At 35.2% G+C, this 142204-nt stretch overlaps 15 protein-coding genes, 2 non-coding genes and 1 pseudogene across 24 annotated transcripts in view; 4 read left to right on the top strand and 14 right to left on the bottom strand.

The window, feature by feature from the left end:
• Nucleotides 1-21346: 21346 nt before the first annotated feature.
• LOC125212685 (gibberellin 2-beta-dioxygenase-like) lies at nucleotides 21347-23952 on the bottom strand. The gene is made up of 3 exons (XM_048112915.1): nucleotides 23502-23952; nucleotides 22757-23105; nucleotides 21347-21894 (listed from the first exon to the last, which is right to left on the bottom strand). The coding sequence occupies exons 1-3, from the start codon at nucleotides 23936-23938 to the stop codon at nucleotides 21649-21651; spliced, it is 1032 nt and encodes a 343-aa protein (XP_047968872.1). The 5' UTR covers nucleotides 23939-23952; the 3' UTR covers nucleotides 21347-21648.
• Nucleotides 23953-32292: 8340 nt separating this feature from the next.
• On the top strand, nucleotides 32293-34410 carry LOC125209500 (probable hexosyltransferase MUCI70). The gene is made up of 5 exons (XM_048109099.1): nucleotides 32293-32509; nucleotides 32602-32808; nucleotides 32892-33119; nucleotides 33279-33449; nucleotides 34055-34410. Exons 1-5 carry the CDS (start codon nucleotides 32293-32295, stop codon nucleotides 34390-34392), a joined length of 1161 nt encoding a protein of 386 aa, XP_047965056.1. The 3' UTR covers nucleotides 34393-34410.
• A 3646-nt stretch (nucleotides 34411-38056) lies between these two features.
• On the bottom strand, nucleotides 38057-41427 carry LOC125212414 (potassium channel KAT1-like). Of its 3 annotated transcripts, none has more exons than XM_048112583.1 (10): nucleotides 40981-41399; nucleotides 40678-40893; nucleotides 40397-40529; nucleotides 39980-40297; nucleotides 39667-39906; nucleotides 39246-39344; nucleotides 39136-39168; nucleotides 38884-39069; nucleotides 38413-38779; nucleotides 38057-38325 (listed from the first exon to the last, which is right to left on the bottom strand). In XM_048112583.1, the coding sequence occupies exons 1-10, from the start codon at nucleotides 41130-41132 to the stop codon at nucleotides 38207-38209; spliced, it is 1863 nt and encodes a 620-aa protein (XP_047968540.1). In that variant the 5' UTR covers nucleotides 41133-41399; the 3' UTR covers nucleotides 38057-38206. The 3 variants fall into 3 exon arrangements, with proteins under 3 accessions (XP_047968540.1, XP_047968539.1, XP_047968541.1); XM_048112582.1 differs by having other exon boundaries at nucleotides 40397-40610; XM_048112584.1 differs by lacking the exon at nucleotides 38057-38325 and having other exon boundaries at nucleotides 38562-38790; nucleotides 40397-40610; nucleotides 40981-41427.
• Nucleotides 41428-59478: 18051 nt separating this feature from the next.
• LOC125208882 (60S ribosomal protein L18a-like) lies at nucleotides 59479-61085 on the top strand. The gene is made up of 4 exons (XM_048108384.1): nucleotides 59479-59637; nucleotides 59723-59838; nucleotides 60066-60129; nucleotides 60574-61085. Exons 1-4 carry the CDS (start codon nucleotides 59623-59625, stop codon nucleotides 60913-60915), a joined length of 537 nt encoding a protein of 178 aa, XP_047964341.1. The 5' UTR covers nucleotides 59479-59622; the 3' UTR covers nucleotides 60916-61085.
• A 796-nt stretch (nucleotides 61086-61881) lies between these two features.
• On the top strand, nucleotides 61882-62034 carry LOC125217285. Its single transcript, XR_007175699.1, has one exon. It is a non-coding gene; the product is annotated as a U4 spliceosomal RNA (small nuclear RNA).
• Nucleotides 62035-62743: 709 nt separating this feature from the next.
• LOC125217225 lies at nucleotides 62744-62873 on the bottom strand. Its single transcript, XR_007175643.1, has one exon. It is a non-coding gene; the product is annotated as a U6atac minor spliceosomal RNA (small nuclear RNA).
• A 47-nt stretch (nucleotides 62874-62920) lies between these two features.
• LOC125216511 (DNA replication licensing factor MCM3 homolog 2-like) lies at nucleotides 62921-67412 on the bottom strand. Its single transcript, XM_048118246.1, is given in 18 exon segments — nucleotides 62921-63281; nucleotides 63370-63511; nucleotides 63631-63693; nucleotides 63818-64026; nucleotides 64179-64271; nucleotides 64369-64428; nucleotides 64558-64632; nucleotides 64635-64756; nucleotides 64838-65003; nucleotides 65088-65296; nucleotides 65371-65525; nucleotides 65649-65885; nucleotides 65977-66215; nucleotides 66296-66426; nucleotides 66796-66883; nucleotides 66885-67005; nucleotides 67097-67215; nucleotides 67324-67412. Coding segments are annotated over 18 exon segments (2358 nt in total). The 5' UTR covers nucleotides 67390-67412; the 3' UTR covers nucleotides 62921-63218.
• Nucleotides 67413-67716: 304 nt separating this feature from the next.
• On the bottom strand, nucleotides 67717-71507 carry LOC125216751 (3-oxoacyl-[acyl-carrier-protein] synthase I, chloroplastic-like). The gene is made up of 7 exons (XM_048118517.1): nucleotides 70999-71507; nucleotides 69246-69677; nucleotides 68970-69143; nucleotides 68534-68647; nucleotides 68349-68450; nucleotides 68184-68250; nucleotides 67717-68075 (listed from the first exon to the last, which is right to left on the bottom strand). The coding sequence occupies exons 1-7, from the start codon at nucleotides 71449-71451 to the stop codon at nucleotides 68008-68010; spliced, it is 1410 nt and encodes a 469-aa protein (XP_047974474.1). The 5' UTR covers nucleotides 71452-71507; the 3' UTR covers nucleotides 67717-68007.
• Nucleotides 71508-72566: 1059 nt separating this feature from the next.
• On the bottom strand, nucleotides 72567-74386 carry LOC125212195 (uncharacterized protein ycf23-like). Its single transcript, XM_048112288.1, has 7 exons — nucleotides 74147-74386; nucleotides 74000-74065; nucleotides 73520-73657; nucleotides 73381-73440; nucleotides 73117-73314; nucleotides 72928-73050; nucleotides 72567-72798 (listed from the first exon to the last, which is right to left on the bottom strand). The coding sequence occupies exons 1-7, from the start codon at nucleotides 74336-74338 to the stop codon at nucleotides 72667-72669; spliced, it is 909 nt and encodes a 302-aa protein (XP_047968245.1). The 5' UTR covers nucleotides 74339-74386; the 3' UTR covers nucleotides 72567-72666.
• A 10442-nt stretch (nucleotides 74387-84828) lies between these two features.
• On the top strand, nucleotides 84829-89072 carry LOC125214390 (transcription factor bHLH144-like). 2 transcript variants are annotated; one of them, XM_048115392.1, is made up of 5 exons: nucleotides 84829-84984; nucleotides 85680-85819; nucleotides 86446-86631; nucleotides 87216-88199; nucleotides 88820-89072. In XM_048115392.1, the coding sequence occupies exon 4, from the start codon at nucleotides 87477-87479 to the stop codon at nucleotides 88179-88181; it is 705 nt and encodes a 234-aa protein (XP_047971349.1). In that variant the 5' UTR covers nucleotides 84829-84984; nucleotides 85680-85819; nucleotides 86446-86631; nucleotides 87216-87476; the 3' UTR covers nucleotides 88182-88199; nucleotides 88820-89072. The 2 variants fall into 2 exon arrangements, with proteins under 2 accessions (XP_047971349.1, XP_047971348.1); XM_048115391.1 differs by lacking the exon at nucleotides 88820-89072 and having other exon boundaries at nucleotides 87216-88488.
• A 2578-nt stretch (nucleotides 89073-91650) lies between these two features.
• Nucleotides 91651-92771, bottom strand: LOC125209501 (probable purine permease 10). The gene is made up of 2 exons (XM_048109101.1): nucleotides 92750-92771; nucleotides 91651-92672 (listed from the first exon to the last, which is right to left on the bottom strand). The coding sequence occupies exons 1-2, from the start codon at nucleotides 92769-92771 to the stop codon at nucleotides 91651-91653; spliced, it is 1044 nt and encodes a 347-aa protein (XP_047965058.1).
• A 4274-nt stretch (nucleotides 92772-97045) lies between these two features.
• On the bottom strand, nucleotides 97046-101943 carry LOC125210731 (protein REDUCED WALL ACETYLATION 3-like). Of its 3 annotated transcripts, XM_048110314.1 has the most exons (16): nucleotides 101644-101940; nucleotides 100643-100734; nucleotides 100389-100526; nucleotides 100223-100279; nucleotides 100075-100147; nucleotides 99662-99820; nucleotides 99319-99468; nucleotides 98988-99243; nucleotides 98714-98829; nucleotides 98544-98630; nucleotides 98356-98444; nucleotides 98151-98213; nucleotides 97991-98047; nucleotides 97752-97848; nucleotides 97500-97660; nucleotides 97046-97319 (listed from the first exon to the last, which is right to left on the bottom strand). In XM_048110314.1, the coding sequence occupies exons 1-15, from the start codon at nucleotides 101677-101679 to the stop codon at nucleotides 97505-97507; spliced, it is 1626 nt and encodes a 541-aa protein (XP_047966271.1). In that variant the 5' UTR covers nucleotides 101680-101940; the 3' UTR covers nucleotides 97046-97319; nucleotides 97500-97504. The 3 variants fall into 3 exon arrangements, with proteins under 3 accessions (XP_047966271.1, XP_047966270.1, XP_047966269.1); XM_048110313.1 differs by having other exon boundaries at nucleotides 97046-97309; nucleotides 98988-99468; nucleotides 101644-101943; XM_048110312.1 differs by having other exon boundaries at nucleotides 98988-99468; nucleotides 101644-101943.
• A 12004-nt stretch (nucleotides 101944-113947) lies between these two features.
• LOC125216781 lies at nucleotides 113948-114563 on the bottom strand. Its single transcript, XM_048118548.1, has 2 exons — nucleotides 114483-114563; nucleotides 113948-114388 (listed from the first exon to the last, which is right to left on the bottom strand). Exons 1-2 carry the CDS (start codon nucleotides 114501-114503, stop codon nucleotides 113948-113950), a joined length of 462 nt encoding a protein of 153 aa, XP_047974505.1. The 5' UTR covers nucleotides 114504-114563.
• A 3112-nt stretch (nucleotides 114564-117675) lies between these two features.
• LOC125216647 lies at nucleotides 117676-119599 on the bottom strand (annotated as a pseudogene).
• Nucleotides 119600-126898: 7299 nt separating this feature from the next.
• LOC125210671 (two-pore potassium channel 3-like) lies at nucleotides 126899-129010 on the bottom strand. The gene is made up of 2 exons (XM_048110232.1): nucleotides 127779-129010; nucleotides 126899-127459 (listed from the first exon to the last, which is right to left on the bottom strand). Exons 1-2 carry the CDS (start codon nucleotides 128876-128878, stop codon nucleotides 127312-127314), a joined length of 1248 nt encoding a protein of 415 aa, XP_047966189.1. The 5' UTR covers nucleotides 128879-129010; the 3' UTR covers nucleotides 126899-127311.
• A 1665-nt stretch (nucleotides 129011-130675) lies between these two features.
• Nucleotides 130676-132716, bottom strand: LOC125215564 (DNA-binding protein DDB_G0278111-like). The gene is made up of 7 exons (XM_048117014.1): nucleotides 132654-132716; nucleotides 131830-131895; nucleotides 131695-131744; nucleotides 131547-131611; nucleotides 131220-131311; nucleotides 131052-131123; nucleotides 130676-130964 (listed from the first exon to the last, which is right to left on the bottom strand). The coding sequence occupies exons 1-7, from the start codon at nucleotides 132654-132656 to the stop codon at nucleotides 130929-130931; spliced, it is 384 nt and encodes a 127-aa protein (XP_047972971.1). The 5' UTR covers nucleotides 132657-132716; the 3' UTR covers nucleotides 130676-130928.
• Nucleotides 132717-133473: 757 nt separating this feature from the next.
• On the bottom strand, nucleotides 133474-139859 carry LOC125213143. Of its 2 annotated transcripts, none has more exons than XM_048113521.1 (10): nucleotides 139371-139859; nucleotides 138401-138444; nucleotides 137954-138077; nucleotides 137761-137872; nucleotides 136602-137242; nucleotides 135927-136215; nucleotides 135571-135847; nucleotides 134982-135146; nucleotides 134208-134678; nucleotides 133474-134112 (listed from the first exon to the last, which is right to left on the bottom strand). In XM_048113521.1, exons 1-10 carry the CDS (start codon nucleotides 139552-139554, stop codon nucleotides 133831-133833), a joined length of 2589 nt encoding a protein of 862 aa, XP_047969478.1. In that variant the 5' UTR covers nucleotides 139555-139859; the 3' UTR covers nucleotides 133474-133830. The 2 variants fall into 2 exon arrangements, with proteins under 2 accessions (XP_047969478.1, XP_047969477.1); XM_048113520.1 differs by having other exon boundaries at nucleotides 134982-135149.
• Nucleotides 139860-140101: 242 nt separating this feature from the next.
• The window catches only part of LOC125211872 (dehydrogenase/reductase SDR family member on chromosome X-like), a 2609-nt gene continuing 506 nt past the window's right edge, over nucleotides 140102-142204 (bottom strand). Inside the window, exons 2-9 of one of the 2 annotated variants that reach the window (XM_048111819.1) lie at nucleotides 142157-142204; nucleotides 141660-141688; nucleotides 141363-141571; nucleotides 141148-141266; nucleotides 140977-141072; nucleotides 140830-140905; nucleotides 140599-140752; nucleotides 140102-140368 (exon numbers count right to left, since the gene is read on the bottom strand). The exon at nucleotides 142157-142204 is cut by the window's right edge and continues 19 nt beyond it. In XM_048111819.1, coding sequence (XP_047967776.1) covers nucleotides 140207-140368; nucleotides 140599-140752; nucleotides 140830-140905; nucleotides 140977-141072; nucleotides 141148-141266; nucleotides 141363-141571; nucleotides 141660-141688; nucleotides 142157-142204 — 893 coding nt within the window. In that variant the 3' untranslated portion in view covers nucleotides 140102-140206. Of the gene's footprint in view, nucleotides 140369-140598; nucleotides 140769-140829; nucleotides 140906-140976; nucleotides 141073-141147; nucleotides 141267-141362; nucleotides 141572-141659; nucleotides 141689-142156 lie in introns of both variants that reach the window. The other variant, XM_048111821.1, reaches the window with a different exon arrangement.

A 142204-nucleotide genomic window follows, 5' to 3' on the forward strand; every position in this document is an offset into this window, starting at 1 on the left:
ATCTCCGGAAGAAGAGCTGAGAGCGAGATTCAATCTCGTCGGTAGCGATGAACAATAGATTTTCTTAATACGCAACAAGATGGCGAAAATAATAGTTTTATTCATTCATTGATTCCTTAAAATGATAACAATCTCTCCTATTTTATAATAATCTAATACTACTACCCTAACTTATTGAATAAGAAACAAATATCTAAATATAAATGGGAAAAATATGGTGAATAAATAGGAAACTAAATAATTGGAATATCCTATGATATAGGATCGTATCAACTCCCCCACGGTTGAAATCCACCTTGTCCTCAAGGTGGGAACCACGAAGCAACGATGAAAGTTGAAAGGAAAAAACAGTTGCGAGACGACTCCTCCTAGATCAAACGCACAACGAACAACTGACGTCTCCCTTCATCATCCCAATTATATTTCCCAACAGTAGTGAAGACAACATGTTTTGCATGTATGTGTAGCTCTATGCGAAAGGTCTATGCGGCAAACAAGCACTTGATGGGGCAGCTCCTTCTTGCTATCATGTAGATCTATTTTTTCCATCCGCATAGCAAGAAATTCACGTTTTCGTTTGTAAAACTGACACCTATACCAAGATCGAATGCACGCACAATGATCATTTTTATCATCTTAAATATATTACTATCTTCATCATCTTTACTCCCAATTAAACCTTCTAATCCTATTCCATTCTCTTTCAATTTGTTTTCAACAATGCACTCTTCCAACACAACATCAAAAAGGCAAGGCACAACTTCATTTAACAAACCATACGCATCAGCATTTTGCAAATTCGTTTGCCACTCCTTCTTCCTTGAACTCGGGACAACTTGCGATTGACGATTAGAGGCCAACAATGGAACTGTCACGAACAGCGGGTGCAAGGGTTGAAGGCCTTGGAGCGGAGTAGGGTAGTAGCTCCAAGGGCGGGGCGGGACTCGGCTACTGCGGTTGGCAATCTGGCTGATCAAGATTGGGCTACGACGATGATCGAAATTTGCTCACCCGGCTATATGTGGCATCAACACGAGTTTCCATCTTGTCCAATACCTCCAATACGCGTCAGTCGGGTCCTCCGCTTTGGGGGTTGAACGAGGTTGATAATAGGGCTGCTGATACGCTCGGATTTTGCACTGTTTTAAGGCCTTTATTTGGTCTGTTTCTAATGTCTAAATCACAATTCATGTCCATATTTTGCATATTTTTTCTATTTTGGTATTTTGACACGTTTTGTGAGATTTGTGCATATTTGAGCCTAAAAAGACAGGAAAAAGTCGAAGTTAGAAATCTGGAGCGATCATGCCGTCCAACGGTCTGCTGCAACATGCGTAGCGACCGCTACACCTATAGCGGCCCGCTCCGGAGAAAGTTGTGCTGAAAATCAGAAGACGTCTAGCACCGCTGGGGAGCGCGCAGCGACCGCTCGAGAAGCTCCCGAAGCTACTGGAATATTTGCAGCGACAACTACAACATCATGCAGCGACCGCTATGATACTCTCGGATTTTGCACGATTTTAAGGCCATTATTTGTTCCGTTTTTAATGTCAAAGTTGCATTACATGTCCATAATTTGTATATTTTATACATTTTGGTATTTTGTCATATTTTGTGAGAAATGTGTATATTTGAGCCCAAAAAAGGAGTAAAAACGTGAAGTAGGAAATCTGGAGCTTCAGGTGGTGTCAGGCGACCGCCGCAACACTTTCGGCGACTACCGGACAGGCCCCAGCGACCGCCGGAGCTCATAGACCGCCATGAAGTTCGTGGCGACCACCACAAGGAGTCATAAGCTTCTGATCAATGTCCGGCGACCGCCGGCCAAGGTGCGGCGGCCCGCCACAGAAATGCGGTGCACGACATCTGTGTTCAAACTTAATTTTCCGGAGATCCTGAAGTCCGATCAGGGCGTTCTACATGTCATTCTCTTCGTCTTTGAAAGAGCTTCGCGTTGGTACCAGGATCACCTCAATCGGAGTTCTTTGGTGAAAGTTATTGTCGTTCTACCAAAATCGCACAAAGCTGTCAACTGTAGTCTAGGCGGAAATTTAAAGAAGGTAAGAAGATATTACCTTGTGAAGCCAAATCTTTTCCTTCTACTATGGGGAACGAAAATTCCATCTTTCCTATTGGTTGGAGGAGGCGTTTTACCAAATTCAAATCCTTCTCAAGCCTATATATATCCCATAACATAACTCATATAATTTACCCTTCCATAACCCCAAAAGGGGAGCCTCCAAGGCTCCTCCCTCTACACTCATTAACCTAGTTCTTCCATCATTCTTGGAGATTGAAGCAAGGAAAGAGGAGCATGAAGACTTCAAGATTCAACCTTGGTTTTTTTTTGTTTATTTCATGTCTCGTACTTTAATTATTGTTTTAGTTCATCTGTCTATGGATTAATAAACAGTAGAATTTTGAGGTTTGATAGTAATTAATTTTTATGTTGTTATTTTTATGATTAATGTTCAGAACTTGTTTCCACTTGATTTTTCTTGAACTTTTGTTCGACTAATTGGCCGTTACCTTGATTATTGTCAATCTTTGATCGATGATAGCTTTGATTAGTTTATCTTATATGTGCATACAATAATTGTGACATGAGTATTGATGCATGATAGGGAGAGATCGTGGTAAAACTTGAGTCGGATGAACGTAGAACTAATTAGAATAACTAAAGAGTTAGTGAAATCATTATCCTTGAAATTCCTCTATTTGCCTAATTCTATATTCTCTGCTTTTATTGTTTTATTTATTTGCTTTTTTTATGCTTAGTTAAACCAAATCTTTTGTTTCTCTAGATAGTATTTGACGCTTAGTACATGATAGCCAGTTGCAATTATATTCCCCGTGTTCGATATACTGGTACTGACCTTTAGCTATACTATATCTACCCTATATACTTTAGTGCTAAAAAAATAGTGCATCACGCTATCCAAAAGGGCAGAAGCTACGGACAATGCACAGTGACCGCTAGCCAAGGTGCAGTGGCCCGCTACGAAAACCCGGCGCACGATTTTACCTATTTTCTCTCCAGAATTTACCAAATTTAGCCACCTTTTAACTTATTCTCATAGGGCTCGATTTTTCCCCTATAAATACCCCCTTAAACCTCTTCATTATGATCTTCTTTTTGCCTTATAATTCTAGAGCATAAAATTGAGAGAGTTCTTCATTGTGCAAGAGGTTAGAGACGGAATCAAGAGAAGATCAAGGCTACGAGGATTCAACCTTTGGGTTTTATTGCTTTTAGTTCTTATGTTCACTTTGTTTTCCCTTCATTATATGGTTTTTAGCTTATTCTATCGTGTGTAACTAAACTCATAGGATTCTAGGGATGTGTTAGAAACGACTTTGGTTATACAATATTTTTTTCTATTTAATATCCGTTTTGTTTTTACTTCGTTTCTTCCTTAAGTTGTTCCGTAATACTTCATGCTTGAGTGACACATTCAATGAAGATTTAATATAACTTGCTACATAATCGTGAGAGGAGGTTGGCGAGTTAGATCCACATAATAGACACTACAATTAGCTTCCCTTGAAATGGCATTGTTTATTGAGAGTGAGGACTTTTCAAGGCTCTTAGGAGCTTTTAGGAGTTGCGAATCTAGGATTGACAACCCTAGTGTTAGTAATCTACGCTTGTACCGCATGGGCATAACTTGTGAGACTCGTTTTATCAAAGTATAAACTGTGCTAGGGTATTGTAGTTGAAACTTGTATAACCATAACTGTGAATGCACATCCCTAGAATTCTCTTATCTCTCATATTCTTATCTCTATAATTTGTTGCAATTAGTTGTTTACAGCTTTCAATGTTCTTGTTTTCTAAAAGTTTTCAAAAATCTCTGGTTTTCCAAATAGTGAAAGAAGCTTAGTAGAAGGTAGTCAATTTTTTTATTCTATTCCCCGTGTTCGACATCCTTGTACTAACCTTTAGCTATACTAGATATACCATGTATACTTGCAGGTATTTTTAGTGCTAATAAAAAGTGCATCAAGTTTTTAGCGCCTTTGCCAGGGAGTAAAATCACTTTGTGATTGATATCTTCAAACGGACAAATTCGCTACTTTGGATTTTACTTGCTTTCTGTTTTTAATTTTTAGTTTTAATTTTTTTATTTTGTTTCTTTCAGGTAGTTTATGCGAATGCGCTCTGGGAAGGACAACTTAGAGCCGCTCGATCTCGAACTTGAAAGGACACGTAGGAAAATAAGAAGTGAACGGCTCGCAATGGCGGACGACAACAGAGCTGAGTTGGAGATGTTACAGGAACAAGTGAAACTCTTGATGGATGAGAAGCTCACCAGAGAGGAGCAGGAGAAGATAAACAGGGAGATACTTTTCCCGAGGGTCCTTGTATTGATGCTAATAATTTTGAGCTGCGCATACCCCTTATACAAAGGGTTGAGCAACATCCTTTTGCAGCAAGGGCCACATAAGATGCAAACCGCCACATCTCGAAGTTCGTGGAGATTGCCAACACACTGAAATTGAATGGTGTCGACGACGACCCCATTAGGGTACAACTCTTTCCCTTTTCTCTTACAGATACTGCTAAAGAGTGGTTTGAGTGTCTACCTACAGAGCAAGCCTCCACATGGAAGGATATAGTGGCAGCATTCCTTGACAAATACTATCCGCCGGGCACAATACTGAAATTGAAGAGTGAAATATTCCAATTCATTCAACGCCCAGACGAGCCTCTTTATGAGGCCGTTGCTCGTTTCAAAGGACTACTCTGCAAGTGCCCCAACCATGGTTTCACCGTGGATCACTAGGTAGGCATTCTTTACAATGGATTTAATGAACAAATCTGTGCTATGCTGGATTCAGGGGCCAACGGAGGATTTCTGCGAAAGAGTGGGACAGATGGCAGTGATAGAAGAGTTTGCCACCAACAGTCGATGGTGGTCAAAGGAGAAGCATCAATCTAGAAGGGTTGCAACAGTTGAAGCAGACGAGGAGAGCTCATTTGCAAAGGAGTTGTCCGAGCTCAAGGTTAGGGTGAACTAGATGGACACATCGAGGAGAAAAGATCTGGTCCCACCGACTTCCGTCATCGCAGTCACCAAACCCGACGCACCTTCCACTCCCACCGAGGATGTCAACTATGTTCAACAAGGAGATGGTCCCAATAGGCCTTTCAATAATAACAATTATCACCCTGGCCAGGGGGCGGTAATTATAATAATTATAACAATAATTTCTTGCAACCCCCTGATACGCTCGAATTTTGCACTGTTTTAAGGCCATTATTTGGTCCGTTTTTTATGTCAAAGTCACTCTACACGTCCATTATTTGCATATTTTGTCTATTTTGGTATTTTGACGTGTTTTGTGAGAAATGTGCATAATTGAGCCGAAAAAGGGAACCAAAACGCCAACTTTGGGAATCTAGAGTCAGACGGCGACCGCCGCGAGATGTGTGCGGCGACCGCCGGCGCCCGGCGGGCAGATCAATGCAGCGGTCCGCCTCGGAAAAATGTGTTTGGAAGAGAAGTCTCGTCCGGCGACCGCCGGAAGATGTGCGGCGGTCCGCCGCCGAGAGGAAGCTGAGACTCTCGGACTCCAACGCGGCGACCGCCGACCAAGGTGCGGCGGCCGCCGAAGAAAGGCGGCGAATCCGAGAAGCCCTAGATTTGCGCCCAGTTTTACCATATTTTGGAGATTTTTTCCTTCTATACAAGGCATGGCTTTCCCCTATAAATAAAGCCTCAAGCTTCATAAAAAAGAGAGAACTTCTAATTGCAAAATACTTCATAGAGATCAAGGCTTAGAGTACTTTCACTGGTGCAAGGAGTTGGAGCAAGATTTCAAGAACGTTAAGAACGACAAGGATTCAACCCACGGGTTTTATTTGCTTTAGTTTTATGTTCAAATTGTCTTCCCTTCAATCTATGTTTTTAGCTTATTCAATTATGTGTAACTAAACTCATAGGATTCTAGGGATGTGTTAGTAACGACTTTGGTTATACAAGTTCCGTTTTCTATTTAATATCCTTTTTGTTTTTACTTTGTTTCTTCCCTAAGTTAATCTTGATGCTTCATGATTGAGTGACACAATCGTGTATGATTTAATATAACTTGCTTCATAACTGTGACAGAGTTCTAGCGAGTTAGGTCCACTTAGTAGACACTACAGTTAGCTTCCTTTAAAACGGCACTTGTTAATTGAGAGTGAGGACTTTTCAAGGGTCTTAGGAGCTTTTTGGAGTTACGTGTTAGGATTGACAACCCTAATCTTGTAATCAACGTTTGTTTCGCATGAGCATAATCTAGGTGACTCGTTCTATCAAAGTAATAACTGTGCTAGGGTATTGTAGTTGGAATTTTGTATAACCATAACTGTGAACACACATCCCTGGGATTCCCTTATCTCTATTGTCTTTCTCTTGATTTATCTGCTTTTAGTTGATCTATGCTCTTATTTGCTTTTAGTTTTTCAAAAGTTTTCAAAACCCAAATGTTTTTCCAAATAGTAATTGAGTCTCAGTAGAGGATAGACACTTTGTGTTCGTCTTCCCGTGTTCGATATCCGGTACTGACCTTTAGCTATACTATATATACTCTGTCTATTTGCAGGTTTATTTAGTGCTAATAAAAAGTGCATCACCCCTGAGGATTTAATGTTAGCAAAGGAGGAGTTGTTGAGCCCGCAAAGAAGGAGGAGAGATACGAGGCAGGGATCATGAAAATTCTAGAAGTGCTAGTGCAAGACAGAAAGACCAACGACACCAAGATTGGAGTCGTGGAAGCAAGGTAGAACAACCTCGAGGCGGGAATAAACACCATCACCACCGCCGTCACCTCCATCAAAACTCAAATGACCAAGTCCAACAAAAGATAGATGAGGATAAGAAGGCAGCAACACGAGTGGCTGACATCAATAAAAAGTGGGTTGCAAAGCAGAAAACAGGGGCAGAAAGCAGCTTTGGGGCACAAGCTGGAGTCTGCCCGATGCCCAGCGGACCGCTGCAAGCTACGCAGCGTGCCGCTAACGAACCGGGAGAAACACTTGCGAAAAAGGATGCTCACGTGCGGCACAATGGGATTGTACTCCCTTTTCAGCCAAAGAGGAAGTTGAAGCTTGAGGAGCAATTCAAGCATTTCTTGAATACGGTCTGCAAAGTACACATTAATATCTCTCTTGTTGAATCATTGTAGGAAATACCTAGGTATGCAAAATTACTTAGGGAGGTCGTGATGAGGAAGAAGAAACCTACGAAGGCAGATATTAAGTTGTCATTCCATTGCAGTGAGATCATTCAGCGAGAGAGGGCCGTGAAGCAGAGAGATTCCGACCAATTAATCATCAGGTGTTCGATTGGGGAAGGAAAGGTGGACAAAGCTCTCTGCGATCTTGGAGCCAGTATCACCATCATGCCACTCAAGTACTACGAAAAGCTCAACATCAAACCACTTACAACCGCATGATCGAGGATGTGTTAGTAAAAGTAGATGATTTCATTTTTTCCGCTGATTTCATTATACTTGTTATGAAAGTTGATAAAAATGTGCCTCTAATCCTCGGCATACTTTCTAGCCACAAGCATAGTTCTTATTGATGTAGGTAGGGGGGAGATCACGCTTAGCGACAATGCTAGCAAGTCCACCTACAAGATAGAGATTGAAGTGCTAAAATACGAGAAGGCACAAAGGGCCAAGATGGAGTACGAATGCAGGGTCGTGATGATGACCGATACAACAAAGCCTAAAGGGCCGAAAGAAGGGGAGGATTGTTCTAACCCTTCTATTTTTGTCATAAATGCTTTACCTCCAGCTCCGAAGAAGGGAAAGCCTAACCCCCCCTAAAGTTTCATCGCAGGAAAAAACAGAAGGGGAAGAAGAAAAAGAAGGCTCAGTCGCAAGCTGACCCCGAAGTTTATGTGATTAAGACCGCGAAAGGAAAATACAAATGGTGAAAAAGATGGGCACAAAATTGGTCCATTTCGCGGTTTTCAGTACAAGGGTCATATTGATTCGCCCACCTAGTTGGGTCACTTCAAGTCTAGCGAACGACTTTAAAAAAAAAGGTGCTAGTTGGGAGACAACCCAAATTCGTTTTCTTTTATTTTATTTTCCTTTATTTTCAATTTACACTTTTATTTTTGAAAAAAAAAAAAAATTCTCACGGCGGCCCCTGCATAATCCACAGCGGTCGTTACCGTTTTTACGCGTGTGCAGGTACAGGGTCGAGCCTTAGGGCGGGCCTAGTGCGGGACGTAGTAGTCGCTGTGTGGGCTGCAGCGGCCCGAGAGAGCGCGTGGTTTTATGATGTTCCGTTGTGGTTGCTGCAAAACGCGTAGCGGTCGCTGCGCGAGAGGCAGAATCGCGAAAGGTCAGTTTTTCTCACTTTCTTCATCATCTTTTCTCTCCATTCTCTCTTGCACACGACCCCCACACAAATTCTTAATCACACACACCCACACTCAAATTCATCCATTGCATCTCAATTCTCAAGCTTTCATCATCCAATTCACTCCAATTCAAGGTATGAATCCTATCTTAAATTTCTGAGTTTTTGTTTGAATTATTCCATGTATATTGTGCTATATTGTTGAATTGTTCAGTTGAGAAGTTTGTTTTAGTATGGGGGATGAGTTTGGTGTTGATATTTCGTGCTTTGAACGATTAAATTTTTGTTTTGGGTGATGGATTGTGGTTTTTGATAGTAATTTTTCCATCTTGTTCTTTGTTATTTATACATTGCAATCATGTTCATAGCATTGTGAGGCTATTATTACTTCCATGAATTGCAAGATTATAGAGATTATTGATTTATGATAATTATGTTGATACGTCTCTGTATGGGGGATTAATTTACCTTAGGGGATGGATCATGGATTGTTGTTGTTCTTTAGTGTTGGTATTGTCCTACATGTCTACATGATACACTTTAGAACACATGATAGGTACAAACTTGCACATCTTGAATGATTCTTGGATTTATTCTTAGTTGAGTACAAGTTTGGGGGAAACCGTTGTTTGTCCACTTGTTTGGTGCTCTTTTATAAGCTTGATTTTTCTTTGTAGGACAATGACAATAAGAGGGAAACCCGAAAACGTGAAGAGCTATGGCATTAGCCTTCCGTTAGATGTCCACAAAGCTATGTGGAAGAAGGTCTCGGCTAGAGACACAATGCCATCGAGGTATCCGCACGAGCTCCCCCTCGCCACGTTGGGGATAATTGAAGACTTTTGGGCATTGTGCAACGTCAGGGCGAGCAACGGTCTCAGCCACATATTTCGAGCAAGGTGGCCATCTTACCGAAGACTCACTCTCTAATTCCTTATCACTCTCAAGGTGAACAAGGTGCGCCGTACCCGCATCCCGAGTCCATTGACTTCTGCCTCGGCAACCACAACCATACCTTCACCATGGAGGGTTTGTGCGAGGTGTTCCAGTGCTACAACCCCAACCCCGGCGAGGAAGTGGAGTATGATTACTCCGACGTTTGGAGGGCCATGACCATAGAAGGAGAGGACTTCATCCCGGCTTATGCCAAGTCTTCCTCCATCCGCAACCCTGTCATTCGATAACTCCATCGGGCAATGACACAATTGATGTTTGCCCGAACCAACGGCGGAAGCGTCTCTCAAACCGAGATGGACGTGATTTAGAGTTTGCTCAACAAGAAGTGGATCAACTTTGGAATCCCTTTCACCATTTATGTCGACCGCATCTCCAAGAAGGATGGGAACACTATTTGTTGCGGAGGCTTAATTACGGCGATCGCGGAACATGTTGGCATCCCGACGACGGATTTTACTCTGGATATGGGTGAGATGTTTATCACCTATGAGGTACTGCTTGCGGTGGGCCTTTTGAATACAAATATGAGTAGCCAAGCATTCTTTTTACAGAAAGAGCGGGATCACTTTCTCGTTCCAATCCCGCATTTGACTAAGGTCGATACGTGGGACAATAAGGCTAATTGGGGCTTGAAACCGCCGCCCACCGGAGTGGTATTGAGGCTAACCCTGTTCAAGGGGAGTTCAAGAAGAGAAACATGCCGTTGCGCGTCCCCATCTTCGACCCGGAAGATGATTCCATCTTCGCCGCCATTGACCAATAACATGAAGGTGGAGAGCATTCACATGCTCAAGGGTAGGGGTGGGCAATTATACCGAAATACCAAAATACCGAACTTACCGTATCGAAAAAATACCGAAAATTCCGATTTATCGGTATACCATAGTTTTCGGTACAGTAGATTCGGTACGGTAACGGTATTATATTTCCTACACCGCGGTATATCGTGGTATACCGAATTTTTGGTTTACCGGTATATACCGTCATACCGAATCGTCGATATATACCGACACTTCGGTATACCGATTGATTTTATATATACAAACATAATATATATATATATATATATATATATATTTATATTGTATTTATACTAAAATTTAAAAATAGAATTCTCTATTATACGAAAATAAAAAATAGAATTGTTTTGTTGAATATTTTGGGTATAATAGATCTTTTTTTGGTATAACAGGTATAACGGTGTGTCGTACCGCAGTTCGGTATACCGCAAAAGTACGGTATACCGAAAACACGGTATGGTAATGGTATCAAAAACTACCTTACCGAATTTCCGGTATATCGAAAAGTTCAGTATGGTATTGGTGTGTGATTTTCTCATACCGTAACTTTCGGTACGGTATAATCCTGATCTATTTAGCAGATTATTTAGATAAATTCTATTCACGCAATTATCACATGTATCATGCTCACAACTTGAATTCATACACGTTTTAGCATAATTGAAATCCTAAAACAAGTTCCTACGGAGTTAGCCAATTTACCTTTCTGATTCTCCAAAGAATCGAAAATGGCTCGTGCATCCTCCACGTGAAGATCTTGATTACTAGACCACAGATCCTCTGACTGGTTCCTGGACAGTACGTTGATATCAGTGTGGGCTGATCTCACCAAAGTACAAGGACTCTATTAATGGAGGACAGAAAAACTGCTCACGGAGGGAGCTGAAGGACGAAAATTTCGTCCTCTCCTATACACTGAAGAGGATGAATTTTTAGTCTCTAAAATTGTGTGTATTCTGTCTCCTTTATTCTCCTATTTATATTAAGTCACATATTGGGCCCAGTCAGGGATCTATGGAAGGCTTTGGATATGGGCACCCCCAATTAGCTTTTCTCTAATTAAATTGAACCCACAATTTAATACAAGCTTATATTGGAATATTACGAACAACCACTACAGAAGTAATATTGCACTCCCCATCCAAATCCGAGATTACAAGTAATTCGGATTTCCAATATTTATTATTATTTATTTTCCGCGCTTAAGATAGAAACGTTCATTAATTAATTAGTGTCTGCTATGAACTTAATTAATTAACATATTTACTCCACGAGTGGACTCAGCAAGAAACACTTATTTATTATTCATAGAGTAATCAAACACCAGCTAGCTAGGTTCCGAATAATAAAGTCCTCGTTTCGAGCTCCTCTTGTGAACGTTATCAAACGAGACTCAGCTCGCGCACGATTCAATATAATAGCAATCCTAGCACCTATAATTATTAATCTACACTACCCAATATGCTAGGATTCTTGGATTACGAAAAACCCACACCTATTTGGCAAGTCAAAGTATTGCTCAATCAATACCGTATGCTCAATGCTAACGTACATTGATTAAGAAACAAATTATCAAGGCCAACGTCATCTTATTTCATTAAGGCGCACCTATTGGCAAGTCAAAGTACTGTTCAATCAATATTGTATGCTCAATGCTAACGTACATTGATTAAGAAACAAATTATCAAGAACAATGTCATCTTATTTCATTAAGACTTAGAAATAATCGAACTGACATTGCAACCTTTCACGATAGGTAGTCCAGGCCCATCTAGGTTGTGAAATTATTATTTTCTTTGTTCAGAACTGACCGTGTTATCTTACAGTGGACGATGCCCACAACCGGTCTACTAAAACAAAGACTTAGACTTTGTTACGTTGATTATACATTTAAATATGTAATAAACATCCATTAAATGTAAACATAACAACATTACGATAAAAATAATTTGTTGCATTAATTGGAAAATAAACTATAGAGTTTTGCAGTATCCAATCACTCGAAATGTGATTTCTAGTATACAAACTCTTACAATCTCTCACTTATACTCAAAACATTTTCGAGTACACAAAAAAAATGTGCACTACGTCTAGTTTCTCCTACTTATACCGAAAGCGAGTTGAGGTCTTGAATGAGTCGAACTCCCATCCTTTCTACATGTCGCTCGAACGGTTTGACCGCCAAAGCCTTAGTAAAGGGATCTGCCAGGTTGTTCTCTGACGCAATCTTGACCACTTGGATGTCTCCTCTCTGCACTATATCTCTTATGATATGATACTTCCTCTCTATGTGTTTGCTCGCTTTATGAGCCTGTGGTTCCTTCGAATTTGCCACAACACCATAATTATCACAATAAATGGTGATGCTCTTGGGCAGATTCGTAACCACACCTAAGTCCATGAGGAAGTTCTTGAACCATACAGCCTCTTTTGCAGCCTCCGAAGCGGCCACATACTCGACTTCCATGGTAGAGTCCGCAATGCATTTCTGCTTCACACTCTTCCAAATTACGGTTCCACCTCCTAAGGTGAACACATATCCAGAAGTAGATTTTCTCGAGTCCTGATCAGCTTGAAAATCTGAATCAGTGTATCCCAAAGGACAGAGCTCGGCTGCATTGTAAACTAGAGCATAGTCCTTAGTCCGTTTAAGGTACTTGAGTATGTTCTTTACGGCAGTCCAATGTCCTTGGCGAGGATTTGACTGATATCTCGCCACCATGCCAACAGCAAAGCAGATATCAGGCCTTGTACAAAGCATCGCATACATGAGACTACCAACTGCCGATGCATATGGTATCCTTCTCATCTCTACTATCTCAGATGGCGTTTTAGGGCACATCTCTTGAGACAGATGGACGCCATGTCTAAAAGGTAAGAAACCTTTCTTGGCATCTTGCATGCTAAAGCGTCTAAGTACTGTGTCGATGTAGGATTCTTGGGATAAGCACAACGTCCTCTTTTCACGATCCCTAAGGACCTTAATACCGAGAATGTGTCCCGCATCTCCCATATCCTTCATCTCGAACTGGTTTGACAACCATGTTCGTACTGATGACAACATCTTTTTATTGTTTCCAATTAGAAGAATGTCATCTACATATAAAACTAAGAACATAACATTCTCCTTTTCAACTTTCTTATAGACACAACTTTCATTCGGGCACTTTTCGTATCCAAACTTATGAACAGTCTGATCGAAACATTGGTTCCATGATCTAGATGCTTGCTTAAGGCCATAAATGGCCTTCTAAGCTTCCAAACCATGTGCTCCTTTCCCTTTACTGCATAGCCTTCGGGTTATTCCATGTAGATGGTCTCCTCAAGACTCCCGTTTAGAAACGCAGTCTTGACGTCCATCTGCCATACATCCCAATCCATGTAGGCTGATATAGACAAAAGTATCCGGATCGATTTGAGCATGGCCACTGGGGAGAAGGTCTCGTCGTAATCGACACCCTCCTTTTGGGTATACCCCTTGGCCACTAGTCTAGCTTTATAGACTTTAACTTGTCCATCGGGTCCACGTTTACGCTTGTATATCCACTTGCTCCCAATGGCTATACAGCCTTCGGGTAGGATAGACAAATCTTAGATGTTTTTGTCTACCATCGATTGTAGTTTCGAATCCATAGCTTTCACTCATTCGCTATGATCGGCATCCACCTGCGCCTCTGCAAAATTCCAGGGATCCAATACATTGCCGTCCGAGGAGTGATCCATAGATTCCCCCAGACCAATATATTTATTGGGCTCGTGAGAGACCCTCCCACTGCGACGCAGCACTACAACACTTGGTGTAGAAGTTGTAACTTCGGGAATTGTCTATACACTAGGTACTTGTTCTTGGTAAATGGAACTTGTGACAGACGTGAGCTCGTTAAGAGCCACTTCACTGATGGGTTTATGATTCATTACATAGTATTCCTCTAAGAATGTCGCATGAGTGCTCACAATGACTTTCTTATCTCGAAGACTAAAGAATTCATAAGCTTTCGATCCTCTAGGGTACCCTATGAACACACAAACCTCCGTCCTAGATCCCAACTTAGTTAGATTCTTTTCCAATACATGAGCCGGACAACCCCAAATATTGAGATGTGCTAGATTAGGCTTGCGCCTAGTCCACAACTCATAAGGAATGGTAGGTACGGATTTTGACGGTAAGTTGTCCAAAATATGACTCGACGAAAGCAAGGCATGTCCCCAAAATGAAATAGGTTGTCGTGCAAAACTCATCATCGACCGGACCATGTTTAACAAGGTCCTATTCCTTCTTTCAGCCACGCCATTCTGCTGGGACGTGCCCGGCGCGGTCAACTGGGATTCAATTCTCGCCACGGACAAGTAGTCTAAAAACTGTGCACTGAGGTACTCACCTCCGCGATCAGATCGCAGGCCTTTGATACTCTTTCCATGATACGTCTCCACATAAGCCTTAAACTCTTTGAACTTATCAAAAGATTCAGACTTGTGGCGCATCAAATAGACTTATCCAATTTTCGAGAAGTCATCAATAAAGGTGATGAAGTATCAAAAACCGCCCCGTGCCTCGGTTGACATTGGTCCACATACATCAGTATGAACGAGCTCTAGTACTTCCTTGGCCCTATTGCCCTTGGCCTTAAATTGTCTCTTGGTCATCTTGCCTTTAAGGCATGATTCACACGTATGAAAAGATTCCCTCTCTAGACCCTTTAAAAGGTCATGATCCACAAGAGAATGGATCCTCCTTTCATTCACATGACCAAGTCTTAGGTGCCATAAGTACATATCATTCATTGAAATAGAAGGTTCTTTTCTTTTCTTTGAAATTTTCGATGTTGTATTGAGTTCAGATTTGCGATTAAACTGTGTAGATGTGATTGTGTACAGATTGTTTTCCATGATATCACGATAGATATAAGAGCCATCTCTCTTAACAACGCAATTGTCATTAAAAGAAATCGAATATCCATCATAAACCAATTTAGAAACTGAAATTAAATTTCTTCTAAAGAAGGTATCAACAAAACATTCTTCAAAATAAAAAATCTATCACTACTAAAACGCAAATAAACATCTCCCACTGCTACGATCGCCACTTTAGTAGCGTCGCCCAGCTGGACCTCGATCTCACTATCACATAGCCGCCTTGTCGCCTGCATTAAGTCTGGATCAAAATAAATGTGATCAGTAGCTCCAGTGTCAATAACCCAAGTACGAGTAGATGTCGAAGCCAAACATAACTCAACCACTAGAGCTTGGTGCATACCTCTAGCCTTGCCCCTTTTAGGACATTCTGGCTTCCAATGCCCCTTCTGTCCACACTTGAAACACCTAGAAGACTTCTTATTAGTCTTCTGTCCACACTCCCCATCCAAATCCGAGATTACGAGTAATTTGGGTTTCCAGTATTTATTACTCCCTCCGTCCCAAGGTATTAGACCAACTTTCCTTTTTGGGATGTCCCAACATATTAGACTCATTTCCTTTTTTAGCAAAAAGCATCTATCTTATTTTATTCTCCACCTACTTTTTTCTCTCTTCTCTCCCCTACTTTTTCCCTCTCTCATACTTTACTCTCTCCACTTTAACTATTTAAATATCACTTCCTTAAATCATGTGCCCAAAAGAAGTGAGTCTAATACTCCGGGACGGAGGGAGTATTATTTATTTCCCACGCTTAAGATAGAAACGTTCATTAATTAATTAGTATCTGCTATGAACTTAATTAATTAACATATTTACTCCTAGAGTGGACTCTGCAAGAATCACTTATTTATTATTCATAGAGTAATCAAACTCCAACTAGTTAGGTTCCGAATAATAAAGTCCTCATTTCGAGCTCCTCTTGTGAACGTTATCAAACGAGACTCAGCTCGCACACGATTCAATATAATAGCAATCCTAGCACCTCTAGATATTAATCTACACTACCCAATATGCTAGGATTCTTGGGTTACGAAAAACCTGCACCTATCAGCTGACAGGCAGGACTCGACAACCAAAGTAGTTGCTGTGCGCAGAATGTTATCAGTCGGGCAGCGGCGTGGCTTTGATTCGAGATGGTGGAAGGGTGAGAGATTGATGAAAGCACCAGTTGTTAAGAGGTTTTTCTTCTTAAGCAATCAGTTCTCCGGGTAGAGCACTGAAACAAGAAATACGTTGATTAATCCGGCGCCCAAGTGTTTGGATCGGCGACGATCTCCGGAAGAAGAGTTCATCGCAAGATTCAATCTCGTCGGCAGCGATGAATAATAGAGTTTCTTGATACGCAACAAGATGGTGAAAATAATAGTTTCATTTATTTATTGATTCCTTAAAATGATAACAATCTCTCCTATTTATAATAATGTAATACTACTACCCTAACTTATTGAATAAGAAACAAATATCTAAATATAAATGGGAAAGATATGGTGAATAAATAGAAAACTAAATAATTGGAATATCCTATGATATAGGATCGTATCAAGCGGCGACTGTTCCAACTCTATATTATGTACACCACTATAACTTATAAGTGAGACATATTCATTTTGGGTCGTCCTATTATAAGTGACACATTTCTTTTCATGCAAAAAAAAAAAATCCCTTCGTATTCAAATAATAGAAACATTTGAAACAACAATGGTTTTAATGCACAACTGGTAAAGTAAGTGAGAAAAATTGGTAAAGTAAGAGAGAGGAAAAGAAAAATGTGTAAAATAAAAGAGAGGAAGAGAAAAAGTAGAGAAAATAGAATTAGTGGATTGTGGGGTCCATGTACTAAAATAGAAAGATTCTAAAGTTTCTATTTTTAAAGAACGGCCAAAAATTGAAATAGTTGCTATTTTTAAAAAACGGAGGGAGTAACACTTTATCTCTCTTATCTTATCCTCCTTCTACTTTTTCTCTCTACTTTTTTCTCACTCGTACTTTGTGCTTTCTTTATTTAACCATTACATAAAAACTTTGTCCTAAAAAACTACTCCCTCCGGCCGTCATTAGGAGTCCCGTTTGTTGATGGCACGCATTTTAAGAAATGAAAGTGGGTGGAAAAAAGGTAGTGGAATATGGGTACCACTAGTATGGAGTATTAGTTTTAAATGAAATATAAGTAGAATGAGTTACTGTAATGTGAGACCCTATTACCATTTATGGTAAAAGTGAATCGGGACTCCTATTCACGCACGCATTAAAATGGAAAAATGGAACTCCTATTCGTGGACGGATGGAGTATGTCCGTGTAATGAGATCGGAGGCAATAAAATTTATCGCAATTAAAAATTAAAATTCTACTAGGATACAGTGTCATTGCCTGAGGTTGAATATCTGCGCGCCTATGAGAGTTTTTGTCTCAATTAAAAAATATGTCTGTGGCCCACTGTGATTACTTAACTATCCAAATTATAATCATGAATAATAGAATGTGAAGGTTTCTGGATAAATGTGTTTTTTAATGTGTCAAATCTCAGGCAGTTTAGAACGAGATAAATTTATTTTTTCACTTACCTTTACTAGACAACAAAATTGATTCTACCTTGTTAGTTACCCTAAAACTTTAGCTTGTAACTTAGTCAAAGAGAGACGAACAGTTAAAAACTCATCCATAGCAAGAGAGAACAATAGTTGATGAATAAATCCAATGAATGTTAATGCTTAATTATTGTCGTGGGTAACACTAGGAAATAGTTAAAACAGACAATGACCATTGCAGTAATATCTAACTTGTCTATATTCTTACCAAAATAATGATTACATGTAGATAAAGTTTTATGAAAATCCAAATCAACTTTCACTTCATCAGATTACGGTTTTGCCCAAGATTTATATCAAATTTTGTCGCCTACATTGGATTGGACTGTTTAATTTAGTGTAGACTGTAGTGTGAGTAGTCAATTACATTATAATGAATATTGATGGTAGTATATTTTCACATCAAGTTCAATGAACTTGTATAGTGTAATTCTTTTTAAAAATATTAATTACACTCTTCTTCCTGTGAATACTATTTTCTTGAATAATTAAAGACTTGTGCCAAAATAATGTATTTTGCTATTATTATTGTCATCGAGATACTTCTCCTCCATTTTACCATTTTCGAGACGATTGAGATAAATATTGGTCACAAGATGCAATTTCTAAATTTTGCGATCAAGGCTTTGTTATAACTTAGATATCCTCGATCCAATTTAATTGAAGTCATATTTTGAGACAGTTTAAAGCTGAAAATTGAGTTAATTAATCCACATATTTTAATTAGTGCTAAATAACTCAAGATCAACGGTAACTATCTCAGACGAGGCATTATCGAAAAAGAGCCCCAAGTCGGACAAGCTGATATTATAGAACTAGACTTGGACCTAGAGAAAAGAAGAGAGAACACAAAATCAAGAGAGGGGAATTGGACTTCTTCATGTCTAAAATGCCCAAAATTTTAATTAAAAATAATTCTTGGAATTGATATTCTAGGGTATTTATAATGTCCCATAATCTATTCCGTATCTAGGATTTCCATCCAAATCCACATATGATGAGGATAAGGAAAATTTGAAATTCCTGGAATTTTCAAAATCCCATGTTTTTCACTCTTTTAGTTTTATTTCATATCCGTTCATGTCATCTAAATAATGAAATTATAAGGGCTAGATTATCGATTTATGGAGGTTGGATTGGCCTAAGATATTTGGACTTTCAAATTTTAAATCGAGGTTCAATTTAATTCAATATTAAGACTTTAAGAGGGTGACAACTAAAAACGCTATCCTAGCTTATTGTTTGACCTAGTGTAGCCGTGAAGCCATTGAACAAAGATTTAATGTACATCAATTTCCTGCTTTAAATATATATCAATATATTAGTAGATGTTTTTGGAGATGATATATATATGATAATCCTTTTCCAATAAATTATTGTGCAAAGTTAAATCTAATGTCGTTGTCTCCATGAAAATTTTAGGATCATGTCTGGCATGATTCGTGTTCCCCCTCACCATTTCAATTTTTCACACATTTCAAATGAATAAGAATTAGAAATCAATTTCAATCATTAGATTAAATGAGATTGCACGCCTCAGATTTTACTATTTTTTTTTAAATAGCTAAAACTAAAACATACTTCCTGGAAGATTTAGACTATATGTCGTTCTATGAGTTTGCACAATGATTAAGTAATAACTATTGTACCAAACTAAGATTAAATAGTACTTATTCGTTATTTTGATGCAAGCAGTAATATGAAAAGATAAATATAAGAACAAACGCTGAAGGAATGGACAATTAAACTATAATCTCAAAAATTATAGTTACAATAGCTTATAATCTTTCAATCAAAATAATGAATTATTAAGTACTCCCTCCGTCCCAGATTAAGAGTCACTGTTTGCCATAAAAGTTCGTCCTAGTTTAAAAGTCACTTTTAGAATTTTCCATATTTGGCCATACAATTTTACCCCATTATTCATCAAAATTACATAAAAATGTCATTATCTATATTAAAATAAATTAAAACAAAAATCAAAGGTCAAAAGGGGTCCACCTTCAACGAACTCCACCATCTCACTTCATTTATTACACACTCTATCATCTTACTTTATTTATTATACACTCCACCATCTCACTTCATTTATTATACACTTCAACTCTTTCTTAAAACCCGAGCCATAACAATAAGTGACTCCAAATGTGGGACGGAGGGAGTAGTAATATAAAAGGGTTCATTACCTATCAAATTCATGATTTGTCTTACACTTCAAAAATTTGAATGACAATAACAAAGTTTCAAAAAATTCTCAATTGTTACGTGATAACTTTTTAGAGGCAAATTCAAAGATTAATTGGTGCATTAAAAAATTTATGAATAGTTACATAAATGTATATTAACGTAACAATGTGAATAGCTAAACGACGTCGTTTTGAGTTTAAGAAATTAAAAATAATTGCTTGAGTTTGTGAGAGAATTGATAATTTTTAAAACTTCATGATTTGTCATTCAGATTTTCAAAAGTGCGAGAAAAATCAGAATTTGATCAAACTACATTAATTATTTATCCTAATTGGGTGACATAAATTCTACATAATCATGCAAAACAAGAAAAATAAAATGAAAGAAAATCAAAAGAATTGAAAATGGGCTCCAAATCAGGTCTCATGAGCTTATTGAATTTCAAATTTTCTACATATATATTTTCAACAGCAAATTTATAGAGATTTGGTCGTTCCTATTGGGATACGAATACGATGAATGAAATCGAACTCAATTTAATTATATTGTGATAAACAATTTATTTTACTATTTTCCACTATTCTCTCCGTCTAGCTTGTTCATAAAAGTTTCCTAGATTTGAACGGCTAATATTAGAAAGGCTCGACACCGACCACTGTGTCAAAAGTAACCCTTCAAACTCCAAACTTAAACGTGTTAAGAATCTTTGCCAGACATTGTGACCATTGTGTTGGGAATTTCTTTTTCTTTGAGAGGGACGATTCGGAAACGAAGATTATGGAATAAAAATAAGTAGTATTCTTGATACAGACTCTCACGATTTCTACTATGGGTCAAGCACAGAGGAATGAGGCATCGACAGCTATTCTAGTGGTCCTTTATTGTTTTAATAAAGTAGTTACAAGTCACATTTTCGGACACCCATATAGTATTACGAGGGAAGGGGTCGTTAAAATGACAACACCTCTTAAAATAACACTATACCACCATTTCTAGCCAATTATTTGTACACGTGAACGAATAATAAGCTGTCATGTGGCAATAAAAGAAATGTTCAACTGTAAAAATCTCGGCCAGCAATATACAACACTGTATACGGCAATTTTTTCTCTCCAACACGCTATACAACAATCTATAGATTGTTGTGTAGCGTTTATAATATTGTTGTGTAGTGTTTATAATATTACTGTATATGTGGTACCACGGTGTCACTTTAAGAGGTGTTTTCATTTTAACACAAACTTACTAGGGAAATCTTAAGTCTATATATATTTAATCGTGTAAAATTTGAATAGATCTCGCTTAGTCACTATGGTATTTTTAATTGCCAACAAAATATATATAAGAGGAAATCACATGTTGTATATTGTTTCAGTAATCACATGGATTGTTTCATTCCAATGTAGACAATTTAACAAATTAATGTTTAAACAATAACATAGTGGGAGAATTATGTACAGAAGAAAAAGAGAGAATGAAGTATGAAATGAAAATAGAGAACAAATTAGGAAAGAAATAAAGTTTTTGTAGAAAAATAGAAATGAATATGACTCGACTGTTTTAGGACTGTTTAAAATAAACACAACTCAACTATCTTGGGACAAAGGTGATGGACTAATTTAGTAAGTAATTTAAAACAGATTTGGGCCTTATTCTGGCTATTTCCAATAAACTAAACACGCCCTTAATAAATTATACCTAGCTATCTATTCATAACCTATGTAGAAAATCCAAATTGCAACTAGATGGATGCCTCGTCATTGCCATCTATAGAAAGTCTACTCTTTAGGAAACTAAAAAGATATTGCCAATCATGGTGTTTAATTAAATCAAGGAATATCACTTGATTTTTTCAAAAAGCTTCAACCTATCATCACCCAAGTTAGAGTTGTAAGCTGATTTCTTGTATTCGGACCAAGTGAATTCCTCGTACATGCTTTCTTCACCTTCCTCCATTAATGAGCATAAAGGTACAATCTTTTCATTCAATGGTGGCCCTCCAAAATATATCATTGACACCCTTGATTTGAGGCAATTTGACACCACTCTATGCTTCACACTCTTAAATCTTCCATTGGTCATCACCTGCATGCAACCAACCCCTTCATTTTATTACATCTAGTGTTTTACTACTACTATATTTCCATTTTAATTTACCGTGTATAAGTAAATTGAGCTAGGGACTGTGATTTTTTATGAATTATAGTAATTGATCACATATGTGTATCTAACTCAACTCATACTCCCTCTAGCTTCTAAAAATAAGGACTTTGAGGATGACAAAATTTTTATACGAAATTAATAAACTAAGAAAGAGGAAACAAAATTGATCAAGGTATTATTAGTGTAAAACTCATAAGAGAGGAAAAAACTTGTCTAAACAAAAGCTAATTAATTTCGTACTTATAAAAGAAAATGGCAAAAAGAAGACTATTGTTTAAAGACTGATAAATTATAAAAGAAGAGTTAAAATCACATGACGTGATACACAACTGTTGCTCCGACAATCTCTACTGTTTTTTTTTAAGTTCGAAATAATAGAAAGAATAAAGATATATATAGTACTCCATCCGTCCTTAAAAATAGAGGCAATTTCTTTTTTCATTCTTCTCTAAAAATAGAAACTTATTTAAGCAAATTTCTTTTTCTCTAATGAGATGAGGCCCATTTTCTACTAACACATTTTTTTCTATATCTCACTTCTATTTCTAATTTTGCATTAAAATCTGTGCCGTTTTAAAAGTTTCTATTTTAATGGGACGGTGAGAGTATTTTCTTAAAAAATATCTAATAAATTGATAATGACAAATCCAATATGGGCCGGGCAGACTCTTAAAAGTCTGACGGCAATCGGAAATCTGCATGAAAACTATAGTTGAATAAAAGGCAGTTATATTTTCACATAAGGTCAATTTATTAGGCATAATGTGTTAAGTACTCTATTTACCTGAAGAGAATCTCCAACACTAAAGTAGAAAGAGGTTTGATCAGATGGGACAGCAGCCCATGTACCATTTTGCAGACGAATTTCGAGGCCCGGTGCGTTGCAAGATCTCAAAACCGACATTATTTGAGAGTCTGTGTGCTCACCAAATCCGATCAAATTCCGGCCACTCAATGCCTCAAGATATGGGCACGGCCGGTAGTGATTCAGCCGGAAACACGAATCGCTCTTCTCGTCCCCTACGAGGCCGCTCAGGCAGCCCCTCGGCCCAATTCCCAGCTCCTCAGAAATCATCTCCAAAACTTCCTTCAGCATTTTTGCCACTGCCGAGACATACTCGTCCGCAGCAAACCTGATAAAACCATCCCACATTGGAGAATTAGAAAATGTACTAGTAATAGTATATATATGTGCAAATTGCAATTCCTAGTTATAGCATTAAATGTCATATTTTTCCATTTTTTATCCATTTGTCAATAAATGTCACATTTCACTTTCATCGCTTTTGGCAAGTGGTCCACATATTCCACTAACTAACTGTACTCATATTTTATTATAAAATTAATTTTATTATAAAATAAATGTGAAAAAAAAAAAGTAGGATCCATCTTCGTTAACCTTTTACAAAAGTTAAACAATTTTTTAAAACGCGACATTTATTGGCAAAAGGAGGGAGTTTATTTTAGAAAGTGTCATAGGAATGAAACTGTCAGCACTTATTCGAAAGCAGACAATATCATACTAATACCATAGAGTTTCAGAAATGGCGGGAAAATTGGGTTTGTGGAGCATGAGAGCGGGGCGGGTGGAGAGGAGGAGGTATTCGACCCAGCCCGTGTCACCGTTGGGCCCGATTCTCGTGTTGCCATAGCCAAACGGGCTGGCTGGGCCCGACCTGTCCTTTTCTTGCTGCGGCAGTGCGAAGAAGTCGACAGCCTCCGATTCCAACATGGCCACGAGCTCTAGTGAGATTCCGTGATTGATAACCTTAAAAAATCCAAACTCTCTGCAGGCTTCGACGATGAGTTTCTTGGCGGCGATGGCGTCCGACATGTCTATGACGGGAACTCCGGTGAATATATCAGAGGTGGATTTGCATGTTTGGAAGTTGGCCAAGTCTGTATGAACAACTGGTTTGGATAAAACCACCATGTTTTTGTGAGAAAGAGAAAGAGAAAGAAGCATTTGGATTAGTGGTAATGTTTGAGAATATATAAGGCAAGAACAATAATTGGTCCAATATTTTTAAAAATATCTTCTATTAACGTTGTTGAATGAGAATCTATATTGCAATTTATTTTTTCGTATTTCACTTTTTTCAGTAAAAATTTCATGCTCCTTCCATATTAAGTTGGCATAGTGACTTGATATAGCTCATTAATAATTTCTTGACAAATGAAAATTAAAAATATCCACATGTGATATCAATTAAACACAAATTCAATGAAACTAATTGCACGTAATAGACACCCATTAATTATGGAAAGTGGCATTATACTAGACTTGCAATATACTGCTCCTACAATATATATGTATACTACTGTTAAATATGGAATACGTTTATATACTTCTTAATGTAATAATATTTCACATAAAAAAAAGTAATCATATTACATTATTTTTCATGTAAAAAAATTACTATATTACAACTCTTTGATAGTATTTAAGATTTTATTAGTGAGACCATTTATTCTTATTTTATATTTATATATATACAAAAGTTTTATACAAATAAAAATTATGATTATAAATTATGACCATTTAAGATTTTGTTAGAATACTAAGTAATCAATTATATTTTTAATATTTTCTTATTAACATGTAAAAGTTAAGAAATATATTGCAAGTTATCATCATGTAAAAAATCAAGATATACTTAAGAGTATGATAAGAAATTATAAGCTATAGTCATAAAAATTTTTTTATAAATGTCATATTCCAACCCCTCTAACGTATATATTTATAATAAACCAATACAAATTAAAATAAAAAATTTATATATTAATTATTCTACCATCCAAATACTATAATTATAAAATCCATCATTATTAGACTTACTTACAAGTATTCTAAATCCGCACATATAAATAAACATCAAATATATAAACAAATTTCAATCCATATGCATATGCCTATCTGTTCAATTTATTATTCTGTGACAAATCAAGTCTGGTATCTGCCCGGGATTCCATTGTATATGACCCGAAGGTCCATTGCCATTGTATATATGACCTCGTAGGTCCCATTGCCATTGTATATATGACCTCATAGGTCCCATTGCCTTTGTACATATATATATGACCCGAAGGTCCATTGCCATTGTATATATGACCCGTGGGTCCATTGCCATTGTATATATGACCTCATAGGTCCCATTGCTATTGTACATATATATATGACCCGAAGGTCCATTGTCATTGTATATATGACCCGTAGGTCCATTGGATTTATATCAGACCCAGAGCAAGATTGTCACAGATCCTCTTTAGTCCAAATGATTCAAATAATTCTAATATCATATAAAAATATATCAATTGCACCACTGATATATCTATTGTACCAATCACATAAAATATGTAAAATTAAAAGTGTGATTTATACACTAGATATACCAGTGGTGCAATTGATATATTTTTATATGATATTAGAATTATTTGAATCATTTGGACTAAAGAGGATCTGTGACAATCTTGCTCTGGGTCTGATATCAATGCAATGGACCTATGGGTCATATATACAATGACAATGGACCTTCGGGTCATATATATATGTACAAAGGCAATGGAACCTATGAGGTCATATATACAATGGCAATGGACCTGCGGGTCATATATACAATGGCAATGGACCTACGGGTCATATATATAATGACAATGGACCTTCGGGTCATATATATATGTACAAAGGCAATGGGACCTATGAGGTCATATATACAATGGCAATGAGACCTATGAGGTCATATATACAATGGCAATGGACCTTCGAGTCATATACAGTGGAATCTCGGGCAGATACCAGGCTTATTTGTTACGGAATAATAAATTGAACAGATAGGCATATGCATATGGATTGAAATTTGTTTATATATTTGATGTTTATTTATATATACGGATTTAGAATACTTGTAAGTAAGTCTAATAATGATGGATTTTATAATTATATTATTTGGATGGTAAAATGATTAATATATAAATTCTTTATTTTAATTTGTATTGGTTTATTATAAATATATATGTCAGAGGAGTTAGGGTATGACATTTAAATGGTATCAGAGTGAGGAGTTAGAATATGATATTTAAATGGTATCAGAGCGGGAATATGATCTTAGTATTAGTGCATATCGATGTAATTTGTTGTTCATAAGTTGCGTCAGTACTTCATTTGCTAGGATTATAGACATTCCTGATCATATGCTACTAGGGAGAGAAAGGTTAACCTCTACATCATTGTTTAATTAGATAGGCATATTGTGTATATTTATGGTATCACGTGGAAATGGTTAGATATTGCTTGGTGGAACATGTAGTATATGTATCAATGATAATATATAGAATTAAGAATAAATTATAATAGAATATATGTAGATATATATGTTGCAAAATATTATTTAATAAATATAAATAGATAAGGTTAGGGACAAGTGTATTGTTATGCATTGCTACGTGTATGTGCATAAGTTAAAAAGTAATTTTTGGAGAAAAGGAAAGTATATAATAATACTTCAGATATTAAGTCGGTTTGGGGGGAGGATTTATCTTGAAGAAAATGAGAAATTAGAAAAGATATGGAGAAAAGGGAGTGGAAAATGAGAGTGATTAGAGTGGAAAGAAAATGGTGAGAAAACGAAAATGTTCTCGTTGATTACATGTATACGCCCACACAAATTATTAGCTATAAACTCGAGAGGGAATCATGATTTAATTAGAGTATATCCCATAATTAGGTGAGTATTTTAGTTTTACGTATTTTACGCACTTAATTGTTGTGTGTTAGATTAAAGTGAATATATGGACTATATGACGTGAATTTAATATAGTTATATGTTATTTGGAATTATTTTATAGAGTATGATAATAAACATTTTGAATATATAAATATAAAATAAGAAAAAAGTCTCACCAATAAAATCTTAAATTAGTACACTATCAAGGAATAATTATATTTTCTTCACGTGAAAAGTATAGTTATATGATAACTTTTTTATATGTAAAATATTACTTATATTATAGTAGTATATTGAACGCCTATTATATGAATGTAAGTTATATTTAATAGTAGTAATATAATGCCACCTTTCATAATTAATGGATATCTGCATAAGTGAATATATAACCTACAGAAAAATGGGTCAATCCAACCAATCTTACTTGCATAATAGAAAGCGCCACGGGTTTATCTCTCCATCGAATCAAATTCACCAAAGGTGTGCGTTCATGAGCCCATGCTAAAGTTTCAGGATAATTCCTTATTGATAATATATCTAAATAATAGATATATGTATTTATATTCTGGGGTTTACACATACCCCTATGTTTTGTTATAACTGAAATTGAGAAATCTTTTTTTAATTGAAAAATCAATACTGATTAGTTCTGCTTCAATTTGTTTGTTGTCATTAGAAAAACACAATTTGAAATTAAAATTCCAGAATCGTTCTATTTTGTGCAATTAGTTTTATTGAATTTGTGTTTAATTGATGTGGCATGTGGGTTTTTTTATTTCCAATTGTCATGAAATTATTGATGAGGTATACCAAGTCACTATGCCAACTTGGTATGGAAGGATTATGGAATTTTTACTCCACTTTTTTGGGCATTCGATTGTTCTCTTCTATAATTATGGAGGTTCCACAAAAATATGGCAATTGATATAGCACAGTAACTAATGTAAAATTAGTAAAGTAAAAAAAAAGGCGTAGAAGGGTAGTTAAAATAATTTTGGTGGATAATGAGACCCACATTACTAATAGTGTTTAATAGTGGTATAAGTTGTAAATAAGTTGTTGTATAAAATAATAAATTGAGATAACTTTCTAAAAATGGAATGCACATATTTTTGTGGGATGGACGAAAATAGAAAGTACACATATTTTTATAGGACATAGGGAGTATGTTATAATATAATTTTAAGATTATTTATTAATTAGAATTACCAAGTTCAAATAGGGTTAATTTATCTAAGAGTAAATTAATAAGGTCAATTTATCCATATTTAGGGTAATTTTTTTAAAATTACTAGTAAGGTTTTGTGAAATTATTAATTTGGATTGATTATGTATTAATATTTCTAGTGTAGGCCAATGAAGTGGCCTAGTGATAGAGTGATAAGAGTTTGAGGCTAAAGGTCATATGTTCGAGTCCATTATAACATGACTTTTAAATTAATATTTATTATTCTATTAATAATAATTATTACTCTCTCCGTCCCATTGAAGATGACCCACTTTCCTTTTTGGTTTGTCCCAATTAAGATGACTCATTACTTAAAATGGAAATCTCTTTATCTCTACTTTATTCCATCTCTTTTACTTTACTCTCTCCACTTAACACACAAAATAAAGTTGCATAAAATCTCATGCCGTCCAAGGAAGGGGTCATCTTCCTTGGGACGGAGGGAGTATTATATTTTGAACAAAACTATCTGAATTTCATATACAATCTAGACCAATGATAAAATAGTTTTAGATTTTATAAATTTAAATAAAAACTGATAAATAACAAACCATTCAAACAAAGTAATTATATTTTAGGATAATGATTTCTATCATCTCTTGCCTATTCTAGCCATACATTCATTGTCCTTTGACATCAAATTTACTAAGCCGATCAATAATTAAGTTTATGCCCCCTTTCAAATTCACCTAAATCATAGGTTGTATGTTCCAGGACATCTCGTCTAGCTACCAAGACACAACTCCAAAGGTTTCTTAGATCAGTGCCCTCATATTCAGAGGCGGACCCACTAAGGGGCATGAGAGGCCCTTGGAACCCCCACTCATTTTCGATGTTCCTATATATATAGTATTCATAAATCAATTAGCAAGTTAGTCCATAGCTCAGTTGTTCAATTAGTTGGCCAAGTTTCAAGGATGTAACGGGTTCGATTCCTTGTGGTTGCGAATATATGTTCATTTTTGGGATTTTCTCAAAGCTAGGGCAACTAAATAGATTTATGTTTATTTTTGGGATTTTCTCAAAGCTAGGGCAACTAAATAGATTTATTTATCTATTAACTTATTCATGGCTTTTTACTTTATCGGCTAGATTAATTTATTTATGTTTTTTCTAGTTATATAATGTTTATTTGTGTAAAAATTGTCATTGTAACATCACAAAGTAGTAGTAGTAATTTTTATAATCCTAGACTAAAAATAATTATTTAGTTACATTAATAAGCGTATATATTCATATTATTTAAATTTAAAGTTATGCTTTTTATTTAAAATTATATTCTTCACTTATTTCGACATTGACACTATCTTCATATGTACTTTACCTTATATTGCTCATTTTAAAATTATTTATCTCACGATATTTGTATTGTTCATGTCATGATTGTTTCTGGCCTTATTGATACTAAAAGTACGCAACAATTGATAATGTTAGTTTGGACCCCCTAGTATCAAAATCCTGCGTCCGCCACTGCTCATATTAACTGTCAATCTTCCAGAAAATCCTCTCAAAATCACCTCACTCGTTAGATTAAGTTATGCACTCTAACTTACTAGGTTGAGTGGAGATCTATGGAGCCCTCTGGATGACATGACTTGGTCATGACGTCGCTTGGTTGCACTATCACTCGGCTAAGTAACTCTCTCTTGTTTGCGCAACTTTCATAAAATGGTGTTAATTTTCTCTACAATAATCAAAATGAAACATGCAAGATGTCAATATGAAATTGTTTGAACACGAACAAATTGATGTCCTTGAGGGTCACTCTTCATCTAGACCATTTCTTTTCCTTCAAAATCTTAACAAACTCGTTAAAACACCTAATTGGTAGAATATTAATAAAAAATAATGAAAACTAGTCAAAATCCAAACAAAACAAGATAGATAAATCTACCCCTAAAAATAAATAAACTAGGAGCGAATCAAGCTCTGATACATTGAAATTCGAAATTTTTTATTACATCATCTTCATAGATATCCATTTCATCATTTGGTTATCTGAAAAGAGACATAATTAGAATATACTATTCCAAATTGTGGCCTGTGGGCTCCTTTGTGGAAATTTCATTATGTCTTTCAGAGAATTTCGTTTTCTTAGAGGTGGGAAACACATAGTCAGGAAGGTAGGAAATGATTAAATGGATCTACTGTTGCAAGATTTATAACTAAGATCAGTGGTAGAAGTTTAACTGAGGATGGTTTAGTTTTGTTACTCTAATGAATATATAATTATTCACAAGGGTTCTATTATACTTTTTTTTTTTTTTTTTCTATTCTAAGTGACACATTTTTATTTTAGTTTTTGGATTGTTTCATTCTAATGACACTCTAAATTTGAAATTATCACTCTCTCTCTCTTCTCTCTCTCTCTCTTCTCTTCTTCTTTTACTCTATTCTTTCCACTTTATTTAGAAAACAATGCTATATATATTCTCATGTCAAAATAGAAATGTTCGACTTAAATATTACAGAACGAGCAGTAATTTATATACTCCTCACTCTATGAAACTTTATTAATGGACTAAGCCTGTTAAACGCCAGTACTTCTACAAGATCAAATAATAGAGACATAGCTACATTGGGCATTTTTTTTTTGCGTGTATTGACTAGTTGTAGGGTGGTTAATGTATGTATTTAAATATTACAGGTTCGAATTAATCACGGCGGGACCTTTACATATCTTCTTTCGCCCATTAAAAAAAGAGACTTGGGGCTTTTGTGCAAACTATTTGACTTCACATTAAGAGGCCCAACTTAGTAGGCCACAAGAGATCCATTTGACATATGACTCTCAAGTCTCAACCCCCAATCGAGCCCAGACAGAGTTGCTTAAATCAAATTTATCAAATCACTTAGCTTGTTTCATATATCTAGCTCACCATATACATTTCTAGCGAAAACAAGTCAATACATTTAATATTATTCATTATTAAACGAGCTTAATTTATAAATCATAATTTCTAATAAAATAAATTAGTTTATACATAAATATAGATACATTTACTAACATTGATTATTAATGATTATCAGTAATTTCATATTTTTACCAAGCTTATTTGACGAGCTTGCTCACAAACTCAAATGGTCTGATGTTAATGAGCTAAAACCTGACTTATTTAGTTGACGAACTTGCTCATAAGTCAAATAGTCACATGCTACGGTCTCATATTTACGGTTACAATATAAAAAGATTGGAATAAAAATATTTCATGCAATAATTTAGAAATGATTATTTAATTTAATTTTCCTTGACAGGCTGAAGATAATGAGAGCTAAGATTATGATAAAGAGATGAGACTAATTTAGAAATGATTGTTTAATTTAATTTCCCTTGACCGATTGAAGATAATGAGAGCAAAGATTACGATAATGAGACTAATTTAGAAATGTTTATTTAATTTAATTTGCTTTGACCGACTGAAGATAATGAGAGCAAAGATTACGATAAAGAGATGAACATGAATCATTTGGAGGCTTGTGATTCTAATCCATCAGATTACAAGCTTGGCCTCTTTTGCCTTTCCACTTAAGTAAGTAAAAAATATGAAAATAATAACAAAATTAGTATTTGAATTTTATACTAGTATATGTTACTCCCTTCTTCCCACATAATTTGACCCAGTATTTCATTTTGGATCGTCCCACATAATTTGTCTCATTTCACTTTTACCATTTTTTATAGTGGACTTCATATACCACTAATTCATTCATACTCACATTTTATTATAAAACTAATACTTTAAAAGTATGACCCACATCCCACCAACTTTTTCAACTCACTTTCTATTAGATTTCTTAAAACATGTATCGGGTCAAAGTGTCTCAAATTATGTGGGACGGAGGGAGTAGTAGTTATATTCAAACACTCTTAATTAATTGATTAATTAATCCATATCCATATTCTAACCTAAATTTACAAGCTTTTTTTAAGAGGAGAACATGGTGGGGGACCATTACCAATGCCTATGCAGCCGAATACTGCCTTGGGCCAGCCTGCAGTTGGAAGTTTGCTTGTTATAATTCTTTCAAGAACCATCGAAAATTCCGAATGTCTTAATTGGAATTTTCGCAAAACCCATTAAACTTTATTTCAAAATAATTATACCTCCTTCCTGAAAATTTGTCACTAATTTCTATTTTTGTGCATTATTAAAAATTTGTTACCTTTCATTTTTATCACTCATATTTTATTACAGAACTAATATATAAAAGTAGAACCCACGTGTCACTAACTTTTTCAATCCACTTTCTATAACATTTTTTAAACTCGTGTCGGGTCAAATGGTGACAAATTATTCGAGACGGAGGGAGTAACATTTAAGGAAAATACAAATATAGAAACGGTATGTCCTTAGAAAGATTGTTTTCATGGAGAAGCCTACAACTTGTCTCCAATCCAAAATCCTCTGTTTCTCTCTCTTCTACCTTCTCTCCGTCGTCTACCTCTCTCTCTCCTCCTCCAAATGCAATCTCCGGCCACCCTCCGCTGCCCCGCCTCCCTTCTCTTACCCTCCCTCTTATGGAGAAAACAAGCATGCCATTCCCACCACTCGTTCATCTTGCAATTCCCCTGTTTTTTTCTCAGGTAGTAAAATTTATAAATATATCTATATATATAAGATAAAAAAAAATGGATCTTGGGACAATTTTTACATGATTTTATTGTTTTGTTTTCAGATTACTCGGTGGTTTTGAAGAAAATGGAGGAAAATTTGATGAATTCGACGATTTTTGGTGAGAGGTCTTTGAGGTATATGCAGGGGAATGGTGAAAGTTTTGGTGGGAATTTGAGTTTGAAGGAAAGATTGTCTCATTTTCATCTATCTGATTATGGGAATGAAATTCCATGTGGTTTCTTCAAGCCATTTCCAATCTCTGATTCGGGTTAGACTTTATTGGATTATTTGGTTTTACATTTTGATTTTTATGTTGTCATGCATTTTACGGATTATTTTATTCATATTTAGATCGAACTGCGATGGAGAAATGTAATGGGGTGGTAATAGTCACGGCTATATTCAACGACCATGACAAAATCCGGCAACCTAGGAATCTAGGGCCGGAAACCTCGGGTCGTGTGTGCTTTTTCGTGTTTGTAGATGATGCAACAATGAAGGGTTTGTATTCGTACAATGTGATGTCAAACGAAACTAAGGAGAATAAGATTGGTGTGTGGAGAGTTGTTAAGGTTTCAGGTGAGGGTTTATACAACAACCCCGCAATGAACGGGGTGATACCGAAGCACTTGGTTCATCGGCTCTTCCCAAACACAAAGTATAGTGTTTGGGTTGACGCGAAGCTCCAATTAACTAATGATCCTCTACTTTTGATTGATGCCCTCATTGTGGGGCCGGGTGTTGACATGGCGCTCTCGAGGCACCCTTATTTCGTGCACACGATCGAGGAGGCCATGGCGACAGCGAGATGGAAGAAGTGGAGGCATGTTGATGGATTGAGGGTGCAAATGGAGACTTATTGTGAGAATGGTATGCAACCTTGGCACACAAACAAGTCTTATCCCACAGGTTTTTTTTTTTTTCCTTCCTTTTTTTTTACTTTTTTTTTTTGTTTAAGTATAGACAATGATCCATAATGTAATGAACGTGTATTTCTTTAAGTAATCAAGGGAAGTTAATAGTCAATGAGCCATAGTGGAACGTGTACTTCTTTAAGCAATTAAGGGAAGCTATACTTAATCATGTGGAACCTAACTTTCGCATTTTAAATACTCTTTAATAAATGTTAGTATAACTCAAGCCATGTTGCAACTTGTACATCATGAATTAATATTCCTATCAATAAAATAAAATAAGAGAAAAACCCGAATAAAGACTATAGAGTATTCCCTAAGTAAAGCTTCTCCTCATAAGTGTTTTTGGACTATCATTGCATATAATCTTCTTTCATTACCTAATCCCAGATTCTTGTCCCAAATAGAGAAAATTATAAGTAAAATAAATGTGTTTCTTTTTTAGTGTTTATGGAGTATATAATAGTTAGCATTAGTGAAGAAAAAGAAATAAATTATAGCTTATATTCTTTAAATATTAAATAGAATATAAGAAAATTATGTAAGATTTTTCGAAAATGTTATATGGAGGTTGACAAGTTCTTATTGACATAATATCAGATGTTCCGGATACTGCTTTGATCCTGAGGAAGCACAGTGCAGCCTCAAACCAATTCTCATGTCTTCTTTTCAATGAATTGGAGGCATTCAACCACAGGGATCAACTGGCATTTGCATTTGTGAGGGATAAAATCACACCAAAAATTAACATAAACATGTTTGAGGTTGAGGTTTTTGAGAAAATTGCAATAGAATATAGGCACAGCCTCAAAAAAGGTCAGGCCTATGTGGGCCCCAATGTGAAGTGGGCTACCCAAAGTTTGTTTGGCTATGAGGGTTTTGGTAAATGTGAAGACTATGTTATGAAGATGTTTGGGAAAAATTACATTATTGATTGATTTTTTATTTTTATTTTTTGTTATAGCTACTGTGCATTAGAAAAAATATTGGCGAGAGAGTTTGATTTAGCAGTGTAAATGTGGTAATTTAAATCTGAAGATCGAGAACTCAAGATTGTATAATACTACTAGTATTAGTAACAATTATTTTTAAAAATGTTATTATTAGAAAATTAAATGAGTATGATTATAATAAAGGTTGACAAAAAAAAGTAAGCTTTGTTGGCAGATGCCAGATGGCAGTGGATATCAGGAATTATCTAAAATTTTCGTTTGGACTCTTGCTTTTGTGAATGTCAACTAATCTTTTGAGAAGATAATATGTTTGGGGAATCTTAGCACTCTTTTAAAGTAGATTCTGCACTAAATTAGTATAGCTCAAAATTTGAGCTCCATCTCCAGCTTAGTTCATACTAATATTCTTTTCGATCCAACTTAAATTTAAAATTAGAGTAGAATTATGTGATTGAATCATAAACTCACTCTTTAATATGTGCGAATAGGGATGTCAATGTAGCCCGCAACCCGTGGGCTGGCCCGAATAGCCCGCTAAATTTATAGGGTTAGGGTCGGAAATTTCTAGCCCGATAAAAATAAAACCCGATAAGCCCGCACCCGATTAACCCGCAATCCGTTAGGGCCAGACCCGAAAACCCGATGGGCTAGCCCGATAACCAGGTAAAATTTATATTTTTCAATTTTTTACTCCTAATTCGACACTTCATTGACTAATTCTATGACATAGATAACTAAAAAAAGATAACTTTCAATTTTATGGTAAATATATAAATTATATATTAAATTTTAATTAATATAATAATTGTTAAATAAATTAATCTCACTGCATTAAAATTTCACGAAATATCACAAATATTAGTATTTTATGATTGAGTTTAAGCATATATATCAAATTTATCATAATTAAATATTTTATATTTTATAAATATAACTAATTTTCATCATGATTTATTGGATTGTTCGGGCCTTAACCTTATCGGTAGCAACCCGATTAACCCGTCGGGCTAGCCCGAAACCCGAGCTTTTAGGATTAGGGCCGAACTTTTACAACCCGAAAGAAATCACAACCCGACAAGCCCGCACCCGATTGACCCGCAACCCGAGTAGGGTTGGCCCGAAATCCGATGGGCCGGCCCGATTGACATCCCTATGTGTATATTATTGCATTTTCATTTTTATTTTCAGTTTCAGTTTATTGACGTAGATTCTTTGGTAAAATGAGGAAATATACGCTAAGAATCACTTAAATTCCAAATACTACCTCAATGATAAAAACTCCAACTACTTTCATTATACATACTTCAACATTGCTTAATTTCTAGAGTTTGTCTGGATTTTCTTATCACTTTTCAAATTTCTTTTATTTTCTAGCTTTTGTTTATTTGTTTCATGCATAATTTTTCTTTTGCGCACTTCACATTTTTTCAACACCTTTCGATGCATTTAGTATTTCTTTTCAAAACAACCACTTTTATATTCTTTTTCTCCTCCTCTTTTTAATCCTTTATTCCTCCAACACTTTAAACATTTTTTTTATCATAATAGTGTATAAATATTCACTTCCTATTATTTAACTTTAAAATAATAGGCTTAATAGTCAAAATGACCTACTAGGGAATTTATGAAAAAAATGGTCAATTATAAGTATAAAGTGGGTATGAAAGGATGATCTAACTTCATCTTCTATCCTTTAATATAACTATGCACATCTTCTATGTCGACCACCTTCACGGCACGAGAAAGTTCGGATATGGTGGATCTCATAAAGAACTTAGATTACACAGTACAATTTTTTTAGCTTACAAAAGAATTTTGTTAGCTCGGACCTGCGGAGAAAAACATACATCATATGTTATTGTGATAGCTTGCCAATATCAAAGTATGCATGTATCGTTTGACAGGTGTTGTATCCATCCATGCATTTATTTGTAAATGTGTAGCTTAAGCTGAGAAGAGTGCTTGACAGGTCATTAGTGATATTTCTCCTTTATTCTAAGTAAGAACTCTCGGATTTGCATCTGTTTAGACATGTGATCATATTCTTTTTCGACGCATACTAGTCATATTCTAGATGATCAGAATCAACACTTATTAATCTCTGGTGATGTCTAAGATCTCCATTCAGTACAAAAAACTCTCAATTTGGTACGGTTAATTTTGTCACTAATCAGAGAAATTTCTTCAATTTACAGGGTTAGTGACAGATTAAATAGACTAGTATTACCGTTATGGACCATTCCCTCCAAATTAGACGTCTAAGTCTAAATATAGAAAGTTTGTAACCAATTACACGTTACTAATAATATGAAGCCCACACAAGGTAGGTAGCATATCATTTCTCATATATATTAATATTAGAATAGTTTATATATAATTTAGAAAATGTGGGTCAATTTTAGTTCCACATGTCAAAGAGGTATTGGTGAGACACACCCTCTCATATTGTCACCATGATATGCCTAGAATATGAATCATTTTCTCGTCAATGAGGTATGACGGGATATACTACCTCATATTGCTACTACCATGGTATGCCTAGGGAATATTTTCTCTGTCATAAGATACAAAGAGACTCATTATCCTTTTTGGGACGTCTCACCTAATGTGAGATACTACCTTCGTCCTAAAAAAATGGAAACTTTTGAATGATATAAACTTTAATGCATAATTGGCAAAGTTAGAGAGAGGAAAAGAAAAATGGGTAAGTAAGAAATGAGAGAAAAAGTAGTGGACATAATGTTAGTGGATTTTTGGGGTTCATGTTCTAAAATAGAAAGATTCAAAAGTTTCTATTTTTAAGGGACGACCTAAAATAGAAATAGTAGTTTCTATTTTTAAGAGACGGAGATAGTATTTTCTTTTTTTGCAAAATACTCACTCCGTCTCATAGAAATAGGCCCTTTAGGGTTGACACGGTTTTTAATGTCTAATTGATAAAGTAAGAGAGAAGGAGAAAAAGTAGTTGAAATTGTGTGATGGGTGGTTGGACCATAAATGATAAAGTAAAAGAGAAAAACAAAAAAGTTACTATAAATGGATAGGGATTATTTGTATGGAATGGACGAAAAATGAAATATAGTCTATTTATATGAGACGGGGAGAGTATAGTACAATTACTCTCTTTTACTTATAATATATTCATGAATTTATTTTATTCTCTCTACTTAATTCTCTAAATATAATTTTCTTTTAAGTCTATTGCAAAATGGAAGGAATATTGCAAGTAGTAATTTTTTATTCAAAATTTTCGATTTTAGTATACGCTGAATTCCGATCATATTTTCAATTATCGTAAAAATCGGGATCTCAACACATTACTCTTAAAAATATTCCATAATTATTTGCATGTTTTGAAAGAGGTGTCGAACTAGCAGAATCAGGCTACTTTTCAATTATACGTTCATGAATTATTTTACAATTATGCTTATGTTCATTTGTATCCAAATTACACTTTTATTATTCAACAACAGTGTGTATATATTTATTTTAGTTCATATTAATCTCATTTAATTTATTAATATTGTATTACAATGTTGATCTTTCCTTTTGCTATTAACTGAATATGTAATCCACAACATTCTTCTTGTTTTTAATTAAACATAAAAAGATCAATAGAATGATCAATTTGGTGTATGCAATTAACTGCTCATAGAAACAGATATATTGCTTGAAATCATTTCTTGTTATGCAGTCAATATTACTACTAGTTAGATTAATGAAGAGCGAATAAATTGCTCTATATATCATTATGCATTTGCATATGATAATAGTCATCACTTAACACATTTCAACACCTTCACACATTTCTTGGTAGAAGAAAGAGATGATCACCATCTCTCACAACGCTCAAGTCTTCGACTTGTGCATTTTCTTCGTTTACTACTCTTTCAAGATTCTTGTCACCAAATTTTTCACCTGCATCAAATTTTATGTAACTTTTTAGCCTAATTTAATTTGTGTCATTTAATATCATGGTATGTTATTACATAGGAGTAAAATTACCTGCTATTTTGAGAAGCTCTTGTAGTGAATTGGGTAGGATTATGAGCTTTCCATGATGTTTTCGTGCAACCCTATCCTCATTGAAATTCATGTGAATCGTTACTCTCTTCTCCGACCTTGATTTCCGGCTATTTTCATGGTGGTCTATCATGCCTTGATTTTGCACCTCATCATCTTTTGTTGGATGATGATGATGTTCATCGCTCCGTGTATTCTCTTTCTCTTTCCTCTCCACTGAGAGCCTTACCATCTCGAGGTGGCCAGAAGAGTTCTGGCACGGTCTCGAATTCAAATCCCACCAATTATTGAGCATTTGACTCGGGTCATATTGGCCCTCAATGTCAACACCTTTCCACTCCTTGAGTTTCTACAAACAATCTCATTTTTTTCACAAAATATTTCTTCAATAAAAAACAATACACCATGTATCTACTACTATTAAAGTAGTTGATAAAACAATAAGTAATTTACCTGAAACAAATTGTTCATAACAATGTGTTCATCATGAGGATTGGATCGGAGAACGCTGAGAAATGCGTTCTTGTTGAGCCGTAGCGTCTGAGAGATCTCAGCCGTCCGAACGCCCAACGGCTGCGGTTTTTCACACAGAACACCAACTTCTCCCACCATCTCTCCCGCAGAGGCCTTCCCAATAATCTGCATTTATATATGAAAATTTATTCAGCTTCTATTTATCGAAAAATATTATTCAGAAGCACTTACTTGATCACGTCCATTGATCTTCGCCACAAAATCCTGCCACAAAGCAATGCAATACTTTAATCAGTCAATCATAAAATATTTAATCTAATTAATTTGTGAATAGTCATTACCACTGATCCAGAGATGATTACATATACATCTGTTGATGCCTCATTTTGCAAGATGATGTCTTCTCTTGGAGGATACCACTCCGCTTCCACTTCTGCCACCTTCGATTTGATCATCAAAAAACCAAATTCAGATTTATACGATACTCCCTCCGTCCCACAAAAATATGGACATTTGTGATGGCACGACAATTAAAGTATTGTTAGCGGAGAATGGGTCCCACCTCATTAAAGAGAAAGATATTTTCATAATTCGAAAGTTCATACTTTTCAGGACAGGGTATTGTTAGTCGTCTTAGAGAGAAGGAAGTTAACAAAAATAGAGGGAGATATTTTATAAAACATCCCAAAAAAATGTACTTATTTTTATGCAACGGGAGTATTTATTTTATAGAAAGTGAGATAGAGAAAGAGGAAAACAAACCAATTGAAGAAGGAAGTCTTGTGATACACCATGGAAAATGGAAGCTTGTCGAACAACAGGGGAGAAGAGAAACTGCGCAATGCTGCAACGAATGGCCTTGGGCAGCTCCATCAATGTCTGCTGCTGCTTCACTCCCTCCGTCTTGAATTTCACACACATGTGCGAAAGAATCTGCTCCTTGATATCCGAAGGCAGCTGGTTCCGCTTCACGAACTCCGAAGCCGCCGCAATACTGTCCCTCTGCACCACAAAATAAACAACTCATTCACTCGTCCACTCATTCAAGAAAAGCAGATGGATAGAGCACACGTACAAAGTGCGCAGTGGAGCAGCTCCAATGGAGGACGAGATTCGTCATGTTTCCGATTATATACGAGGTCAATCCGAGGTTGAAGAGCATGTACACGATGTCGAAAAGCATCTCCCTCGGATTCTCCGCGTGCAGGTCGCCATACCCCGTCGTCGTCAGCGTCACAATCGACCAATACAATGCCGCCACGTACTTGTCCCAAATCCCCATCTCCTTGAAATCCGGATACACCGCCCCGATCCACGTCCGCCTCGGGTCCGAGTATCGGTCCGCGATCATGTAGTTGAAGCACCCCGCGCAATGCACCGCGAAAAGAGTCACCTATTTCCAAAAATAAAATAAAATAGCTATTGTATCTGTCAGGTGCAAACCACATCCCACATCGGAGAATCAGTAAAATTAGATAGGTTGAAGGCTTACAGCGACAAGCTTGGTGCATCTAGTCCAGAAGTAGTTGAACCGGATGTCCTTCTCTAGCCTCGCGAACAGGGAGCTAACGCGTCTGAGGCGCCATAGGCGAAGCATGGCGAGCAAGTTGAACCCCAATCCGCCGCTGCTGTATGTGAAGCATATTGCAAGAAATTGGAATGGAATAGTTGAGCAGACATCAAAGAGGAACCACGATGTTAGATACCTGCAAATAACCATCACATTCAAGATTTTCACAAAAAGAAATGTGTTGGTTGAATTTCGTGATTTACCTCACTGCGATTCTCTTTGGATCGTCTACTATAACGTGGGACTGGGGGTCGAGGTAGGCGAGGAAGAAGGTGAGGACAATGTCTACTGCGAAGAAGCCATTGATGATGTTGTCCACTACAAAGAGGGTGTCTTGCTTGTAGGTCAGGAATGCGAATTGGAAAGGCGAAATCCAGGCTGAGTAGACGACGAGGAGGACGAGGAACGTCTCCCAAATCCTGCAAGAAATGGAGGATTGGGACAAGATTAGAGGCATCTTTGTTTTCTTTTGGAGTGGAGAGAGAGAGAGAGAGAGATGTGATCACCTATAGCATGGATTGTAAGGTGAGATGATGTGGTTCCGTGACGTCTTGGCGCGGGTGGTGGTCGATGGAGGGAGATCGGTGGCGTTGTCGATGTGAAAATGGTGGTTGGAGAGGTTTTTACCAAGGACGGTTTTTAGACAAGAAAGAGACATTTGTGGTTGTGGCGTTGAGAGATCAAAGGTTAGTTAGTGAAGTGGAGTGAGGTTTTTGTTAGTATGTAGTAAGTGTAGGACTGACAAGTTTATATACAATGAGGTGGTTGGATTGAGGTTGTATATACTCACTTGTAATTTCCATTTATGAGAAGTTTGCATTGACAGATGGATGGGAGTGAAGGACTAAGAAGGAACGACAGTTGGCCTAGTGATAAAGTGGTTAATTCTGAAGTCAAAGGTCTCAGGTCTGAGCCAACTACGATGTAGTCTTTAAATTTCTATTCGTTTGCCTTTAAAAAGAAAAGGAACGAGGTGTGTGAGGTGCGGCGTGGGACGGATGGAAGGTAGATGTTGAATTATGTTTCAAATTTTTAATTTGGCATCTTATATTGCATTTATGAAATGCGAGGTTGCCAATGGTGTATTGATATATGGTGGGGTGCAATGGTTTATTTCAATATCTATATTTAGGGGAACAAGAGTGGAAGGAGGGCTGGATTGGAGAGTACTTGTATTGAATGGCACATGGCTGAGGATAAATGCTTTCTAATCTAGCTAAGCACCAAGGAGGATTAAATTTCATAGATTTGAAAAAGTAGACATAATTTTTATTTGAGGATACAAAGCCATCAAATTTGAGCCGTAAATCTCTATGTTACTATTCGATAGGAGCTCGCACCACCGTTGTTTAGTGATTGATAATTGTAGTATAACTTCAATTAAAACATTAACCACGCCATTATAAATTTAATTAGTAGTAATAGTTTGAAGTCCAGCTAGCAATCGTTTTCTTGCGCGTAATATTTTCACCATATATATATCACAACAAAACTACATGGACTTGAATCACTCTCAAGAATAATTAAACATATGAGAATAATGAAATAAGGCTTATATATAGGCAATAAAATCCTATTACTAATTGAAAATGAAAAAATAAATTCAGTCCCGGGATAGAATATATTCAAACTCATACAAAATAACTGACACTAAATCCAAGATAGGAAAAATCAAAAAGTTATATTCTCATTGCAAGTTTTCATCTTTATCGCAAGAGGCCTCACACCTGGATCATACATCATTTATTCTTTTATTTATTTTTATATAAACAATATTATTATACGGGCGTGGAGTATCTCAATTTTCAAATTACCAAATTATTTTTTATACTTTGAAAATGTAATATTAGTTGAAGTTGGGCTAAAACATTGATTAAATGTGTTTTATCCTCTTTGTTTTATCTTTCTCTTTGTTGTAAAAGGACAAAAAGTTGAAGGTTGTCCTGTATATGTTGTATGTATGTAGGCAATCAGAACCATATATGTAAGAAAGGGATCCCGGCCATGTATCTCTCTATCTCTTTATATGTGTGGACCGACCATATATTAGTATATGAATAATGATTATCAAGTTCTCACATTGATATATATGAAGTTGTGATATCTTCCCACAAAGTTGTGGCACTCAACTTTGTCCTATGCTCCTTTTGTTACTTTCTTTAATTTGTTTACACTCATGTTTGCCCCAAATGCTTGTTATCAAGAAATTATGTATTTTAGACGTAATTGTTTTGGTAGACAAAGTTCATCAACTTAGTCTTGATTTCATGTAATTTGACTGGGGTTTTAGCCGTTCGTTAATTTGTAGTTCTGTCAACTACTATTAGATTTCATGTACTCCATCCGTCCCTCTGTAGCTGGGTCATATTCCTTTTTGAGTTGTCCCACTGTGGCTAAGTCATTTCTTTTTTTGGCAAAAAGTACTTTACTCCCTCTTACTTTACTCTCTTTGCATCATCTCTCTATCTTTTTCTTTTCTACTTTATTCTCTTTTTACTTAACTCATTTAAAACAATTTTTCTTAAATCTTGTGCCGAAAAGAAATGTCTATACTACATAGGGACGGGAGGAGTATAATAATAGTATAACCCGTGGTTCTTTCTTAGTTGCTAGGTGTTTGTCTTTTCTTGGTTATTCTCTCGCTTGCTGTGCTTTTAACCGAGTAATTCTATCAGTTTTGTGCTAGTTATGTTGTCAGTTGAGATTTTTTGCTTTCGGTGAGGTGTAGCGTTCTTATTGATTTTGTTGGTGTTATACTTTATCTCAACATTTTTTTGATAGTTTGAGATTTTCTTTACTAATCGAAAAAAAAAAAAGTAAAAAAAAAGGGTTACGATTGAAAGACCGATCACAAGAGGACTTATTTACATTTGACCAGCTTTTGTATTCTATTTCTAAGGATGAGGTGCCATGTCTTACAATTTTAGTATGACAGTTGTCACATCTTCAAATTTATTTTCCACAATGAAAATAAAACTAATTAATGTAACTCAAGATTAATTGCGTAGAGTGAGCATGCGTTTATGGTGTGCATCACTATCATTTCGTGGTAGGGAGATTGATTGAGTGAATGATTGAGAGATAAACCATGGATTTTTTTTATGACTTGAGAAAATGTGGTCCTTAAATTCATGGTCCTTACATCCTGAAATTTCCTAAATCTTGGATTTTTATGTCTGTTATTTGCGGTCCTTTCTAATCAAATCAGATTATGGTAAATGTCAGTGTACATGTATATGTAATAATGTGGTGATCCTATTTATGAAATTAATGACAACAATCTCATCATTATAACTTATAAGATGATTATTACGTTATTCCCAAATTCCCAATTAGTCTCTTAAATTTGGGTGGTTTAGTTGGTGCACCGGCATAGCTAGCCAACCTTGTGACGAAACTATCATTAAATCCTATCAATATCATGGAAACCAAATTACCAAAAAATGAAGATGTTACTCCTAAATTGGGATTGGATCTGATAATACACTTACTATCACAAAATGACCCATGCAACCTGTTGAAAGAAATTAATTCTTTAATAAACTTTTTTTAATAAATTTATAAGATGAGGCTGAGATTATTACTATGCATTACTTATTGCTGTTTTGTACTCTCTGACAAAATTTGAGTAGAAAAATCGAGAGCCAAAGATTTGATTTTATCGAAATTTATTATCATGCACAATATACATGTGTATTTTGCGATCTATTTTTTATTCCCTTGAAATCACTCGATTGCATATCTATGAAAATATAGACTGATTCATGCTTTATTTCTTGTATCGTAGTGGTCCCTGTTTTTCGTAAGATAATCATTTCGAAAAGAAGAAAAATCAATTAATCCCTCCGTACCTCATTAATTGATACTGTTTAGCTTAATACGGATTTTTAAAAAAATATATAGTAAAAAATGGGTGAGTGTTAGTCTTACTTTTATATATTAATTTTATAATAAATTGTGAGTTGAATAAGTTAGTGGAATATGTGGTCTATTATCAATAGTAGTAAAACGCAGGGGTGTAATTTAATAGCTAGGGGACGGACGAAAAAGGAAAAATAATATGAATTTTCATATTTTTTATCAAATTAATTAATACTCAGATTAACACTTTCAAATATGTTCCCGACTTAAATGATCGGCGTATTACACTATGTAGTTATATAAATTGACACTAATGGTATATACAAAGTGTATGTATATAGAAAAATAAATTTTAATATAATATAGGATGATTTATTTCACTCGTTCTATTTAAAATAATACTAGTATTAGTGTAACATGTAAAAATTATATTACTTCATATATATAATTAAAACTTGGCCATGAAAATAATGTTAGGTCGATTTGATGTAGAATGTTCGAATCCAAAATTTGCTCATGAGTATCTAAAAGTCCAATGAGAACTATGTTAAGAATATGGTGTAGGTTTGGGGTGTGGAATGATGTCATATGTTCGTAATTGATAAGATAAGGATCACATGTCTAATAAAAATAAATTGACAAATATATTTTGATAATATTATGGATAGGTGCTGTCGCTGGTCGATGGAGACCCTTAATCTAGTACTCCTTGCGTCTCACTTTAGGAGTTCCGGTTAATCAATTTCGGGCATCCCACCTTATGAGTCCCGATTGAGATAAATTAATAAAAAATATCTTCAAAGTAAGGAAAAAGGTGTTAAAAGTGGGTCTCAACATTCACTACAACATTTATTTATTACGCGCTCAATTAAAAGTGGGTCTCAACATTCACTACAACATTTATTAATTACACACTCAAACACTTTCTTAAAACATGAGTCTGACTAAACCGGGACTCCTAAAGGGAAGGAGGTAATAATTTTTTATGTTTTAAAATTTTTTGCACGGGAAGGTGATTGTTTTCATTTTTGCTTAATTTTTTGTGTTTTAATAAGAATATCTATACAAAATTTATTTTAATTACATAATTCCTTTTTTTAATTATGTGATTATAAATTTTTTGATGAATTGTTATTTAAAAAATAATCTCCTTACATTTTAATAAATATAAATTAATACTTATGCCTAAATTTAAAATAAAGTGTTGAGCTTTAAATGATTTTAAAAAATCTACGTTATCGTAAATTAAGATTATCTCAAAAATTTGAGGAAAATTTAAAAAACCTCAAATTTTCATTTATTTTTGTGAGTTTAGCACGACATGCGATAAAGAGTTATATATAAATTATGTTTTGTTTAAACTATTTGTTTCATCGTCTATCTTGCTCGACGGTGAGCAAGACTTAGGTTTGGGAATATTATATGTGAATCAAATTATAGTCGTGTTTAGCAGTAAATTTATGTATTTTGTAGTTTAAAATCAGACTCATTTTAATGGTATTAAAGTGATTTAGGTCATAGCTTGTATAAACAAAAGGATGAAACTCATAGGTAAAAAAAAAAAAAAAAAAAAAAAAAAAAGAAGAGAGAGAGAAAATCGACAGGGTCCAGAATACATCTAGTGGGACGTTTGGTTTGCACCACATGAACTTAGGTCATGCTTGGTATGATGGAATGGAATGAGGAGGGAATGGAATGGCGATGGGAATAGAACGAGGGTGGAAATGGAATGACAATTCCATTCCATTCTTGTGCTTGGTGAATGTAAGGTTTACAAATGGAATGAAATTGTTATTCTTTGATTGATTTCATTCCTATGCTTGGTAACGACAAAATTCTATATGAATGGAATGGAATGAAATATGAATAATTAATATGTTGTTTCTATAAAAAAAATATTTATTTAAAAATATTTTTGTCAATATTTTGGATCATATAAATTTGTACGATACACGTAAATGAGTGTGTGCATATGTGGTGTATGTATGTGTTGATGTGTGTGTGTATATGTGGTGGTGTGTGCGTATTTGTTGCTGTGTGTGTTGCTGCGTGTGTGTTGTTGTGTGTGCTGTGTGTTGTGTGTGTTGCTGCGTGTGTGTTGTTGTGTGTGTTGTTGTGTGTGTTGTGTGTGTGTATGTGTTGTTGTGTGTTGATGTGTGTGTGTGTTGTGTGTGAGTTGTTGTGTGTGTGTGTGTTTTGCTGTGTGTGTTGTGTGAGTTGGTGTGTGTGTGTGTGTTTTTTGCTGTGTTTTGTGTGTGTGTGTGTGTTTTTTTTTTCAATTATTAAAATTTTAATTTATGCTAAAATTGAGATGATATTAAATTTAAATATAATATTAAATAATATTTATATAATTTTGTTAAATTTTAAAATAAGAAGAAAGGAAAATGAAATGGAATGGAATGGTCATTCCTTAGCTAAATGGATGGAATGGGTATTCCCATGTGGAATGGAATGTGGTGATTCCTAAGAAAAAATATTTACCAAGCAAAGGAATGGAATGAAGGTAGGAATGTCATTCCATTCCCCCATTCCATTCCATTCCATCATACCAAGCATGATCTTAGTGAACCGCTTAAACAACACCAAAGGATAAAAAGGATCATGGCACAGCGCTGAGGTTACAAGACTCGTCCAGAATAATCCCAGTTAGTGCCTCGTGGGTTCGCATGCTACCAATTCAGCAGATCACTGAAAACATCACTGAATTCTAAAAAGAGCCCCAATGGCCTATTGGATTCGCACTATGCAAACTCATCGGATAGTTGGTTGGGCATGTTTTTCCTGAACTTTTTTATGATTCAGCTTAAAACCCAAGTCTCATCCCCAAGTATAAAGTTTGAACCGACTTTAATCAAAAGTAGAAGAAAGGATTGAAGCTTCCATCTATCAAACAGTTTTCCACCATAATATTTTTAGTGATTTATTTCATCTATTTTTATGGGTTAATGAATTTAAATTTAAAGGTCACGCCACGGAGGACTTGAACCTCGAGACCTTTGACGTCATGTATTAATCTCTCTACCGTTTGGCCAACTCATTAACACAATTTATTTCAACTTTGTAACTACATAGATGTCTTTCACCTTTGATATAGTAGTGACCTTAATTTTGATGTCTTTTTTAACACATAGTACTAAGGAGCAAACATAGCTGAGAAATCCTATAACTAAAATTGATAAGGAGATATAGTCTGACGGTGGATCATCGTGTTGACCAATAATAGAAATTAATAGGCCTGTCAAATCGGGTATCTGCGGATACCCGATTCGAAAATTTCGGGTACCCGATCCCGAATTTCCCAAAATCTAATACCCGATACCCGATCAGAAAATAATTTCGGGTACCCAAATACCCGAATCGGGTATCCAGCCCCGATTTTGGATTTTTATTTTAATTTTGATTTTATTTTTTTAGCAAAATTAACTACAAACATTTAGAAATACAAACTTGTAATAGTTCGAATTTGATACAAACTTGAATTAGTTCGATTAAGAGAAAAAAACTACTACAAATTTTTAGAAATAAAAAATTCATAAGTTATAGCATCCATCATTCATCAATAATAAACATCACAATTCATATATTAACCCTAAATGTGACTTAAGAGTGAAAGATTGTGGGACTAGATTTAATTATTTAATTTTTTAAATAATAGAATAAATACATAATTTTATAAATTTAAATTTTTAAAAAAAATCGGGTAATTCGGGTAATTTGGGTATACCTAATCGGGTATCGGGTTATCCGATACCCGATAATTAAAAAATCCTATATCCAAACCCGATCCCGAAACCCAAAAAATCGGATATCGGATATCCAATTACCCGATATTTCGAGTTCGGATATCAAGTATCCAATACCCGATATCCATTTTGACAACCCTAGAAATTAATGTGGAGCCTACTAATGTGTTTGTAGGGGTAACATATTAGTAAGTAAAGTCTAACACACATAATTAGATTATTCTAGGTGTATAATTCTCTCTACAAGTGATCAGCTGCAGAGTATCGTACACGATTCTTAGAGCATAAGAAACGTATTTAGTAAATCGAACACATGATACTAGCAACCCGAATCAAACTATGAGTAGTTCTTCCATCTTCTGTGTTTATCTCAAGACTTTTTCTTTTCAATCTGTTCTATCAGCTTAAGACAAACTCTCAAACCAAACGAATGTATTGTAATGATTTCCTTAGTTTTAATAGCTTTTCAAGTTACTCGCTCTTTGTGGATTTCGATAGCTAATTTACTCCCTTGTACGTATGTTCTCTTGCTAATAACAATATATTTGGTAGGGGTGGTAACTCATCTAGGGATGAAATTTTATGATGCCATAGAATTTTATGATGCAATAGAATTTTATTTGTATAATATTGAACTACATTTATATATACTGAAAATCAAAATAATATTCTACACAATGGGCAGATAAAGTTCTCAGTCAATTTTGAATTTGATGCAAAATAAACGATAATTTGAAATATAGCTTCAAACTTACGGCAAAGCAAAATAATGAGGTAATTATGCAAACGTTTAAACTTGAATCTAATTTGACCAAGGTAAAAACTCTTCCGAAATGAAAAAAGGGATCTTGGAATATCAAATAATATCTTGAATTAAATGAGAAATTAATGAACAACTACAAATGTAAAATATCACATGCTTCATTTATGGCTAGTGTTATACAAATCAAGGATTGTATGACCGAACTTTCATGTACTACCTGTATTTTGTTAACGTTTATATTTAGCATGATTTCCACGACGATATAACATTATTATATATCTACAACAATAGGGACGTTTCAATAGAATGTTGGAGTAACATTTTGGAAGAGTATTATTAAACATGCATTCAATGTGATTTGGTGATATTCATGATGAATGTCAATAAGTTTTAAATAGTACGGTAACAATAGATCCAATTGTACGAAATTTTTTTGCTAAATATTGCATTGTAGCCTAATTTTCAATATAACTAATTTATTTCATGTATCCACAATTTTGCACGTCATGATTAGTCATATTTAGGAGCGAGAAAAATAGCTGAAAACCAAATATCCGATCCGAACTAAAAAAATCAATTTCGTTTTGGTTTTGTCTAATTTCAGTTTTTCAGTTCGGTTCTGATTAAAAAAAAACCAAAAAACTGAATTTCTTTTTAATAAATAATACTCTATCTGTCCGTGAATAGGAGTCTTGTTTCGCATTTTAGTCTGTCCGCGAATAAGAGTCTCGGTTCACTTTTACTATAAATGGTAATAGGGTCTCACCTTCGACTAGCTTATTCCACTCACATTTCATTTAAAACTAATACTACATACAAGTGAGACTCTTATTCCACTAACTTTATTACACCCACTTTTCTTAATATTTCTTAAAATCTATGTCGCATAAATAAGACTCCTAACAGCGGACAGATGGAATAGTATATTATACCTAAAAATAAACTTTATTTGTGTTGATTTATATCGATAAATGTAACAGTATTTAGATTTTATAAAAGTTGTAGTAATTGTTTGAATATGTTAATTGACACGATGTAATTTGAAAATTAATTTTCTGATGTTAAGTTTTTTGGATATTATGCAATTTCGGGTTCGGTTTTTTTAGTTTGGATTTTGGTTTTTCAAATTTTTGGATATATTTTATGAAATTTCAATTTTTCGGTTTCGGTCGGTTTTTATAGTTTGGATTTCTGTTTTTCGGATTTAGTTTTCGGATAATTCAATTTGGTTCAATATTTATTTTCGCAAAATTTTGGTTTTTCTATTCAATTTGGAAATAAAAAACGAATCGAAAACTGTTTCTCATCCTTGCTCATATTTCATGAATTGGGTTTGACTTAAACATGACAGTATCTGAGTCCATTCAAAATATTACGTTGGTGCTCTGCACCCTAATCTTTAATTACTTTATAGAAGATCTCTTTTGTCAATGTGGAATCATGCATGCCCACGACAAAATTTAGTAAACTTACAATCATTGTACTATAATAAGTCGCTCTCCGTGATTGTACGTGTAGCACCCAAATTAATTCACTTATTAAGGTCTACGATAATAAGTCGCTCTCCGTGATTATATTTAATATTAAAAGTGTGTATGATATGCTAGTATAAGCTAGTCTCAGCGAATAACATAGGTTATTTTTATAATTTAGAGAAACCCATCTCAAAACTCGTGTTTCACCTTAGAAAATTAATTATTCACCATTTTTGCGGATTACACTTATAACTTTGAGTGTTGGATTGAGTTAGTGAGATAAAATTACTAAGCTCTCTTCCATTTTTTTACATATACATATTGTTGAAGGTATTTTAGTACATACAAAATTTAATATGATGCTATATCTTTTACGGTGACATGAATAAAAAAAATGTCGATTTTCTGATCACATATGCATAATGCATATTTTCTCTGTCCCACCGAAGATTACACTTTCCTTTTAAATTTGTCTCACTTAAAATAACTCATTACGAACAATAGAATTATTTTTATCTCTACTTTATTTCATCTCTCTTACTTTATTCTCTACACATAACACACAAAAATAAAATTGCATAAAATCTCATGCTACCCAAAAAAGAGGTAAGTCTTCCTTGATAAAGAGGAAGTACATAAATTCTATGTATCCACTTATTATAGACGCAATTTTACTAGGCTGGGAGAGTTGTGTCTAGTTTTTTTTTACAGAAATATAATTGTTCAAAAGGTTCATCAAGTTTATAAGAGAACATTTTCCCCTTGCATATTTAGTGGCCACTAGGTACTCATCATTCACGATTTTAGTAGTGGCATGAAATAAATTGATACTAGAATTTATACTAGGGTGGAAATTGTACATTTCAAGATTTTACTAGTGGCATGAAAAAATTGATAACATATGTACTAAGTGGAATTTATATCCATCAATCATTTCTTACTAGTACTTATAAAATGAAATATGTGTCTGATAGAATATCATAGATTTGTGCAGGCAAAGAAACGACACTGATAAGCCTATAATCAATAGACATGGTGATCACAAATTCACCAGACACACTCCCCATATCCATTATATTGGAATATGAAAGAGGGCCACTAAAATTTAATTCGAAAAATTGCAATGTACTTGTCCCTTAAATTTTGTCACACTTTAATCGGACATGAGTTTTAAAAAATATAATGGAAAGTGAGTTGAAAAAGTTAGTGGAGAATGAGTCATACTTATATACTCCATTCGTCTCATAGTAGATGTCACACTTGGGAGATGACACGAGATTTTAGGATATGTTATTTTGTGTGTTAAGTGGTGATAGAAAATATAATTTTATAATTGATGTGAGAATGAACTTTTTTCAAAAGAGGAAATGTGTCATCTTTTGTGGGATAAACTAAAAAGGAAAGTGTGACATCTACTATGGGACGGAGGGAGTATATATTATATTACTTTTATAATAAATGTGAGTTGTAATGAATTAGTGTAATATGAGATCCACTAATAAAAATGGTAAAAAGTGAAATGTGATAAATTTTGTGGGACAGACGAAAATGAAAAAATGCGATAAAATTTCAGGGACGCAGGGAGTAGATTAGTCGTAAATCGTAATGACTTAATTTACGTGGATTTCATGTGGCTAACATCATTAATTTGGTAGTATTTGTGTGGAGAGATTTCATTAAGTGGCCATTAATTCTTGTTGATGATGGCTGACTCAGGCTATCCATATCTCCCGTTAGCCAGCATGAAAATATTGAAATCATCGTTTCAAATTCAATACAATTCACTTTAGGCAGAAGCACTCACTTAATGAGAAACCCCAGCCAAAAAAAAAAACCATTATTACAAAATGAAAAAAAAAAGACAAGAAAAAAGCCTATAGTGTAGAGAGCATAAACTAGGTAGATGATAATGGCATTCACAATAAGGCAGTTGCCCGCTATGAGGCTGTTTTTTCGGCCTTATTATGGGTCGTTTTAGCTGCGGCTGAAATCAAATTTTTTACTGTTTTTATTCTTCTTTTATTTATCAGGTGTGTAACAATTGAAGTTTCAAGTAGGAAATTTAATCAAATAAAATATATCATTATAGTCTTTTTTTAAATCGATTAGACTATTTGTATTTTTATCTGTGTTAGTTTCTAAATCAATTAACAAAATATGAAAAATAGTGAAATAAGTTGTGGCTGATTTTAATACTACATTATTATAAATATTGTGGCTAAAATTAGAAATGTTGACATGACAAATGAAACAAATTTTGTGACTGATTTTTAGGGCTCATTATGGATGCCCTAAACACGATCTACACCACCTTTTATTATACAATAGTAATAGAAATTACAACTTCTATAAAAATTTGAGCTCATTTCACCGTGAAAAAACTTATATCTAAATTCAAAAATCATTTTTAAATAGTTTTTCTCCATTCTGTCATAAGTGAGACGTTTCTTTTAAACACGAGATTTAGGAAAAATTTTACTACCTCTTAAGATGATGTTCGATTTTCTAGATAAAATAGTACCAAGATATAATCTAGGATTGAATTGTAAGATTAGTTTAGTTGGAGGGAGTAGTTGATTATCCATCTAGGATTCAATCTCATGAACCATACACACTACATAATTAATCTCGAGATATAATCTTACGAACCGAATGGCCCCTAAGTGGAGAGAGACTTAAGGTATTAAATTATAACTATCTTAGATCTTATGCTTAAAAGAAACGTCTCGCTTGAGACGGAACGAAAGGAGTACTTCAAATCTATTGCCCCGTATAACGTGCACGATGGGTTCATCCAAGATTTTGTCGTAAATATAAGGAATAATAAATTCATTTGGGCTTGTAAATTTATTTAGAAATATATTTAGCTATATATTTTTTATTAAAGAAATAGTAGGAAAAAGCATTCAAAAATACCATCCACTGATCAACGATTTGTTATTGAGAAAACTGTTGGGGATACCAGGGTTACAAGATATAAATACTTTTCGGGCGTAATACAACCCAAAAAAAGAATACAAAATGGAAAACTAAAACATAAATTACAACGTGAAATCGAAACAATAAACCGTGAAAGTTAGGAAATAGCGAGTCGAGGAGGCCTCTTTCCGCAAGACGAGATACGCTCCGGTAGTGCTCTCAGATTGGCGTTTCGTTCCCAAAGATAAAACGGCTAACATCTTTGATGAGGCAGCACCGCAATCAACAGAGCTCCAGCGAACTGGATGGCGGGCAAGGCGGGGCGCGGCTCGGCACGGCACGGCGGGCGGCGCACGCGTGTGGGCTCTTCGACCCAACTTGATACACTAGAATTTATTAAGTGTAGTAGAACACTTAATTTATACACCTCAGTAAGAGACTCCCACTTCCAATGTGGGACAACTAACACTAGTTGATTGATCCCTACATTCAAGACTCCAAGTTTACATAAAGCTCAATCGTGCCCAACTTGATCCACTAGAATTTATTAAGTGTGGTAGAACACTTAATTTATACACCTCAGTAAGAGACTCTCACTTCCAATGTGGGACAACTAACACTAGTTGATTGATCCCTACATTCAAGACTCCAAGCTTATATAAAGCTCAATCGTGCCCAACTTTAATCCACTATTTCTCACTCACCGGGAATCAGATTTGAGAAAATGAATATACTACGATCATCTACGCGGAACGTAGACCGACGTTGTAGCATTTAATTTCGGAAAATTAAATGTCTTGTCACATTTATTATTCGGTCAAAGTCCACTGCCCGGATACATTTAATCCATGATTCCAACAAAAACTGGACTGGTTCATATAATAATCGATTTTTATTTTAAAAAAGTCCTATAATTTGTATACCAATAATGTCCTAATATCTTTATGGCTCCATTTTATAGGATAATGCGTAAAATTAGGTCATAATTCATGCTCCCGTTATTTTTTTCAAAGGTACAAAGTCTAGAAATATAATTTATTTAATAAAAATTTGATTGAATTATCTGTATATAATAATATGATCATATTACGGTGATATCACTTCCTAGCTAGTGTATAACAAAGATCTAAAAATCATTGATCAATGAGTCATCTCCTAAATGCCAATACAGGGAACATACTAGGAATATTGACATTTAATATCATAGAAACTTTTAAAAAGTTGAGTTTTTCCCATAAACTTTAAAATTGACAAATAATATCACAAACTTCACCTTGAGTTTGTTATTTTCCACTAGTGAAAAAATTCCGGCTATATTAATAGATTGAAGAACAAATTTGAAGGGTGTGCTTCAAGAAAAACTATTCTCAAAGATTGAAAATCTTGATACTCTTGAAGTTATTGTTGAGAAATTACGAAAAAAATCTGTATCATGATATTATTTGCCTGAATTTTTTCATTGGTAAGAAATACTCCCTCTGTCCATGAATAGGAGTCTCATTTCTATTCGGCACGGATTTTAAGAAATGTTAAGAAATGTGGGTGGAAAAAAGTTAATGGAATAAGAGTCGCACTTGTATATATTAGTTTTAAATGATATGTGAGTAGAATGAGTTAGTGGAATTTAGGGTCTCTATACCATTTATGGTAATTATGAACCGGGACTCTTATTCGTGGACGGACAAAAATAGAAAAATGGGACTCCTATTCGTGGACGGAGGGAATAACAAACTCGGGATAAAGTTCGTGATATTATTTGTCAATTTCAAAATTCATAAAAAAACTCAACTTTTTAAAAGTTTCATGATATTAGGTATCAACGTCCCAATTATGTAATATCAATAAAAGTGTCAATATCCCAGTTATATAAGGTTAAACTAACAGTTTTACTAACCACATATCCGGCGATTTCAGATACAAATAAAAAAATAGAAAAAACTCTTCATCTTCCGAACTCTAAATACTTAGAATGATTCACCAGTTTCTCTTCCAAAACACCCTAGATGAAGTAGTTTACTTCGGCAGCCACACTAATAACATTTGGCACAACGATAAAACCTCTGGCCGAAGGGTTATCTTTGATAGTCAGAACTTTGGTGGCAACAAGGAAATGTGCCAATCAGAATGAGGCATCCAAAAAAAAAAGAAATGTACGTGCCACTTAGAATGGGACGGAGGGAGTGATTATTTTAGTGAATTTGGTTCATCGTGACGACCGGAAAGAAGAGGAAGCAATTCCTAACGGTGAATCGTTCACATGTACGATATATTTGTGCTTTGATGTTAATTTTAGGACAATAGGCGTTTTATTACCGCAAAAAATAATTTGAGTTTAATTTGAATTATGTAGTAAATGAGAATAGTTCAAAATTTAATAAAACTTTGTATATAAATACGTAAATGTTTGTGTTACTGAATAAGTGTTGAATGAGTATTTCAGGTATTTATTTTCAAATTTACATAAAGTCAAGTATATGATCAGGTAATTTCCACCCGATTCAACGATCAGGTTCCAAAATTACCAGAGTTGGGTATTTTGAGTATCCGGTTTTCGGGACCAAATATCCGATTCGAGTAATTGGATACTTAATTTTGATTCGGGTTTAGGTCTCAGGGGTGTTTTTTTCAGCTTTGGATATCCGATTTGATAACCCTAATGCTGGTTTCAAGAGTTGATAGTCTAAACACATTTTAAAGTTGTACCTCCTCACGGATTACATATCTTATGAATTATACCAAATCTAATCCTATTCTCCTTGCAATTAGCTATAATAAAATTCTCATTCAACATCTAATCATCAATCAATTTAATAATCTCATAAAGAAGTTAAGATGTTAACCGTTCATATTTCAAGCATATAATATGGATCTCTCGAATCTTGTAGAAAAGTCTAAAATATTTAAAGGATGATAAATCAATTAAATAGATAGCAATCAAGAATCATTAAATCACACGCATAAGCCAACATAAATTACACACAATTAATTAAACCATACAATAATGTATCTAAACCATAAAATTCTACTACCTCCGTGTTTAAAAAATAGAAACATTTGAAATGGTACGAGTTTTAATGCACAATTGGTAAAGAAAAAGAGAAAAGTTGGTAAAGTAAGAAAGAGAATGAAAAAAATGAATAAATTAAGAGAGACGCAGAGAAAAAGTAGTGAAAGTTGTGTTAGAGCATCCTCATTCGTGCTCTTAAATAAGAGCACAGAGGTGAGCCCGGACCCACTTTTACTCTTTGTCCTTAGGCAAGAGCACAACACCCACATCCGTGCTCTTCCGTAAGGACAAGCTCAAGGGTCCCGCCATTCTATTATTCAATTTAAATACTTCAATTACTAAAATATTTCTACATTATAAAAATATATTAAAAAATAAAAATTACATAATTAAAATCCTAAAAAATAAAAATACATAATTAAAATCCTACAAATTAAAAATCACATAATTTTGAATGTTGAAGTGGGAGTATTTATAGATGAAAATGTGAATTTTGGGAAAAAAATTGAAAAATAAATTAAAAGTGTGTAGAAAACGGATATAATTTATTAGGAAGTGGGAAAATATTTTTTTAATTTAAAAATGATTTTTTAAATTAAATTTGAATTTAAAAAGAAAACTAAAAAAAAAAGAATTTCTAATGGCTAAGCCGTTGGCCAATCACAGTCTGCCACGTCGACCTGCTCAGCGGCACGGACGTGCTCTTAGCTAAGAGCACCGTCCTGTCGCTGGCAAGGACGGACAAGCTGCATTGGCGGACGAGCGGTGTCCCGCTGCTGGCACGAACGGACGGGGCACCGCTGCGGATGCTCTTAGTGGATTGTGGAGTCCACATCTAAAAATAGGAACATTCTAAATATTTTATTTTTAAGAGACTGTCCATAATAGAGTTTCTATTTTTTTTTCAAAATAGTACTACGTAAGAATTAGTTACTCAATGTTCAAGAATAAAGTGTCAAAGTAATTATATTAAAATATAGACCAAACCAAATGCACCAATAGATGATGGAATCTTGGTTGGAACCTTCGTATTCACTATCTGGAATGATTTTGGACGTTCACTCTTGAATTCGTCATCTTTTATGGAGAGAGCGAATATGTGAATCTCTTCTCTTGCCTATGTGCCCTAGCATTTGTATTTATACTCCAATTGGATAGGAATAGTTAAAATATGTATTTCCATGTATGGGTTTCAAATTAGTGGAATTTAGGGTCAATTCCTACGTGGTCGGGTAGGACTTTTAGACTGGTGATGGTCGTATCCGACATGGTGGCTTAAACTAACGCGGTCATGTAGAATTTTCTAGAGTACACAGTCTTTGTAAAACGGACATAACTTTCTCTATGTAGTTCTGATTGAGGCACGCAAAATAGCTACAGGATGTGCTTTCGACATAACAAATTGAAAGATGGTTAGAAAAAAACAAAGAAAGTTTGTCCTAAAATAAAGTATACCATGTTATATCTAATCCTGAAAACTATGCAATATATGAGTTTATCGTGAATGTTGGAGTTATTGTGCAATTTATAGTTCATTGAGGCAATGACGAAAGGACATCAACCGTATATGAGCCTCTTAGTCGAATTACTTGTAAGTACTCCCATTATTGTTCAGTTTTAATTTGGGTGTTAGAGATAGTGATGAAAACATTTTTCTATATATGAGCCTCTTGTCCTTGTTCAATTATGATTCCCTTGATGCTATGTTCTTGTTTAAAGTTTATATTTGTACTTTGTATCGTTCTTGTTGCGACCGTTTCATCGACTATTAGTATGCTAATCATTATTTGACTACATAAGTAATTGTCTCAAATTATTTGCTACATTTCCTTTTATGACAATAACTTTATATTCTCATTTACTTTATTCTCTCTTCTTCGTTTAACCTTTAAACATCAATTTCTTAAGTCTCACACTCAAAAGAAATGTACTACCTCCGTCCTATAATAAGGAGTTACATTTTTTCATTTCGGTCTGTCCCACAATAAGAGTCACATTTTACTTTTACCATAATAGTAAGTAGGTCCTACATTCTACTAACTCGCTTCACTCATATTTTATTATAAAATCAATATAAAAAAGTGGACCTCATATTCCACTAACTTTTTCAACTCACTATTCTTTACATTTCTTAAATTCATGTTCACGCCAAATATGACTCCTATCATGAGACGAAGGTAATATCCAAGTAGCTTGGGACAATAAACTATTAATTTTGATAACTTAAAACTAATGGTAAATCAATGCACAATGAACATCTAGTAGGGTAAAACTAATGGGTGGTAAAAAGTAGTGGAATGTGAGACCCATTTTTATATATTACTACCCCTGTCTTTTGAAAATTGAAACTATTTCCATTTAGGGCCGCCCCTAAAAATAGAAACTTTCTAAACTTTCTATTTTAGGACATGAACCCCACAATCCACTGACACTACTTCCACTATCTTTCCTTTTTCTCTATCTCACTTTACCAATTTTTCTTTTCCCCTCATTTATTTTACCAATTCTTCTTTATTACTTTAACATCGTGTCATTTTAAATGTTTCTACTCATTCCACAAGAATATGCACTCTTTCCTTTTTAGTCCGTCCCACAAGAATATACACTTTCTAATTTTGGAAAGTATTTTCTCTCTAATGAGGTGTGACCCATTCTCCACTAACAATATTTTAATTACTTTTTCCCTCTACATCTCTCTTACTTTACCAATTTTACATTAAAACTCGTGCTGAACCCAAAGTACATATTCTTTGGGGACGGGGGTAGTAATAAAATGTGAGTGGAATTAGTTGGTGGAATGCAAGCTCTATCTATTACTCCCTCCGTCCCGGCTAAGATGACACATTCCTTAGCCGACACTGGATTTTAGGAGTAATTGGTTAATGTGTTTAATTGGAAAGAGAAAAGGTGAGTAGAAGTATTAAAATAGAGAGAGAAAGAAAGGTGAATATTTTAATAGGGGTGGGAAAAAGTGGTTGAGTGTATTAATTGGAGAGAGAAAGTTTCTAAAAAAAGAAATGTGTCATCTTGGTTGGGACAAACTAAAAAGGAACATGTATTATCTTAAGCGAGACGGAAGGAATATAAATTTATAAGAAAAGGTGAACCAAGACTCCTAATAACAGACACACTAAAATTGTAAATCAGGAATCCTAATGCGCTTGAACATAATATTATAAACATAGTGTAGAATGAAAATATTTTAGAAAAGAGTAATGGGAGAAAAAAAGCCCGAATCCAGGAAGCCCATAATCACAGAGAAGCCCAAATGAAAGTAGGGTTTTCTTGAACTCTTCTTTACCATCTCAAATCCGCAAAACCCTACATTAGCTATTGCCCCTGCCCACGGCTTCAGGATAGATTCAGAATCGGCGAAAATGGTGACATACAAAGTATGCTTTCTCTCTCTATCTCAATTCGATCGTTGAGTTGAAACAATGAGTACTGATTTGATTTTTTAAATGGCGGTGTTTGCAGTTCCACCAGTATCAGGTGGTCGGAAGAGCTCTGCCGACGGAGACGGATGAGCACCCCAAGATCTACCGCATGAAGCTGTGGGCGACCAATGAGGTCCGCGCCAAGTCCAAATTCTGGTAATTTGAGCTTCGGTGTAGAATTCTGTGTGCGATGAACTAGATTGATTCGTGTTTGTCATTGAATGAATCAATTGTTGGTTTATTCTGTGGAATTAGATAAATGATTCTCTTTATGTGGTGAAGAATTATAAATTTAACTTGGTAATATTAGGTTATACTGAGAAATTGATTTGGGGATTTAGGATTGCTGGATTGAGATTGAATGTGTTTGTTTATCTATGAAGGTACTTTCTGAGGAAATTGAAGAAGGTGAAGAAGAGTAACGGTCAGGTTCTTGCTATCAACGAGGTATATGCTTGCTCGAAACCTTGTCTTTCATGTTTATTGTATATCTTAATAATTGTGTTGTTTTGATTGAATTTAGTTGACACTTGACAACACTTTAGAGATATAAGTTGGATTTGATGATCTGCTATGTGTTTCATATGCTTGGACATCGATGTTTCAGTGCATTTTATATAAAATAAACCAGTGATAGTAAGACCTTGTTTAATTGTCTTCCACACTTGTGAACGCCAGATTTTCATCTAGAGATTTTGCAGAAACAAGCACAGTGTGATTACATGTATCATCCTTTTCGTTATGTTTGTTTTTTAATCCCTTTTGCAGCACATACCATCCTTTTCTTGGTTTGAATATGTGATTGCCTTTGTGTGTAGTTATTGTCCGCCATGTAACGAACTTAAATCTCGTGTACTGAATGTGCATCCTGTGCCATTTCTTTCATTATAGATTTTCGAAAAGAACCCCACAACAATTAAGAACTACGGGATCTGGTTGAGGTATCAAAGCAGGACTGGCTACCACAACATGTACAAGGAGTACCGTGACACCACCCTGAACGGTGGTGTTGAGCAGATGTACACCGAGATGGCTTCCCGCCACAGAGTCCGCCATCACTGCATCCAGATCATCAAGACTGCCACCGTCCCAGCTAAGCTTTGCAAGAGGGAGAGCACGAAGCAGTTCCACAACTCCAAGATCAAGTTCCCCCTGATGTACAGGAAAGTGAGGCCACCAACGAGGAAGCTCAAAACCACCTACAAGGCAACCAGGCCCAACCTGTTCGTGTAAGATGCTTTGTCGTTTGTGGGAAGACGAGAGCCCTATATTTCTGCAAGCTATTATCAGTTTTGACTTTTGCTGGAGTTGTACCATGTCTTGCTTGTTTTCCTTGCACATTAGACTTTTATCTATAGAGTTTGTTGAATGTTCTTGTGAAATTCAGGTTCTATGGTTCTTAAGATGCTTGTCTATGGGTTATGTTTTTTCATTCTTATGTGGCTCGGGTAATAAAAAAAAATTAAAATATGTTTAATGAATCAGTTTTATTCTAGTATAGTTTAAACTAATCATCAGTACAATTGAAGATTTTAAAGATTTTTTCAATTTATTTAGTTGTTCAAATGAAGCTAGATATATATGTAAAGATTGCCACCGGCCCATAAAAATAGAGAAAACAAATAATTTTAGTTGATAAAGATTGCCACTGTCCCATAAAAATAGAGAAAACAAATAAAATACGAGCATTACTCGGGGATGAGGAATATAGCTAATTAGCAGCTTAGATTTAAATTAAAATCTGTGAGTATGGTTTTCTCTCCTCGAGAAAGAAATACTCCACATATCTATCAGTTTCATTGTTGAATGATTGTTAAAATTTAATTATTTTCAATTGCAGTAGATAAAAGTACGCAATCTAGCTTTAGTGTTAGTTAAAATTATGGAATCAATATAGGTGAGATGTGTGTTTATGAGAGAGGTTAGCATGGCTGCAGCTGCTTCTCTAGTTATTGTTGAGTATTCTTCATGAATGTATGAAAATTTATGAAAATTCAATCTCTTTTTCTTGGAAGATGAAGAAATTGGAAGGGACTTAATGCCTTTATTCCTCTTCTTGTGAGCATTTTATGAATATGTAATTACAAACAAAAGAGTTGAAGTGTCAAATGTAGCATTGTATATCCCACATCGGAAATTTGTAAAACACTATAGTTTAGCTCCTGTAATAAAAGGGAGATGGGGTGAATGGGAAAAGTCATCTTTGCGCTTGGGGCAATGACGCAGCTAGTGAGGTTCTAATCGAGGCGCGTCTATTGCTGGTTGAAAACTATTTCCAAACCCCCTCTTCGTCCCGAGCTTGACTTGGGCTGTTGAGAATTTCTGGAAGAGCTCCCTCTTGTTAGGGAAGCTCTACGATTCAGTTATCAAATTTTTCCACATAACTTTCAATTTTTCTTTAGAGTAAAATTTTAATAAAGATTTAATGCTTATCAGTAAAAATTATAAGTAAAGATTTATTAATGAGATTTTATTATTGTTGCACGACGCTAATCAAATTTAAATTTATTAAATTATAAAATTTCAATCATATTCAAAATGTTCGGGTTTCATAATAATTTTTATATAAACTTTTTTTTTTTCATTAGTTTTAAGTTGTACTAATACCTGTATATAATTATTGAGACAAAGGATTTGAACCACAAAAATAGAAATAGAATTAGATGAATAGAAAATTAAGAATTGAATTTTAAATGGTGAAAATATTAAATCATATTATTAAATATACTCATCAATCTTAGAAAATGCTAGTGCACACTGGTGCAGCATAAGTGTTACTAATAAAAGTTAAGTGTATTTATGAGTAAAGTATAAAAGAAATGTGCCTGAAAAAGTATGAACTATTTTATGGTATTCCAAAGTGACAGAGTCAATGAGCTCTATGTTTAGGAAAAAGTTAGTACACATATTTTAAATAATAAAAATATTATTAATAAATTTTAATCATGAAAAGAGGATATATTGATGGATAAAAATGGCGATAAGTTGAATTTTTAATATAGAAATTATATAAACAAAGGGAAACAAAAGGAAGAAATACAAATTAAAAAATACTTGGAAAAAAAAAATTGGGTTATAAGATCCACAGAAGTGGAAAGCCTTAACCGGATGTGCTGGTAACAGGTAAAGCCCGAAGGCTGTTCCCGTCCCTGTCGGGGGAGATGCCAACCATCTCTCCTTTCTACGAACACGTATGCATTTGTTGCTTCTCCAACATATAAACTCTAACTCTCTCTATTCAAATTTCGATGTGGGAAAGAATCTACAATATCTTAGACAATTCACTTTTTTACAGCAATAGTATTCTTGTAATATACAGAACATAATTGCAACATATAGTAGCAAATTCTCATAATATCAACAGTGATTGATTTCGCATTTCAACTAAAGCTACAAAGTTAAACACTATTAGTGTCAGTGACATCTCAGGAAAGCTACGGCCAATGCAAAGTCATCTCTAGACAGCGAGAAGAGCGGTATTTGGAGATCTCGAGTTGAGTTGGCACTCGGGGGGTTGGAGATGGAACGGAACATATTCACATGAAGTAGACTACGTTCGTGTCCCTGACAATCATTAAGCTCCCCTTGTCGTGCATTATCTGCAGACGGGATCGATTATTTGCTGTCATATTTATTGAAGTCAAAATGATAGATTGAAGTATGATGAACTAGATATGAAAACATTACCTCCAAAAGGGACATGATCTCTGCTGCAGAGTAAGGGGCACCTGCACCACTGTTTACCACGACATCAATATCAGCAATCGACATTTGTTCCACGTGCTGAGCATGTCTGTACCACCCCAATGCAGTGCTAAAAGCATCCAATCTGCTTGCAGGTAGAAAATTCGGACGAGTCAGCTATTAGAAGTACATATGCTAGGAAATGAACCATCAGATAAATTTAATTCTTGATTCAATCAACGAATACATAGATCAGAAACAAACCTCTCTGATGATAAGTTCACTTCATTTGTTGGAGTTGGATCTACATCCATTGCTTCAGCATCACTTCACAAAAAAAGTAAAGAAGAGATTTTATTGATAAAATAGAGCATTAATTAGAGAAAACTAAGTGGGATGACACATGAAAGACACCAAACTCCACATTACGAGATAGTTAACTTGCACATACTCTGTTGTGGCAATAGAGCCAGCATTTTTGGCCTTTTTTCGACCAGTTCTACGAGCTCCGTCATTGTTTCCACCCTCAGTGTTCATGGTGCTGTATCTTTCCATTTCTCTCAGACTTTCATTCTCACGCGCCTCCATGTCACTCAGCTCTTGATGATAAATGGCGAAGTTTAGAACTTGAATAGCAGCTTCAGCATCTGACTTCAGCACCTGTGTCAAGATCCAACATTGTAGCAAGTCTAAAAATTCATCAAAAGGTTTCTGTATTTTCAGATAACTGTGTAAAGAAGTTCCCAATCACGTCCAACTAGAAACGAGATGATGAATGAGCTGAAACATTCTATTGTAGACTGTAATAGTACCTGTAGCCGCTGCAGCTTCAGCTTAGCATGGGCAGTTGATAGACGTATTATTGTTTCTAAAGTTCTTGCAGTGATTGGAAGTGTCCCTCCAGTCTAAAAAAACATATCAAATATATCATTAAGACAATTAAAGCCACAGCTTAAATTCCAAGAGTTGAATCACATCACATCAGTGTAGTAATTTACCAACCTTTGCACTTGAACTTGCATTTCTGAGCTCTACATATGTTGTTGCTATGTGTTCAGATGCCTGGAAAAATCATTAAGCAACAAAAATATCAGAATGTCGAAGGAATTGATGGCAGGGTGAGTATCCACAATATCATTAAAAATTCCGTGACATGGATGGCAGTATCTATATGTTCTCGAGAAACCTCACCTCATCGGTGAGCTCAGGCTGAAACCTCTTAGCATAGTTAATATACTTCTTGAGAAAATTGATGGTGAGAGTATCGTAAACTGTTTACGACTACTATTAGATCTCCCATGTAACATTCTATTGTATTTGACAAAAACTGCAGAACCAGCCTCGGGATCATCCTCCATCTCATTTCTTGAGCTCTCATCTAATCTCGTACCTGCTTGCATAAGAAATGCTTAATAACATACATATTCTATAATTGTATCTGTATTTAATCGGAATCATAGGCTTCGCAGACCTCCATCAGCTACTGATTGATAGCAATGCATTCTGAGCACGTGTTCTGAAATTTGGCGATCAATCCCAGGATCCATTTGATCCAAAACAATGAACAGCAGATCAAAACGAGAAAGCAGAGAATCCGGAAGTCCAATATTCTTTGTTGGAGTTAGAGAACGATCATACTGTGCATATAGTCGATATGGCATTAATAATTTCCATAAAAGGGATCAGCAAGCCTAGAACTATCAAATGGTTTGAGGACTTACAGTTCCGTATATTGGATTGGCAGCTGCCACAACACTGCACCTAGCATTTAGAGATGCATGTATACCAGCTTTTGCAATTGTTACTGTCTGCTGCTCCATCACTTCATGTATAGCAACACGATCTTGGTCATTCATCTTGTCGAACTCATCAATACAAACGATTCCTCTATCAGCAAGAACCAAGGCACCAGCTTCTAGTCTTCGCTCCCCTGAATTCATGGAATGACCAAATAAGAAAAATCATAAATCTGATGACTAAACCACAACCAACACCATAATTTACCTGTTTCTTGATCAGAAGTCACTGCAGCAATCAATCCAACCCCAGATGAACCTCGACCTGTGGTGGATATGGCTAGAGGTGCGATATTCATGATGGCTCTCAACAACTGAGACTTAGCAACAGAAGGGTCTCCAACCATCATCATATTTATATCACTATAAAGAAGAAAGCAGCATATAAGTTCAAAAAAAAACTAGAGCAGGCAACAAGAACAATCAACCATGCTCAAAGAATTAAGCATTGAAAACAGGCGAATCTGAGATAAGAGCATTCCTTACCCCCTCAAGTGAGTTCCATTTTTCAAGTTTTTCTCATGTCCCCCAAGCATCAACAGAATAAACGCTTTCTTTATCCATGAATGCCCGTATACCGATGGTGCAAGAGAATTAGCAAGTAGATCAAATGCATCCTCTCTTTCAGATATCTTTTTAATATTTCCCCAATCGTCAGTTGTATAATATAAATTCTGCAACTCCTTGTTAAGAAGAGAGACATTGTTGGCTATAAGGACAGTCCTGCATCGGCAACAAGAAGTATTGAAAATACAAATCGATTATAAAGGTGAAACAAATTACTAGAAATGTTCTGCTGTAGATATAAAATAACCTGAATACTCCATTCACACTGCCTTTGCTTTTCCCAGGAAGAGCCTTGTAAATCCCAACAATTGCCACTCGATCCCCTGGCTTACAGGAATCCACCAAATCATCTTCAACAATGATATCCACAGTTCTAGGAAGTTGCCCGGGAACTGAGTTTTCCGGGACCTCTTGCATAGATAGTGTCTGGTGGTCCTTATAGGTGCACAAACCAAACTCAGTTGCCAACAAATTGCCATTATCATCCTGCAACAAGTCATAACCCATCAGAGTTAAGTGGACGTAAAATGATCAGTAAATAGAAAGGACAAAATGAGAAATCTTACACGCGTCGGATACACTGATCCAGTGGGCAGGCCAATATTTGACGTGATGTCCCTGTATTCCCTAACTGTGAATTTCTCATTAGCAGGACAAAAATGGACGCTCTTTACAACCGTTGGCCTAACAAGAGAACCTACATATAGAACAAAATGTTCCAACTATTAGAGTCTCTATCACAACCACACAATATATTTTTTCAATCCTTTAAACTCATCAAAATATTGGTATATTCTGTGAATCATTGCACAACAGCCTCAAGGACTAAATCAAATAGTAAGAAAATCGTCTTTTTCAAGCCTTCAATCCTCAAGGACTATGTCATTTTGTGCATCCCACCTGATGACGATAGTTTTATACGAGTTGAATCGTACAACAGAGCTAACATCTGCTAATTTTCCTTTACAGTACAATCCAACTTAAAATTATGCTATTTAATCCAAATCTCTTACAATTAAGCAGTTAAATCCAAATTTCTCATAGATCATCCAATTTACACACTCACATTTAGTAACGATACCCTCGACACAAACCATCGAGCCGATAAACCTAGACAAAAGATCTCTAGGCGTCACTCTTCTCGAAACAAAAAGGGCCGTCGAGACCAACCAAAACCTGTTCTCCTTCCTTGAGGTACTTGGCATTCATGTTCCTAACAATATCCGTCACCGCATCACAAAGAGGCTGCATGTACTCGCTCGGAGTTTGCAATAGCCTTCATTTTTTTGCAAAATTTTACTAAGGATTCAACAAATGTATTACAAATTTCAAAACAACAAAGTAAAATAGCAGATCGCTGGGCCAACCTGCGCGCCAGATCCATGCCTTCTCTGTGGTTGTAAAACTGAGCGAGATTAATCACGCAACGGCGGCTGTTCTGATTGAACATTGAGTCGAGAGATTTCTTCAGCTCAACGTTGTAATCCTGCGAATTTTAGCATTTCACGAGATGCTTAAACAGTGATGCAAATAACCAGAAAATCGTAAACAGTTATAAATCCAGTAAATTGAAGCATGCTGTTTGGAAACTCACGGTTTGCTCGAAAAATTTGAGGAAAGTGCGCTTGTGCGCATTCCTGATATCATCGCTGAGATCCATCGTGAATCTTCTTCAGCTCCGCTTTCAGTCTGAATTGCCTCCAATTGATCGCGTGAGAAATGCAGAAAAATACACAGAAATAAATACTACCGCGATCGAGTTCATCATGGTGGTTAGGGCTTTGGAATTTGGCGGGAAAGGGGTGAGCGGTTTTGGTCTGGGCCCACTATTCGTTGGCTCGGTTTGTATTTTAAATATATTTATTTTGGGCTGAATATCATTTCAGTATCATCGTCTTTTTATTTTATGATTAAATTTAAATTTGTCTTTTCACAATTATTTATGAAAAGACACCATGTTATAGTGGAAAATGCCATTTACTGAAAATAAGGCTGAAAATTGACTCTGTAACATAAAATGTTTTAATGGTTGTTAAAGAAAAAGACAAATACAAGTAAAAAGAACAGAGCTGTTGCTACAAGATTGAAGGAGAAGTGATGCTTTCAATAAGAGGTTACAATAAACGCAACGCACGGGTGGTACACTAGTCCTCGAGAAACTCAGGGCTTAGCGCCCATTTAGACGAATATAAGCCCGGCTCAAATGCTGAAGGAGAGCGACTAGTACAATGAGACGAGGTAGACTGTGACGACTGCAAGCAACTCAGTGTGAGTTGGATCATGGTTTAAATGCAGAAAATGCAACAACAGAGTTGTGACCTCCAAATCCAAAGGAATTCGAGATTGCTGCAAAGATTTTTCGGACACGAGTGAGAAACTGGGCCTTAAACCACAAACCAGAGCGTATATAATCTCGTTCAACTTTATATTAGATGATCATGCACAAGATCTTACCAACATTGATGTCGTGCTGCTGTTTTTTATTTGCAACGGTGTCAAAATCTACAGACGGCTCTCGGTTCTGTAGAAAAAAAAAAGTAATTTCAAAGAGAAATGGTCAGCTTAGAGAGACCTTTCAACTGTATTTGCAAGTATTCTTTTATGTATCGTTTAACTTACAAATTGATTTATGGTCGGATGAAGCCATCCTGTTGTAATTGCTTTCACTGTTGCAATAGCTTCCAAACCACCAGCAGCACCAAGACAGTGCCCTATCATCGACTGCAAGAAGATACAAACACAGAAAATCAGCATCACATGCATTTGAATGAATGAGAAGAGAGAGAGAGAGAGAGAGTATTTACCTTAGTTGCATTGATTTTGATCCCAGAAGTGCTCTTGAATACCTTCTTGATAGCGTTAAGCTCAGCTAAATCACCCACGATTGTGGAAGTAGCATGTGCATTTATGTAGTTAACCTGCAAATACGAACAGTTAAAGCTGCTTTCTTGAACAGCCGCTGCCATAGCACCCTTAACTATACCTAAGAATCCAATTTACTAATGAAAAATGATCCAAAAATAACGTTTCAATGTTAATTTTGAGTTTGAATATAGTACATACAATTACAGATGCAAGAAACAGGTTTGATGTGTCGAAAACATGCCAACCACATTATAGGAAACGGATGATCGCAAAACTACATAATGCTTTTGCATTAAGTAAGAAGGTTTTACCCCTTCCTAGGTATAGCTGTTCCCATGCAGAGCATATAATTCTAATATTTGGAGGAAAAAGTACCTCTTCGGGTGAAACGCCTGCATCTTCAAGGGCACTCTGAATGCACGACGAGACTCCAAGTCCATCAGCTCTGGGATCTGTCATATGATATGCATCACAATTTACCGCACCTCCCAAATATTCAGCAATGATTGGCGCCCCTCTTTTCATGGCGTGCTCCAAACTTTCCATCACCTGTTTGAAAAGATCGAAGAAAACACTAATTTAAGCTTATCTGATCCAATCGCATTTGTAGGCCCGGTGTTCTGAAGAGAGATGAGAAGATGGAACCCTTACCAAAACTCCAGCCCCTTCTCCCATAACAAAACCATCACGAGCTTGGTCCCAGGGCCTCGAAGCAGTTTGTGGGTCGTCGTTTCTCTGTGACAACGCTCTGCAAGCAACGAAACCACCCAATCCAATAGGAATAATCGCAGCTTCAGTTCCGCCAGCAATCATCAGATCAGCTTCTCCCCGACGGATGTGGTTGGCAGCCGCATAGAAGCAATAGTTTGAGGTGGCACAAGCAGTGGAAATCGAATAGTTGGGTCCCATCAAGCCTAGATCAATCGCAAGCAAAGCAGAGGCCATGTTTGTGATAGCGTAAGGTATGAAAAACGGAGTTATTTTCCTGTGGCCTTTCTCAATTAGAGACTGGACACCATCAGAGAATACTTGAAGACCGCCCATTCCCGTCCCGACCAGAACACCACCTCGGATCTTATCAATCTGCAACGACAACAAACCCAATCAGCTCAGAGACCAGTCCCCACGAATCCAAAAGATATCCACAGAAATAACAAAGACTCGAACAATAATACAGATGATGCATATGCCAAATCGACAATCAAAAGTCACTCTTTAGTAAAACCGGATTCTGAAATAATCGACAGTACAGTCAAGAATCTGATAGCCAATCCCAATAATTGAGATCGAACTAAATGTAAAATAACAAGCAAATATTCCATTTTTGGCAAGATTTGCACGCTCCAAACAGAAGCATAATGATGTTACACGAAAATCATACACACAATTAGCCAATTCCAATAAATAAGAAAGAACTTATACAAACAAACAGAGGTTTCTCAATAACCCATTTAACAACCCCAATCCACATCCAATGTAAACAGCTGATGAATCCACATGACCTAAAAACCAGAAACCCAAAAAAGCCAATAAGATGCTCTCAGTCTACTGCCTCTCAGCCACAGTGATGGACAACGAAAATACAGTGTTGAGCCAGAAGCATAGGCAACAACAAAAAAGCTACTACTACTCACTACTAACCCCATCTTCATCACATTATGAAACACAATTTCCAAGAAAAATATAGTTCACTAATCAAGCAGAGACCAAAGCCAAGGATCCAACGGCCAATCCCAGTAATAAAATCGAAATAAACGTTCATAACCCCTATTTTTGGAGAAATTCGGCACACTGCAATGTTGCAGCAGAATAACGAGAAACCAAAAATCTTCATAAAAAACAAACAACTAGTTGCTTATAAACAACACGAATCAAAGCTCAAATGCAAATAGCCAAGGGATCCACATAACGTCGAACTAAACATCCGAAACTACAAAGCACTCAGCATTTACTAATCACTACTAGTACTGAAAACAATATGATCATCACATTATCTAACCAAATTTAATTTAAAACATATGAATCATATGGAAAACTTAACACCACAAAATTTAGCTCAAAATCAAGCTTGAAAAAGGCATAATCACAATCAACTTCAAATAAAAATGACACACAAATAACATTGGAAACTACGAAACACTTGGCATTCTACTCACTACTTGTAAAAATAACATCATCACATTATCAAACCAAATTCAAATAAAACACATCGATTTTACCGAAATCCTAAAACCTAAAGAATCAGTCAATTAAAACACATCGATTTAAGCCACCACTAATCTAATTTCAAAAGCTCAAATTCAAATTGCCAATGAATGATATGAAGTCATCTTTATCATATAACCAAACCAAATTCAAATATAAAAACACATCAATAGCTAGCTCGAAAAAAACACATTTATACCTTATTGATCTTCTCCCCGCCGAGATCTGCGCCCTCGAGCGCCTTCTTCCCGGCGACAATGCAGTACCTCAAGCAATCGTCCAATCTCCGATCATTTTTGCCGTCAATGTACCCCTCCGAGTTGAACCCCCGAATCTGACCGCCGAAGCGCGTCGGAAACTTGGACGCATCGAATCTGTCAATCAGCGTGATTCCGCTCTCACCGCTGAGCAGCTTGTCGTAGTAGGCGTCGACCTCGTTCCCGAACACCGACACGAGCCCCATCCCCGTGATCACCACACGCTTCTTCGGGTCCGTCTCCCGCTTCGGCGGCGCTGCGGAGGCCGAGATTTTGAAATGGAGCTTCCTGGTGCTGGGGAGAGGTCTAGCGGCGGCGGTCAATCCAGGCAGGGAGGCGGCACGGAGACGGTCCAGAGGGGAGGGGCGGAGCGCGGTGGAGTTGAGGGATTGCATGGCGGAATTTTGGAATTCGATTCGATGGGAACGAGGTGAGCTCAAATCGCAGGATTTAAAGCTGGTTTTATTGCTCAAATATTTTATTATTTCGATTATTTTTCGAGGTATTATTAAATTCACTTTTCAAAATTATGTTGAGGCTACGTTCCTTTGGTCGGTTTACTACATCTAAAGATTTGGTTTGGTTTAATTATCCTAGTGATATAATTGAGGCATAGGGACCTTACTATTCACATGCTCAATGAAAAATGTTTTCAATAATAGAATTTGGATTATTTATTTTATATGAGAAAAAAAGAAAATCATTTCACTCGCGTGTTCCAACATTTTCGGTGTCTCTTACGTGTAGGGATCTTGTACAACTATTAAATTCGTTATTATGTAAAAATGAAGTTTAGTTTGCCTTACGTGAGGGAAAATGTGCCGTATAATATGGGTAGGTAATACTAGCTCTTGGATTTTCTTGTATTTAAATATGAATAGTACTGTATAATCAGGTTTTGTTTTTTCATGATGCTGTAATTATTGGTATAACTCTGAATCATGGTCTAACTTTTACAATTTATTATGCTTGAAGGTTTAAAAAAAGTGAGTGAACTTCATAAATAATTTCTAATCGGTTTGTATGTATACATACGATTCATGGAAGAAAAATGGGACCAATAATTATAATCTCATTTTTCAAGTTTATTGTATCTATCTAACTCTAGCTAACTTTGACCATAGATATAAGATCTTATTCAAATCTGATTTGATACATGAAAGTATATTCAACATTAAGTACCCTCTAGTCATCCCTCTAGTCATCATAAATGATAGAGTACTTCGTTTTTAACTAAAAACTATCGAAATCGAGATATCTTAAGCACGTACTTATAAAAATTAGATCAACCCCTTCAAAAAAAACACAAAAAGAGAGAATAACGAAACAGATGTATACTCCACTATTGCATTTACTACTAATAGTCTCATATATACCTCCTCGATTTCATTTTAATTAAGTACGGAGTATATATTTGTGATAATTAATTACTTAATTGCACACATAAGTACATTAATTGTAACATAATATAGTCAACAAAAAGTAGGTGAGAAGGGCCACCGCACAACTCTTGTAGCAAAAACATAACAACTTCGAAATCTTAATAATGGTATTAAACAGAATAATTTGATTATTGAGACTGAGACTGAATAATCAGAAATGAGAAAGCTTCAAAACATATTTATGGTTTCATCAAACACTTGTGCTTGTTTCCTTGATAGATTCAAAGACTCCGCAATAGTTTTCACCTCAGCAATCATGGCTACGACGTCGTTTAGCTTGTTGATAGCTGATCCAACACCCTTCACATTGCCAACACACATTATACATTATGCAAATCGATATAATCAAAACTATACAAGAATTGTTTGCTTGGAAAAAATGAAATGTAAAAACTTTGCTGTTGTTTTTTTTTTAATGGTAGTACGTACCACGCCAGAAGCACCAGCAGCGATAGCTAGAGGAGCGGTGATTGAACTTAGTCCGGAAGCAGACATTACGGGGATTCGAACTGCACGAGAGATGGAGTACGCAGCTGCAAGAGTCGGCGAGGCCTAAACCATTGCAAGTGTCAAATAATGCCATTTTTTCACTTTTAATTAAAACATAAGTGTAGTTACCTTTTCAATTAGGCCAAGGACACCAGCCTTGGAAGGAGTAGACGATTTTCCACCTTCGGTTTGGATGATGTCGGCTCCCTCAACCTCCAACTGCTCGGCTAGCTTCACCTGGTCAGGAAGGCTCAGTGTGTGAGGCACGGTGACTGAAAGGACGGTCGATGGAAGGAGCCTCTTAGTCTCTTTTGTCATATTAACAATCTGCAAATTCAAACACACCCTTTTAACCTTAGTCAAAAAAGGAACACAAGAAAACACTAGCAATACCTCTTCTGGTGAGAAAAACACACCCATTTCGTAAAATGAGTCATAGTTTCCAATCTCAACCTGAAAAAACAACGAGTCAGAACGACTTGACTTAATTACACGCCTAGTGTAAGCAGAGTGAGAGTTAGAGTGGTCGAACCATTAAGGCTCCGGCTTCAACTGCAGCTGGAAATGCTGATGGATCTACACTAGATACACATACCGGAAGGGAAGTGAGGTGCGTTGCAAGTCGCACCAATTCAACGTCACAAGCAATATCCACATGAGTTGCACCACCCTACTTAAACCAACACACACAAAAAAAATCAAATTTGTACTACAATGTCATTGTGTTTAAATCCAATTTTGACAGAAATTCTCTAGTATAGACATATACAATCCCGTCATTAACATTTTATTCTTAAAAGTAATTTTGTTCAATTCATACAGTAAGTTCTTTTTTATAAATTTACAAGTTTATGACACAGTAATATTTTGGCGACAAATTTGTTAATTTAAACACTATTGTTATATAATGTAGTTATAGTGTTCTGCTCGAAACATTGGAACTTTATGTGAATAAAGAAAATAATACCAGTAAATAATGAATAAAAAAACAGAAACACAGAGTGAAACAGACCTTATCTGCAGCAGTAACAACAGCGGCTACATTATCCTTGTCAAAATTCTGCAATCCTGAAATAATCTGCAAATGGAAACGAAAATGCTTAGATATTGGTTCAATTTTGATTTTTCTTACATGTAAAAACTAGCCATCAATACTAACTTTGAGGGCTCTTCTTTGGTGAAATTCCTTCAAGATTATCTGTTTGGTTGTGGAAAGCAAAGCCTTTACTCTTCTCCCTTTGCAAGAACCTCGGTTTTGGAGGGGAGAGGCATTGATATGCTGCTGCAGCAGAGGACTTTGGTTCTTTTTCAAGACCGTTTGAGGTGAAGGTGTGAATATTGAGGAACTCATCTCCTCGAATTTTGTCAATGAAGTGAAGAGATAAGAGAGTGGTGAGAATTGGAAAATTTTGTGACTATATTGCGGTGAAAATGATAAGGTATCTGGGCTGAAAATTTAAAATATGGAGTAGTATATTTTTGGGCCAAGGTCCATCAGCTCCGTGTGCCTCTGACATATAATCCATCATAAAGCTTTTTCTGTTATATTTATTCTTTTTGTATAAATTATGAAATGATGAAATTCGTACACTTATATTATAATCGGTCTTGGATTCTAATTTCGTCAATAGATATGCATTCGTTTAATACACTCTCCATAAAGGCATAAACTCATGTCAATGACCTCATATATGTAGTAAGTTGGAATTTTTGCCATGAGACAAATAAGAAAAATGTCAAAGTTATAATAAAATTAAGGCTATGAGATTGACCTGAAATTGACCGATTTTGATATATTTTTGGACAATTTACACTAATTTTAATTTCTTTTATTTATATAAATTTCATAAACTCATCTACAATACAAATTTCATTGAAATAAAAAAAATAAAATAAAAAATAAAAAAAAAGAAGCTCGTGACTAAAATTTTAAACTTTCGGTAATTTAGTTGAAAAAATTTACGTAATAAGAAAATAAAAGAAAATGGAAAAGACATAGGATTGGAAAGTCCTAATCCTACTTACACTAAAATTATACTCCACTATTTAATTTTTCAAACTAGTCCTTGGTTAGCCTATTTAAATATCAAATATATTTATTTAAATATTTTATAGGATTTAAAAATTTTAATTTTGTTGAAAACATCAAAGTCACGCGTCACATGTGTCACACTTGCACTATGATTGACCAAGAGATGTGGGTGCATTCTAAGTGCTTGTGGTGGCATCATCGCCCGAAGAGTGGGGGTGATATATAAGTGAGTCGTCGTTAATAGTTTTTGTATCGTAAAATTTATTCAATTTTATCATTATGTCAACACAATAAATATATAAAACACGATTGAAAATATAAATACTATCGTATCACATACAATAAACATTTATATATGATTTTTAAAATTTCTTTTACCATCAAACTATGCAATTTTTATTTCATCATATATTCATACCCTTTAGCTGATTGAATTAGTATTTCAATTCGCAAATAACCAATATGAGAAACAAATTAAATAACCAAACAATTTTATATACAAACAACACTAAATATTAACATTTCAAATTTAAAAAAAAAAACAATATTGAGCTGAATTCCAGCGCCAAATCAATCATGGGGAATAATATCTAAATTTTCCCCCAAATCAATATCAATATCTAATTAAAAGTGGCAGCCGCAGCAGAAGTAGAAGAAGCAGAGCTTCGTGACGAGCACACCAGCTTCGAAGATCGAGACGATTTTGAAGAGGACGTTGTCCACGAACCAAACGCGCAAACTGAAGCTGAATTTCCTCTTCCACCGGAATCCGGTGGAGGAGCTCTTCGACTTCCGCCGCCACGAGCGGCTGCTGTCCTTGCTTTTCAGCCTCTTGTAGAATAGTGACGAGAAAACGGACGGCTTCTTCTCCGTTGCGAGCTTTTCATCTCCTTCTCTCAGCAGAGACATTGTTGATTAGATCGATGTAGAAAATTGGAAGAAATTGACGGTATTTTGTGCCTTTTGTTTTTGGTGTTTGGAGTTTGAATTGCAGCGCATTATATATGTAGGCTGAAGAGGGGTAATTTGGGAATAGTATGGCGCAAAATGCAGTTCAACGACAACGATGCCGCGTTTTTTCACGGTCAATTGACTCGTATCTGTATATAATTGCCATCTTCATATGAAATTTTAATATGCATACTTGTGTTTATATAGATTTAGAACATGTATCAAGTAATCCTAGTAATATACATTTACATGACTTACGATAAAGTTTCTTAAATTTCAATCGAACGCATACATTCCAACCAAGCTGGATGTATCCTTAATTAATAGTAATTATTATTATTTTGATAAATTAACAGAATTTTAAAAGGCATGTTTATAGTCGACTAGAATCCAAGATCTCGGACATCGGGTATTAACCACGTTACTACTAGGTAAATACTTCCCCCGTCCCACAATAATTGTCATTCTTTTCCATTTCGGTCCTTCCTATAATAATTGTCACACTTCATTTTTCATTTTTACTGTAAATGGTACTCCAAAGTAGGTCTCACATTCCACTAACTCACTTCAGTCATATTTTATTATAAAACCAATATAAAAAAAGTAGACCATGCATGCCACTAACTTTTTCAATCAACTTTTTTAACATTTCTTAGATTCGTACTCACAGTTAGTTGATTTAACATTTCTTAGATTCGTACTCACAGTAAGAGTGACAATTATTATAGGATAGAGAGTATATGTAAGCATTTTTTACCTTACTGATTTGTTGCAAGTGATCAACCCCAAAATTTTTAATGTTACAAAGGTATTGCTGCTTTTCTTAGTCCACGTGGATTAATTTTTCACATTGACTTGGAGTCTACAATTTTATAACTCATGTCACAATTTGGTCGCTTTTGCAACACTTAAAATGATGCTGTAATCGAACTATTTTAATTGCAATTAACACTTATTAATTTTATTTGAAATTCAATTTTATAGTATTGTATCATTTCTCCCATCTATGGATATCCTATCTAAACCAATGGATTTTAAACACACACAATCAACTTACAATTAATAATTAATATACATATAATTGTTCAAGCCTTATCATATTTCGAGTGTAACGTAAATTATTCTCTACAAATGAACATCTAGAACTATATTGCTTCGCTGTCACACTATAAATCAACAACTTGAATAAAGAATGTTCCAAAGTTAAGGAAGAATGTTCAAATCTTGCATGCCGGCCTATTATCTGTAGACAGAATTTTTGACTCTCAACAAACTATTCCAGTTAAGTTCCAACTGTAGAGAATAATCTTAGGATAATCTCTTAATTTGCTTACAATATAATTTTGTGTTACAAATTAACGTATTTTTGCCAACTTTAGATGTGTTTTCTTGAGCAAATATGAGTTGGAGTGTTCATTCTTTTAAGGAGTTTCTCCTTGCTTTGGGGAATCCTTGCATCTTCTTTTATTAATTTTCAGATAAATTGCAATCTACATATACTTATTAACATTCTTCACTTGCAGTAAATGATTATTATGTTTGCTATAAGAATATTTAAATCATCTCCAATAGTTGTCTTGTCTTCATCCAACCGCTTGGTTATAGTATAAGTATCTAGAAATATTACTTTTATTTGCTCACTCGTAATAGAGTAAAGGTCAAAACTGATCCAGAGCATATGCTCATTTTATGATTTTGGTCATATACTTTACCTTTTGAATTTTTGCATTCTGAATATTTCAACTCGGATCACAATTGATCCTACACTAACAATTCCGTCAATTTTTAAACGGTTTTAACCCAATGTTGACCGATTTTGATGATTTTAATAGTCCCATTCAGGTTAAAACGTTTAAAAATCGGTCAAAATTGGGTTAAAACCGTTTAAAAATTGATGGAATTGTTAGTGTAGGATCAATTATGATCCGAGTTGAAATATTCAAGATGCAAAAATTCAAATGATAAAGCATATGACCAAAATCATAAAATGAGCATATGTCCAGGACCAGTTTTGGCCTTTATTCCTCATAATAATATATAAAATTATTTTTTATTATAATTACTTTATTAATGCTAATAAAAAATATATTTGTTTTTAAAATGCAAAAATACTTAAATAAATACTCCCTTCCCAGCTCATGTGATAATTATAATTACTTTATTAATGCCAATAAAAAATATTTATTTTTAAAATGCAAAAGATATTAAATAATCAGCCCTTATATACTCCCTCCGTCCCCTATTAACTGTCCAATTTTGTCCTTTTCATTTGTCTTTCATTAATTGTCAACTTTCATTTTTTTACCACAAATAGTACTCATTCTGTCTCGTCACATGTGATAATTGTAATTACTTCTTTATTAATGCCAACAAAAAATATATTTGTTTTTAAAATGCAAAAATACTTAAATAAATACTCTCTTCCCAGCTCATGTGATAATTATAATTACTTTATTAATGTCAATAAAAAATATTTATTTTTAAAATGCAAAAAATACTAAATAATCAGCCCTTATATACTCCCTATGTACCCTATTAACTGTCCAATTTTATCCTTTTCATTTATCTTTCATTAATTGTTAGTTTTGATGGATTGGGCTTTCTAAATTTAGGCTTTTGGGTTTAAGACTTCTTTTACCTGTATAGTTTGTACAAGTCACAACACAACGAAAAAAATTCTAATGGCTTACTCTATCCATCTTCCGAAATGTTGAAACAATATAAAATTATTTTTTAACCATATATAAAGATTGAAAAGATAGTTTCTTGAAATATACTCATGCATTTATTTTTTTAACCCAAATAAAGAAGATACTATGATGTACTAGATCATATATCACTCTCTCATGCCAATATTACATATCTATGTCAATTTGATGTTGTGAGAATTTACAACAGTATTGAACTAAAAGCAATAACCAGATTAAAGTTGGGATGAAGTAATTATTCCTGCAAAAAGTGAAAATTAATTTTTAATCTTGTCACACGTGATGGAATAAAAACAAGAAAGGAAAAGTTATAAAAATAAAAATGATTCTTGAAGGAGGAGACGGCCATAGCACATTGGGTTGGCGCTGTCACCACACACGCGTGCGTTTAGCATGCGCCTAAACTTATTTCACTTCAATTAATTTCCCTATTTTTAATACTCTCGTCTCAATAAATATAAAACAGTTTTTAATATAAAATTTTATATAGTATTATTTTGTGAGTTAATAAATAAAGATTAAAGTAAATAATATGAAAAGATAGAGATGGTAGTTAAGGAAACGTTTTATTTTTTATAAAACAACCTAAAAAGAAAAATATTTCATTTTTAATTGGAAACAGAGAACTTTTTACGCCTATTTAGGTTCACTAATTAGATTAGCACGATTCCAATTTTCAAGGATGTGGTTGAGTGACACGGGTCGTTTATTCTTAATTAAATGGTTCGGGGATTGATCCTTATTACGCGATTAGTAATTAGGGCATCCACAGTGGGACGCCCTAAGCGACGCCCTATGCACCGCCATGTCAGCATTTTATTCTCCGCCACTTCCACCTGCAATGGGGCGGACTATAGCCCGCCCTAAGCCACGCCCTAAGCATTTTATCTATTATTTGAATATTTAAATACTTCAAAATTTGGAAAAAAAAAATTCATTTCATTAAAATTAAAACATTACACTACGAATGTGAAAAAACTACAAATTCTCAACGGCGGTTGCGGTTCCAAACTTCTTCAATCATGTCGATCATGAGCTGAGTATGGTCTTGTTGGCTACGCATTGAGCCCTGTCGCTGTAGAACCTCACCGAAGCCCATCGGTAATCCTCGAGTGACAGGCGGGGTCGCCGTGCTGGAGCTAGGTCTAGCTTCATCATCCACCCAATCGGTGACATGTCCAACTTCTTGTTCGACTATCATGTTATGCATAATGATGCACGCATACATGACGTCGGCGATGACTTCCTTGTACCAAAAACGCGCCGGACCTTTCACGATTGCCCACCGCAATTGGAGCACCCCAAAAGCCCGCTCCACATCCTTCCGCGCGGACTCCTGCTTTGCCGCAAACAAGACTCTCCCCTCACCAATTGGGCAACTGATCGTCTTCAAAAAAACATGCCACCTTGAGTATATGTCATCGGCCAAGTTAGACCTGCCCAAGGTTTACCGAACCGGCGGTTAAAACCGAAACCGTAACCGTCGGTTACGGTTCTGAACCTAAAAGCTGTGAGAATTTACCCAAACCGAAACTATCGATTTTTGAATCGTGGTTCGGTTCAAGTTCAAAAAATTTCAAACCGAAACCGTGCCGGAACCGCCGGTTCCGTGCGGTTCCAAACCGGAACCGCGAAAAACCGCCGGAAAACCATGAAACCAAGCCAGAACCGCAAAAAATCTGCTGTTCGGAACCGTGAAAAACCGTCGGAAAACTGCCGGTTCCGAATCGAAACGAAAACCGGCGGTTTTGGAACCGGAATCGTAACCGCGAAACACCCTCACGGTTCGGTTCCGGTTCAATAATTTCCAAAACCGGAACCGGCGGTTCCGAACCGTAACCGCCGATTCCTGAACCGTGGGCACCTCTAGGTCAAGTAGTACCCCATATGATGTCTGCGGCCGTTGGCAGTGAACTCGATGGCCGGTCCGCGACCCCTGAACTGATTCGCGAAGAGGGTGGACGAGTTGAGGACGTTGATGTCGTTGTTCGACCCGGCTACACCGAAGTAGGCATGCCAGATCCAGAGGCGGTGGTCAGCGACGGCTTCCAGGATCATCGTAGGGTGGCTGCCCTTCTAGCCGCTGGTAAATTGGCCTCTCCACGCATTGTCGGACAGTTCTTCCACTGCCAGTGCATACAGTCGATGCTCCCTAGCATCCCAGGAAGCCGTGCACCGTCTCGTGCATCCTCACCAGCCTCTGGCAATCATCAGCAGTCGGGCGTCGCAAATATGTGTCGCCAAAAGCCTCCACAACTATCTTACAAAATTTCTTGAGACATTCCCGGCTAGTTGTATCCCCGACGTGAAGGTACTCGTCGAACATATCGCTGTGGTGCCGTAGGCCAACTGCCGGATCGCAACCGTGCACTTCTGCAACGGCGTAAGTCCGGGTCTGCCGATGTCGTCTTCCCGATACTGGAAGTATACATCACGTCCCTCCAACGTGTGCACAATGCGGAGAAAAAGATCTCGGCTCATTCTAAAACGGCGGTGAAAAACATTCGGGCCCCACAGTGGATTCTCGGCAAAATAATCTACGAACAGACGTTCGTGAGCTACGTCGTGCTCGCGCGGGGCATACGTCCGACGTCGTATCGGCCGAGGGACCCGCGCCACCGCCGCCGCTGCCTGCTCCCGCTGCATTTGTGCCAAGCATTCCACCGCGACTTCATTAACGGCATCGAACAAGGCTCGAGTCAAGGCCCGTCTGCAGCCATCCGATGTACTCAAATCGTAGTCGTCGGGATTCATTTTTGAGAAGATGAGAGAGAATAATTGAAGAGAAATTGAAGAGATGTGAAATTGGAGTGTGTGAAATGGCAGAGAATTGTGGTGTTTAAATAAGAAAAAATTTTGGAAAAAAAAAAAAGAAAACGCGTGAGCATTGTCCATCGCATCGTCCGCGATGCCAAAGTGGCGGACGATGCGACGGACGATGCATCGTCCGTCGCATCGTCCGCCCCATTGTGGATGCTCTTGAGTATGACGAAGAAAACTTTTGATCTAACAAAAGAAAATTAGATTAGCACAAAATTAACCTGTTGCTATTTGGTTGGGTGACCAATAAATTCAAATTTAAATTTATTTATCATCTGAAGTGAGTTTGAATGTTTATTTTGACCTATTTTGTGGTGAGGTAGTTTTACACATGATATATGACCACAAAAAGATGGTTTGAGACATGTTCATATGTGAATACAATTCATGTTTCAATAATAATTTTCTTATTATTTTACTACTATGCGTTTATTAGATAGTACTATGATTTTTGACACATTTTATATGAAATGGTCTAAACTTTGTGGATAATGGGACTAATATATCATTTTCTTTTTTCCAACCGGATAAGAACATAAATGGTCGTTACTAGAAAGTGATGTCTCGAATATATAATAAAATAAGAAATATGTTAAACTATCTCGTGCTAATATTTTATTTTAATTGATTCAGTCATCTTGTTTGTAGAAGTTTAGATTGATATTTACCGTTATTTTCTTATAATTGTGGATTAATTTTTTTTAATTATAATTAAAAATCCTTTATTTAAAAATGCTATGGCCCAAGTTTTAATTAGTCTAACTTTATGACGGCAAATATGAAACGAATTTATTAGAATGATCGTTTGATTGGTTGAATTTGTCGTACATAATGGGCAGATTAATATTGATATTGATTGAATATCGTGATTATTAATTTCACCTCTAAATTCTTGATTGCAATCATTACAGTATAATTTATTAATTGAGTTATGAGCTACCATCCATATTCTTGCCACAAGCAAAAAGGAAAAATTGACCAAGTCAATATGACCTAACATTTATCCTCTTCGTCTATAAAATAATATCTCATTTTTATAAATTTTGGATATTAGTAATTTTAAATTTTATTTTTTAATCACTTTAAATAAGAGGAATTGTTTATTTTAACTTATTACATTCATATTTTATTATAAAATTTATAAAATTGAAATTCATTTTCTTTAATTTATTTTTTTAAATTTTTATAAAATTAAATAATTTCTTAAAATTTATACTGAATCAAAATAAGACTATAAATAATAAAAAAAAAAAGTATAAAATATAAGATTATCTTTAACTGGAATGGCAGAGAGGATTTTGATTGGTGATTGACTTTGTCAGCAACCTCTAAATAATGAAATTGAAGAATGTTGGATTCGCGTGGTTCATTGCCTCATTGGCTTTCAATTTTCCACATTGCTCCAGTCGCCAAATCATTCACACTTCATATCAAAGCATGCTTCTCTTTTTCTTTTTATTTATTTATTTATTATATTCCACCAATGTCAAAAACATATTTTGAGATACTACGAGTTTAAATGTATGATTTATAAAGTATGAGAAAATAAAAAAGAAAAATTGTTTAAAGCTTTATTAGTTAAAAAAATAATTCTCCTTATTAGTGGAGGGATAAAAATAGCAAACATAGTCTATTTTAATGAAACGAGAGAGTATTATTAAATTATTTTATATTTTCCTTTTACAACAAATACCATTGGCAAAACGGGTTACCTGCGGATACCCGCATTCAACAAGTCGGATACCCGGTTTGATTTTAGTCAAATTTTTTGTCCCAATATCAGTCCCACGACAAATCAGGATTACCCGATACCCGTGTTGGGTATCCCGTACCCGACCTAAAACCCTGATAGAAAATTTAAAAACTCTAATAATCGACAATGTTCCCTAATTTACTATATTAATATCGATGGTTAACTTTGAATAGATTGAGAATAAAAGTTAGGGGACATTCTATGACTAGTTCCGGTGTGTTTTCAATTGTATGTTCGTTGGAATATAAAAATTTACAAAAGAACTCTTAGATTCTATAGTATTAAAAAATAGTACTACATCCGTCCCATAAAAATATATGCACTTTCCATTTTCGTTCGCCCCACAAAAATATGTGCATTCTATTTTTGGAGTATCAATTTAATAATGTAGGTCCTACTACCAACTAACACTACTTTAACTATCATTCTCCTCCTCTATATTACTTTACCAATTACCCATATTTTTATGGGATAGAGGTAGTATATGTCTATTATTAATAATATCGGATGTTATCTGGAATAATTGGTATACCCGTTACCTGCAAAACTCTAAAACACACTATCATATCCCGTTATCGTCGGGTAACAGAAACCTAAGACCGACAGGTAGCGGGTCGAGATGAGAATTACCCATTATCCGCTACTCATTTTACCACCCCGAACTCAAATGTGTACCGAAAGATTCGACGATGATTTGACAGTGGTATTGATTGATATTGATTATGATCACTGCGTAAAGTAATATTGAACCCTTGTTTAATTATAAATAATTTAATTACGTAAAATTATTCACTACTTGTGTTTAAATTTTCCAACATAGATTAATTAATCCAACACAACATTGTTTAATTAAATAACATATTTTTAACAAGAATGGGTATAGTAAAAGAATATTATTTATTGTACTGAAATACTCCCTCCGTCCCGCTTTAGCAGTCCCATTGACTTTTCTACCATCTTTTTGTAAAAATGATAAAAAATAGTTAAAGTGAAGAAATGGTAAAGTAAGAGAACCAATAATGTATGTAGATAAGACTCTTCTCTATATTATTCTCTCTCTTAATCTACCATTTCTCCCCTTTAACTATTTTTTATCATTTTTACAAAAAGATAGCAGAAAAGTCAATGGGACTGCTAAAGCGGGACGGAGAGAGTAAATTTCAACTAATTATTGGTATAAAAAATATTTTTCAAACAACTTAGAAAGGGGATTTCATACAAACTTATTTATCAATTCTTTAATTTCTAGCTAAAAAAAAGTACTCTTTCCATCCCAAGATATTAGACTCACTTTTTTTAGACATAGAAATTTAAGAGATATTGTTACACGAATCTAATATCTTGGGACGGATGGAATATCTTTCTAGAACGCAGAGTAAATAAATGTACTTAAGAAATAAAAAATGTCAAAAGGTTTGAATTAAATATTTTTACGAATTCCAGTATTAGATACGCATTTTGTCAAACACCTCGTGGACGCCTACCTTTTTCTCATCACGCGTGCTCGCCCAATCCGACGGCCACCACCGCATCATCCAACGGACCTCCGTTGCATTCATTCTCTCTCCTCTCCATGCTTTTACTGCATTTAATAATCTTCACACGCCAATCCTCCACTAGGACCACCACTTTTTTCAACCTCTCTCTCCCACTCACCAAAAATATCACCTCTTTCATTATTCCCTCTGAACAACCGATTCTGCTGTGGGTTTTTTTATTTCATTTTCTTCTTGGTAATCTTCGCCGCTCAGCTTAAGCTCAGCTCGTGTTGTTTCTGCTCAAATTTTCTGATTTCGTTTTGAACTGTGTTGATTCTGTTGATTAGTTGATTGTTGCCTTGGTGTGGATGATTTGATTAGTGGAACTTCGATTTTTTTTTTTTTTCTATAAACTTTTGTGATTTGAGTTTTTGTTTGTTCATGATCCGTCTCTGATCATTTTGGGGCTTTCTGAGATTGTGATTTGTGAAAGCGATCTGGGGTTTTTATGTGTTTCTAATTGTTCTGGAAATGTTGCATCTTTGATATCAGATTTATGCCCTTTATTGAAGAAATTAGGTTTTGCAGTTTTAGAATTTTATTTTTATTTTTGAGCTGTATTAAAACATAGTGAAGAATTAATTTTTTCTTTATGGATGTGATTTTGCATTTCTGATAGTTACTTTTTATAGTTTCTTGTTTTTTTCACTTTAATGTGCTGTGAAGCCTGAGATCCTAAGTGTTTGATGAATTTCTCTCCTTCTCTGATATAATACAGTGTTTCCTCATAGTTAAAGAGTTGATTTGGTTGCAACTGTTTTAGCTTTCTTGAATTATTTTGATTAAATACTTGATTTCGTGATATAATACTGTTATGCTGTTTATATGTATACATCAATTATTCACAACTGGTATTGATTTGTCTTTGATTATGTTTGTTTGTGCTACAGAAAGGGGTAGGTGTCATACATATTAAATTTATTGAGCTTAAGAAGTAGATCAACATGCCGTGGGTATCTCCGAATTATTTTGGGAAGCGTCTGCGATTGGTTGTATTCTTTCTCGTTATCCTATAAATCAATTCCATTTGGTGAGTTCTCAGCATATGCCCTTTCCATATTAGCATTTTTGTATTTGTGCAAACTTCAATGCTTGATTTACATTGATAGATATGTGTATGATGCATAAATGTTAGTACTTCATTGCGGTCTTGTATGGCATCTTCAAACCTATTGCTTGCTTGTTTTTGGAACAATGTGTATGGTTTTAGGGTCTCCAAATAGTAGTTTACATACCCATGTTGAAGCATGAAATTTATACAGATTCGTTGTGTTTTACTCCCTCCGTCCCAAGATATTAGACTCGTATACCACTTTGGGGTGTCCCAACATACTTGAGCCATTTCTATTTATGGTAAAAATCTACTTTATTATCAATTCCACTTACACAACTAAACAACACCTCCTAAATTCTTGTGCCACAAGAAATGAGTCTAATATCTTGGGACTGAGGGAGTAATTTTTATGTGCCTTTGAAATAATAAAAGTTCAACTTGATTGTGATTGGGAATTGTAATCCCTAATGGGGGGTTTATGAACCCTAAATTTCCTTTCTGCACCTATTTGAGTTGTCGCAGACTAATTTCTTATTTAGTTTGCTTCAACTTTTGAGTAATCTGATATATTTCGAATAACCTGTTGAGTTTGTTTCTTGCAGACAAGTTTTTTTGAGCTGCCTTATTTTGGTCGACTTGTCTACTAGCTATATTTTGTCGTGGTGGGTGAAGTGAGAAGAATGCGCATTGCTGTCTCTCGAAAGAAAAATCAGAAAGCAAAACAACTGGCACAGATTAATATGAGTATTGGAAGCATTGCTTTTTACCAATTGATGCAAGTTAGACAGGTTAGTGCTTTCTTTGTATTTTCCATGAAGTTGTGTAATTTTCCCTTTTCAATTACTTATTCTACAATCGAGTCACTTAAACATTACAACTTACAATTGATGGTATAGATTGTTTTTCCTATTAAGGGGGGTGTCTTCTTTCAGGACAAATGCTTGGTACTTTGTGTTAGCATTTCTTGTAAAGTCATTATACTTGAGATCTAGGGTGTTTTGGATAGAATTAATCATACTGTATCATTTTAATTAATTTGGTACAGTGTGAATGTCTTATAAGTGCATGTCTTGCATTGAATCATTAAACATTTCTTAAAAGGCCTTCGATGTCAAGATCTCTAGATCATTTAATTTAATAGGGCTTAAAATTCAATTCTTTTCAAGTCGTTCTTTAGTTTATTGTTTATCTTTAATGTGACAGGATCGTGTTTAAGTAATAGTACTATTTTAACCATGCGTGTGCATTTTGTAGTGCACTCGGTTCTTGCTTTTGCTTGATGATGATACACGACGAATCGATTGACCTGCATGTTTGAATTTGTTGCTGAATTGGATTCTAAACTATTTTCTTGCATATCTATTGCTTGCAGGCTGAATATTTCCGTCAGTTGCTTAAGCCTGTTACGTAGTCTGGGCATCAGAATTGACATTTGTTATCATTTGGTTGGGTGAAATCAATTTAGAACTGATAAAAGTCTGCCCCATTTAGCCTTGATGGATACAACTTAGTTCAACCTTTAGCCTTTCCTCAAGAATTTATTTCTTTTCCCCAAATTCTGTCCAAAACTGAATCGTTATCATTACAAGCCACTTCGTATTTGTTTCCTGAAAAACTTTCTAGACAAGCTTTCATGCATAGCAACCTGCCAAACTTCCCTGAAAAGCCGATGCCCCCTCTTGGTGATCAAGTGGGCTATTGCACGCAAAATGCTCATATGGCTTCTCTCTTTGATGGGCTCGTCGCCCCCGACAATATCAAACCCCGTATGCCTTTTGGCAACATTGATATACAACCCACCGATGCCTGCCCAAGAAACTTCATAATCTTCGACCAAACCAAGAACCGAAGCCAGATAATGCTCCACCCGGAGATAAGCTCCAAAATGTTCTATCCCGGTTTTGGTGTCCATACGGCTCTCTTCCAAGAGACCGTCGGTCTAAAGGCTTCGAATGACGAAGGAGAAGCTACGACATCTCAACCGAAAGAAGATTCGGATGACATTGATGCTCTTCTAGGTACGGAATATGTAGAAGAATCCGATGATGAAGTGAGCACAGGGCGAACAAACGGCGTCTACGAGTGCAGCTCCCCGGATTCGTGCTCGAACTACGAGTCCGTGTCCAAGAGGAGCCGGCCCCTGTTCAAGAAGTCGAATGAGAACCGTGGCAACGACAAGAAACGCCAGAAAGTGAGGAAAATGGTGAAGGCGTTGAGAGGGATCGTTCCCGGTGCTAACAGGATGAGCTCTGTTGCTGTGCTTGATGAAGCTGTCCGTTATCTGAAGTCCCTCCGCGTGGAGGTGAAGAAGCTCGGAGTTGGAAGCTCGAATGAGTAGAGCTCGATCGATTGCCAGGTCAGCTGACAAGATCATTTCTTGGTTTAATGTCTTAATGCTAAGCAGCATATTTGCCTATAAATTTGTAGCCAAGATTTCATATTCTTGGCCAGCAAAGATTTGCCATATCTGTTGTTTAATAATTATTGTGGAATAGTGTTGATGATTATCTAGTTGTAGCTTTTGATGGAAATATGCTAAATTTTCAGTTTAGTATGTTATTTCTGTAGCAGTGTTCTTAAAAAGAGTAACTTTGTAATCTTGAACTTGCAGCTTGTTTATACGATTATGTAGCAATGCTTCTTTATACCCGTGATATATTGTATTCCTATTGTTTCACAGTAGCTGATTCAATTTTTTTTAAGAAAAACTTCAAAATCAACCCTTGTGCCTTTGACTTAGATTGGACTTGGATATTGATAATTAGTCTTTGGGTTATTCTTTGGGCTTGGAGCTTGGTCCAAGCCCCAATAAATAGAGTAGCCACTCCAAGTATTCTCCACCAACACAATCCACAAAGCACTCTCTGCATCATAAGCACTCTCTCCCTCTTTGCATAGTTTTTTGTTGAAGTTTTGGCCTCAGTCCCTCACCTTACCTAGTTCGCCTGAGCTTGTTCTATCTGTGCGGTGCTGCAGTGAACAAAACTTAGCCGCTTTATCTTTGGAGGTGACACGCCACTTCGAGAGCACTACACGAGACGTATCTCATTTTGTGAAAAGAGGACTACTCAACTCGGTTGATTCTCCTTCACGTTTTGTTGTTTCTGTTCTAGTTCAATTTAATTCTGTTTATGGTAATCTCCCCATGAAAACATAGTCTCGCAACATACTCTTGTCCCAATATTTAAGATTTACATTTTGGTAACAAAATTTAGATATATTTTCAGAAGGTGTCTTATATTGCTAACTCAACCTTAAGTTGCTTACTCCAACTCAATGATAGGCTTTAGTTCTTCAAATTAAGTGTTAAGATTATTCAACTCCGAGTATCAATACAATGTACAAAAATATCAATAAAAGTATTAACGTCAATTAACATCAAATTAGTTATAACTAACTTTTACAAAATATCTCAAAACTTAAATGCATATAACTATCTCAATTTAAATTATTTTTTCGTATAACATATATCAAAATAAAGATAATTTTATAAGGATTCTAACGAGATCCTACATACATATGTTTCGATATCAAAATTTGAAAAAAATTTCATGAATTTTTGTATTTTTCAAGAAACATGTAATATCACCATAGCGTACATAATATGTCAATATAATGTTTGCACAATGTCAATATGAAATTGTTTTGACATTTTCATATCTTCGTGTTGATATATTGTATACACTATATTGACATTGAGTTCATAAACCCTAAATTTGATAGTTGTTATTATCTTTTTAACATTAAAATATGAAAAACGAAATTACACATGACTCAAATTATAGACTATAAGATTTCTAAATCCTATGGTATTAAATTAGTTGTAGTTCGCAGTTAAAAGGATGTATGATCACATCCCTATTCTCAAAAGTGTGCTTAAGATTAATCAATCAATAGTTGAGGGATTATTTCCAAATATTTCACAATCTTCCACCTAATTCTTTTGAATACGTTATTAACATTCGTATTTGTAGCAATATAGTGGCTCTGAATTTTGTTAGATCATCGAAATTAGATGTGCTATGAACTTATGATCCCTTCAATGGCAATGTAGTAATGATTGAGCTAAAACTCGCCCACTTCCATAATTTATGCTGCTTTTACTTTAAAGGGGTGTTCGATTTATAAGACTTGAGATAATTAGTCATAGCTAATCCCCTTCGACTAAAAAAATCTCACAATTCAATCATAAATTATATCTTAGTATTATTTTATCTAGAAAATCGAACACCACCTAAATTGCCTATGTTCGAGTGCATTAATACGTGTCAAAATATTACCGGTTCAGTTAAAGGAGAATTAATGCTACAACCAAAAATGATTGAGCATTTTTAGCATGCTATACATGCAAAGCATTAGCTACAAACTATATATGTTAATAATGATTATTAATAGGTTTCTTAACTAAAATGTGAAACGTTAGACAGTTTGGCCGAGTGGTGTAAGGCGCCAGATTTACGTTTCTTAACTAAAATGTAAACTTTTTTTTTTTTTTTGGAGTATGGTAGTAAACTTATTTTTTGGAGTATGGTAGTAAAAGTTTAGATCTCATAAATATTTTAAATACAGAATATTATTTTTTGGAGCATGCTAGTAAACGTTTAGATCTCATAAATATTTTAAATACTTCGTATTTATTTTAGTACGCATTAAATAAGATGAAATACAGATCATCAATATAAATTAATTTTTTTTAAGATAAATAAAGTATAGTACTAAGGGGAGTTTTATATTGCTAACTCAATGCTTAATTGCTAACTACAACTCAATAATAGCCATTAGATATTCAAATTAAAGGCCTAGATCATTAACCACAAAATGTCAATACGATCAACAAAAAACGTCAATAAGACTATAGGATTAATTCCAATAAAAATCAATAGGGGTATTAATGTCAAGTTAGTTATAACTAACTTTTAAAAGAAATCCCAAAACTTTAAATTCATATAACACATATCAAATTAAAGATAATTTTATAAGGATTCCAACGATATACTACATGCATATGTTCCGACGTCAAAATTTGAAAAAAAATTGAATTTTTTTTTGAATTTTCGTATTTTTGACGAACAGATTTATGTCAATACACCTTACATAATATGTCAATATTATGCTTGTAAAATGTAAATATGAAATTGTGTTGACATTATTATGTCTTCGTGTTGATGTATTTCATACACTGTATTGACATTGTATTTCTAAACCCTAAATTTGATAGTTGTTATTATCTTTTTAATATTAAAAAATGAAAAACGAAATTACACATGACAAATTGTAGACCACAAGATTTCTAAAATTTTATGATCTTAAATTAGTTGTAGTTAGCAACTAAGGGATGAGTTAGCAATTGATCACTCTCCACTATACTAATATATATAAGTGTGATTTAAACTAGAAGCATTTACTATATATATATAAAGATATTAGTAAAAGTATAGATTTCATAAAATATTTCAAGAACTTATATAAGTATTAAGATGTAATATGATTTTAACTAAGATGTACTACTAGTAAATATTTAAGTTGACCATTTGGCACTTAATCAATTTATAAGTTAATTCACTAGGCTATAGAAGATCAAAGATATGCACCTGAATTTATTAACTAGGCTATATTTTCATGATTGACAAGTACTTAACATTTTACTTGGAAATTGTGTGTTCGGTGTCATGTGCTAAACTAAAGTTTGCTTTTATGTGCATCATATATGTCTGATAGTTGTATCTTCAGTTACGTTACATTTTGTATATCTATTACATAACATTAATTGCAATTCAATCTGAAACACGAAAGTCCCTACACACTGCTCAACGGTACTGATACACATAAGATGTGAAACCCCAAACAGCTAAGATGATGGAGATGACCTTGATCCCATCCAAACTTTCATGGAAGAAAATTGCTCCCAAAATCGGAACAATCGGCAACCCAACCGTTGCAATCACATTCGAAAACAATGACGAAACCTCTATAATTAGGCCGACGGATCCTATCGCCTGAAGTTGTGACGCAACAGCGGATGTGGTGACCACTGCCATGTACGCCACCCTCCCGTGCTGGAAATTTTCCATCTCTCTCATTACCGCCGGCCACCCTCCACTAGACGAGAGAGGAACCGCGATGGCACACGTGGAGATTAGGGATTCAAAAATGTTCATGTGCAAAATTGAAGGAAATGTTTCTTGTTTTATAATTTTGTCAGAGACTAGTTCTATCAGTGACAGGGTCAGCGCATAAAGCGCAGACCCCACCAGGGTGCAAAAAGAACCCACCTTAAAGTTCTCTGCCCTGCCTTTTTCAACCCAATCATTTTTGTAATGACTGGGTTGGAAAATGAGCAGGGCGGAGGAGATGGTGAGGAGGACCACCGCGTTAAGTGTGGGTGGGGTAAGTTTCTCTGAGTTGAGGAAAAAGGCGAAGAGGGCGTTGAAGCCAAGTTGGGTAGTGCCGATGAGTGAATATGTGGACACCGGGAGTTGTTGGAGTCCGATTGCATACATAATGCTACAACTGGCTTCAAGCAAACCTAGCAACATGTATAATATTATGGTCATGGTAGTCTTGTTGGATGATTCCTCGTAGATCGAATAGGTTGATCGAGATGAAAAATAGATGTAGAATGGGATAAGAATAGGGAAGCCAACAAATTCAAGAAGTGCAACCAAGAATATGTTGTTTCCACCTCCATTGAAGTATAGTCCACCTAGCAAAGTTGAGCTTGATTCTCCTACAAGAATTAGTAGTGTGTAAGCTAACAAACGGCCCCACGAATGCACGTTTCTTCGTTGATGGATCGAGGGATCATAAGGAGTCTCGATTTGCTCGTCAACTGTGAGAACGAGATTTCAAGAAAGCATCAACATTGATTATGTTTTTTCATATGTATTTTGTGCAAATAAAATGTACCTGATTGACCGGCTTCTCCCATGTTGATGCAATTCAATAGATTATCAAATGCAAGCAGACTAGATGAGGAGTGCTCACGGAATTTGGAGAAATTGTATCGTTCAAAATGAGATTCAGACTTTTAGTCTTTGATGTAATAAATAGATGTAAGAATGTCATTATCTTAGTGTGGAAAAAATATAGCATTCAAGGTACAACTATTTAATCATTTTTACGAAATATAACGGGTGTACAAATTTTTGTTTTAGACATCTGAGATTATTTGACCCAAATTAAGTAGCCCACGTTGGCCTATGACTAACACCCCAAACCCAACATAGATTAGGGGTTTGTAGGGTATACCGTACTAAAAGTTTCATATCGTAACCGTACCGAAAATCTCAGTTTTAGAAAATATTATATTGTTATTGAAGGAACTGGCAGCGGAAGCGTGCGTCGGATTATCATAATTTAATAATTATTAATCGCACAAATAAATTACGTAATAATCAGATCTATTTAGCAGATTATTTAGACAAAAGCTATTCGCGTAATTCTCACATGTATCATGCTCATAACTTGAATTAATCATGCTTTAAGAACATTGAAGCATAAAACATGCTTTTCTACGGAGCAGAAATAATACCTAATTAATTCTCCAACGAATTGATGATGGCTAGCGACTTCTCCACGTGACGCTTTGAATACTAGACCACGGATCTTCTCTCTGGTTCCCGAACTGTACTCCAATATCAGTGTGGGCTGATCTCACCGGAATACTAGGACTTAAATAAAGAAGACAGAAGAAATCTTTTTCCAATTTGGAGAAATTCGAACTCCTCTTACTAGAGGGGGAAGAAAATTTTAGCTATTAAAACTTATGATTTCTGTCTCCTTTATTCTCCTATTTATATTAAGTTCCTTTTTGGCCCAGACAGAGATCTATGGAAGGTTTTGGATATGGGCTCATCCAATTTACTTTTTACTAATTAAATTGAACTTACAATTTAATATAAGCTTTAATTGGAATATTACGAGCAGCCACTACAGAAGTAATATTGAACTCTCCCCATCCAAATCCGAAATTATAAGTAATCCGGGTTTCCGTTTTAACTTTCATTTCCCGCGCTTAAGATAAAAATGTCTATTAATTAATTAATGTCTGCTATGGACTTAATTAATTAATTTCTTTTTAATTCCAAGAGTGGACTTAACATGAAACGCTTATTTATTATTCATAGAGTAATCAAACTCCAACTAGCTAGGTTCCGAATAATAAAACCTTGTTTCGCGCTCCTCTTGAGGACATTATCAAACGAGACTCACCTCGCGCATGATTCAATATAATAGCAATCCTAGCACCGCTAGATATTAATCACCACTACCCAATATATCGGGATTATTGGGTTACGAAAAACCCGCACCATTTGATAAGTCAAAGTAATGCATAATCAATACCGTATGCTCAATGCTAACCTACATTGATTAAGAAACAAATATTTATAAAGACCTCGCCTTTCAGTAGATAGATTCGTTCAGTGCTTTATCGCACCAATGTCATCTTATTTCAGTAAGGCTTAGAAATATGCGGACTGACATTGCAACCTTTCATGATGGATAGTCTAATTCCATCTAGGTTGTGAAATTCTTCTTTTTCTTTGTTTAGGACTAACCGTGTTACCTTAAAGTGGACGCCGCCCACAACCGGTCTACTAAAACAAAGACTTAGACTTTGTTAAGTTAACTTATACATTTAAACATGCATTAACATCCATTAAATCTAAAATATAACAACATTATGACAAAAATAATCTGTTTTATTCCTTGGAAAATAAAATAAGAGTTTTACAGTATTCAATCACTCGAAACGTGATTTCTAGTATACAAACTCTAACAGTTATTGCATCGAATCTTTCGGCATATCGAATTACTGTATACCGAACTTTCGGAATTGGATTATTTCACTACGGTTATCATATTGATATTTTGGTATGTTGTACCAAACTTTGGTATACCGATATTTGGTACACTATACCATTCTGTTATATTGTACTGTATACTGAATTTCATACTCCCTTTCGTTCCATTAGAAATGATACATTTGTTTTTCGGCACGAAATTTTATATAGTGTTGTTTTGTAACTTAATGATGAGATAGTAAAGTAAGGGAGCTGGAAAAAAAGTAGAGATGATGACAACCCAAAAAGAAAAACGTTTTATTTTTAATAGGACAGAGGTAGTATATCGTACCGTTATACTATATTGTAACAAACTTCAATATATCATACCATTATAATGTAAGGTATACCAAATTTTAGTATACTATATCATTATACCGAACTTTGGTACACTATACTGTACGGAAGGTATAGTTTATAAATCATGAATCTACTATGAATATAACATCAAAATAAAATACTCATTTAATCACTTTGGCGACCATGGGCGGGAGCCGTGTTGAGTCTACTAACGGGCACCGCTGTAGGGCTGAGAGTATAGGAACCACTCGCGAGTTGAGAAGAGCGGAGGACGTCGCCAAAGATTGACGATGTAGAACAACAAAATGAGAAGAGAATAAGATTATGTGAGATTGCGACGGATGTGTGATTATGTGAATCTTCAGAGATTATTTTTTCTATTAATATTTTTCAAATATATAATCAAAATAGGGGTTTGATCAATTGCTAACTCACCCCTTAATCGCTAACTACAATTAATCTAAGACCATAGAAGCTTGGAGATCTAATATTCTATAAATTGCCATGTGTAATTTCGTTTTTTATTTTTTAATATTGAAAATATAAGAATAACTACCAAATTTAGGATTGAGGAACATTCTGTCAATATAGTGTATTAAATATGTCAACACAAATACATGAAAACGTAAATATAGTTTCATGTTGACACTATTCATATACTATATTGACATATTTTGCAAGTTGTATTGACATAATCTGATACACGAATTAGATGAAAATTCATGAAAAATATTATCAAACTTTGACATCGAAACATATGCATGTAGGATCTTGTTGGAATCCTTATAAAATTATCTTTAATTTGATATATGTTGTGTTAAAAAATAATGTAAATCGAGATAGTTATATGCATTTAAAGTTTTAAAATATTTTTAAAAAGTTAGTTATAACTAACTTTTTGTTAATTGACATTAATGCCCTTAATTGACATTTTTTGTATACTGTATTCATTATCGTGACTTAATGATCTTGTGTCTTGATTTAATGATCCAATGCGTATCATTTAGTTACAGTTAGTAATTTAAGGGTGAGTTAGCAATATAACACACCCTAATCAAAATATTCAAAAATTTTAAATGGATATATTTATGGTTTTAATCTTAGAAATAAATTATACTATTATTTCAATCGGTGTATACGGCACATACCAATAATCCGATCTATATTGTGGTACATCAGTAATGTCGATACATACCATATTTTCGGTATATTATCATGGTATAAGAGGATTTGACATAATGTGATTAAAAAAAAGAAGTGATAAATATCATTTCTGACACTTAAAGTATAAGAAAATATGATATCCAATACTAAAGAGAGATAGAGAAAATATCATATCCAGTACCTAGATATGAAAGTCCAAAAATGTCCTCCATGCCTTGGGGATATTTTTGGTCTGATAAATTGTGAAAAAGTACCATGAATGTGATTACACTTTAATCCAGGAACTAACCCATGATATTTTTAAAGTTTAGGGTCCGTTTGCGTGTGAAAGGCATAGTTCAGGATCAATTGTGTAGTTCACTCTTTTTAATTTGATTCCACAATCCACTAACATCTTCCACTATCTTTTTCCTCTCATCTCTTATTTTTTACCTCTCTCTTACTTTACCAATTATATATTAAAACTTGTGTCATTTACAGGTTTATCCATTTCTTTTTTAGTACGGAAGGAGTACAATAATTGACTTTAAGTAGTAATTATGAATAGTATTGGCTAATTTAACTCTAAATTCATAATGTATATTTAAAGGTAAAGTTGACATTAGAGAGTATTTTGTGATGCTTATTAATATAGTCTTTATTAAGGCCAGAACTTTATTGAAAACCCGTCTCTTAAGTACAAGCTAATGAAGCTGGCTATATTTTAATTTAATAACAATAATGTAATGCAATATAATATACCAGTACTATCTATCCATTGTTATTTGATAAAAGTATGTATTCATATAAATATTTTGTACTTTAACTATTTCTCTTCAACTATTTCTCTTAGGAAAGTTGTCAACCTAACAGGAACCTAGATCACCAATTGAAACCCTATAAACATTTTTTTGCATAAGAGAAATCAAAGAATATGAATATAAAATGTGCGTGTAACAATATACACTTTCCAGTTTCCATGTTTTTTTTTTCTCATTAAACATGTAAATAGCACTGATATTCCCATCATTCTTCAATCAGAGCCCAGAAATGGAATGCAGCTATATCTCACAAAATTGCTGGTACTGAACCATCGCCTCCCTACTTTTCCCTTTCTACATGTCGGGCCGAGCCGAGCCGAGCCTTCTACTACGCCTTCTTAGCTTGTTTATGTAGAAATCTGCACCAAACTAGTTAATATGACAGCAAAAGATGTTAAAAAGGGAAATGGTATTCAACAGCCCAAACCATGACATTCCGATGACTAGGGTGGAGCGTTTCCAATCTCAACTAGGAATATAAACGGAGTAGGTGGATTTTGCTAATCAGTAGCTCACACTAATGTATTAGTACTCAGATAAGGAACTTACTCAGACTAACGAGAAATCTGAACCAGGATGAATGAAATGGAATACAAACACACAGAGATGGCAGCCGCTGTAAAAAAGTTGTACAGCAGTTTCTTATCATCTCTTGTGGGTATAAAAGCTGACTTGAGTGTATTGGTGAGCTCAAAAAGCCGACAAGATATCTGCAGCAGCAATTAAATTACAGATTAAAAATTTTCCAACGAGAAAGGAATATTCGTAATTTTCAGCATATAGATTCAGCACATAACCAACCAAGATATAAATGGCAGTTGTCAGCATGAAGTTGAGCATTGGATAATCCGGAATGAAGGATAGCAACCATTTAGGCTGTCCATTGGGCGTATTAGATCTGTAATACAAAATCAAGAAAAACCCGTAAGCATTCAAGCAGGATTTTCTTGTTAAGATGTACAGGTGCATTTGAAGGTCAGCGTTCAAGTATCACCATATGTAAGAATTTAAGTTGTTAAAACACAGAAATAAGCACATACCTCAGCCAGATGTGGAACTGGGAAATATAGGTCTCCAAAGTAATTTTCCCGAGCCACCTGGAAAGAAAGCAAAGCAGCACTTACAATCAAGCAAAAGTAGCGTCATAATGCCAATATCTGTTGAGTGTTGAGATCTAAAGAAAATCATTATACGACTTACGCAAAAAGTGTCAAGGAAAAGTTCCGAAGGTTCTGGCTGAAATTTCGCAAACAAATGTAGACACTGTAAAAAGGGATAGAACAAATGAGAATATATCTTTGAAGGTCGCTTCTACCAGACAGTAGCTATGCTGTAGCTTGTGAAGAATTCTCCTCTTAACAAAATTTAAAAGAAACTGCCATTGAGACAATGTGTTAGGACATACCTTATGGGAATCCATGATGTGTAAGGATGCAACTTGTTGTATGCAATTTTGTCTAGCTTGTAAATGTATTCGTACCAAAGGTAGCCAACCTACAACTCAATGTTTGCAGTTAAGTTCAATGAAAATTAAAACTGAAGAAGGAATAATCAACCATCACACACTATAAATCAATAGATTAAGTGACTCACGATTAAGGTAACAGAAACAATGGATGTCTTGATGGTACGTCTCCTCTTGAGCTCAGATTCCTCCAATTTCTCCATCAACTTTTCAACCTGCAATGAGCCAATGACAAAATGGTCTTAGTTCCTAATTCATGCTAAGAAACATCAGCGAAAATTGAAAGCTAGAACATTACATTTGGGTGAAAATAGGCATAAATCATTCCGATGATCCAAATATAACGATCAAGACCAGACCTAAAATGCCACTCATGAAGTCGAGGAAGTTCGGGTTTTGCAGGATCACTATACCCTGTCAGTAGCATTAACAATCAAGGTATCAATTCTCTGGCACAAATAACATATACAGCTAACTGAAATTGAATTGGCCTAACTGAAGATATGAATATCACTGGAAAAGACAGAATGAGACTGGTTAAAGTAACAAGGAAAAATAAATGGATCACAAACCTAAAAGGAAAGTGAAAGGACTCCATATAACTTCAAAAACACCAGGAACTTCCCATACAAAGATAACTATGAGAAAGCACGCCAGGAACTTCAAAGCCATGACTGATCTTATATCATTATACTTGTGACCAATGCCAAGAGCCCCGTACACCATTAGAGTGAAAAGGGTATGCATTGGGCAGATGTAGTACAGCATATAGTCGTTATTAAGAACAATACAACAAAATGCCACAAAAAAGTTGAGCCTCCACATCATCTGCATTAAGAACCCAGTCAAGTTAGACCAATTGTTAGGAAAGCAAAAAAGAACAATGACAGATTGTAACATCACCTGAGCAAATCGAGCAACACTGAAATCTTTGCGAACATAATAATAGGAGAAGTTTCCAAAGCCAGTCATCCAAACATATGCAGCAATAAAAATGCGAATTGCATTGTATATCTCTGCTGCGGCAAAGTAATGATACATCAAAAAGAGCACCTATAAAAAACATAGTACATTTTCAGATACTTTGCCAGCAGAAAGAGATGGTCATCTGATAAGTGTTAGAAACATCAATATACACTGAGGGAAAGCCAGACCTACAGGTCGTGGGGCAGCACCAAGCCTATTTTTTATTTCTTCAAACCTACTCGTGGGTTTAACATCAAATTATACAAAAACGAATACTTGCCTGCATCCATCCTTTCCATTCCTCAGTCTGATGGCGATTAAGGTATAGAATTGCTTTTCCAGAAAATGCAGATTTATCGTGGTGCTTCTTGAGAGAAGTCATTGCTGAAGTTATGATGAGAAGTATATACAGAAAAATAAACAGATCGCGGTTGTAGTTCTGTCCAACAATAGAAAATGTGAAATATAGTTAAGACCTATTCTCGTTGTAACACAGCATACAGAAAATAGGTATTATTATACACTTATAGCATTTCTTTACCTTGTATCAGGAGTATAAATGTGATATTTATTAGGTTTACTGTTTTATTGTTATAAAAGTGTTCTCGGACTTAAACTTTGATCGGATAGGCATAACTGCAATCAGATTTTTTTATTAATAGCAACAAGAATAACAGAGAATGATAATGGCACCTTGGTGGAATCTGAAAATATATCAGTCCGGTCACATACGTAGAAGTAGAACAAAATTCCCCCAAACTCAGCCCTGCGCGAGTTATTTTCCAGTTATAACTGAAACAACACAACATAACAAAACATTAAAACATCATACGAAACTCACATTGCCCTTAAAAGTAGTCGATTTTCAAGTAAAAATGCATCGTCCATGGTTAAAAACCTGTAAATCACACACAGCTGGTAAGACGAATCCATCAATTTAATTATGAAAAATTTCAAATAAAACAGAGCTAATTATATTTATTAATGTACTCACAAGATAAACCAACCTAATTATGTTAGTCTTTATAGATGGACTGGATGATTTTGTAGACGCCGATTTAGCAAGACCTCCTTCCAATAAAACTGCTCGTTCATCTTCTTTGACAGCTTCACTTTCCAGTTCAGTCAGGTTATTATCTGAATGACTTTTGGAAGAAAAGAAAGTCATACATCATAGGAGATGAATAACAGAAGAAGATATGATATTGATAAGAATGGTTTGGTCCAAAGTGACAAGACAGGAGAATTCTTAGGAGCTTACACTTTAGAAAGGGAGGATGATTTCCTATACTCCAACCACTCAGAATATATCCATGTGATAATAACTGGAATTACACCAAGCAGAAACGACACCTAGAAAATCATAAGTAGAGATTTCTAAGGAAAATAGTTTAAGGATGTGACAATCCTCAAATATTGCTACACAAGCAAGAAGAGACAAAAAGTCACTACAACCTACAGATTAGAACATCCATGGCAGAATTGCAAAAATCACTTAATTTTATATTCAAAGATGAGAAATCCCCTGCATGAATTATTGCTACCTTTTCATGTAGTCATTTGTAATGATTAATTCAAAAGCTATCTTCTAATCAAGATAATGGAGATCCACACAATTATATTATCTGACGATAAAGCGAAACTAGTGGAATGCTAGATGAAAGTATGTTGTTCCTCATTCTATCTATCTCATTAGATCCTCACAAAGAATCAAGTCATAGAACATCTGAAAATTTCCATTTCCAATTGAAGCCAAAAAAGAGTTGAATTGTCCCGAAAGAATGTACAAGCTTACACGAAAACAAAAGGCCATACAAGCACGATCACAGATATACAGAGCAATATTTTCTAGTAGAAAACTGCATTTTCACATACATCACATGAAACTAACCAATAACTCAAACTGTAGCTTCAGATTCCAAAAACTCGAAGTAGAGAACTTAAAGTAGATTTTCATTAAAGCAGCAAATTCTATACAAAAAAAATTCCTAAAACCTAGACATAGGTTAAAGGAGTCATTAAACCCAAGCGATCAGGACATAACTAACTCAACAACTACACTCATAATGGAGAAATCAAAGCTTCACACACAAAAAAAACCATGTCACCGTTACAAGCTAGTCCACTGAAAATCCTCAAGTTTAGTCAGAAAAACTTGTCACAATGTCCAAATCCAAAATGAAGTAAATGTTCAACTCCGTTCAGGAACTCCCAATCAAGTGAAATCGAAGCAGAAATGAAGTGATTATATCGAAATCGGACCTGTCCAGGAGTCACAGGGCCCGAATCCACCGCCATTAGAGGAATCGGTGAATCAAAAAACAAGGCACCAAATCACAGCAATCTCATCGATCAAGTGAATGCACGGAGCTGAATCAGTGGAGAGTGAGGCAATGTGTATGAAAGGATAAATGCAGAGCCCTAGAAAATTGAGAGATTGAATGCAGAGATCTGAAGCAAGCAATGCAGGAGGAAAACAAAAGCAGGAGTGAGTGAGTGGGTAGAAATGGAATTGACGTCTTGGTTTGCTTGAAGAATTGATAATGGCGACTTGTTCGGTGGAGATGCATCTCTCAATCCAACCAACCGTTATTGGGGTAGTTGCTTTCTCATTATGCATTTTTTTTTTCTTTTTTTTTCTTCAATTTTTTCTATTCTGTATTTCGTGATATTACCTATGATCATTTCTTTACTACAGTAGTATAGGAGTACTATTTTTGGTTGAAAATGTTTTAGATAATGAATAGGTTCTAGCAAATTCTCTAAACTTTGAACTTCTATCTCAATTTAAATAATTTTCACAAAAAATATAACTAATTAACAGTAATTTTATAAAGATTCTACGAGATCCTAATTGTATATGTTTTGATAATAAAATTTAATAATTTTAATTAAATTTTTAATATTTTCAACAATCAGAATATAGATATATAATGTCATGACGAGAATTATGAAACTGTCATATACTCCCTCCATCGGTGAATAAGAGTCACATTTTTCTATTTCGATTCGTCCACGAAAAGGAGTCTCAGTTCATTATTACTATAAATAGTAAAAAGACTCAACTTTCCACTAATTCATTTCATTCAGATAATATTTAAAACTAATATATATAAATAAGACTAATTTTAAATTAATTAATACAAAATAAATTTGAGCCACTTGAACTACAAGATCCTTTAGATCTAATTGTTAAGATTTGACCATAGTTGATTATATTTATATCCCATTAATGTAATATTTTTAACTAAGCTTGATTATTATTCGAATCTATAATACATTCAAAATGTGAACGTGCGTTAATCGTGCATGAGTTGATATCTTTTAATATATTCATCCGTGTAATTATTTCATAATTAGGTTTCTTCATAATTTTTTTTCGAAAACAAATTTGAATCCAATTAAATTGTTAAAACAGCATTGGAATTTGATATTATAATTTCTAGTCACAGCAGATTAATAGCGCTCGTAATAACTCTCCTTTTAAAGTTAATCATCATTTAATGATTCATTATTTTGTTGACAATGTGTAAATGATGCAACAACCTTTATTATGAGGGTATAATTTGGCTGACCATAATAGGATATTTTTGTCAATATACATAACAAACAAATAATAAATTAACAAGTGTATTTATTGTTTACGTGTCTTTACAAAATAACCCTTTACTAATAAAATTAATGGAGTATTAAATTCTTCAATGGAGTTTGAGTAATGGGAATTGGTGTCTGGGAATGGGTCCGAGGAATGGTTGGAGTGGGGATTGGCGGTATAAGTTTATTTAGCCTAATTTATTTATTTTTAGTCACTTTCATACATAGTACCGTTTAAAATTGAAATAATTTATAAATTATGTTAGTATAATATTTGTATATATTTCATAAATTATGTTATAATATTTGTATAAATTAGATTTTAGTAGGGTTTAGTATTATCAATTGTTTTAATATACTCATTTCGTCCCACTCTAAATGGACTATTTCCCTTTTTAGGATGTCTCATTTTAAATGACATATTTCCAAAAATAGAAATATCATTTTTCTCATTCTCTTACTTATTATCTCCACTTAATTTAGAAAACAACATTATATAAAATTTTGTGCCAAAATATAAATGCTCAACTTAGAGGAGGACGGAGGGAGTATATACTTGATTCGTCTCATGCAATTCGCACTGTCATTTTAGATTGTAAATTTAGGATTGAGTAATTTGTGTAACTAAATTAGTATTTTAAGTGTAATAGAATAACACTTAATAATGAAACAACTTAAAATTGAAATAATACAAATAGTTTGAGACGAGCTGAAACATAAAAGTGCGAGTAGAATAGAACGTAGGTAATATAATATAGTAGTATCTTATGGATTGATATACTTAGTAGGAGTATTTATTTATATAGTGTTTACGTGTGTATACTACTAATTAGTATGAAAATTATATTACTATTGAGCATAATAATTATTATTATTATTATTATTTTGTTTATATATATGAATTAGATATTAATCAAAATTTGCTCTTAAATTGAAGAACATTTGAAAATTATTATTATTTTAATTTATTTAAATTTTTGTTTATATATGTGAATTATATATTAATAAAAATTTGCCCTTATATTGTAACGAGGTTGCTTATTCTGTCGATTCCAGTTAATCGGTTGTAGATTTTGGCTAACTCTATCATTGAAATTTTGATCGGTTCCTACACTAACTTGTCGGTTGATAACTAACTAATTAGTGTAGGAATCAAAATATCCCAAATCAAAATAGTAATATTCAATAACTAATACTTAAAAATTTAATAATTCAATAATATGTTATCAAATACTCCCTCCGTCCCAGATAATTCGTCCCAGTATTCCATTTTGGTCCGTCCCACATAATTTGTCCCACTTCACTTTTACCATTTTTGGTAGTGGACCACATATTCCACTAACTCATTCATACTCACATTTTATTATAAAACTAATACTTTAAAAGTAGGACCCACATCCCACCAACTTTTTCAACTCACTTTCCATTACATTTCTTAAAACCTGTGTCCGGTCAAAGTGGGACGAATTATCCGGGACGGAGGGAGTAATATAAAAAAATCCATGCCTAAAACCCAAGAGATCAATAGAAATTAGGAATAAGTCTAAGATCATTTAAAATTTTCAATCACGTGGAAATATTATTAATCTTTGATTCAAAATTTGTAATTGTGAATTTCAATATATTACATTATATTATATTGGAGATTTAATTGTATATAATATCGTATTAATTGAGTTTGTTTATGACAATAAAGATTCTGTTGTTTTGTAGGAGCTTATTGTATCGTTGTATCTTTAAATGACAATTCATTTTATACAATTGACTACTACCTTGTGTAATGTTAGTCACATTTTTCTTGTTTGGCTCTTCATAAACTACTAATACTATTTATATTTCAAGTAAGAACTATGGTGTTTAATTAATATATTAAAGTGAATTAAGTATGTTATTATTAACTGTTCTTTTATTATACTTAAAATACTAATTTAATTACACTAATTACTCCATCTTTAATTTACGACTCAAAAAGGAAAGTGTAAATAGCACGAGACGGACTACGGAGGGAGTATTTATTTCCAAATATATTTTAAATTTTATAAATAACAATTTATATATTACTATGGTTTTGAACTTAAGAACTTGATTTCCAATTATCTTAAAAGTTGTCCGACATAAATTAAGAGTGTGCACTATATAGCAATAATTTACGCAAGGTATAATTACTTATGTTTTCTATATGGAGGAATTTTGATTGATTTTATTTTTAATTTGTTAATTAAGCATCTCAAATGATTTTCAACTAAGTGTTCAAATTCAGTATAATTGCAGTATTGAACAACTGAGAGTTCTTTTTAATTTTTAGATTTAATATAAAATTAAAAAATTTCTAATTGATCTTATATTCAATTAATAATTTAACTAATTTGATTTGATTGAATTATTGAGGATTTCAATGGATTTTTATTATGAATTGCACAATAGTTTGTGTCTAATTTTTTTTATGAACCATTCAAGATTTCAATTAATCTCCAACCATCAATTTAATATTTTATATAATCAGAATATATTTTTTTATATATACTTGTAATATTGGAACAATATTTTCTCAAAAAGTTTGAATTAGTATGTAAAATAATTGTATAGTATAACGTTTACATTTATTTTATTTATAAGTTATTTAAATATTAATGTTAAATATAATACACTTTAAATTATTTCATTTGTAAGTGAATCTATATATATACAATCAACAATAATAAAATTTTATTATCATAAAGATATACATATATTCTGATTAAAAAGTAGTTATATGTATTAAACAATAAATAATAAAATATAAAATAATAAATTAAAGTTTACAAAAAAAACCGAGCAGATATCTGACATAAGAAACGAAAATGAGCTGCATATTCTAAGTTCCAAGATGATTTGATGACTTAGTCTTTTTATGTGTACTTATTTTGGGACAAAGGGTAAATTAGTCTTAGATAATTAACTAATTGTTAATTTTAAGATGAACTAAATCCAAGTAAATAAGCATTAAATGTAACAATATTTTATTAATATTTTATTTTTATGGCTGACCACATTATGGTCATTTAGCATTACTCTAATTGGAAATAGAAATTTCTTATTCATGAATCGAAATCAAGACAAGAAACTTCACATTTGTTGGAGAGAATTCGGTGACATAGAGAAGCAAGAAGCATAAGGTTAGTATTGAAATTGAGTTTCATAGTGTGTGAAGTGTGATTATTGAAGTTTTTTTGTTCGCCAAAAATTATTAAAAGAGGTTGGCTTCCAACTATCTCAACTTTGTCATTTTGTGATAATAAGACAACCATCAACATTTTGGAGAACCTAGTACAACATGATAGAACCAAACAAATTGAAGTGGATAGACACATCATCAAAGAGAAGATCAAGACTGGTATTGTGGAATTAACTTTCTTATTACTATAGCAGTGAACACCAAAAGTTCTGAAGTTGTGTTGTACTCCGCCATCCCATGTTAGTCGCACTTTTCTGTTTCGACTCGTCCCGAACTACTTACCCTATTTCTATTCTAAGTAAGAATTAAGATATTTAATTAGTACTATAATATAGTTAATTAAGTATTCTTATTAAGTAATTTCTCATTACACTTAAAATACCAATTTAATTTACTAAAAAATCAAGCTCAAACTTATGATCTAAAATAAAACGTGCGCTGTCACGCCCGTATTTTCTAAGGATAGAAAACACAGTTTATCGTGACTTGGGGAGGGTTTAAGAAGCGGGAAAAAAAAGGGGAAATAAACATATTGATCCAAAATATTTTAATAACTGAAAACTTAGAAAAACAAAGTACTATCATTTCAACAAAGTACCAACTCTAAGGAAATAAAGATTGGAACGTAAACAATTTGAAAAGTGTTTGACTCTCAATGCTAAAAGAATTTTAAAGAAAAGACACACTGCGGAAGCGTTCAAGACACGGAAAATGCCGAGTATGAAGACACGCCATATCCAACGATACTAAGCAAGCCATAAATAATCCATGAATTCTGCTCAACAAGTGTTTTACTCACGTCCCTACCGACTTTTCAAACTTATTCTTAATGTAGTTTTGAATAAGTTTGGGGGGATGAAGTGGTGGACCGTGAGTTTAGTTGTTTTTGCTTACTTTTGTTAGTTTTGTTCTTTGTTTTTTTTAAAACCCGAGGTTAATATAGTCATGAGCATAACATAGAAAACTTAGAAATACTCATGTTTAGGGACATCAGACCGAGTTGCCTATGATGAAAAGTTCTATTATGTTTTGTTTGAGTTGACTTGATACATTGAATTGAGAGTTTTGTTAAAAGGTGCACAATTAATGAATTGCTTGTTTACTTTGAATCATGCTTATACCTTGTGCGACTTGAGCCATAAATTTCTTTCTTGTGTGATTTATCTGCATTCATGTACTTGTTTCTAGAACTTGCTCCCAGTCTGCCTAAGTCTACATAGTGTTTAAATGATAAAAGAGGACGTTAGGCCATCCTTCTTAGCTACTTTATATATACAAATTTTTGACCTTACTCAAAATATTTTTCCTAGCTAGCCACTTTGAGTCTTTAAACCCTTTTTCTTTGGAAGCTAAATAAAGGGGGAATATCCTTACACTCTTGGGGAAAGTTAGTTTATATCTTGTGAAAAGAGTTGGAGAGATAAGGTAGAAAGAAAGTAGTGTGTTTAAATGTGAAAGTAGCATAGACATATGTGGTTTGAAATTTAAATTTTGTTGAGCATAAAAAAAAGGATGTATAAAAGAAAAAAAAATGAAAAGAAAAAAAATCGAGAAAGAAAAAAAAAGAGAGGAAGTGAGAGCATATATTCTTCACCTTATACACTTTGAGAGTGAGTGATAAACACGCTTCTAAACACTTGTGAGCGCATGTACTTCAAGGTGATCAACGAGCTAGTAATGAAAGTGCACTAATAAGCTTTGCTTGATTTGTTTGTATTCTTGTCGAACTCTTTATTTTTCTGTTATAAAAACTGAGGCAACTATGAAGTCTAGTCCTTAACATCCGTGTTTCTTAATTTGTTTTTCTCTTGTTTTGTTTGAGGACAAACAATTATTTAAGTTTGGGGGATTGATAAACACGGGATTTGCATGATTTTAAGGCCTAGATTTGGCTCGTTTTAAATGTCAATCTTGCAAATTATGTTCTTAAATTGCATATATTATATATTTTGGTATTTTGATGTGTTTGTTGATAAATGATAGAAAAAGATAGAAAAAGGTGCAAAAAAGGTGTCAAGGTTCAGCAGCCTCTGTTCGAGCCCATCTGCCAACGAGTTTGAAGTCCAATCAGTGCTTAATACATACCATTCTCTTCATCTTCGAAAGAGCTTCGCGTGGGTACCTTGAACATCTAAATCGGAGTTCTGTGGAGAAAGTTATGGCCATTTTACGAACGTTGCGCAGTGCAGTCAAAATTAGGCGGAAATTGGCGGAAATTGAAGAAAGGAAAGAAATTGTTGCCTTGTGATATCAAATCTCTCCTATTAATTGTAGGATTCGAAATTACCATCTTTTCTATTACTTGGAGGATAGTTTTTTACCAATTATAAATCCTTTTCGAGCCTATATATACCTCATAACCTAATTCATAATATTGATCTCAGAGCCTCCAATCCTCTCCATCCCTATACTTCTTCCATACCATATTCCACACTTAAATTCATCCATCTTCCATTGGAGCGGAGCTCTGCAGATCCAGGCAAGAGAAGACTGAAGATTGCATAATTCAACCTTGGGTTTTGTTTTATTTTTCTTCATGTCTAGTACTTTTTGTTGTTTTACTTGTCTATGAGTATTAAACATCTTTTGTAGAATTTTTGGTAATATGCTATGATTTTGAGTTATTAATTCAATTGTTTTTCCTTGTTAGCTCTTGTAGTTATTTCGATTTCTCTTGTGCTTATACATTTGTTTGACTGGTCATCTTATGAATGCATGTGGATTTTACTACAAGAACTGAGAAGTGAGTAGTCTAATTTGAAAGAGGAGAAATTGACGTCTTTGCCAATAATATCGAGAGATTTGAGCCTTTGAATGAAGCAAAATTATCTTAGGAGCTTTTAGGAGTTGTTGCCTTAGTTCTAGGAAGGACACTTCGGTTCTAGGTAGCAATCTACAAATTATATGCTTCGAGAGAAGATATAGTTTTACATATGTGATAGCTTAGTAACTCTAGAGACCGTAATTCAAGGAATTCTTTTGGATTTTAGCTTTTGATTGTGGTTCCTAAAATTCTACATTCCTTAGCCTGTTTTGTATATTATTTATTTTTATATTTTCCGTTATTTATTTATTTCTTTATGTCTAGTTTATAAATTCAAACCCAAAAACCATGTGTCTCTAAATAATACATGACGCTTAGTATATGATAGACAGTTGCTATCTTATTCCCTGAGTTCGATATCCCGGTACTGACCTTTAGCTATACTAGATCTACCTTGTATACTTGCAAGTATTTTTAGTGCTAATAAATAGTGCATAGTCACTTCAGATAGGTTCATTCAAATACGAAACATGGCAAGACAAACATTTTTCACCTCCTTTCACATAGTAAAAATATTTAGGACATAGTCCTTATTTAAAACGAAAGCCCACCTCAAAATCTTAGCTCCTCCACAAACTTCCTGTCCCAACCTCAACAACGTGCACAACTTCACCCTTTTCGAAATAACATGACATGCAAAATTAGAGTTTGCAAAAATAATTTAACAATGCATTCATCCTAAGTATATGTGATCAATTCATCTTTTACTCTTTTCTTAGTAAAATCTCACCTAAAGAAACTCACATAAATAAACTCAGTCCAACAAAGATCGAATTAATTAATCAAATTAAATACAAAAGTCACAACCAAAACTCGTTCTCTCGATCTTCACTAAACTGGAAAGGCCAAGCGATTCAGAATCAAACAACCTACATTCAATTAATAAATAAACTAGTCCAACTCATAGTTATTTGGTTGGCCAGGTTAAACAAACACAGAATAAAACTATAAGTCAGTAGCTAACTGATAGAAGGATCGGTTTGTATTATTTTCTGATAATTTCATTGTACATAGAGCACCATTATATAGGGCTAGGATATCTATACAAGGTAAACCTATTTTACATAATTACACTGATTCTATATCTCCTATCTTTGGTAATAGTTGATCCCATATCAATCACAAATATTCTCTCCCGATTTGATGCAATCTTCTTCCAACACTCCCCCTCAAGTTAAGTGACGGGGTTTCCGATACTTAACTTGCATAATACTTCTTGAAACAACTTCGAGTTTACAGCCTTCGTCAGGATGTCCGCCAGCTGATCTTCGGACTTCACATATGACATTTCAACTATCCTTGCTTCAATATTCTCCTTTATGAAGTGTCTGTCCACCTCCACATGTTTAGTTCGATCATGTTGAACCGGATTCTCAGATATACTAATGGCCGCCTTGTTATCGCAGAAAAGCTTGCACGTCTGAGATGAGTACAAGTCCAATTCTCTCATAAGTCTTCTTAGCCACAGTAATTCAGTCACTCCACTCTTAATCCCTCGAAACTCTGCCTCCGCGCTCGAGAGTGCTACTACTTTCTGTTTCTTGCTCCTCCATGTTACCAGATTTCCTCCAACAAAGGTGAAGTACCATGCAGTGGACTTTCCATTATTCGGATTCCCAGCCCAATCTGCATCAGTGAAACCATGTATGTCCAAGTGTCCATGCTTCTCAAACAAAAGTCTGTGTTCGGCTGTCCCTTTCAAATACCGAACAATTCTTAGAACTGCTTCCCAGTGTTCATCTTGAGGTGCATGCATAAATTGACTTACTACTCCCACAGCATAAGCGATATCTGGCCTAGTGTGAGATAGATAAATCAACTTCTCGACCAACCTCTGGTACCTTCCTCTGTCAGCTGGTTTCGCCTTTTCTTTCATCTGTAACCCATGATTCTGGACAATTGGAGTATCTGCAGGTTTGCAATCCAACATCCCCACTTCAGCCAAGAGGTCGAGCACATACTTCCTTTGGTTTATGAAGAACCCCCTTTTTGACCTTAACACCTCTATTCCCAAGAAGTATTTAAGAGGTCCCAAATCCTTCATCTCGAACTCACTGAACAAGTTTTTCCTCAGTTTTGTCATTTCTTCCTCATCGTCTCCAATAATAATCATGTCATCTACATATATGATCAAACATGTGATCTTCCCATTTTTCTTCTTGATGAACAAGGTATGGTCAGAATTGCTCTGCTTATATCCATATTTCTTCATTACCTCTGTGAACCTTCCAAACCATGCCCTCGGAGACTGCTTCAGCCCTTACAATGTTCGTTTTAATTGTCATACCTCTCCATCTTGGAATTCATCAGTAAACCCGGGTGAGGTTCCATGTAGACTGGTTTCGGTAACTCTCCGTATAGAAAGACATTAGTCACATCGAATTGATGAAGAGGCCAATCCTTGTTGGCAGCAATTGAGAACAATACCCTTACAGTGTTAATCTTTGCCACCGGCGAAAAAGTTTCATCATAATCTACACCATAGGTCTGAGTGTACCCCTTCACCACGAGCCTAGCCTTGTATCTCTCTATTGTGCCATCTGGCCTTCGCTTGATTGTAAACACCCATCTGCACCCCACAGTCTTAACTCCTTCAAGAAATTTTCCTTTTACCCACGTACTGCTCCTCATTAGTGCCTTCATTTCAATGAACATAGCATCCCTCCAGTGCTTGTGTTTCATTGCTTCATCAGCTGATTGTGGAATTTCTTCTTCTTCAGATAGTGCAGCCTCAAAAGCTCGAGCCATCTTAGCCAAATTTCCCTGCGCGAAATTAGCTATTCCATAACGACTTTTCTTTCCGATCTTTTCTGGAGAGTATCTCTTACGTGGAACTCCCCTTGTACTCCGGTAGGGAAGGGCATATCTACCAGTGTCACCATCAATGGTATTATCCTCATCTGCGAGATCTATACTCACGGGATCAGTGGAAACTGTATCGGGACATGGTTCAGGGATTATCTCGGATATCCTCGGAGAAGGATCAAGGGATCGCGGATGAGATGACACTTGTGGTGAGACCTGCTCGGCGGCAGTGACCACTGGTTCTGTTGGTTCCTCAATCGAAGAGTTTGAAAGTGGCACAACCCAACTTAGATAGTCTAGTGAACTATGTGGATCACTCTCCCCCTTACTACTAAGGTGGGTGTGGTAAAAGAATTCGGTTTCCAAGAAGTTGCAATTCATGGTGGTGATGATTTTTTTGGTGTGAGGATCAAAACACCGGTATCCCTTTTGGTTCACTCCATACCCTACGAAGACACATTTGGTAGCACAAGGTTATAGTTTGGTTCGTTCGTGTTTCGGGATATGGACATAAACGGTGCAGCCAAAGACTTTGGGTGGGAGGTTTAGGTGTTGGGGAATTTTGGTCATCTTAGATAGAATATCAAGTGGGGTTTTCTTGTTTAGGATTTTTGTGGGAAGTCGGTTCATGAGGTAGACGGATGTGGCTATGACTTCTGGCCAGAAATGTTTTGGTACTCTGGATTCGATCATTAGGGCTCGGGTTATTTCTAGGATTGTTCCGTTTTTCCTCTCAGCTACCCCATTTTGTTCAGGTGTATAGGCACAAGATGTTTGGTGGATCATTCCATTTTCCTTACAAAATTGGGCCATAGAACTATTAACAAACTCTCTCCCATTGTCTGACCGAAGAGTTTTGATGGTTGTATGAAATTGGTTTTGGATCATTTTGAAGAACAAGATAAATTTGTCTACAACTTCATATTTATGTTTAGGAAAGTAAATCCAAGTCATTCTAGTGCAATCATCAACAAATATCACAAAATGTCGGAAACTACCCCCAACAATTGGTGCAGGACCCCACACATCAGAATGTATTGAGGAAAAAATGGAACTCATTCGTGTATTTGTAAGCTTAAATGACTGTCTTTGGCTCTTGGCCAAAACACATGTTTCACACGAAAAATCAGTATGAATGGGAAGGTTCGGAAAAAGAAGTTTAAAATAACCAGGAGAAGGGTGTCCTAGTCGGTGGTGCCACAGCCAAATTTCTTGTTTCGTGGATCCTTGAGCCAACATCGCACTGCCATGTTGAGCTATCTCGTCCATGTAGTAAAGTCCTTGCTTCTCAGTGCCACGCCCAAGAATCCTCCTCGTCTGAATATCCTGTAATATACAAAATGTGGGATGCATTAGGAGTGTGCAGTTCAAATCTCTAGTCACATGACTTATAGACATCAGCCTTTGAGAGAGGGTAGGCACATGTAAACAATTTGATAATCGGAGAGTAGGAGATATATCAATGGTTCCCGACACCGCAACAGTAATTAATTCCCCATTTGCAGTCCTAATAAATGTGTTGTTAACTTTATCATAGCTACTAAAATCATCCCTTTCTGGGGTCATAGTATCTGTGGCTCCACAATAAAAAATCCAACCCCTATCGCCAGTTCTATCATCATTATACACATGAAATGCAGCGGAAATATTCTCTAAAGGTGCAAAGGGGTTATATGACAAAAATATGCAATTATTTGTGGCATGCTGGGTATTTTCAGAAATGTGGGGGTGTTTTTGATAGATCACAAAATCAGGGGGTTTATTTTTAATTTCATGGGGTTCATTCTGTAATATTTCTAATTTATGGGGGGGCAAATAAAAGGAGTTAGAAAAGCTAGGGTTTGGTTTAAAACCAAACCCTATACCTCCAGCGGTGTCGCTCTTCATCGTGCCCTGCTCCTCCGCCTTCTCGGCGAAATTGCCGGCTCCCCGCACGCCGTCACCGCCGGTCGAAGCATATGCTCCCGGCGGTTTTCCCTGCCCGGTCGTCATCTCTCTGTTTCCAGCTTGCCTCTGCTGCCCCTTTTCGTCTTCTCCGACCGATAGCTTGACTTGAGCTCTCGATTTTTGCTTCTCCTCCCACCATTCTGGGTACCCAATTAAGAGGAAGCATTCCTCCCGGGTGTGTCTCAGTTTCCCGCACAGTGAGAGCAGACCAATTGGGATTTGTCCGGCCTGTCTCCCGGTCGGTGCGCGGCTGCGGTGGGTCGTGGTGGCCCGCGATGGTTCGGGCGTTGGCTCTGAACGGCGAGCCCGTACCTGATCCCTCCCCCAGATGATGAATCGGCTCCTCTACCGTGAGCATCTCTGGTGGGTGGAGAGGACGAATTGATGCTTCTTCGGGTAGCCTCCTTCTTCATCCATCCGTAGGCTGCTTCAACTGATGGGGATAATTCGTCCTTGAGAATGTCTCTTCTGATTGAATCATATTCTTGATTCAAACCTGTCAGGAATTTGATCAACCGCTTGCCGTTGGAGAATTCCCGGAATTGGTCGACGCCTTTGTCGAAACACGTGATTCGCTGCTTCTGGCAGCGATCGATATTGATCCACAGCCCATTGATTCTTCGATAATATGTTTCTAGATCGAGGTCTCCTTGTTTAATGTTGATTGCTTTTTCTTCCAGGTCGTAGATAAGATATGGATCTGCTTTACTTTCGAAGGTCACTGTAAGGCTGTCCCATAACGCCTTCGAGGTTTGGTGATGTGCAAAATCAGCGATGATATCGTCTTCAATATTGTCGATGATCCATGAAAAAACGACCAGATCGTCTTCCTCCCAGTCGTCGTACCCTTTGCTTCCGGGTTCAGGAGGCTCCTTCCTGATGTGTGAGTAGGCCCCTCGGCCCCCTATTTTGACCTTCATCAGTCGTGACCAGATCGGGTAGTTTTTTCCGTTTAGCTTGAATGCCACCGTGACATTCTTGTTGTTCCTCAATCTTGTTGTGTTGTTTTCTGTATTTAGTTTGGTATCTTCATCGTCTGACATGTTTCTGGGTGGTGTAGGAATTGGTTTTCTTGGTTGATTTTGGCTTTTGGGTCGAGAATCGGTATTATCGGGGCTATGATGAGGTTTTTCTGAGCCTCATTCGTTCCTGCTTTGACGCTATGATAAAAATCCATGGGTTCCATCCTAAAACCAATTGATGATAGGAGGAGGGCCGATTTGATGCAATATTCTTCCAACACTAACAACAAATGCTCCCAGCAACCCACGTCTTTCTCTCAACTCTACTGTAATTCAAATTCTTAAAAAGGAGACAACACAAGTTCATAGTTGTATAGTAAATTACTCCCAACCCAGCACGTATTACTCCCTCAACAACTATATTCAAATAAATAATAAAACAATTATACTATATTTCTCCCTCACATACTACACGTCTACTACTCCCTGCCACCTACTCTGCTACTCACGTCCAACTCTCCATCACAAAAGTATAAAAGAAAGCTTATTTTATAAAAGAAATTAATGCAATACTCCCTAATCAACACACGTAAATACTCCCTACCAACACAGAATGAAATAAGAATTAGTAATTCAAAGATTTATACTTAAATACTCTCTGCCACCACATTTATACTCCTTTCCCAACGCCTTCATTAAACTAAAGAAAAAGGTTGAGGATTTATAATATAAAATACTCCCGGTCGTCGCCTACGGCTTCCTCAACGATTCAAACTTTACTATTCTTGTCTATCTCTTCTTCATTAATTCATGTTTCCATACTTGTCTCACGATAAAAGCAAAAACCAAATAAAAACGTATACTCCCTCACAAAACTTAAAGAGCAAAAGTAAAACTAAATAAATTAATTTAATATCTATATATTCCCAATCACCTCCGAGTACACCTATCTCATCCACAAACAAATTCTTCCTCACTCAAACAGCAATAGCAGAAAAAAAAAAAAAAAAAAAAAAAAACAAAAACTCCAATCTCCCTTGTTCCAGAATTTGAATCTTTTATTAAATTTTCTCATGTGTTCAATTAAAACATTTTTGGGCAGACACTAATATTTCCAAAAATCGAATTGAAGGGAAAAACAAAATGGCAGCTTCTAAATGGTGTTAAAGATCAAGGCTTTCACACGAATCCATCATTCAACAGTCTAAAGAATTTCAAAAAGATTTATTCCCGTGTGTGAATAGGTGAACTAAGTCATGGTATGATGAAGAGGATTTCAGATTAAAGGTTATACCTTTGGAAAGAATCAAGCTTGTTAGTAAACTGGAGGAATTGAGATCACAGCTCTCTCGATTCAGAACAACAATATGATGGAATTGACTACAAAATTAATATGATCATGCGAAGGTTTATTATTCAAAAGATTGAGGAGAATTTACCTTCGTGTAAAAAAAGAAGAAAGAACTGCAGCACGTTTCTGAAAAGGATCGTGAATGTGTATTTTATTAGCAAAACTGATAGAGATATTGTTAAATTCTCCAAATCCTTGTCCCACATCGGCTTGGTGATGATTCTAACTTCTCTATATAAGTGTGGACAACCCTCCCCTTTATGAGGCCTTTTAAGGGGTGAGTGGCTCATTTCTAATATGGTATCAGAGCAGGGCCCAAGTCATGATGGTTTATCTCTTTATCTCTTCTCTTGCCTGGTGATGATCCTAACTTCTCTATATAAGTGTGGATCTCTTCTATTGCCTGGTGATGATCCTAACTTCTCCATATAAGTGTGGATAACCCTCCCCTCATGAGGCCCTTTTAAGGGGTGAGTGGCCCAGATTTTAGGGAGTGGAGGTTTTGGTGAAGAGGAAAACGTGTAAAATAGGATCAGAAGAAGGAATTATTTTTGACTGAGTATTTGACTGCAGGAATTAAATAGGGATTATGAATAAATGGCTATATTAAAAGTATCCCAATTGAATTAGAATAAATGGCGTAGGAGAGAATAATAATAATAATGGACAAAAGTGATAGGCCCTAACTTCTCCATATAAGTGTGGATAACCCTCCCCTCATGAGGCCCTTTTAAGGGGTGAGTGGCCCAGATTTTAGGGAGTGGAGGTTTTGGTGAAGAGGAAAACATGTAAAATAGGATCAGAAGAAGGAATTATTATTTTTGACTGAGTATTTGACTGCAAGAATTAAATAGGGATTATGAATAAATGGCTATATTAAAAGTATCCCAATTGAATTAGAATAAATGGCGTAGGAGAGAATAATAATAATAATGGACAAAAGTGATAGGCCCAAATATATATATAATTTTAGTATATTAATTAAATTGTGGTGTTTTCTTTAAAGTACTTTGGTGTTATTCCAAGTACTTAGACGAACGCCCAATTTCCTCATCGATGATTCTCATGTCAAACTCGCCGACTACTTTCACCACACGATTGACCAACAATGATTCAAATCATTTAATATTTCCAAAAGCAACCAAATAAAACAAGGACGGTATTTGATTCAAAGATCTCACACTCGTTCTCAACACAAAACTCAACGTAAAAGGTACTAAAAAAAAACGGGTGTTACATGCGCGTAACATGAGACGGATGGAGTACAAGTTAAACTCCAGCGATCCTCTCACTTAATTGCCCGGGGGGGGTTGGAATATTATAGATGGATATAGATCATAGATACACATCTAATGAAATTGATATACGTCTAAATTTATAGAATAGATCTATTGATCAAACGTATGTACCCTGTATATCCAGATCGATTGGATTTCTTTCACCCAATATGTAGGATCTTCTAATTCCTCATATGTAGCTAAATATATCATACACTTCACAGTTCATTCCATATTCGTAACATATCCTATGAAACACATATCATAAAATTTATTGCAGACTAGTGCCCTCCATTGACTAATAAACACGAGTTATCAAATTATAAGTGAAAACATAATTAAATTGATTGATAAATTGTAGTAGAAACTAGTATTAATATAAGTTGGGATAACTAATAAAGATTGGTACTAACTAATCATGCCCGGCCTCGCGTGTTGAAACGCATATACAAAGATATGACATAAAGCATATTAATTTTGGAAATTTCCTAGGGCTCCCTTTTGGGAAATATTACTATGAGGAATAATATCTTGCAAGAGTCCATATTCATGAAACTGTTGTAGCTGGAGCTGATGATGATTGTACAAATTAATGCTAGTGCCACCATAGAGGTGAGGTATTTGGAGCAAGAGTTCTTGAGGAATGGCGGGGCCCTCCAACGTCGTAGATGGCCCGAATAATCCGCGGAGGGTTGCCGGAACGTGGTGGTTGTGCTGCCCCTCATAAGTGGTGATCACGATTGAAGGGTCTTGGAACGATCTCTCTACACGTTTTTTCACATTGCATTTCTGCGTCGTGCACCTGTAGTAGCTTCTGCGACATATATTTTAAATATAAAATGATCAGAAGGCTCAAATTATATGAAATGGTGAAACAAAATAGAAAGCAAGAAACATGAACATATATCTTCTATCCCACTTTTGGTTGTTTCCCATCTTCATTTTATTTCTTGTGTTCTGTCTTAATTTTGTACAATAATATTATTAGTTAGAATTCATTATAGCTTGTTAGGGTATCAAATTTTGAAGTTAATAATTACTATTCTATATTTATAAGTAATAAATGTAAATTAGACTTTATTATAGTAGTTGTACTATTATATAGTTGAAGACACTAGAATAATTAAACAAGCATGCAAAAGATCTTCATTTAAATAAAAACGTGATTTAGTATTCATTGCACCAGAATTTGATTTTTTAACTAAAGTTTGGGAAAAAGATAAAGTGGTGATCGTGATAACGAAGGAATAATAAGTTTCTAGAAAAGGTTTGGACTATTACCATGACTTTGTTATGAAAAATAGTGTTCACATAAAATCAGAGTTTGCCTTCACACTACACAAACAAACTAATTAATTAAATAAACACCAATCATAATTTAACTATTAGCTAAAATCACACAACTAGACAACCTGCATAATTTCTTGTGTTCGCATTCAACCGTTGTGAAAAAAACTCCAAAATTAGTAGTGGAATAAACTATACTCGAGCCTTAAAAATGATACAATCAAAATATAACTAACCTTGGATAAGGGCTGTTTTTGACAGCCTTCTGCCCATATTTTCTCCATTTATATCCATCTTCTAAGTGATCAACTTCACTCTTTGTCATGAAAGCAAATCTTGGCTGCCTTTCCTTCTGCTCTCCTTTTTTCTTTCCTTTGCTACCCCTTTTGTAAATTTACAAATATAATCATTATTGGTGTGTGTGAATTGGTCAAGCAGTTAAAGGGTTATTGTTTGAGGCCAAAGGTCTCAGGTTCAAGTCCTCGGCAACTCAAAAAAAAAAAAATCATTAAATAAGCTATACTTTGTCTCAACTATATCCATAGTGAAAGAAAAAGAATATAAACATACTCTTTCTTGGAGTTTTCTTGGTGCTTAACAATGGAGGGTTCCTTCTCTTTCTTACTCTTACCAGAGTCGGAGGAGGAGGAGGTGGAGGAGTTGGGTGTGGCCGGGGTTTCTCTTCCACCGGCCACCTTCTCCTCCTCTTTGGAGGGGCCATTGGTGGCGGAGATGGGGTTGTCATCGGTGGGCCCATGCAAGAACTCGGTGAAGCTCATGTAAGGCGAGGGATCGAACATTTCGAGGTGACTGTCGCCACCGGAATAGGGGACTGTGGCGGCGTCCCGGTAGCATAGATCTTGAGACATTTGAGGCGTGGAGAGTGAAAAGAGAGAGAGGGTTTGGTTGGTCTCTTTATTTAAAGCTTTGACAAGGAGAAGATTTTGGTTGAGGTTTAGAATTGCATGTTTGTTAATTTATATATTATCGGTAGTTTGATTTTTCTAACCTCTTATTATTTTATTTTTGTATATTGTGTGTACAACATATCATTCACATGTTGAATCAATATTTTTAATTATTTTCTAAACTATATTAAGAGCTTATATGACATGTCAGATTTCCCAAGGCGCATCTGCGTATAAGAATGTGATCAGTTGTTAACTACTATTTTTGTCGTCTAAAAATAAAAATTTTAGAAATAACATGGGTATTAAGATAAAGTAAGAGAAAAATAGAAAGAAAAATGTGATAGTGGAAAATAGGTCTCACTTCATTAAAGAGAAATTTTTTTCCTTAAATAGAAAGTTTCTATTTATAGGAGACGAACAAAAAGAAAATAATTTATATTTTTAGGGAAAAGAGAGAGTATTTACCAATTGTTAACCGCCAACTATGTTAACATGCAGTTTATGTTATAGATGTCAACACGAAGGTATTGTATGTCAACTAATTTTTTGTTGACATGACATCTACATTTACTATAATATAGGCTATTGAAGTAGTAATAAGCAATTTAAGATAATTAATACTCCCTCCGTCCCGCTTTAGCAGTCTAATTGACTTTTTTGCCCTTTTTTTGTAAAAATGATAAAAAATAGTTAAAGTGGAGTAATGATAAAAGTAAGAGAGAATAAGACTCTTCTCTATATTATTTTCTCTCTTAATTTATCATTTCTCCCCTTTAACTATTTTTTATCATTTTTACAAAAAGATGACAGAAAAGTCAATGAGACTGCTAAAGCGGGACGAAGGGAGTACTAACTAATAGGATTCTCTACATAGATATATACATCAAATTAAAAAACATTGCGAGTCACATTATTAGAGGATTTTCATAGTGACAAAAAAAGTTCCACGGGAGTCCAACATTAAAAAATATGTGAATATTATAAAATGATCAAATTAAAATCATGTATTATTTAATAATGGATCAAAATAGAAGATTTAATGTGTCTATATGAGATGTGGGTAGATCGTAACGGACCCCACTTTCTATGAATACAATTTTTTCCATTTTAGCTGCTGCTACCAATCAATCTACCTCTTTTTCTTTTTAAAACATAAATAAATCACACTACACCTTTTGGTATCACATGTGTGTATTGTTGATATTTACTAAGTTATTCTCTAACAAGTCAAAGATTTATCATGACGGGTGAGATAGTTGGATTTAATCCCATTTTTTAATGTTTTATTTAGTAAGTATTTTTAATATTTAATTGGATTTATATAGTAATCGAAATATATAGGTTGTATCCAAAAAGTATTTAGTGATAGAAAGAGTGATCTATTAAACTTATATAGCTGTTTAAACTTCTTTTCACGAGATATTATTATATTCTTTTTAATTGCAACATATAGTGACTTAACATGATTAGTTGTCTTATACAAAACTTTTATACTCCTTTTTGTCTCAGTACATGCAAAGCATTTGGTTTTTGATAGCGAGATTCTATATAGCGTTTTTTTTAGTTAAATAGAGATAGAATAAAATGGGAGAGATAATAAAATAAAAATGATGTTATTTTGATTTTAAGAAATATGTCATTTTATGTATGACAATTCAAAAAGGAAAACGCTTCATATTTAGTAGCGCGGAGGAAATATTTATATGTTGTGAAATTAACTCAATATTTTATAAGGATGATGGTTATTATGGAGTAAAAAATATGTATATAACTTGAAAATGTAACAAAACATTTTGCATTATCTACAATAAGATTGCAAAGGAACTACAAATATATATATTTGTAGGGGAATCAGAGGTAGGAAATCTCGAATTTTACGTGAGTCTGACTCTTCGTTTCCTCTGTCGTGGTCCGTGATCCTTTTGCGTTGATTGGTTTTAGGCACAATTCACCAATAAAATATGATTGCTTCACATATATAAGTAATTATCTGAAGTGGCCATAAATCGTTAATAATTTGAAATCAGAAAATTTAGTTATATTACCTAACTAACACTATGTACCTATGACTAAGTTACAGTAATCTATTAATTATAGTATCTCTATATATTCAAGAAAATGCATCACCTAACTAATGCATTAATTTTGATTTCACAACACAACGAAATTTAACTAATTCATATCTGATATTTTATCCTCTTCGTGTTTGTGCCCTCTAGATATGGAACGAGTTGTAAGACTTCACTTTACTAGACTTGAATTTATCAAATTATAAATTTGTTTTTTAATCAATATTTTCAGTGTGATATCTGATATCTGGCCAAATATATATACTCACTAGGGTCAGTCGGTCATCCCAAAAAACATTTTATGTTCATTGTTGACATTTGAGCAGACTATAAAAAGTGATAAGATGTTTGAAATATTACAAAGTGACATGATTTGACATGAACCCATATTGTAAAGCTAAATCTCTTAAATGAAATTTTCGAAAATCACATGATTCACATCAATAAAAATAGAGAAGTTTAGAGTTGAATTTTGGCATTCTACCCCAAACTAAATATCAAGACATATTCAAGCAAAAATATTTCACTTGCCTCATAACAAGGATTAAGTCGCATTGATTTTAAGTGGTCGATTCAAACTTCAAAGCGAATTCTTAAAATGATTAAAAAAATCATTAAAAAAACATGAAATTATTGACTTGATTTTCCACCATTCTTTGTGACAATATTGTTCCAACCAGTGGCAGGTGTATTTGATACAGGTGTCCATACCAAAAATATATATACAAGAAAAAAGAATCATTTAGCCTCATGATACAATTTCATTCATTTTGGGAAAAAACATACCAAACTGTTGCCATTATTAATATGGATAAAAAATAGTTATCCAAATTACATCGAATTAGGTCATACTAATAAATCATGAAATTTTAAGTTTTATCAGTTTTCTCATACATATATGCTAATTAATACACACAATGACGTATTTGATTACTTAAAAAAAATTATATATATTTTTTAATTAGAATAAATGTTTTCTCTGCTTTTCATTTGAGCATCACCAAAAATGTTGTATAGTATGCGTACAAAAAAATTAAACTTCGTGATTAAATCTTTCAATAATTTTCTAACCTTACGAGATGGACTATAACTTAACCAAATTTTGTAATTTAAGAGCATTATTAACGCTACTGGGCCGGGCCGCAACTCGCGAGTCCCGGCCCGATTTCAGCGTTGGAGGGGGGAGAGTCACGGCCCGGGACGGTCCCGGGGCCGCAGTTCCGTCCCTGGGCCGCTCCCGGGATCCGGCCCGGCTCAGGGTTATATGCATCGGGACGGGCCGCAAACCCCTTTTATTTATTTTTTTATTTTTTTGCCATTTTATTATATCCATTTCTTCAACATTCTTCCACCAATTTCTCCATTTCTATCCTCTAAATTATTTTAATATTTTTTCTAGGATGTAATTTTTATTTTCTAGGTCTTAATAAATTTTTTTTCTAGGATTTGTAAAAAATTTTCCTCGGATTTTTAATTTTCTATTTTTCGACTGAACAATGAATTTTCCCGGTTTTAATTGTTCAAATTCTATTTTACGATTAAAATATGTTGTAATTGTGAATAATGCAAATGAATAGTTGTGACCTGAGTTGTGGCCCGATTTGTGGCCTGCGGGATTAATGGAGTTGTGGCCTGGAACCCCTAATTTGAGGGAATGATGACGTGGAGGGAACTTGCGCCCCAAATCCGGGACGGGGTTAAGGATGCTCTAAATACCTATTATCCTTTATTAATATTAATAGATATTTATAATATTCCCAAAACTTTATCATGTGGCAATATAATCTAAAAGCATGTTCTTAATATATGGAGAACTTAATATCTCAATCATTATGTGGCCATCTCTACTCCACGTATAATTCTTTGAATTGGTCAGCAGATACCATTTTCTTTCTAAGTAATTAAAACTAAATGGAGCTCAATTTAGACTCAAATGTGAAAAGTCATCTAGTCTAATTCCATCATTCTTTGACTATATATTATCTAAGATGTGCTCCTTTTTCACCGAAATCTTTATGTTCTAATTTTTCGTGTTACAACTTATTTTCATGTAGCTAGAATGTGAAATCATCATGATTAATGCATGTCGTGTAAAGCAACCAAATAGTAAAACACACAAGTTTTCGTAAGAAAATTCCACAAAGTAGAGTTCACGATTTTTGTGTTGTCCGCAAGCTATTTCGCAGGAATGTTGATTCAACCTACGTAAAATATTTAAAATAAAAAATACAAATAATTTTTAGCTATATATTTAAATTAGTGATGTATTAGGTGGGTCGAACAGGGTCACCCGATCCCTCTGCCAGCCATAGGTGCCTTCAACAAACTCTATTACGATCCACAACAGCTCCGCGTCTGCCCAATCCTTCTCGTTTCTATAAAAAGAAAATATGGATAGGAGAAAAATGTTTCTACAACAAATTTGAGCATATTAATCCGTTGATTTAGGTTCCTTTGTCCAATTTAAGAATACAAAAGGTACTATTGTTTTACGCATTTATAGAATTTAATTTTTTTAAATTTAATTGACGCGTATTTCCCCGTTCCGTCAATATTCTATTTAGCGTGTTTATTTTTGTTTTCATTTTCAACCTCTTATTTTTGAGGGAGAATGAATTGTTTCTTCCATGTATTATTATAGCGAAAAAAATCGTAATCATTTTTCCTTTTTTGAAAATTTTCATTTTTGCTCAAATTTGTTTTGTTTTATGTAAAGACGACGATGTTTTCCTTTGGCTCATTTCTAATTATATGGAGTCCATTGGCATGCTAGAGGGAGTAATAGTGTAATTGCATTATAAATAGAGTTATATATTACCCCTAGTGAAATTGTTCACCTAAGAGGATAACATTGACGCCGAATTGTTCAACTCATGAGAACATGTGTTATTATATGTTTGTCTTATTATATGTGGTAATTGTTTAATCAAATTTAATTAATTAATTTATGATTGCACATTTGCATTAAGTTGGCACTGAAATCATATGGAAAATTGCTAATTGAATGAAAAATTGCACTAAGTCGGTTAGGTGAACAATATAAAAACTTACTACTATTTCATTTCTCGAATTAAAGTCTGAAAAGTGGTTTCGTTTGATGGGAGTGGAGAAGTGTCATGCCGCAATTATCTCTTCCTTTTTTCATACCGATTTTCGTTTAAATTCATTTCCTGAAATTATTTTTACTATTAGTGAGCTTTTTTATCGTGATGTTTGTTCATCAGTCAAGCTCATTGATTTATCTCTTCAACCTTTCGAAGTTTCGTAGCATCCACAGCAGTGCCCTTACGGACGGACGCCGTCCGGCATCATGTAGTTGTTCGCCGCTGCGTAGCTGTCCGTCCGTGCCAACAGCACGGCGTTGCTTAATAATAAGAGCACGTCCATGCCGCTGAGTAGGCCGACTTGGCGGCACGCGATTTGGTCAACGGCTTAACTGTTGGATTTTCCTTTTCAAAAAAAAAAAAATAATAATACCAAAAATAAAAAAATAAAAAAATTGGATTCCCAAAAAATAGAGTCATTTTTTACCGTTTTTTTTTTATTTTTTTAATTTCAAAATCATTTATAAATACACACATTCATCATCCACTTTTCACATCAGATTATCTTGCACAACATGATTATAGCTGACGAAGGACCGATGGCGGCTAACTTTTACGACGAGGATGAAGCCGGAAGCTCAACCGCGAGGTCTCCCCCACGCCGAGGTGTGCATACGACGGTGGGCGAGAGGATCGAAACAAGACACACAATGCGCGATACAAGAACCCACATTGAGCTACAAGAAGACATAATCAAACACATTTCGGCGAAATTCAGCAACGAGAGTGGGTTTTTTTAATTTTATGAATTTATTATGTAATTTTTAATTTTTAGGATTTTAATTAATGTAATTTTTAATTTTTAGGATTTGAATTATATAATTTTTATTTTTTTTGTAACTTGTAATAGTATTCCGGGTATTTTTAATGCATTTTAATATTATGGAAAAGTTTTTATTTGAATTGAATAATGGAATGGTGGGACCCTTAGCTTGTCCTTGCGGAAGAGCATGGATGTGGATGTTTTGCTCTTGCCTAAGAGCAATGAGTAAAAAATGAATAAAAATGGGTCCGGGCCCACATCCGTGCTGGATCTAATTTTTTTCCTTATAAACCTTATATTTTGTACTTTTACGAGTGTGGTTTCAGTAGTACAACAATCGTTACAAATTTCGATAGGAACGATTTGATCTCAATGCTTATTCTACGATAGGATTAGGTCATTTGGGGATTAAATTGGGTTTAATAGTACTTAGTAAAGTACTCTCTCCGTCCCAAGGAAGATGACCCCTTTCTTGGGCGGCACGGGATTTTATGCAACTTTATTTTGTGTGTTAAATGGAGAGAGTAAAGTAAGAGAGAGGGGATAAAGTAGAGATAAAGGGGTTTCCATTTTTTAAGTAATGGGTTATCTTGGTTGGGACAAACCAAAAAGGAAAGTGGGTCATCTTTAATAGGACGGGGGGAGTAAGAGATAATGAGATTAAAATAGTAGAAATAGTGTAGACTATGCAGTAGATGATGAGATCCATAAATGATAAAGTAAAAGAGAAGGAGAAAAGACTTTTATAAATGGATATGAGAATATGAGAGATGAAATGGAAGTTGTTGTAATTACAAGGATGATGTATTGATTAGAAATTTATTAAACTTTGAAAATTGCTAGCTAGGGTAAAGTATTGTTGTGCTATTTCCACAACATAAAACCCTTTACTTGAAATAGTGAGAACCCCAAAACCCAATTTCTTAGACCAGCATCAATTCATTACTACATTTTATAATATTGCCAAATTCATAACTTGTTTCGAAAATTTTATAACTCAAAGCAAGGAGATGTTGAATTTGCGTTCAATCGTCATGAATGGCATGCTACAAACTCAGTGATCTTGATTTGGTTGCATCTTAACATAAATTCAATATAAACTTACTACGAAATCCAATTGTGTTTGGTCAATTCTAATTATTCTTAATTCAATGGGTGTATTCAAGTAGTATGAGACTCGTTCATTCTCAATCAAATGGTTAAGTGGCATGAAACTCTTCCATTCTTAATAAAATGGTTGAGTGGCATGAGACTCTAATCAAATATTATCAAAGATTCGATCGAATCTTTGGGCCAATTGTACTACCTTTCGAGGTGATGTGTTTGTTGGCGGATACCCTTAGTCCAACAAAATACAATAACTCAAATGCTAGAGATTGAAATTAAAAATAATAGAAATGAAACGCGAGTTGGGACACCAAAGAAACTGGAGTAATATTTTGATGTTAATTTACAAATTTAGAGCCAAATAAAAGCTATTAGTACAACATAAAAGAAACGAGCATATGCAAAATTGACTAAAGGATATTAACTAAAAAACAAAAATCTGTCATTCAAAATCTTTAGTTGTTTTGTTCCCCTCCAAGCTTGCCCTCTCTTCTTCAGCCCATGTTTCCCCATTTCACCTATAATCTTGATGCAAGTGAGCTCGTCCAGCCGGAAGTATAACCACACATACCAAGAGCCAAGAACGCGCATCCCTTCCACAGATAGGAGAGTCATTGTCAAGTACATTTTACTGTATCTCAAATCATCGGTCTAAATCTTGCACAAAAGCCTCAATCTTGATGATAACGACGATGAAGAAGCTCATGTTCTTCACTCAGTGACGGCTTTCAATAAGGTCGACTAGACTGATCTTCCCACAGTTGCCAGCATCAAGCCTCTCAAACTGCTGGCATATCTTGGCAACGTCGTGCTCTGAGATCTTGCCCATCTCTTTGAGCTTGTAGATCGCGTACTCTGACTTACTTGTGTTGTAATCAAGGGACGAAAACAAGGAAAACGAAGTGAGTATTAGGCACACTATTAGGACAAGAATTAACAAATTGGGATTGGTTTTATATAAATAAGAACCAGATACATATCTATCAAGCCATGGAAAAAGGTACTATGATGAAAAATGGTTCACTATCATTTTAGAAAACATAGGTAACACCTTTACCAAATTCACAAACACTACTTTGTGAATGCATTATAAATCAAGTTGTGCATAAACAAATTAAACAAATCAGAACAAACAAGCATCAAGTTGTGCAAAAACAGCAAAAAGGGACGATAGATACTAACGTGACAAACCCGTTGTTATCAATGTCAGCAGCAAGAAACTGCGCCACGGTCATATGCTGGTCGAGCACCCACTGTGCCATCCTCCTCTGCCTCCTGTCCACCCTCGCCTCCGCCAGGTAAAGAAACGCCCTAGCCACAGCAAGAGTCGACACAAGCAACCAAACCGAGGCAAAAATCCTACCCCCCAGCGAGTGAAACGCCCTATCGCCATACCCAACCGTAGTCACAGACATGACAGACAGATACAATGAGTCCACCCAATCCAACCTCTCCACAAAATGCATCACAGCAACACCTACTCCAATGCACACCACGACAACGCCCAAGGCCAACGCAACCTTCATCCGAATCCTCATCCTCCCCTTCTTCACATCAACTATGTAAGACCTAGCATCACTACCCTTGTTATTAATAGTCCTCAGCAGATAATTCTCTTGCAAATCAAGCACATAACTAACCATCCCAGTCAGCAAAATGTCAATGAAACCAAACCCCACCAACACAAACAAGACTGAAAACAGCTTAGTTGCTAAACTATCAGGGGTTATATCACCATACCCAATTGTACACATAGTCACAATACAGAAATACAGAGCATCAACAACAGGGTGAGTCTCATTCCCTTTGAAATCACCCCTAGTAAGAGAATAAATCACCACACCAAGGCTCAAATAGATAACCAAAAGCACCACACCCTGCCTCACCACACGCTGCTTACCAAACTGCGGCTGCTCCGCCGCCTCTGGGAATTCTTGAAATTCGTTGATGTTGGTCATGGCCGGAGCGGTCTTGGACCTGTGCAGATTCTTGGCAGGTGGTGGTGGGCATGAATGGGGGTCGTCAAGACTGGATTTTTGGGGATGGAAATCGAAACTGAGGGGGTTTTGTGAAGTGGGCCTTGGGGAATTGAGGGATAGAGCTAGGGCTTCGAGGAAATCGGGGGCGGTGGAGGAAGAAGGGGGAGTGGGGGGGCCGAAAATGAGGAAATCTTTGAGGTGTTTGGAGGAAGGGGAGGGTGGGATGGTGATTTCGTCGTGTTCGGGGAGAGAGTGGAGAGAGAGGGTTGGCCTTTTGAAAGGGAGGAGCGGCTCTTTCTCCATGTTGGCCGGATTTTCAAAATTTGTATTGAAAAAGGAAAATGGTTGAATAGATTTGGTGAAGATGATGAAGATGGAAAGAATAAAGAGTGGCGGTGGAGTAGGAGTGGCACTTGGCAATGCATGAAAAGGGAGTCGAGTAGAAGCAGGTTTTGAATTTTTATTTCAAATCAAAGTAAAAGAATCTTGATTTCAGTGAAAATGGAGAGAACGTGGCGCTATTTACGTTCGGAGACATCGTCACCCATTATAGAATTCAACGTTGGGCTATTTTCGTCCGAGAATACAAGGAAGATTAAGTAAATTGAAATTCATATAAGGACTCATTTCATAAAAAAGGAGATATAAGAAGATATGTAAAATAAGATAAAAAATACGAGTTTCATGTCAAGATATATAAAGATATGATTTTTTTTTTCGTTGTTGTTTGATTGAAAATAAATTATCTAAATTTGTATAGTATATTATTATAAGTATAACATGCTTAATTTGACAAATTGATGGGTTGCATAAACATGGTAAACGTTATAATTTTGGTAAGATTGGGTAGAGCTCTGGTCTTATATTGAGCTCTGAGTTAAGCTTAACTATGATATCAAACAATTAGAAATGTTCAAATATAATTCTTTATCTTGGAATTAATAACTTATCAAACACGCCCTAAGAGTCTATTAAACTAATACTAGTACTTCTTCCGTCTCATTAAATATGACTCATTTTTCTTTTTAATTTATTCCAAACTAAAATGACGCATTATTAAAAATAGAATCACCTTTCTCCCTATTTTATTTCATCTCTCTTACTTTATTTTCTTCATTCCACGTACTAAATAAAATCACCTTATAATATACACACATTGGTTAGAATTTAGTAATACAATAATAAATAAATGATTTGGAAATTTTAAATTTACTATATAAAAAATATTTTCAAATAAAACATGCTTCAAATTTCTCAAAATATGTATCTTTATTTTATTTTTATAAATCTTAAATCAATGTTTAATTATGTATGTGTTTAAGTATATATTCCAAAATTATCATAATTAAATATTTTATATTTTAAAAATATGATTATATGTCATTATTGATCTCATGTTAATTTTATCGTTAGCATCCCCATTAGTCCAACTCACTATACCAAAACTTGTACATTTAAAATTAAAGTTAAAATTTTTTAGCACGATAAAACACAACATGATCAACTCGTATTCGAATAGGATTCACCCAAAATTCGTTGGGTTAACCTAATTGACATTTGTATAGTATTTCAATCGATGAATGTAGCTATGGAAGAGTTCGAATCGCATATTAGGTCGAATCGCATATTAGGTGATATTTTTTTTTAATGCAACTCATGGCAAACGTAGTAACTTTGCATTGTTTTCGTATTATTAGAAAATAAATTCTTTATTTGAACAATACTCAATTGAATGCCGCAAAATTTAATCATAATTATGATACTGTAGAGCGAATTAATTTATACATAAAGTAGTTCATTCAATATTAAGTCGTGAGAATATCTTTGTTGGATGAGACGACTAACTAATTATCACGTAATTATTCGTCTAAAGTTCAATTATAAAATTCAATTGAACCAAACAGAACACATATTTAATCCCAATATATGATTTTGAAAACAGAAGAGACCCAAATAGTCATAGAAATAGAAAAAAGCATTGTCTTGACTATAAAAAGACACATCTCATTAGTCATTTACATTGATTTTACAAATATTACAATTTAAATATATAAAATCGGAAAATAACTAGAAAAAATATGAAATGACAAAATTCAATGGTAGGTGAAATGAGATTGAAATGGACATAAATTTAGTGATTGCACTGTAACTCTGCATGTGTTGCGGCTAAAATTGAGATTACATTTCAAGCAATACTTCAAATGTAAATTAACAATCCATAAGGATTGAGGGATTGAAAGATATTTAAAACTCGAATCATAAATAAGGGCTATGAATCCAGGCAATCACATTGGATGGATGTCACAATTTTGTCCATATGTAAATCATGCTTGGTATAAAATCACACAAACCCCTAATCGTCGTCGAGAACACTCTTACGCCTCCGAATCTGGGAAGCAACAGATAAAAATTAACGAATTGAAAATGGTAGTGCTACGTAGTTCTTGAGAACTCAAAACCAACTACTGCTACTTACTGTCACTTTGGTTTCTTTCGTTGTTTGAGTGTTGATTTGTTCGAGAAGTGATATGAGCCTCTCTTCAGATACCTATGTTGAAAGCAAGAAACCATGTCCATTGATTTTGAACGTTTAGAAAGCTGTACGATGAAACATGAGAATAGATAGCACAGTGAAGCAAGATACCTTCTCCACAATCTGACCCGTTTGCGCAGCTCTCAGTATTACATCCTCGACTCCCCTGGCCTTCTCGAGTTTCACAAGTGCAATTCGAGCAACTGCACAAAAAGAGGCATTGAGAGTCAATCCACATGGATGGTCGCGCCACGAGAATTTAAATACTACTAACATCTAAGATACAATAGATACGATGTTTAAACACTGATTTTGTTCATCTTCGTAATTATACGATTACTGAAGTTAGTATTGAAGAATATAAAGAGGAGGTACAGAGAAAAATTGTATTGAGAAAATTATGAGTTAATTGGATGAAGCACAAAATATTCGACTTACGTCTTGCACGTGCTTCAGATGTCAAAATCCGTGTCAGCATCAGTTGTCTCTGTTCTTCTGCCTCGCTAAATGAAATCAGAAATTCAAATAAAATCAATAAAAGCTTTAATCAAGAGAAGTCTAAGCTTTGACAGAAGAGATAATCCACCTTTTAGCTTCCTCCTGAGCTTTCTGCTGTTCAGTACCTTGATGACTACTCTATATATGAATAAATATGTAACTATGGACCTTGATAAACTTATTCTGCAAAGACAAACGAAATAGCACAAAATGCAATAACTACCACGCCGCGTTGAGCCTTTAGCTCCTGCATTCTCCTTTGCCTGATTGCTTCCAATTCCGGGTCAGCCTAGACACAAAGAAATCATTGAAAAACAGAGGCATCACATTTTGATTACAAAAGAACTAAAGCAAATTAGCAAATGAACCAATGCGGATGTTCAAGAAAAATATTTGAATAAACATTTGCATACTCACTCAACAATAACTAACACCACCAGCCAAGCCTTGGCACAAAACGGATCAGGCCTACCCCGTTCACGTCTAGAGAAACTAACACAATAATCTATCTTCTTAATTCTTATACTACCTCAACTCCATTCTTGTTCCATTCATCTCCCCTCCCATTTTCTTTATGTGCTGGCTATGATATTAATCAACCAGTTGAGACCTTTTCTGTGATTTATCAGCTACACATAGATGTTCCAAATACACCAAAACTAACCATTTTGGAAGCATATAAATAAACTATGTTGATTATAAAGATTTATAATCTTAGGATTAAGTGTCCTATTCATTATTATAAAGCCCAATTCCATCATCACTGAGACTAAAGCATTAGAAGCTGCACATTTCAGACTTCTGAGCTCAACCGTTATTAACTCGAAGCAAAGCAATTTATGAGTATCTACTAATTTCTCTTAACAACCCTATCCCTATTCCCTAATCAAATCATATCCAGCACCAAAATCAAATTTTGAGGAACTGTACAACCTTAATCAATTCTACAAAAATTCAAATAAAAATTGATAAACGCTTGCTACGATAAAAGAGTGTTGATCGGGAAATAGATAAATAAACCGTGAAGAATTGGAAAAATTTGCTCACCATTTCTTTTCTGCGAATTTGAACGAGTGAACGCTGGAAATATAATTCAAATAAATGAGGAAAAAAGTAATTGGGTCGGGTCGGGTCGTGATTCACTGCGGGTCTATACTACTTTTGTTTTAATTATTTGTATTGATTATTTTCGAATTAGAGTCCAATCAATGTTTTAACTAGGTGTGTTTGACACTGGTGTTAGATTAAATCGTACCCAAATTATTAAGAATTTTTTCTACATTGGAGGTTTTTAGAATGGGATTTTTTTTTCACTTTAAAATCTGTTTAAAAATGTTTACCCGCTCAAACAAAAAAAAAAAACGTTTAAAATTGGTCCCTAAAATCATAAATTTTGGTCAATATTTTGTATTTGACACAAAATTTAAAATTGAATTAAAATATCACAAATTTTACAATTTGTTTATTATTTTCTACGGTAGATCAATCAACATATCCGACCAACTTACGTGCATTTTTTTTATCTTACTTGATGCTATTAAATCAATGTGGTTTTCCAAGTGCATTTATATCCTACTTGTCACAACTTATAAAGTGGTTTAAAATATCACAAACATTTCACGATTGCCCACTAAAATACATTTTTCGCCAAAGATATCTTATTTGGGCTGAGTTAAAAATAACAAACAAAATACTGTATAAAATATGGAGTAATATTTTAGAGCAACTTAGTCAGTGAAAAATACCATGACCAAAATTATACTCCTAGTGTTCAAGTTTTAACCAATTAATCATCTGTTTTTTATTTATCATGTAGCGAGTGTAGCTACCACATTTCATACTTTTCAAACATAAAAAACGACATGACTTTAAACCAAAACTTACCTCCTATTGCACACAAATGATACAGTGATTCAACTGAACAGCAAAAAAAAGAAACAGAAAAAGAAAAAGGAAAAAGGCATGATTAGAAAATCGAACATTAACTTAAACTCTCTCTAAATAAAAGTGTATCTAAATTATAAAGTGCAAGTGGAAGAGAAAAACACATCTCCACCAACACAAAGTTAGCAGCCATCTCTCTCCTCTCTAAGTTGCATGAACTGAGGAAGAGCATACTATGCAACCTTCGAGGCACGTGTACAGACGAAGCAACTCCTCTTAACATCTTGAGAGGGTCGCCTCCACACTCATTGCAAGCCCCTTGGAGAAGCACGAGAGCTGATTAATAACCATTAGGCCACATTTGGGACTGCTTCGGCTGTCCTTGTGGGGCACCAAGTGCGCCATCTCTCGGGTTTTGTTGCTGGTCGAGGGAGATCCCAGCCTGAGAATGGTAGAAGTTCGGGTACCCAGGGGTGGTCCCGTAGTTCTGTGACTGCTGCTGAGCTTGCCTGAAAACACCGGATTGCTGGCTTTGCCCTTGGTAATTGTAATACGCATTGGTTGGAACAGCTTGCACCGTTCTTGAGCCTTGCCCATGAAGCCACATCGCTTGGTTCTCATTCTGAGAGAATGCAAGATTTTATTATTCAAGACTTTTATCAAGGCGCAAAGAAATTGGCTGGAATGAATAGAAGAAACAAACGAAAAAATTGTTACCTGCTGCTGTTGCTGTTGAAGCGCGAGCAGCTGACTCTCCTTGTATTGAGCCAATACTTCCTCGTAGTTTATAGCTGCACCAGATGGGGCGGCAGGAGGATTCATCTGATAATTACCGGGAACTGTTGCGGTATTCCCAAGACCAGAGTATCCAGAAGGAACAGCAGCAGATTGAGGCAAACTACTGACTGCAACGCTGCTTTTATATTGAGGGAGTAAAGCAGCCAGGGACTGATGGTACGTGTTGTTACCTGCAAATGGTTGCTGAAACGCAGAAGGCATGTATGTATAGCTCTGAGGCATGAAGGGGTAGCTTATCATGTTGGCAAACGGCCCAAGAGGTAGTGTTGGCTGAGAATATGGATGTACAGCAACATGTTGCTGAGGGAGAGGAGGTCCAGAGGCGGCTACATTCACTCCTGAATGAGACTGTGCAGTAGGCTGTGGTGATGAATTGGCAGTATTCAAAGCCTGAAGCACCCCATTAGCATAATCAGAGCTATCAGACCACAAGCTATGGAAATATGGATAATTCTATGACGAGAGCTAATTTTGTACAACTTGATTCAATTGGAGATTGTTTAATAAGAAAGGATTCCTATATTAATATCTCAAAGATTGATGGATAAAAATGAAAAATCATCTGCATATCGTAGACTGAAAAAATATTTATATTTAGCCAAAGCTGATGAGAACATTAGATAAAATATAAGCGAAAAATAATTTATACAGCACCAGGGTAATTGTAGTTATATGATCAGTTGAGATGGGTACCTCAGACATAGAGATTGCTGAAGCACCTACAGAAGAAATAGAGTTCCCGTATTTTGCAGCCAGAGAATGCGAGACAGGAAATTGTGAGTACTGAAGATCAGATTCTCTAGCAGAGTGAACATTTCCAGTCAACACTGAGCTTTGCAGTGAATTTGGGTATGACTGCTGCTATAATAATCAGAAAGTAAGAAATAAGGAAATGTCAAAAATCTTAACAATTGACATCTCCAAATACACTCGCCAATGCTATCCAAATAAGATGGGAAGTAAAGCATCTATTAATTGAACCTAATCCCCCCCCCCCCCCCCACCTCCCCACTTCTTCCCAACATGGTAACATGTATGTGTGCACGTTCGGGGAAGCGATTATGCCCACCCACGAATAATCTTCTGTAGTTTCCATTTCCAATCACATAGATTAATACCAATTTTTTGGACTCAGATGAAAAGCTAATTCCGAGGTTGCTAAAATATTCCACTTAAAGAAAGAACAGATCATATATTCAACTGCTTTTTCCAGTATAATCTTCAAAATTAATAAGTTTCTTAATAGCTAATCAGTACTTAAGCAAGGGGATAAATATCTTACCATAACATTAGAAAATTGAGCAAGATTGTGCATCTGGGAACTTGTCTCGTTAAAAGCAGCATTTAGTCTTCGAGTGTCATCTAAGGCATAGCCAGGATTAACAGGCGGGAAAGGATATTGATTTCCATGAGTCACTTCCGTACTCTCAGGTTTCAACTCTTCTGGCTGTGAAGCAGAAGGTTCATCATATGTCCCTGCAATGACACCATCCTGACCATTGACATGGAACTTATCGGATGTATCCGTGAGAGAATTGTCAATATAATATCCAGACTGTCTGCAGCAAAGGAACAAGAAATATTCAGAAGTTTGAAGAAGATAAGCAATAAAAGATCTGAAATCACAAATACTCGTACCTAGTATCTGCATCCGCAGCTAATGCAGTATCAGCCTCATTATGTCCCTCATCCAAATTACTTTTTATAGGTACAGATGCCAAACCTCCAGAAGGATATGAAGCCTTCGTGCTACATCCAAAACTACCAAAGCTCAAGTGTGAACAGTCAGCAGCTTCAACTTGCAAATGATCAGGAATTACAACCAAAGGAGCATTTTCTTCAGATGGAAATCCTGCATCATCCTTCTCTACACTTAGTTGTTGGAAATTTTCGGTGACTGATGCCACTGAAGCACCAACTTCTTCACCTGCAAACCACAGAAAACATGAAACTAAGGTAACCACCAACATAAATCTAAAACTAAGATTGTTTAACCACACACATGTATTACAACTGACTGTCATGCAGGAGCATACAGTCTCCAACCTACATTTTTTAGCCTCAGCAATTATAGCACATAGGTATAATTTTCTTGGAAGCTACATATATGAAATGACTTGAGTGACCAGGTAGAAATTACCACAGCTGACGATCTAAAGTTTTTCTTTTTATATGTTTGCGTCCATAACTAATATTAGTACCATGGTCATGTCAAAATTAGTTTCACAAGATAAATAGCATCCAAAAATTTGCAAAATTTTGGGTGGTGTTGTACTTCAGTTCAGTAAAAGTGAAATCATAAGGAGATTATACCTTCATGACGCTCATAATCAGGAGCTTCGGACTGGTATGAAGCCATATTTTGATACAACTCATTCTCAAATAGTGATGAACCTCTTAAATCATTCTCAGGAGCCTTCCTATTGGGTAGAGGAACAGAACTCAAATCATTTCCACCAGTTTTTACATTATTATCATCTTCGCTTGCTTGAACCTCTTCTTCTTCATAATGCTGACTGATTCCATCAGATACACCAGATGCCTCTGGATACAACTCAGTATCAACTGTGTATTCTGGGATAGGAATCACATTTGTAGGAGCTGGTTTTTCTACAGGCCACTCTGGCTTCTCTACAGGCCACTCTGGCTTCTCTACAGGCCACTCATACGTACTGGGAGCATGCTGAACTAAAGAAACTTCTGATGAATGAGCTTTAGAAGCATGATCTGGAGTAGATCTTAGATGAGGAAATGGTTCGGTTGCAGGAACATCTTGAATGTGTTGATGAGATGCTTTATTATGCGGCTTGCCCATCCTCACAATATCAGCCATAGAAACTTGACCAGGAACACCCCCCCAGGCAGATTGGTATCCAGAAGCTGTCTTTGCAACAGATTGCTTACCATCAGCTGCTCCCAACAAGGATCCTTTAGTCTCAGTGGCACTGCCATCACTGCAACACATCCATGTAGAAAAAGGAGCATCAGTAACATCACGGATTCAGTAAAGAAGAAATACATTACTACATGACTGTGACTGACTGACTAATAGAGTGGAAAACCCTATCACACACATGCAGTACCATTTATGACATTAAAGAATATGAAGGATTAAAAGAGTCGTATATGGCAAAAAAAGGGGCCCATTATATCACACACGTATTTACAAATGCCAACCACATAGAAAGATGGATCCCATCAGAAACATTTATCATGAAACACAGAGAATGTGCAGAACTCAGGAACAAGTAGGGAGTTTTTATGTAAAATGTGGCATAGAGTACATTTTTCATTGAAGCTTGAGAGCAAGCTAATATATATTGTAAGAACCACAAGCCTTAATATGGCTTTAGAAAGGTAACAAAAACCAAGGATAACACAAACAAACAGTCGATTTTTCACAACAATTCCCTTATCTAAACATGAAGTACAAATTTTTTGACAAACTGTAATGAGTCTGGCAGGGACAAACCTGAGGCCTGAAGGTAATTGGCTTCTATTGTTTACCAGCACACCAGCTGCTGAAGAAATGTTACTTTTATACGTAGCCGACCCATTTTCTTTCTTATATGTTGGCTTTGACTCTGATAAGAACAAACTTGTTTCAAGATATCTGCAATGATCTTCCTAATTGACTAAACCCAATAAAATTGAAGCTTCCATACCTGAAGCATTGTATGTTGCGGATGCACTGTATGCTGAAGAAGCACCACGGCGATCTGCACTATTCCTGCTGCGTCGAGCTGAACTATTAGCACCATGGGGTCTAGAGTCATGGTTATCCTTACCCTGAAACATAATAGTTGAAAGAAACAAACAAATATGTTACTGACTAGTACATCGCAATAAACGACAGCATTATGAAAGCTTTAACACAGTTTTTCATACTAGGTCAGTGTCCTTATTAAAGCTGAACCATTCTTCATTTAATGGGAGAAGCATGAAAAAGAAACCAATCAATCCAGGTAGCAGTCCACAATACAATAAACTTGTTATAAAAATTGTTCCGGCTGATACATGAGCTCATGAATCCTTATTTCAGCGTTAAAAGTATCTTTATTAGGTATGAATGAGTCTGCTATCACACAGAACCTATATCATAAATAACGAACCTCTTTTTTCTTTTCTCGTTTGCTCTTCACCTCACGGAAAGGATCTATACAGTTGTAAAAGACATGTCAGAAAATTTAAGAAATAATTACAATGATTTCAGCTTTAATTGTTCTACTAGTATGCGCATATTGTTAGTTTAATGATGCATTTAGCCAATGAGCTAGCAAACAAGTATACACACTTAAACAATCAGACCTTTACAAACATCAACAAGTGCCATCATCTTATGGCAAATAGCCAAAAGAATTCACTAAAGTTAATTCTCAGTTGAAAGCAATTAAGTCATGAAAGACAACAGGGTACACAATAAATCTACAATTAACAACGTCTGCATTCCCAAAACAAATAACTCCACTTAACCAAATTGGATATGCATGCCAGGACAAGCAAGAAAGAATGGCGGAATGCATAGAACTAGAAGTACTAAGGAACCACAAATCTGCAGATATATAATACTGAACCAGAACGAGCCAGCAATAGAACCTCCAAAGAGATATTTGCACAAGATAGCCAAAAAGCAAAAAAACAGTTCCAAGGTTTCAAAATATTTGCTCCACCAGATCATAAATTGCCTTTCATACACCACCTTCAGCTAGTAAAAGCACCAACTAAACCCGTATTGAGGGACAACAATAAACCAAAACCCCAATTTGCAGAAACTATCAGCTAACCAAGAAGTGAGAAAACTACCGTGCTTAAACTACTCTTCCAAAATAGTAGTAGGCTTCCGTCACAAGATAGCTCAAAACTTTTTCTCAAAACTCCAATAAAAGGTTAAAAAAAACGTTTCTTTGAAACTCTTTCTTCTCTATTCTCCAGTTCCCTCTTTTTCTCCTTTTTTAAAAAAAAATATCAGACATAAAACAAAATGAAGATTTCTGATTTTTCTCCAAAAAAGATAGTACACAGATAAATATAAACATAGTCCAAGTTTGTGTCCATATGTATAGAAAAATAGAGTAAAAATACCCTGAACTATGAGACGATTAACGGCCTCGTTAGGGTCCATATTACAGTCCTTGAGAGCAGCGTAGATCTCCGCTTCGGGGCAGTTAACTACCTCCTTCAAGCTCAGCACCACCTTCCTCGCCATAGCGGGAATGAGTTGCGACCCGCCCCCATTCCCCGCAGCGCTTCCCCTGCTCGTACTCATCCTCCCAGCGGCGGATCTACTGCTACTCCTGCCCTATATCCTAGTTCAATCACTTTTCCCCCCTTTTCCCGCTCCAATTTATTCAATACACAACAAACACAATCACTCTCTCTCTCTCCCCCACACACACACGCACGCACGAATTAGTGTGAGTGTGCACTTATTCGAATTGGATTGTAGTTGTGTGATCAATCAATCAATCCGCAGCTTGTTCGGAGATTTATCAGTGGATTCCGAAACCCTCCTCTCTCTTTCTCTCTCTACTTTTTCTTTTTTCTCTTTATTTTTCCGTTTATCTTTATGGGTTTGTATATGTAGACACCGGGAAAAGGCTTTTTTTTAAAAAAAAAATTCAATCGGTGGTTTGGAAAATAAATTTGCCCTAACTTTACAATTTTATTAGGTGAAATTTTGGGAGTAGCATTTATTAGGTAAATTTCGGATTTGATCATTGTGATACTCCATTAAATATTAATAAAATATTTGGGACTTTCCTTTTATGATTTGTTTGTGACGCTTGACGATTGCTATTATATTTTTAAGAGCGTAGGGGGATTAATATCATTTATAACATTTATTCACCAATAAGATTGAAGTAACATTCAGAAGTTCTCTCTTGAACATCTAGGGGGATTAATATCATTTTCATGCTTTAAGCAGCTCGGTTCCCATCTCGTCGGGCAGTCGTCTGCAGCTCTTCGAACAGGCTACACGAAGCATCCCAGACATCCTTGGCGAGCCCGGCATCATATGAAAGAGCGGAAGAGTTTAAACTCTGGCCTTTCCCTCCGAAAAAATAGACCCCTGATACTTCCTAAAGGGAAAAAAAATCATTCAAACTCATCAATCTAGAGGTCATTATCAACGATTCTTGAAATTTAGCATTTTTTGGTAAAAAAGTTGTGACAGTTCAACATTTTTTCCAAAATGTCACCATTTTTTGGCATATCCTAAAGGTCATAAATTGAAAGTAACTATGTAGTCTATGGTTAGAGATGTGGATTTATGGTCAATGAGAAGTCCCAAATGACCTTGAGTACTTACCGGAGGGGCCAGTGCCGCGTCAACAATAGCGCTCGCACCGGTTTCTGAGGACTGAAGAACACCTAAGAGTTTCATTGCTGTGAAAGCCATTGTCGTCACGGATGAAGGGATTTCTCGCATGATGTTTGTTTTTACGGCACCAGGATCCGCAGCACTGCCACAAATGGATACTAATCGGAAAAATCATAGGAACAATACTAAAAGCCGAGCATAGCAAAACCAAATACGTACACTATGGATAGATGTTGAGATGTCTTCATTAGGCCAACTTTCCGGTGAAGCTCATACGAGAAGAGCAATATGCATACTGTTAATGGATGACAAGAGAAATCAGCAGCTACAACACACTTTGGACTTACTATGAGGTGGCATGCTTACATTTGGAATACTCGTAAATAGACGCATACGGGTAATCCTTTGATTTCATAAAGAATTTCCCGGATATGGTTTCTGTGTCCGCGTGCCTGCAGCGAACTGGAATAGGATAGACTGAGAAAACATATGATTGAGTATTTGAAAATTAGATAATCAACGCTGCCAGGATCTTACCATTCCAATGAGTAAATGATGAGACGTTCACCACACGGGAAGGAACCAGGCTGTTTTCAAGAAGGGGAAGCAAAACTTTGGTGAGACAAAATGCCCCAATGTAATTCGTGGCGAGCATCCTATAAATCGAAGAAAAAAAGATAGTTAATCATGAATGGGATCATTGCGCCTAAGTACACGGATTTGGACCCAATTCTACATCCGTAAATAATAACTGATCATATCCTTCAGAAGTAACTCTACGCGAAGTTGCTAAGATCCCAGCATTGTTTATCAGGAGCTGAACAGATGGATGCATGTTTGAGTCACGTAGCCATTGCTCGAGCGAGTGTTTGAACTCGAGGATTGACTCGAAGGAAGACATATTGACCTTGAAAGCTTTAAGGCAAGCATCAGGATTTCGACTCTTGATCTCGGATACAGCCTGGAAGAGCATACGGGTTCGACATATAAGAATCATTGAGAAGCCCGAGTATGATAAATTACAACAGGGTGGCTTGAATTTTCTACACCTTTGACAAGAACTCGGATGATCTTCCAACTGCAAGTGCGAGAACAAATGTGAAATCAACTCACAACAAACCACATAAAAGATCTACAAGTTCAAATATTTCTCGAGCTAAAAGCTAAAAAAGCATTCTTTTTTGCGAATCTCACAACATAAATCCAGACTACACAAAATTTGCAATTATAACTATGGGATAATAGTATGAAAATTACTATTATCGACAGGGTTTAAAATCATCTTAAAGCATCAAAATCTGTCTTAATGTCGACATGACCACCTGAAAACCAACGTGGCAAAATCAACCGGCTTTATTTGTTGAAATTGATTTGAATATGAAATGATGACAAATTTTGAGCGAAATACAGCCATTTTAACAAAATTAAAATGGAATTGGAAGTTCGATAGTTGGACTTGAGTTGGTGTGAAACAAATATTTGGTCCAAGTTTCACAATTATCCCTATTGATATTTCATCAAAGTAGAAAACTTATAGACAAATTACCAAGAACGACATAAAATCCCTCCTTCGCTAGAGCATCTGCAGCGGCAG

Source organism: Salvia hispanica, chromosome 3 (assembly GCF_023119035.1).
Source record: "Salvia hispanica cultivar TCC Black 2014 chromosome 3, UniMelb_Shisp_WGS_1.0, whole genome shotgun sequence".
In the NCBI taxonomy this organism is placed as follows: domain Eukaryota; kingdom Viridiplantae; phylum Streptophyta; class Magnoliopsida; order Lamiales; family Lamiaceae; genus Salvia; species Salvia hispanica.

Bases quoted from the DNA above. Each gene is read 5' to 3' on its own strand.
- LOC125212685 (XM_048112915.1), bottom strand. From the start codon at position 23,938: ATGCTTCTTTCTCTTTCTCTTTCTCACAAAAACATGGTGGTTTTATCC. The intron at 23,106-23,501 runs GTATTAGTATGA...TGGTTTTATCAG, and splicing joins GCCATTTCTGAAACTCTATG to GTTTGCTGCGGACGAGTATG. The intron at 21,895-22,756 runs GTAAATAGAGTA...GGTTGCATGCAG, and splicing joins GTGTTGGAGATTCTCTTCAG to GTGATGACCAATGGAAGATT.
- LOC125209500 (XM_048109099.1), top strand. From the start codon at position 32,293: ATGGAGAAGCCTACAACTTGTCTCCAATCCAAAATCCTCTGTTTCTCT. The intron at 32,510-32,601 runs GTAGTAAAATTT...TTTTGTTTTCAG, and splicing joins TTCCCCTGTTTTTTTCTCAG to ATTACTCGGTGGTTTTGAAG. The intron at 32,809-32,891 runs GTTAGACTTTAT...ATTCATATTTAG, and splicing joins ATTTCCAATCTCTGATTCGG to ATCGAACTGCGATGGAGAAA.
- LOC125212414 (XM_048112582.1), bottom strand. From the start codon at position 41,132: ATGTCTCTTTCTTGTCTAAAAACCGTCCTTGGTAAAAACCTCTCCAAC. The intron at 40,611-40,677 runs GTAAATCACGAA...GGTTATTTGCAG, and splicing joins CCAAAGAGAATCGCAGTGAG to GTATCTAACATCGTGGTTCC. The intron at 39,169-39,245 runs GTAATGACTATT...GCTTTGTGGCAG, and splicing joins TAATCATCTCTGGATCAGTG to GATTTTGTGGCGAAGATCAA.
- LOC125208882 (XM_048108384.1), top strand. The intron at 59,839-60,065 runs GTAATTTGAGCT...TTATCTATGAAG, and splicing joins CGCGCCAAGTCCAAATTCTG to GTACTTTCTGAGGAAATTGA. The intron at 60,130-60,573 runs GTATATGCTTGC...CTTTCATTATAG, and splicing joins AGGTTCTTGCTATCAACGAG to ATTTTCGAAAAGAACCCCAC.
- LOC125216751 (XM_048118517.1), bottom strand. From the start codon at position 71,451: ATGCAATCCCTCAACTCCACCGCGCTCCGCCCCTCCCCTCTGGACCGT. The intron at 68,451-68,533 runs GTAAATACTCTC...ATCTTCTTGCAG, and splicing joins TCAAAATCAATGCAACTAAG to TCGATGATAGGGCACTGTCT. The intron at 68,251-68,348 runs GTAAGTTAAACG...TTTTTTCTACAG, and splicing joins ATCCGACCATAAATCAATTT to AACCGAGAGCCGTCTGTAGA.
- LOC125212195 (XM_048112288.1), bottom strand. From the start codon at position 74,338: ATGAGTTCCTCAATATTCACACCTTCACCTCAAACGGTCTTGAAAAAG. The intron at 73,658-73,999 runs GTCTGTTTCACT...TGGTTTAAGTAG, and splicing joins TTGTTACTGCTGCAGATAAG to GGTGGTGCAACTCATGTGGA. The intron at 73,315-73,380 runs GTATTGCTAGTG...TTGAATTTGCAG, and splicing joins TGTTTTTCTCACCAGAAGAG to ATTGTTAATATGACAAAAGA.
- LOC125214390 (XM_048115392.1), top strand. From the start codon at position 87,477: ATGCATAGCAACCTGCCAAACTTCCCTGAAAAGCCGATGCCCCCTCTT.
- LOC125209501 (XM_048109101.1), bottom strand. From the start codon at position 92,771: ATGGGAGAAGCCGGTCAATCAG. The intron at 92,673-92,749 runs GTACATTTTATT...TCGTTCTCACAG, and splicing joins GGGAGAAGCCGGTCAATCAG to TTGACGAGCAAATCGAGACT.
- LOC125210731 (XM_048110313.1), bottom strand. From the start codon at position 101,679: ATGGCGGTGGATTCGGGCCCTGTGACTCCTGGACAG. The intron at 100,527-100,642 runs GTAAGCTCCTAA...TTCTTCCAAAAG, and splicing joins TCATCCTCCCTTTCTAAAGT to TCATTCAGATAATAACCTGA. The intron at 99,469-99,661 runs GCAAGTATTCGT...TGTTTTTTATAG, and splicing joins AATGGAAAGGATGGATGCAG to GTGCTCTTTTTGATGTATCA.
- LOC125216781 (XM_048118548.1), bottom strand. From the start codon at position 114,503: ATGGGACAGCCTTACAGTGAC. The intron at 114,389-114,482 runs CTTCGAAAGTAA...GAAACATATTAT, and splicing joins TGGGACAGCCTTACAGTGAC to CGAAGAATCAATGGGCTGTG.
- LOC125210671 (XM_048110232.1), bottom strand. From the start codon at position 128,878: ATGGAGAAAGAGCCGCTCCTCCCTTTCAAAAGGCCAACCCTCTCTCTC. The intron at 127,460-127,778 runs GTTAGTATCTAT...TTACAACACAAG, and splicing joins GATAACAACGGGTTTGTCAC to TAAGTCAGAGTACGCGATCT.
- LOC125215564 (XM_048117014.1), bottom strand. The intron at 131,612-131,694 runs GTGGATTATCTC...GATTTCATTTAG, and splicing joins GCTCAGGAGGAAGCTAAAAG to CGAGGCAGAAGAACAGAGAC. The intron at 131,312-131,546 runs GTAAGTCGAATA...CTTTTTGTGCAG, and splicing joins ATCTGAAGCACGTGCAAGAC to TTGCTCGAATTGCACTTGTG.
- LOC125213143 (XM_048113520.1), bottom strand. From the start codon at position 139,554: ATGAGTACGAGCAGGGGAAGCGCTGCGGGGAATGGGGGCGGGTCGCAA. The intron at 134,679-134,981 runs GTACCCATCTCA...GGGGTGCTTCAG, and splicing joins CAGCAATCTCTATGTCTGAG to GCTTTGAATACTGCCAATTC. The intron at 134,113-134,207 runs GTAACAATTTTT...GCATTCTCTCAG, and splicing joins TTCAACAGCAACAGCAGCAG to AATGAGAACCAAGCGATGTG.